Below are 141,409 nucleotides of genomic sequence, written 5' to 3'. Positions count from 1 at the left end.
CCAATGTAGGTTAGCACTTGAAGAATTCAGTTTTAATATTCACATGCCAAAGCAACCTTGAATGATCAGAATGGTGCCAATCTTTGGTACACTGCAGGGAACCATTCACAGCTCTATCAAACTCATTCAACTCAAGAGAGACCGCTCACCCAGTAATGCCAGTACTTGCTGCTCATAGGGCATTTGTACCGGTGGAGGGAATGTCTCGCCGATTCAATGGCCTCATTCAAAAAGGCACCTCCAAAGCTTGTTGATAGTGCAATGATGGTGATAATGCTGAAGAATGAAATTGTTCCTTATGTTAGTTCACTGCTGACTTTGTACTAGACTGACACCTTTAATTGCTGGAACATTAATCCAGCAAAGCATGGCAAAGTTAAAGTGTCATCTGTGGTTGTGTGAATTTCATGCCCAATGACTCATCAGTTTAACTTCTGAAAGTAGAAGATAGAGAAAGGATCAGAATGAGTTACAGGGAAATAAATTTAAAAATAAATTAAAGTTAAAGTCAAGACAGAAAGAGAAATAAGACAAATAGTGGACTAAGAGAATAAAGAACGAGAGACAGAAAAAAAGGAATTATTTTTAAAAGGTCAAGCAGAAGAATGTTTAGGCATTGTTGTACAAGTCCTTGGGATATTCTTGAATAAATGACAAGGCAGATGAGCCAAATATGCAAATGTACTCATCATCAGGAATATTGAACCAGCAGCACCATCCATCATAAACAGGAACCGGAGCAATATAATTCACGAGTTAAAAATCATATTTTCCAAGGCATTTCTTAAAGTCTCTTTAACCTGACAAATAGATTTCTTTTTAAATTCAAGGTGTTATAGTATTCAATGGTGCCCATTATTTAACAATTGTAATTTCCACAAATTGCACTCTGCAGAATTGCAATGCTGTGTTATAAATTAATATTTTGTTGTTATTAATGTCATTCATATCTTGAGTTTTCTAATAAAAATATAATTCTCCCCTAAATTTGACTGTGAAGTAAATGAAGTATTTAGAGTGCACTTTCTCAACTTTGGTAAATTAAAGAAATTGTGCTAATAAAATTGTTTATGAGGAATAAATCCCAAGGCTTTGCCCTTCCCATTTGCACTGATTAACTTAGTCTGGAATTGTGCCGAAGATAAAGGATTATAATGGTTTACCAGTACACTGAGCAATCAAATAACCCAAATTCAACCTCAGCAATCAGAATATATTAGCATTAATCCTGGAATGTGGAAACAGAGTGCTTTTGTCATTTTCCATAACAAGGTGCACTCTTAAATGTCGAGCCCAAATGTAGACGTTAATAGAGTGGTCCATATGTGAAGGTATATAAACTTATAAAGAATGTTGAACATTAGCAATTAAGAGCTAGACTTCCATTTTTTTGAGGTTTATATAAGCATTCAAATATTTTTCTCAAAGTTCTATTGAAACACATGGACCACTTGGAAATATGGTTTCTTTGAGCTTGTAAATATCTAAATAACATTCAATATTAAACTCTCTTGAGTTCAGCTGTTTAAAATTGAAAAGATAAATGCTGTCAAAACACATAGCAATCCAGCTAGTGCAATGTCACAAAGACTAATTATGTATCTGCAGCCTGCATGCAAAATATACAAGGCTAATTGTTTACTTCAGTGCAATGGCTTATCATTACATCATGACTATAATGTTTAAGTATATTGTTAACAATTTCTCCATCAATAGCTTCACCTTCAGACCCATTTGCAGTCATTATCTGATCTTCACAAATGGCAGGTTCCTGAGAATATATTTTTGAAAATGGTGTTGATATGCAGTCATATTCTGCATTAGGGCACTTCCTGGGAGGAAGGACTGAATCTATTCATGTTACAAGCTTCACTTTCTTTTTAAACTGAGTTGTGCATTTCTAATTTTGCATTCCTCCAGTTAAACAGCTAACAAATTTTCCACAGCTACTTATCATTCCACAGATCAAGTGAAGTTCAAATGTCAAAGGGACTACAAAAAGTAGGATATAGAATATAATTTATTTGCGACCAACTGAGTAGCCGCAAATAACACAGGATAAAACAAAACAAAAGAACTGCGGATGCTGGAAAATAGAAACAAAAACAGAAATTGCTGAAAATTCTCAGCAGGTGTGGCAGCATCTGTGGAGAGAAATCTGTTCCGAAGAAGGGTCACTAGACCTGAAATGTTAACTGATTTCTCTCCATAGATGCTGCCAGACCTGCTGAGATTTTCCAGCGATTTCTGTTTTCGTTTGTGTGTGTAAATAACATAGATTTATGGCTCTCTGGAGCCAAGAGCTGTACTAGCATATTCAAGTGTTGTTGTAATCTACCAGTATATTCATTCTAACTCCTTGGTTTGTAAAGTGGGCAAAATGCTTCTACTGTGAAAGCAACTTGATATAAAGGTTGGGTCTTAAAGTTTCTGTGTGCACGTCGGTTTATGTTCCAATGATTGTTCTGTGAATGGTTGAATTTTACTTATTTAAGTTTCCCATCCATTTCAATGGATCCAATTTTCTCTCCTGTTAAGAAGGACCAGATTCCTCCTCTGTAGTTAGGATTTCCAAGAGCATAGACGAAGGCATTGGCTATAGGTGATGTCTTTGCAAGGATGGCAGGAAGCTGCCAAGATAAGGGTAAACAGAAAGAATAATGGTGACATTAGTTTTAAAAATTCATCAAACTAAATAATAGAGACAGGAAATATCGACAGACCCCAGGTAAAGCAAGAATTATATATCTATATCTCCCTCAAACACAACATAATGGCTCTTTTTCCAGATTACTCATCAATTTTACTGCATCTTTAAACAACTAGCTAATTTAGAATTGTGTTTGTTTATCTCTGAACAGTATAATATTTGAAGAATGGAGTGAAATCAAATAAACTGTTCTAGTTTATTCTTTAGCAAAATAGCACCATTTGTATAATGGGAACGCTTGCCCCACCCCAATTTATACTCAAGCCTTACCAATACAATACCAATGATTATTACTTACCATCCTTAGTTTTGGAGACAAGACAGTAACATTTTCCAAGACAGCATACATGCACAACAGGCTATATGGTCCCCAGCAAATCAAAAGAGTCTTAAAAGGTAATCTAGTATTAAACTGAGAGGAAATAAAACAATTTGAGTTAGAATGGTATAAGTCATGCAATGATCATATTACCATAATAAGAATCCATTAGATTTCACTGAAGCTATGTCTACCTGTGTCAATGATATTAACCAATCTCTCTATACGCTCTACCTCCTTATTTATCAGACTTTTCAGTCTGAGCATGTGAATTTCCTGTGTTAACCCATCATTCTTAGCTGGCTCTGTAGAACTTATCACTGCTTTAATTTGCTGCCATTCTATCTATTTTCCATCTTTGATAATCCCTAACTGGATTACAATTCTATGATTAATGGTTCCTCTCCAGATAAATTTTCTAAGATTCCTAGCATCCATTCTAAGGTTCCCCCACAGTTCATCTCATCTATCCTGTGTTCAGCTGAACCCCCTACAGCTTCCAAATCAGAAATGCAGCCTGATGTTGATCTCAGAAAAAAAACAGCAACAATGGGAGAAGCCAAAACTATTCTTTTTTTGAGGACTACGTTTTTTTCAATCTCAGTAACTCCTTCAGTTGGTAAGATACAGCCATGTAATAATATTATCATCTGTATTTGTGTAATATGGACTATTTGGACTGAAACAGCACAATTAGAAGAATTTGAATTGAATTAACTTTAACGTCACATGTATTCAAATGAGTGCGGTGAAAACTTGATAAGTGGCTACTTACAGCACTATCTTAGGTACAAAAGTATCTATGTACAGCTTCTTCTGTTACAAGATTAACGTAACAATACCATCTTAGGTACAAAGTACCAAGGTACAGTCAGTTACAGAATAGAGATGTAAAGAAAAAATGTTGCATTACTGTATACACAGTATAACATTAGGTCAGAAAACCAAGAAGTTAAAAAAACAAATATCATACACCCTCTCTGAGATCTCTCTGCAGCAGACCAGTGCAGGAGACCTCCACATGGTCTAACCACACTCTGCCCTGTGCCGCTGCCCACCGCTTTGCACCAGGCCATGGGTTGCTGGCGTCCCCTCTTTGGGCTGCCGGTCACCGCCATCGCTGCTTTGGCCTGCCAACTGCCAACTGCCAACTCTGCTTCAGAGGCCAGGAGTCAGAGGTCAGGGGTGAGTGCCTGAGGCCGAGTGAAGGGAGCGAAAGGGTGAAAAGAGGGAGAGTTAAAGAAAATGAAAGAAAAGAATGGATGCAGCTCTGGCTGGAGAGCCCTATTTCACTGCCATCTTACTGGAAACGCAGCAATATCCTCACTAATTATCAACCCTCCACTAAGCTTAACAGCTCGCACAGAAAGGCCTTGAGTACACCAGAAATGAATAGCCAGGATTTTGAATGCGCTGCCCAATAGGGTGTTGGAAACAAGTTCAATAGTTACCCCAAAAGGGACTTGGAGCAATTTCTAAAGGACCACAATTACTTGTTATGGAGAAAGGTTGGGTTAACTGAGTTGCTGTTAAAAAGGTCCAACAAAAATCTAGAGGTCTCTTTTCTGTTCTGTTCCTCTTCTGGTTCCATAATATCAGCCAGCTTCCATTTTGCTCCTAAAGCAAAGCAGGGAGAACTCCCTTGGCGTTCACAAAAGTAGAGAAAGAAAACTCTTCACAAAATAATAGAAATTACAAATCAGATGGACTCCAGTCCATGTTCTGTTCCTGGTTCTTTGTTGACATTCTGTTATAAATAGTCATCAAATAGCTTTTTAATGATGTTGCACACAGACTGAATAGAAATTGAAATAAGTATATTCTGTTCAAGTAAGTCATCATGAGGTAAATACTTTCTAAATTATTCCTTCATTCTTCACAAGACATTTCCCTCTTGTTACCATTTCATAAAACAATTTTCATCATTTAGCGCTTTTTGAATGCCTCCATTGGTTTGCTGCATAATATCTGATTCAAGCAAAATGTGCCCTCATTAAGGTTTTCATCATAACTGTATTTTTCATTTCTGTTATCAGGGTCAGGATGTGCTCAAAGTGGAGCTTTACAATGAAATTTCCCCCATTGGTGTGGAGTCAGTGGCTGAACTGAATGTTGGACATGGGTACTGTGCAGAAACCATCAAATCATACTCTTTGTAGCCAGCATGAGTTTCTTAGTTAATTAGACTATGACGATTCTAAATTAATTACAGCATGAATGTTTGTCTCTACAAATAACCATTTCCTACTGATATCACATTATTCAGGTTGTTTGGGACAGTGAGTTCTCGCTCCTGACCCAGAAGCTCAATGTTCACGTCCCACTTCATGGCGGCCTTGGTGGTCAAAGAAAGTGCATTTGTAGCATGACCAAAAATATTGTGTATCAACATGCAAGTACTTACAAAGCACCCAAGTGTTAAGCACGGGAAAGATTCCTGGTCATGCATGCGATGATAAGAAAGTTGAACCTTCTCACATCACTGTCTGTAGTTCCAAACTACAGCATTCAAGTAAATTTGCATGTTGACACAGCAATTCAGATTCCCTTGACTATCTATAACAAACCACTGGTGCCTTCAGTTATTTCAAAATCAAAAATCAGAGCTAAGGGAAATATTTCACAAAATATCAAATTGTTGAAGTTGTATGGACAAGCTGCGAATAAAAACAAAGCATTCAGCTTCAAAATTCTCAAGAATCCATGTTTGGCCAATTGAAAGGCAGCCCCAGGACTTAAGAATGTGTTTCCAGAATGGTTTGATATTTTATGGGAACATTACCTTTTAACAAACAAACCAGTTTATTGGTATGTGAAGATCTTCTCTTTGATGCAAATGTATAAAAATTAAGTATGACAGCTCTCCAGACAGTAGTATCAGATATTCTTAGCCTGGCATACATTGCGGTCAGTCTCTGTCTCCAAATGTACAAATAGGATTAAACAGACTCGCTTCATTCTTCTCATGATAAAAACACTCTTTTTGTTTTCTTCAGTGTCTGTCTGTAAGTAGTTTCTTCATTCACCAGAAGTAGAAAGGGAGCTTTCACAAGTACAGAAATATCAACATCAGGAATAAGACTCTATTAGCACGCTTCAGGAAGAAGTTACAATGACTGAAGGATTGGGAGTGGTAAGAAATGGTCAAACAAGCTCAGATAGCACTCATGTGGAAAGTAGGTTCAGCACAAGGGAAGGTCCAAGTCACACAGATAACCATCCTCAGAAAAGAGTTCATTGGTATGACACTCTTAAAACGAACACTTGTATTCCAGGGAGGACAGTAGATGCACTCAATCAATCTACTCGTAAGGATATGGCCATAAAAGTTTGTTAACATTGTCACTTGTAGATGTGGGGAGTGAGATTTATTTTGCAGAACAGATCATAGGAATTGACGTTTCTGCCCAATGCCCTTTTCCACTTAAGTCAACCTGACATCACCAGATATGTGATAGAAAGAAAATGTAATGGTGTCAGACTGCCAATCGTCCAGGAATGTATCCCTGATAACTTCACTAATTGTGACAATGTCTCAGTACTTGATAATACTAGTTTGCAGGGATACATTAAATGCTTTTATAACCTCTCTCACTGTAAGCAACTTGCTCCATTAATAAATGGCTCAGACTGACACTTGGCACATACTATTGCCCCAAATAATTCATGAGAAGCAGTTTTGCACTGTCGTTTCTTTTATGCACTACCCACTTTAAGTAAGATTTAGAACAAAAGTATGTACAGCAAAATCATAAAACAGTCATGAAAACTATGTTTAAACTGCAAATGTACTGTCATGGCAATGAAAAGATCAACGACGTTTTTATTGCAGTCTTAATAAGATTAAATAACTTATTTTTACCTTGACTTGTCCAGTTTTCTTGAATTTATTCGCACAAGATTGGTAAGAAGTTACCATGATGAAAAGTGGGAAGACAAATTCAAAAAATGCCACTGGGACGAAGAATGAGACAAATGTTCTGATAGGAAAATAAATCAAGGTACAGGCAATATTATGTGTTAGACTCCAATTCATATTTCACAAAGTAGAATGGTATAAACATTTTTGCAGCATCTGCAGTTTATATTATACAGGTAGTGGACGTGTTTGAGCTTTGACTTCCTTCAGGCAATGTGATTCCCAAAGGCATCCTCAGGCCTCATTAAAGACATTCGTTCAGGATTGAGTGCTCAAAAAGAACAGAACATCTTTCTTTATTTAAACTGAATTAATCTAAGGTGTTTTATACTGTTAGTGGTGCAGCTTGTACTTCACATGGAACGAAATTGGCAGTTGATATCTGTAATCTAAGCTGACCTGTTTCAGTTTGATACTGCATTATTTCTAAATCCAACGTTGTCACAAATCAGATTTGACAGTTTCTCCTGGAGCCCAATGGACACCCATTGGTGCTTTATCAGCTTACCTGCATTTTGCAAACAGTGACAGTCCTTTCTGGAAAAGGAATTTAAATTTGTCAGTGTTCTTCTGCCCTGATACAACTTGCCTTTATGAAGTGCCTTTAATTTAGGGAGCGATTCCAAGTATCCGCACAGAGATGTCATGGAAAACAGATGAGCAAAAGCTTGGCTGAAAAGACCAATTGTAAGAAGGGTCTTAAGGAAGAAATTAGAAATTGCAAAACAGAGCAAGAGATTGACAGTATGTGGAGCTGGATGAACACAGCAGGCCAAGCAGCATCTTAGGAGCACAAAAGCTGTTTGGCCTACTGTGTTCATCCAGCTGTACACTTTGTTATCTCGGATTCTCCAGCATCTGCAGTTCCCATTTTCTCTGAAAAGATTGACAGCCTGAGCTTAGGTTTCTGAAGGCATGACTGCCAAAGGTGGGGCAAAGCAACTGGAGGCAATGCATTAGAGCCTAGTTGGCAGAAGGATGCAGAGTTTCAAGAAATGGCAGGGCTGGTGGGGATGCGGAGATGGGATTAAGTGAGGTCATGAGGGATTTGAAGGTGAAGTCAAGGATTTTAAAATCAAGATGTTGGAGACTGGTAGCCTTCATAGATAAATGAGATAGGGTTGATACGTCATGAGGACTTTGGTATCCAAACAGAATTTGCCCCTTTTGGGACCTGAATTCAGGGTCAATTAAAGATCAGCGGTCTGTAGTGCCTGGGGAACAGCCACTTACCTGGCTTCTTGAATTGGCCACTTAATGGCCAGAAGGTGAAACTATCATCCTGTTCCATGCCATATGATTAATTCTGTCCAGTAGCTTAACAAAACTGGTTGTTTGTGCCAAGCACAGAAAAGGACATCCACTACACTTTTCTCACAGTTGCTATGGATTTCCAACAAATGCCAATCTTGTCAGCAAGACCTACATCCTGAGAATGACTTACATTAATAAGAAATTCATCAGCATACCTGTCACCTTTAGAATAGTCCAGTGTGCAGCAAGTTCTTAATGGTTCGTAATCATATTCACCCCATCCAAATAATGGCATAGAAGCCCAGAATCCAGCAAATCCCCAGATAATTGCCAAAACAGTCACGGTACTGCTCCATTGTAATCTTGACCCTGCAAATAAGATTTAATACGTGGATGGTTGTCAATCCGTAATTAAATCGTATTCAATGTGTGGAAATCTAGGTTAAACTAAATCACCATTAAGTTCACCAATCAGCATTTTAGCAATCCATTTTCAACAATAAAACAACTTTAATATCATAGATTGTTGAGTTTTCTAGCCATGTACAAACTCTTGTTAAAATTCAGATAGGTCAAGATATTCTGTGACTTGAATTACTAATCAGCTGAGCATCACCCCAAAATAGTCCCAAGTTTGATCCCTGATATATGGAGTTAGGTTAAAGGAAATTAGCCTGGATTCTAAACTCTAACAGTTCTCCAGTGACTTTTTCTACCCATAGTGTGAACAGTTTGAAGGTTGGCCATGATGCTTTCCCTATAATTAAGCAGCTTGTAGAGGCTTTACTGCTGCAGCTCACAGAGGAATCACAGCCCAGTAATGAATCACCATCCTCTGGCTAGAAAAGGACATGGCAATTTTTTAAAAATCAGATTTAGTGTATTTAGAGATCAAGAAAAGGGGATTTTTCCACAGCTCCTTACATAACTGACCAGTGCTGTGACTATTCAGAATCACTACACTTAAATGCTTTGTTAAAGGAGAAATTGGAGTAAGTCGAAGTTCCACTCTCTTGGCTAGAATAGACCAACAGATTACTTTAAAAAAAATCAACTCCACAATGAGCTATATTCAGTCTTTCACTAATCTTTAATTTGTTCACAAGGGATGAATCCTAATGAGCTCCACAAAGACTGCTGTTTTAATAAGGAGCTGATCACAGCATAATCAGGTTTCAAATGAATTTGGAATTCTTTGTTCTGCTTCAGGTTTTACAGTTTGGTCACATCTCTGACACTGGGATGAATAAACATGTTTGTTTTCCTAAGATTTCAATGAGGTGCATTAGTCTGTGAGGCAAGTCGATCCAGGAAAAAGTTTCAACCGTGTCTTCCTTACAAGTTTAAAGCTTCCTATGCTTTTTATAATCTAAATGTCTTGGGAAAAATATAATACTTCTTCACGTTTCAAAATTTCCTGAAATTTTTCTTCTCAGATTTACTTGGAAAATGTAAACTGAGAGGAGGATAAAATGAAACAAAACAGTGGTAGAAGGCAATTTAATCTGTGTCAGTTGTGTTTCAGAATTAGCTTGGGATGACTTACTGCTGCAGTTCAGGTGGTACCTGTCCCAAGCAATGGCAGCACACGCATTAATGCTAGCAAGGGATGTCAAAAATCCTTGGAAACCATGAGTCTGGCAACCTTCTGATCCATATGGCCAGTACCTGTGAGGGAAGCAGGCAAGAAACATATAGGCATTGAGGTAGGGGAGTCCAAAGTTAGGTATTGTAAATATGAAGTGACACATAATAAATTAAGTTGCAAATTCAGGAGAATTGTTTATTCAGAGCCTAATTAGCATGTGGAACATGTATTTAACATTTAAGAGGAATCCAGATAAATACACTGCTATATAAATACGTTGTGATGGTGGTAAATATAGATTTTAATCTCCATCATCTGATTTTTATACTTTCGACCTTACATGGACTAAAATTGTTTAAAAGAAGAATAAAAACTGTCTAACAATGGCTTCCAGTGATCACCTGACCCCAGGTTGCGGCAAGTCCAGGAGACCAATAAACAAAACCAACTGCATCGAAAATGTCATTTTATCTAAAATCTTGAAACTTGGCAGTTGAGTCAAGTATCTCAGATTCATATCTTCTGTTTTAATTCACATTTGTGTGATAATTTCATATTTTGACAGGTGAGAGACGTGACTGCAAAGACAGTTTGTGAAGACAATTAAATCAGGCACAAGAATATACACTGAGCCATATTTCAGGAGATGGTTTTGACCAGCAGAGTAGAAAGAAAGAATCTGGATTGGTAACAGTGAGGGCTGAAAAATTCTTTCTCTTCATCTCAGTGTCTCTCATCACCTAACGAAGACAGCACCCAGTGAAAAAAACAAATTGTGGAAAGAACAGTTCATTGGATTATGTTTTCAATGGCATCTACATGCTTTACTACTGCTGAGGATGCCACTCAACAATTAAACAACTGTGGTGACAGGTTAAAAATCTTACACCTCAAGAATTCTAAGGACTTTTAAACTGTGTAGCCTTTATTCTTCCTGCCTGGACAAGATACTTACTCTTTTAAAGTTATCAACTGTGTGTTTTTGATGTTGTGTTTTTGTTATTTTACCTGGGGTTAATAGGTAATAATATTCCTCTTTTACTTAAGAAACCCTTGTAAATGGCTCCTTTATTTTGATCTACTAGCCATATCTTTAAATAATGCATGGTATAACCGCATGCTAAAGAAGTAAAAATACTTGTTGCAATTGTCTGAGAAGGGATTGAAACAAAAACAGAGTACATTCCTCCTTACCATTTGATTGTAACAACATGAAGGAGGAAGGAATAGCAAGTTAAGTTGATTGGTTGTGATGGAGAATGGGAGCAGGCTGGTGTAACACTGGTATAGACCAATTGAGACAAATTACCTTTTTCTGTGCTGTACACCTTAAGTAATTCTCTGAAACCAAACCAAGAAATTGATAACCAGGTCTACCTTAGAAAGCTTGAGAAAGCAGCTACAAATGCATTCAAGCAGATGCCAGTGTCCGATACAGCCAAGCTGGCTATTAAGAGATTGCTTGGTGTCTGGATTTCTTTTATCTTGTAAAAGGATAAAATCGTTATCACATTCAGGAACAGTCCAAGGAGAGCTGTGGAGCAGAACAGAGATCTGGGGATGGGTTCAAATGATAAAACATAACATATTGTTTTTCATTGAGCCGCATCACACGGTTACATATATTTCTTTGCTTTTTTTCTTGAGAAGCAGCACTATGTTGGTAAAATACCTCTGTATTCAGTAACGTTGAAGCAGATTATGTCTAACTTATTATCAAACCAAATCACATACAATCACGCTCGTGATATAATTAAACAATGAACCTAATCTCAAGTTTATTGAATTTGCAGTATCCACTTTTTCTAACAGCTGAATAAACATGCAAAGCAGCCCAAGACATCCACTTTGGAAATCCTATTGGAATTCTATGATCGTCTTGACTGAATACAACTGTGGAAGATAAAACATTGTCTTGCTAAACAAACAATAGCACTCAAACACCCATTTGACATCGACCTACATAAACTTAAGGTATTCCCACTTTTTCATATGCTACATGGAGGCAAATATATTCTCACACATTGATGCTTAGACACATTTCACTGTCACCGTTAGTGAATGTTGCATTCATGACAGAATCTGATAATAAATCAATCTAGTGTACCACAACATCAATTTTACAAGCTTCTGTGAAATCGAACAAGCCCATTTTTACCTTCCAGTAATAGAGTGGTCCCAAGTGCAAATACTTCAAACTCACTGAATCCCTCAATGATAGGTTTGGTAGTTACCATCTTTACACCCTGGTAGAGCAAGACCCTGACTTGCTCCCTTAAATATTGCTGACCAAATCAAGGCATTGAAAAAGCATGGATACACGTCAGTTGTTTATGTAATTTCTCAGAAAGAAAGGAGGGCACTGGGGAAGCTTTAGCAATCTTGAAGAGTCTCATGACTGCGGTGTACTCAAGCCTGTTAAATCGCATTTGCAGACTTTGAAATGCATTCATTAAATCACAGCAAGGCCTTTGTGAAGAAGCATAATTTAATGCTCTTTTGGTCAGAGTACAGTCAGAGACCATTCTGGCACAGTATTGTTTTTATATACAGCTGATCTTTAGTAACATTTCTCTTAAATTTGTCAATTATCTTGCCATAGTTACAAAGATCAACAAACAGGTCAGTCTAAATTAATCTGTAAATGATTTACACTGTTTCATTTGATTGAAATGCAATCGGTTCCAATGTAGCCAGATAGTGAAGAATGAGTTTGTTGTATCCTATGTTGCCACTGCACTCACAGCAGTTTCAAAATGCAACACACTTTCAATAATGCTAGTGTTTTAGTGTATGGCTCTCTCACCAAACTTTATAGTTGTTTATCATCTTGTGCAAAGTAGGACCCCGATGGAAGAGGTGGTTGCAGATCATTTCTGCCGCACTTCTGTTGTAGTGTAACTTGGATGTAAGGCCATGCTATCATGTGTCTGTGCCATTTTGCTGTCGTTGGGGTAGCAGTGAAGAAGTACACTGCTAAAAAAGAATGGACGAACCAGATGGTGAATGACTTAAGGGTAATTTGGTCCAGTCTCCACAATGTATTCCAAGGGTGGATACAATTTCAGGATTAAGCAATTCAATTTTTGCTCCTCAGGTCAATCAGCTGAAAGACTGCAGACTGCTTAGATCAAATCATTGTTCAGACTGGAAGGCAATATTGCATTGAGAATAATTTCTCACAACATGTGCGAATGAAGGAGTGTGACAAATAGGGTTGATGAGTTTCAGGTGCAGATTGCCAGATAGAAAGGTATTCCAATGGGGGAAATAGTTGCTGCAGCAACATAAACAGAAGGATTTGTTAGTAACTCCTTTGCCTGTCCAACTTTCTCTCTCTTTGGGCTCTATCTTATCATTTACTCCCTATCCCACCCACCTTCCTAGTTTCTGCATATAGACTGACGTTTTCCCACCCACCATCAGTTCTGAGGAAGGGTCACCAGACACGAAATGTTAACTCTGTATTCTCCTCCACAGATGCTGCCAGACCTGCTGAGCTTTTCCAGCAACTTTGTTTTTGTTCATAATCAGAAGGACTATGTGTAAATGCTGATGCAGGTGATTTCCCGGGAATGACACTGGAAGTTGAAATTTCCGATGGATAATTAGAACATAATTAGCTGCAACATGACCTCATGGTTCCAAAACGCAAACCCTCTACCGATAAAACCTAACACACTGTACGCCTCTTTAACGACCCTATCAACCTGGGTGGTAACTTTCTGGGATCTATGTACATGGACACTGAGCTTTCTCTGCTTGTCCACACTGCCAAGAATCTTACCATTAGCTCAGTACTCTGTGTTCCTGTTACTCCTTACAAAGTGAATCACCTCATACTTTTCTGCATTAAACTCCATTTGCAACCTCTCAGCCCAGCTCTGCAGCTTATCTATGTCCATCTGTAAACTGCAACATCCTTCCGCACTATCCACAACTCCACTGACTTTCGTGTCTTCTGCAAATTTACTAACCCATCCTTCTATGCCCTCATCCAGGTCATTTATAAAAATGACAAACAGCAGTGGCCCCAAAACAGATCCTTGCGGTACACCACTAGTAACTGAACTCTAGGATGAACATTTCCCATCAGCCACCACCCTCTGTCTTCTTACAGCTAGCCAGCTTCTGATCCAAACCACAAAATCACGCTCAACCCCATGCCTCCGCATTTTCTGCAATAGCGTACCGTGGGGAAACTTATCAAATGCTTTACTGAAATCCATATCCACCACATCAACCGCTTTAGCCTCATCCACCTGTTTAGTCACCTTCTCAAAGAGCTCAATAAAGTTTGTGAGGCATGACCTTTCCGTCACAAAACGGTGTTGACTATCCCTAATCAAATTATTCCTTTCTAGATGATAAATCTTATCTCTTATAATCCTTTCCAATACTTTACCCATAAACAAATTAAGGCTCATTGGTCTATAATTACCAGGGTTGTCTCTACTCCACTTCTTGAACAAGGGGACAACATTTGCTATCCTCCAGTCTTCTGGTACTATTCCTGTAGACAATGATGACATAAAGATCTGCCAAAGGCTCTGCAATTTCCCCCCTAGCTTCCCAGAGAATCCTAGGATAAATCCTGTCTGGCCCAGGTGTCTTATCTATTTTCACACTTTCCAGAATTGCTAACATCTCCTCCTTATGAACCTCAATCCTGTCTAGTCTAGTAGCTTGTATCTCAGTATTCTCCTCAACAACATTGTCTTTTTCCTGTGTGGATACTGATGAAAAATATTTATTTAGTGCCTCCCCTATCTCTTCAGACTCCACGCACAACTTCCTACTACTGTCCTTGACTAGCCCTAATCTTACTCTAGTCATTCTTTTATTCCTGACGTACCTATAGAAAGCTTTAGGGTTTTCCTTGATCCTATCTGCCAAAAACTTCTCATGTCCCCCCCGGCTCTTCTTAGGTCTCTCTTTAGGTCCTTCCTGGCTAACTTGTAACTCTCAAGCGCCCTAACTGAGCCTTCGTGCCTCATCTTTACATAAGTCTCCTTCTTCCTCTTGACAAGAGATTCAACTTCTTTAGTAGACCATGGTTCCCCCACTCGACCACTTCCTCCCTGCCTGATAGGCACATACTTATCAAGGACACGCAGTAGCTGTTCCTTGAACAAGCTCCACATTTCAATTGTGCCCAACCCCTGCAGTTTCCTTCCCCATCCTATGCACCCTAAATCTTGCCTAATCTCCTCATAATTGCCTTTCTCCCAGCTTTAACTCTTGCCCTGCGGTATATACCCATCCCTTTCCATTGCTAAAGTAAACGTACCCGAATTGTGGTCACTATCACCAAAGTGCTCACCTACCTCCAAATCTAACACTTGGCCTGGTTCATTACCCAGAACCAAATCCAATGTGGCCTCACCTCTTGTTGGCCTATCTACACAGTGTGTCAGGAAACCCTCCTGAGCACATGGGATTAAAAACTGACCCATCTAAAGTACTCTAATTATAGCATTTTCAGTCCATATTTGGAAAGTTAAAGCCCCCATAACAACTACCCTGTTACTTTCACTCCTATCCAGAACTTTCTTTGTAATCCTTTCCTCTACAGCTCTGGAACTTTTCAGAGGCCTTTAGAAAACTCCCAACAGGGTGACCTCTCCTTTCCTGTTTCTAACGTCAGCCCGTACTATCTCAGTATACGAGTCCTCATCAATCATCCTTTCTGCCACCGTAATACTGCCCTTGATTAACAATGCCACACCTCCCCCTCTTTTACCACCTTCCCTGATCTTACTGAAACATCTAAACCCCACAACCTGCAACAACCATTCCTGTTCCTGCTCTATCCATGGCTCTAAAAAGGCCACAACATCAAAGTCCCAGGTACCAACCCATGCTGCAAGTTCACCCACCTTATTCCGGATGCTCCTGGCATTGAAGTAGACACACTTCAAACCAGCTTCCTGCCTGCCGGTACACTCCTGTGACCTTGAAACATTATTCATGACATCTCCAATCTCAACCTCCTGTACTCTGGAGCTACAATTCAGGTTCCCATCCCCCTGCTGAATTAGTTTAAACTGTCCCGAAGAGGGCTAGCAAATTTCCCCCCCAGGATATCAGTACCCCTCTGGTTCGGGCATAGACCATCCTGTTTGTAGAGGTCCCACCTACCCCAGAATGATCACCAATTATCGAGGTATTTGAATTCCTCCCTCCTGCACCATCCCTGCAGCCACGTGTTCAACTGCTCTCTCTCCCTATTCCTCACCTTGCTAGCACATGGCATGGGTAACAAACCAGAGATAACAACTCTATTTGTTCTAGCTCTAAGCTTCCACCCTACCTCCTTGAATTTCTGCCTTACATCCCCATCCCTTTTCTGACCTATGTCATTGTTGCCTATGTGGACCACGACTTGGGGCTGCCCGCCCTCCACCTTAAGGATCCCGAAAACACGATCCAAGACATCATGGACCCTGGCACCTGGGAGGCAACACACCAACCGCGAGTCTCTCTTGTTCCCACCGAATCTCCTTTCTGTCCCCCTAACTGTGGAGTCCCCAATGACTTTTGCTCTCCTCTTCTCCCCCCTTCCCTTCTGAGTAACAGGGACAGACTCTGTGCCAGAGACCTGTACCCCGTGGCTTGCTGTAGTAAGTCATCCTCCCAAGCAGTATCCAAAATGGTATACTTCTTATTGAGGGGAATGGCCACAGGGGATCCCTGCACTGTCTGCCTGTTCTCTTTCTGTCCCCTGACTGGAGCAAATCTACCTTTTCCCTGTACCTGTGGTGTGGGTACCTCCCTGTAACTCCTCTCAATTACCCCCTCAGCCTCCCGAATGATCTGAAGCTCATCCAGCTCCAGCTCCAGTTCCCTAATGCAGTTTCTGAGGAGCTGGAGCTGGATGGACTTCCCGCAGATGAAGTCAGTGGAGACACTAGTGGTGACCCTTACCTCCCACATTCTACAGGAGGAGCTTCACCCAGACCCCAATCCCCTCATATATCTGAACCCTCCAGTTCCTCAAAGCAATCCCTAAGATCAATTGCTTAAGCAGACCTGGCCTCATTTGGACTCAACTGCCCTGAAATGGGTTTCCTTGACAAATTCCTTCAACATGAATTTCCCCTCTGTAGCCACGCCATGATCTACTCGACTCATTCATCCATGTACCAACATTTTTGCCTACCTTGGATGCAAACCTTCACCGACCTGTCACCTCAAACTTACCCGCCTGCCACTCGTGACCCCTCACCTGCCTAACATCCCAACCCTCAACCACTGCCACTTTATGCCCTCATCCACCTGTCAACTTAACCCTCTCCCACTCTACCCCACCCATCAGCAACATTGAGGACAGAAAAGGAACTAGAGAAAGGAATGCCAGTAATCTCGACATCAAGGACCAATTCCACCTGCTAAATGTGTAGTGGGAGATGCAGCTCAAGGATCAGGCTCATCAGCCCAATAAGGTCCCAAAGAATCCACAACCAGTGGCATGGAATTTCCGAGATAGACAATTATAGTTGTTAGTGAGTAATTGCTAATGAAGACGACACTGAGCTGCCACCTTACCCCTCAGCCATCTTCTGCATTATCCACTCAATCACCTGACATCGTATTCTCTGAACCACATGCTACCCCAACCCCTCACCCACCTTATCATTGCAAACCTAAACTTGGCACTATACCACCCCAACCCAGTGAAAACCGTAGCATTTAACTCAACCTCCAGATCACATCACATGGACTGCAGTAATCCAAGAAGTCAGCTCATCGCTGCATTCTCAAGGGTGATTAGTGATGGGTAATAAATGGTGGCCCAGCAAAACCCATATCCCTTGATTGAAGCAATTAAGAAAAAAAGGTAAGGAAAATTGTTTCAAAATGGAAAGGTGGGACAAACAAGTTCAAAGCTCAAATTTCTGAAGAAGGGTCTAAGCCCAAAACATCAGCTTTCCTGCTCCTCTGATGCTGCTTGGCCTGCTGTGTTCATCCAGCTCCACATCTTGTTATCTCAAGTTCAAAGCTTTCTGGATTTCAAAAGATGTAGAAATTATGGCAAAAAAAAGTTTTGCTTATGATGGATGTCACGTGGAAAGTGCTGTTGAGAAGCGGGCCGAATATGGTAGGTTCATAGGGTTGTGACAAAACAAGTGAGTGAAGCGATGTGGGAATATGGAAGTTGATGGGCATCCTACATAAAACAGGATTCCAATGTCTTTGAAAGGCACATAAATGGTAAAACGATGGTGAAAGAAGACTTAAGGTTGATTAGAAACCAAACAGGGTATTTATATATGAAAGGAGGGGGCATGACTGAGGTATTAGATGAATAATTTGCATTTGGCTTTGCCAAGTGTTAATAATCCTATCTGATAGTATTATTGGACAAATCAGCTTCAGAATGTAAGTGGACAAAAACAAAAATGCTGGATAGGCTCAGCAGGTCTGGCAGCACCTGTGAAGGAAAAAACAAAGCTAACATTTTGGGCCTGGTGACCCTTCCTCAGAAGTTACAACTCCAACTCCCTCAAACGTCTTGACTTAGCCCCCTCTCCTCACCACAACTGTCCAACCCTGACTTGATAACCCCTCAGTCCCCCTTGGGTAGCAACAACACCTCTGTCAGCTGGACCCAATACTGCTCCCTCTGTCTGAGGTCCACAAATGATAAGACCAAAAGACCTTAAGATATTGGAACAGAATTAGGCCATTCAGTCCATCGCATATGTTTCAACATTCAATCATGGCAGATACGATTTTCAATCTTATTCTCCTGCCATCTCCCCATAACCTTGATCCCTTTACTAATGAAGAATCTATCGCTGTCTTGAATATATTCAATGACTTGGCCTCCACATGCTTCTGTGGCAATGAGTTCCACAGATTAACTGCCCTGTGGCTGAAGAAGTTCCTTCTTATCTCAGTTCTAAAGGGTCATCACTTCACTCCGAGGCTGTGCTCTTGAGCCTCTCCTGAAGGTGGAAACAGCTTAAAAGAGCCCTGAACTAGGACTCCCAAATTCCTTTGAGCTTCAAATTTCCAAAGCCATTCCACATTTAGAAACTAATTTATGCCTCTATTCTTCCTACCAAAGTCCATAACCTCACACTTTCTCTCATTGTATTCCATCTGCCTCTTCTTTACCCATTCTCCTAGTCTGTACAAGTCTCTCTGCAGTCTCGTCTCTTCTTCAATACCACCCGCCCCTCCAGCTACCTTTCTGTCAATAGTAAACTTAGCAGTGATGTCCTCAATTCCTTCATCCAGATTGTTAATGTATAACGTGAATAATTGTGGTCTAAGAACAGACCCCTGTGGATCTCCATTAATTACTAACTGCCGTCCTGAAAAGACCCCTTTATATCTCACTCTCTGCCTTCTGCAATTTGACCAAACCTCTATCCATATCAATACCTTGACCCTAAAACCATGGGTCCTTATCTGATTCAGCAGCCTCCTGCACTGCACCTTGCTTTCTGGAAATTCACTGGCTCTCTTCTATCTAACTTGCTCATTACCATCTCAAAGAATTCTAACAGATTTGTTGGGCTATCCCACCCCTTGACAAAGCCATGCTGACTCAGCTTTATTTTACCAAGCACTTCCAAGTACTCCATATTCTAACTCTTCATAATGGACTCTAAAATTTGACGAACAACCAAAGGTTGGCTAACCAGCTTGCAGATTTCTGACTTCTGCCTCACCTCCTTTTTAAACAGAGGTGTTACATTAGCCATTTTCCAGTCCTCTAGAACCCTGCCTGACTCCAATGATTCCAGAAAGATCACCATCAATGCCCCTATTATCTCCGCAGCTATCTCCTTCAGAACTCTGGAGGGTAGTCCATCAGGTTTGGGTGATTTATCTAGCTTCAGAACTTTCCATTTCCTTGGAAGAAAAAATGGCCAGGAAAAATTGGCAGCTAATTTAGTTTTAAGCACTTAGCTATGCTGCCATCAGCCAAACAATGATTTGATTATTAAAGGGCCATTGGTCTGAACTCACATAAGACGTATTTGTATGAGCCAAATGACAAAAATATTCAATTATATTCTGGGAATGCTCATGTAATCTATCATGTGTATAAGATAATCCATCTCTGCATTATATCTCAGAGAGATCAGATTTTATTAAAGCAAGTATGCTTTCAATAAATTGCAAAATAACAGATGGTGAAGGTTGTGAATCATCACTTGTTTTGGGTTTTCAAATCTGGTTGAGTATTGGGGCAAGATTAAGAAAATCATTACTTGAGTTGTCATTTGTGACACTGATTGAACATTGGAAAAATATTTCAAACATCAGTGTGACTGGAAAAAACACCAAGATAAATACATGAGTGTTAATGTTCCAGCGAGCTGACTGGAAACAGCATGAACCAATTGCACAGCCTGAAATAAGTCACATCATTTACTGCAAGAGAAACCGTACATGTTGCGGACAAAAGACAGACACAAGGATAGGGGCAACATAGAAAAGCTATGGAAATGTGGGGACTGTGGCAAGGGATTCAATTACCCATCCCAAGTGGAAACTCGTCAATACAGTCACTCTGGAGAGAGGCTGCACTGTGTGTGGGAAAGGATTCAGTAAGTCAGCCAACTTGCTGAAACACTGGCTGATTCACACTAAGGAGAGGCCATTCAGCTGCAGGGATTATGGAAAGAAGATTGGGCAGTCAAACAACTTCACTGTACAGCAGCAAATTCACAATGAGGAGAAACCATTTACCTGTTCCGTGTGGAAAGGGATTCATTCAGTCGGTTACCCTGCTGACACACCAGCAGATTAACACTGAGGAAAAGCCATTCAGCTGCACTTACTGTGTCAGGCCATCTCACTGTACACCAGCAAACTCACACTGGGGAGAAGCCATTCACCTGCTCCCTGTGTGGCAGGATATCCATTGATTCATCCACCCTGCTGACACACTAGTGAGTTCATACCAGAGACAGGCCATTCACCTGCACTGAGTACTGGAAGGGATTTGCTCATTAAAAAATTTGAGGCTAGTTGTGTGATCAAAACATATTGATTGAACAATATGTACTCCTTTTACCTGTTTTAGTTATTGTAGGTAATAGGAGAAAGTGGATACTTTAGATGAAGTTAACCAAATAAAATGTAAACTGTGACTCATAAAAAGCCAGAGCTAGGTTTGTGAACAGATGATGATTTGTACTTGGACTTTAGGAGCTCAATATTAATATTTGCTGCTTGACACAAAATCCAACAATTTGGCAAAGAGCGCTATGAACGATTTTAAAGACATTTTGTAAGATGCATTTTAATGCGTGTCAGGGCTTATATTTGACAAAAAACTAAAGAAATAAAATCTACACAAAGTGGAAAGATGCCAATGTGTGGAGATTTAGAAAGATCCAGGGTTGTAAGTATATAAACATACAACTGCTGGGAAGTTACCTCTTCGGTTTAACAGAGCCCATAGAAATGCTCTATGGTACATTGATACCTGTAGGCAAACAGGGCATATTGGTTCCTGATCATATTGGATGCTACTTTTCACACAATACCATGATGAGATTGTACACTTACTGAGACCCTTCAGGAAAAAGGTTAGACAGAGAGTCACACCGCATTGTATTGCCATTCAAAGTGCTGGCAGTGAAGACATCACTGAGATGTAAAGCCTCCGCTTCCCAATGTCCGCCAAGGTGAACTTCCTACATCTTTATTGATGTTGGGGTGTAGGTGCAAACAGAAGAGCATGCTGTACCCATCCGGAACCTGAATGTCCTGGCATATTATCACTTGTCCCTTTTCCACTGGACATCTCACCTTGAAGGTTTCCTAGTGGCAAACACTTCCAAATAAATATATTCTTACATTCTTTATTTGTTCATAGGATGTTCAGGCCAGATACATTGCCCAGCCCTTGTTCCCTTTGAAGGTTGTGGCAAAATAATTCCTGACGCTCGGGTTCATAGAAGCCTAATGGTCCAGATGGGAAAAAGTAGCAGTCCAGAAAGGGTTTTTAGAAGGCCTATTGCACTCACCTTGCAGTGAATTTACTTTTTAAATGATTTTCCACGAGCACATGCCCCAGATATCCTTTCCTCCACCGGGTTTCAAGCATTTTTATTTAGCCTGAATTAAAGATATGATGACACACCCCCTGGAACTTGAACCCAGGCCTCATGACTTAGAGGTAGGGATACTATCAATTCACCACAAGAGTGTTCTCCATCAGTTTCAGTTATTTTAATCAACCTGCTCAGAATGCATGAGGTTTAATCTCCAACACACTTTAAGCATTGTGTGAGTCTTGGACTGAACATGCATGGTGCTTTTTTGAAACCTAATAACAGATGTGGATTGGGGGGAATGCATACTATACTGGCCTCAGCATTTACCTTTGGCTTCATCAAAATTTAACTGCCTTTTCCATTTAACAATTAAATATTTAACACTTAACATGATTTTTATTTTGGAATCATTGAATGGTATAACACTGAAGTAAACCATTGGTTCATCAACACCAATGTAGAGTTGTACTTCACCTAAATAGATCACTCAGTCTATTCCTACCCTCCTGCAAAGGTATCCTATTGAATGATACAATGCACTTAACCTCCGTGCAAACAAATACACTTGCATTTAAAGAAAAGAAAACAATCCAGGATAATCCACATCCTTACATGTTAGCTCTCTCAGTATAATATCTCCCGATTGTGCCCAGTCTATGTACCATTCTCATGACAGCAGAAAGCCCTTTTTAATCCCTTTCTATCCTTTTTCATCTCAGGATTCACTGTAGCAGCTGAGGACTTTGGGATTGTGAGCCACAAAGACAGAAATGTTGCTGGAGCTGTGTTAAGCAGCAGTCTTTCAGATCACCAGTGCTATGAGGAGCAGAGAAAATGTCACCCAACATTTGGATGCTTTGCTTTTTGTGTTTTGGAGATCTGTCTGTGACTTTCTGCTTGTGTCCTTCCCAATGCATCTGCACTTTCCAGAGTTACAGTGGTGAACTCATGACAAGGTATCTCAGCATTTCAACTTTGGCTTTAAATTAGGAGCGACGTCTAGTTCTTTTATGACTGAAACTGTATAATTGTATAATTGAAATTGTCCTTTCTGAGATTCCTCGCACTTAATTCATCATTTCCAAAGTTCAACATATTTACTTCCAAAGAGATTAATTTTGGCTGTGTTTTTCTAATTGATTTCTAGTGACTGTATGATGCAGCAACAGGCATAATATCAATGTACATATTTCGTAATGAGGTAAATTGTAGAATATTATTGCGTATTTTTGGAACTATTTTACAATGCTCAAATAAACCACAGAAGATAACTTTTCTGTATTCCAATTTCCTCAATATTTATTATTTAACATTGAATTTTATTCTACAATACAATTTTTACTCCTTATCTGCATTGTCTATAATAAAAGAAAATCTTAAATTTAAAATCGTATTTAATTCAGGAAATTATTATATAGTTCTTTGGTTGGTTACAAGCCTGAAGTCATTTCTTCCAAGCTGTCAACCTCATGAATTAGTATGTTATCAGTCAAAACATTTCCATCTCTTCAGAAAGTGAGGCTCCGTTATCTCTTCATTAAGATAACTTGCATTTTGATTCTTCTTCAAAGTGCATATTACTGATAAATACATGCATTACATTTGATGGTAAATGATAAAGTTAAGAGAAGGTAAAGAAAATTGAACTAGATTGTTTATTCAGGTGCAGTAAATCAAATGGAATATGTTAAAAAAATTTCTTTGAGAACGATTCTTGACTTGTCATTGCTGTTGCTCACATTTTTCAGCTGAAGTTAAATCAAGATTAGTACAGCTACTCCTAAGTGATAGAAGTACTTCCTATGTTACATTTCCTGTCATTCATGCCTCAGTAATGCTTGGTGTAAGAGAATATCTGTCTGCCCCTGGCTCTGAGCAGCAGAAGGGCTACCTGCAGAGCAGTGATACTTTTTGGACCAATGTTCTTCAGTAAGTAATGAAGCCAGACCAGTGCCAAATTTCAGCTAAGGCTGGAGTGAGAGCAACACCACTGGTATCGAGGAATCGGGAGGGCTAAATCAGTCAGGCGTCTTTTTCTTCCCTTCAGCAATAGAAAAATTACTGGTATGACGAGGATAACACGGCGTGAAGCTGGATGAACACAGCAGGCCAAGCAGCATCAGAGGAGCAGGAAAGTTTGACTTTTCGGGTCAAGACCTGCTCCTCTGATGCTGCTTGGTCTGCTGTGTTCATCCAGCTCTACATCATGCTATCTCAGATTCTCCAGCATCAGTAGTTCCTACTATCTGTGGTATGACGAGGACCTGAGTGTGCTCTCATAACCCTTGCTTTTCACAGTAGAACAACTGCCTGCCACTCACTGCCTAGACCGAATTACTCAGGCATATTACAGAAGAATTGATAACACTCACAGCGTCTTAGCAGTTTTCAAGAAAAGATGGGAGAAGTCTGGATCACAAACAAGGAATCAAATAACCAGCGACACAAATTACCATGTTGTTTTCTCTGCAGCTTAGAAGTTTGGTAAGTTGTAGCAACTAATGAATAATTGAACTAACAAGAGATTTTCTTTACTTTCAGGGCTGTGCTTTGTAATGATCCTGAAATGACCCTGATTCCAAACAATGTTCCAGCTGAAACAGTGAAACTAGTAATTGAGAAAACATTAATTAAACAAATTTCCACCCAAGCTTTCTCTTCTATCTCCAGTCTGGAGTGCCTTCGGCTGTCCAGTAACTCCATCAGCAGCTTCGACAGAACAAGTCTGCAGGGTGTGATTGGTCTGAGGGAACTTCATCTCGATAGAAATGCACTTGCAACTTTTCCATGGGAAACCCTTTCTTACTTGCCACAACTCTGGCTCCTTGACTTACATGGCAACGTTCTTCAATCATTCCCCAGCCAAGCAGCCACTTATTTCAGAAATATTACCTACTTGGATTTATCAGGAAACAGGCTGACTACCCTGTCTTCCAAAGTGATTTCAACATGGCTGACTCCTCCAAAGGTGCCCTGCGCATCTTCATCAACTAACAGTTCAAAACTTATCGTAGGTGAGAATGAAGAATGCCCTATCTTTTTTGTTCAGTAGAATCGTTTGTAAACAAACCCATCAATAATATTTTATTCCAATATAAGGTAAATCTTTAGCTGAATTATTGACATAAACCTCTATTAAAATAATACACTTCAATTGGTGATTAGTTTCTTCTTAATTTAACAATTTTGTAGAAAGCTGCAATGTCACATGTAATAACAGAAATGTAACATTCCTCCATGATATACTTGTTTTTCACCATAGCAAGTGTCTTTCTGATATACACTCACATCAACATCTTTACTTTGAATCGTTTACCATTACCCTGCAATTATTAACAGTAATTTTGGTTCAGCTCAATTATTTTACTTCCACCTACATGTTAATAAGTTGTTTTTTTTTTACTTCAAGCTAGTTGCCTTATTTTTGTTATCTATGAGTTTTAACCAATTGCTGGTGCAATGTGTTTTTAATTTGAGGTTATCCTTGTGTTTGCATAAAGCGCTGCTGAAACAAATGTCATACCTGGTATGGTGGCCCATAACAAACAGCAAGGGCAAACACCTCTGCAATGCAAAATAATAGGACAATATTGTGGTAATTATATACTCCACAAGCTTTATTCATCACAGTTCAGGACACCCCAAAGAATCTATCAGGACTGTGTTCAATTGCTGATACATAAAAACGTGTTTTGCAATAATATATGCTTTCCTGTACAGTATAACCAGTATATTCAGATTTACCACAGTGTAAATTAATTGGACTCCTAATTTCAAATATATACCTATTTATAGCGTTTCGCTTTTCAAGGATCTATCCTCAACAGAAGAGGGAATATACACGTAAAATCCATTAAAATCTCATACCCTTCCATGGCAAATGTCAATGCTTGCTGTTATTGTACTTTAAATTACAAATAAACAAATTGATATTATAAAATTAGCAACTTAAGACAACATTAAAAAAAACAGGTTGTATCAGTTTGTGTAGAATTTTAGTTGCTTCGCTTATTAATTCTTTAGGAACAGAAATGAGTAAATGAATATAGGGACCATATTATTAGTTTACTTAACCACCTTAAGACTCTGTGTTACACAACTTTCCTAACACAATAAGAAATAGGAGCAGATGTAGGCCATTTGGCCCCTTGAGCCTGCTCCACTATTTAATAGTATCATGACTGACCCACCCGTCCTCACACCAACTTTCTTGCTCTTTCCCATAACACTTTATTCCCCTCCTGATCATGAATCTATCTATCTCAGCCTTAAATATACAAAAGGACATTGTCCCACAACTGTCTCTGGCCAGGAGTTCCAAAGACTCAAAATCTTCTGAGTGAAGAAATTCCACCTCATCTCAGTCTTAAATTGGAGCCTGTTTATCACGAGGCTAAACCCTATGGTCCTAAACTCTCCCATGTGAAGAAACATCCTCTAAACATTTACCCGGTAGAGCCTCTTAAGAATCCTATGTGTTTCAATGAAATCACCTCTCATTCTTCTCAACTCCAGAGCGTAGAATCCCAACCTGTTTAACCTTTGCTTCAGACCAGGGATTATCCCAGTGAACATCCACCAAGCTGCCTCTAATGAAATTATATATCTTCTCAAATGAGGGAATTGAAACTGCTCACTTTATCCCAGATGTGGTCTCATAGGCACCTTGTACAGTTGTAATAAAAATTCCCCACTCTATACAACAGCCCCCTTGACATAAGGGCCAACAGTCCATCAGTCTTCCTGATTACCTGCTGCAGCTGTGTGCTAGTTTTCTACATTCATGTGCAGGTATCCCCAAGTCCCTCTGTGTAATAACTTTCTGCAGTTTTTCCCATTTAAATAATGTTCTGTTCTTTCGCTTTCCCTTTCAAAATGAACAACTTTGCATTCGTTATGCTTCGTTTACCAACTTCTCGCCCATTTACTTAACATATCAATATCTCTCTGTAAATTCTCTGGACCCCTCTCACAACCTGCATTTCCAGCTAATTTGGTATTCTTCTGTTGTGTTATTTGTTGGTGTGTGGTGGGGGAATAGAATATTTAATCATACAGGAACTTTAGTGGTTTTCAGGTGATGAGTTTGCAATTCTCAAGTAATGTGGAAATGAGAATAGTGCAACTGAGCATGGTGTTCCCTGCCAGAGTAAATATCAGCTTGGTTTTCTGCTTCTTATTAGTGTTTTGGAAAAGACACAAATGCGCACTTGGTGAGGATATCACAGAAGTTGGCTGTTACCCTCCACAGAGTAATATTTTACTGAGCCTCACTTCATGATGACTGATTGATTCCTTGGATTGCCATAAGCTGTGGGATCATACCCTTGGATAATACCTCACATCGAAACTACACAAGAGCTGAAAATCATACTGTACAGTCAGAATCAACAATTAAAGAGTGTGTATTTTGCATATTTAAAATAAATATGTTCCAAAATGGAAGAATTTATATCTAACACAGAACATAGAACATCACAGCGCAGTACAGGCCCCTCGACCCTCAATGTTGCGCCAACCTGTAAAACCAACCTGAAGCCTGTCTAACCTACACTATTCCATTATCATCCATATGTTTATCCAATGACCATTTAAATGCCCTTAAAGTTAACGAGTCTACTACTGTAGTAGGCAAGGCACTACATGCCCTTACCAATCTCTGAGTTAAGAACCTACCTCAGACTTCTGTCCTATATCTATCACCCCTCAATTTAAAGCTATGCCCCCTCATGCTAGCCATCACCATCCGAGGAAAAAGGCTCTCACTGTCCACCCTATCTCATCCTCTGATCATCTTGTATGTCTCTATTAAGGCGTCTCTTAACCTTCTTCTCTCTAAAGAAAACAGCCTCAAGTACCTCAGCCTTTCCTCATAAGACTTCCCCTCCATATCAGGCAACATCCTGGTAAATCTCCTCTGCACCTTTTCTAATGCTTCCACATCCTTCCTATAATGTGGCGACCAGAACTGTACGCAATACTCCAAGTGTGGCCGCACTGGAGTTTTGTACAGCTGCAACATGACCTCATGGCTCCGAAACTCAACCCCTCTACCAATAAAACCTAAGTTAGAACCTAACAGATTAGATTCATAATGTTTTTGCAGTTCTTCACCTCAATGAAATATACACTTATTCCCTTCAATAGGACTACATGACAACCCCTGGGAATGTGACTGCAGATTGTCAGAACTGGTTCATTTGGTCCAGACGAATAATTCTACTACAGCTTTGATGGACCCTGGATTAATGTGCTCATGGCCAGAAAATCTCTCTGGATCTCTAATCAGCAGCATCAAGCTAAAAAAGTGCCAAAGTCCAACAATTCAAGCTGCGGAAAGTAAAATAACCACAGTCATAGGAAGAATTGTCTCTCTATATTGTGTTGCTACAGGGGTTCCCATCCCTGAAATTAGCTGGAGTAGACTAGATAATATCCTGTTGAATGGAACAGGTGAGTCTCTGGTCACTGAAGTCAAATAAAATCATTTTTCAACTGGTTTTTAGTTAAAAAAACTAAACTGTGATACTAGGGAAGCATCAAGGTCCAATATGTCACAACTTTTACTTTCTTACACTAAATCTCAATAAACAGTGTTTGGTAACCTGTCACTAAGGGGGTTGATGCATTGATTATAGCCATGATTATGGGGAGGCAATGGCCTAGTGGTATTATCGCTGTACTGTTAATCCAGAGACCCAGGCAATGTTCCAGGCATGGCAGATGGTGGGATTTGAATTCAATGAACATTTGGAATTAAGTGTCTAATGATAGCCATTAATCCATAATCAATTGTTGGTTCACTAATGTCCTTTAGGGAAGGAAACTGACATCCTTACCTGGTCTGGCCTACATGCAACTCCAGACCCACAGCAATGTCATTGACTCTTAGCTGGCCTCTGGGCAATTAGGGATGGGGAATACATGCTCGCCTAGCCAGTGATGCCCTCAACCCATGAATGAATAATATTAAAAACGCCAGTATGTATATTGAAAAAATATAGATCAAAAATAGATCTCATGAACTATGTGGGCATGTTACTGTAACCAAAAGAGAAGGATCTAGCTTCAGATAGATTTAAAACATTTAGATTTGCTCTTATAATTTAAAGTTGATTGCCCCCCCATAAAATATTGTCATCCATCTAGTTGTCCATCTTATATTGCATAATCCATGTGTTTTATATGTCCATAAACACTGCATTACTTTAAAATTCACTTCAGAATGCTTCTGACAGGCAAATGTTCATTTTTTTCTGTTCCTGATAAGCTTTTCCTTTACATTAAACTTTGATATTTCTTAGATTAGCGCAACTAAGTAGGATTAAGTTTGTAATTTCTTGTAGGGGCATTGGAACGTGAATAGGACATTCATGCTCATGACTAATTTGTATCTTAACTCTATCTACATATCTGGGTTCCAGAACTCTTAATTCACTTCCTATAGATTGCCTGCAATAACTTGTCTGTTAAATGTTGTGAACTATGTAAGCTATGGCAGTTAATCAAGGTCCTGAAATTCTGTTGTGTAAAGCAATGTACATTAATATGAAATCCATCTGTCAGTCATTTGTAGCTGCCTTCTTGATATGTCTTTTTAAGACCACTGTTCAAGAACTCACAACTACCTTCTCAAAGACAATTAGGGACGAGCAATAAATGCTGGTCCAGCCTGCAACACCCAATTCTGTGAGTGAGTTTACTAAAAACCCCAATTAGTAGGTGGATTGAGGTGGCACATTTAAGCTATCATATTGGCTGACTGACAGGAAACAGAAAATAACTCCAGGAAGGTTTTTAGTGAAAGCCCCCAAGGCCAGTGTTGGGAGTTTAGCATTTCCTGATAAATATTAGCTTCCTAATTATGCAGTATATAGGGCACAATTTCAAAATTCACAAATAATATGGAACTTGAAAGCATTTAAACAATGAAGGAGATCATGTTGTAGTGTGCAATGTGATTATGTTCAACGTGGAGAATGTGGGGTGATAGAGTTTGGTAGAAGAACATGAAGAGCCAATATAAAATAAGGGAAATAACACTAAAGGGAAAATAAGAGTAAAGGGTCCTGCATGCAAATACGCACAAATCATAAATGTGGCAGGAGAGGTTGAGACAGCAGGAAATAGAACATCCAGTATATGAGGCTCTATTAAGGGGGCATAGTGTATAAGAGTAAGGAAGTTATATTGAACTTATGTAAGACACTAGTTTGGCTTCTGCTTAAATATTGCGCCTAGTTCTGGGCACTGCACTTTAGAAAAAAACGTGAAGACATTGGCGAGTGCACAGAGGAAGTTTACTGAAATGGTTACAGGGACAAGGGCAATTATGAAGATGCGTTGGAGAAACTGGCACTATTTTGCTTGGAAAAGTGATGTTAAGAGATCACTTTGAAGTATTCAAAATCAAGACAGCTCAAGACAGAGTAAGTAAAGAGAAATTGCTCCCATTCATGAAAGGATCGAGGATGGAAATGGAACAGATTTAAAGTAATTAGTGAGAAAAAAAACAAAAATGGTATGATATGACAAAAATATTTTTCTTGCAGTGAGTGGCTAGGTTCTGGACTCCACTGTCTGAGAGTGTGATGGACACATTCAGAAGGGAATTAGATAGTTATTTGAAAAGGAACAATGTGCAGAGTCACCGGGAGATTGCAGGAGAATGGCACAGTGAATCGGCCATTTAGAGAGCTGGCACAGACAAGATGGACTGAATGGTGTTCTCCCGTACTGTAATAATTCTGTGATTGATCTTGAAAATTTATAATGCCAATCAAAGTACAATTGTTCGTAGCAAATTTTAGCCTTCAAGACAGAAGAACCCATCATGACAAGCAAGTCTTTTTCTCTCTTTTAAGATTATTTTGCATCTGTACTGGAGAGTTGCAAAATCTGTCAGCCATTTCTCTTGACCACACAGATTGATGAGGAAACACAGCAGGCATATTTAAATAGTTTAAATTATTAATCCAAAGAAAACACTATGTTTTTCTATCTCAAATATAATGATGTATGCTGCAACTATTGTGTTTTACAGTGATGCAGGACAATTCTCATGAGAGATTAAAGTGGTCTACACTCCATCTATCAACTGCATCCCATCAGGATTCTGGAATATATTTGTGCAGAGCTAATAATCTGGTGGGTACATCAAATGCTTCGATTTCTCTTCTCGTGGTGAACTCTACCATTGCACTGGCACCAATCAGAACCACATCCAAAAGAATGTGCCTCATAAAAATGAGGAAACTAATGGCCAGGTATGTGAGTGCATTGAGCACCACAATATCACCAAGGGAGTTACGAAGGAGCTCTCATATTATAAATGGGACTGATTACTTTCTCACGTGTAACCACTGGATTAAACCAAATGAAGAAGCACCAGAAATTGTTTCACAGAGCATGGATCCTCCACAAGTCAGTGGCTTACGGGAAAGGCGAAGAAGTGTTGATGATTCTGACAATATTACATCCATTCCTTCTTCAACACAGCCAGAAGCAGACTGTCTGGTCAGAACTGTAAGAGTTTTAGGGGGCACCTATCATAGTGTTTCCCTGGCTTGGAGATCTCTAAAGGCTACAAACATCACAATTTTTAGCATTCTTTATACCACTTTTGGAGAAAGGAAAATGCAAAGAATAAATGTAGGGCCTGGAAAGACCAAAATCACCATTGATGGCTTAATGCCACAGACCAAGTATATTGTTTGTATTTGTCTCAAAGGTCTCATTCCCAAGAAGGAGCAGTGTGTGATTTTCTCCACAGATGAGGTAGCAAATGCGAGTGGGACTCAGAAACTTATTAACCTGGTGGTGATCACTGTGGCCTGCGTTATTGTGGTCCCTCTTACTCTCATTGTCTGCTGTGGAGCCCTGAAGAGGCGCTGCAGAAAGTTTCTGATTAAGCCGCCAGAAGACAGTTTCCAAAATGACTCGTGCGTCACATTTGAAAGCCTGTCAACAGGACCCAAGCCCAGCAGCACTGAAGGGGAGTATCGGACTCGCCACGATAAAGATGAGTCTAACAGACTTCTGTCACCAAGATCTAGTTTAGACTCTGAAGAAGCAACAAACAGTGAAGTACAACAGCATGAGTATTTCTGCTGATCTACCCATATCCACTTGGACCAATCAAACTTGTTCATCTAAATGGCCATACCTTTAAAAAAGAAGCTAACTTCTTACCACTTCTCCTAACAAATAAGCCAATCAAATCTAAGCACCATACTCCAGAATTCCAATCTGGACAATGCAACGGCAGAAAGTTTAAGGCAACAATAAACCATGATCTGTGTGCTCTTTGTGAAGGCAATACAGTTTAGAAGAAATTTTAGGAATGGTGCATCAGTTAGTATTATGGCCTCTTTCACCAGGGTTTGTAGAAAAGTGCAACTATAAATCTCATACTCAACACTGCATTTTTTGATTGCAAATTTAAGATCAACAGAATATCACCTTCAAGAAATCAAAGACTTTCCATTTTGGAGAGTCAGTGTCAATATCACACATTTCTAGTCAAATACTGTATAACACAGCCCGAAGCTGAATGAATCTCCTTCCAGTCGACTCCAACACTGTGCCTCAACCTCACCTGTACCATAGGATCTTTCTCCATATCCCAAACCAACCATCCTTGGACCTGCTTGCGTAACATTTCTAGATAACTATATGTTAAATTGATCCAGATCATATTATGAACATTACACTCAACAAAGGGTGGTATAACCCAACCCATTTGAACTTGTTAGTGAAAGTCCAATCTCTAGGCTCCTGCTTCCCTGCCCATATTAACCCCTACACTCATTCATTGCTTAATTCATTTGAACATCCTCCTACATTCTGTAAGAAATAAGTTCCATTCAATACATCTTCCAAACAATAGATATAAGCTTTTCTTTATCCTGTTTCTATATCACATTATGATGTTGTTTCAGTGTTCTTGTCTGCATGCCTTGGCTAAGAAAAGCTTTATGTAGCAGAATAGATAGCAAGAGTTTTAACATTACCATTGTACTTCTGTTGCATGACAGTTGTGTGTTTCGTTTATGTTGTTATGTAACAATTCGGTATGTGGATGATTTTCAAAAATGCTTACTGCTTTCTTTTGTACAGTTCTGTTGTATTGATGAAAGAAATTATTTTGAAAGTGCATTTTATAATTGGATCAGAACATTTGAACATTTGCTGTTCAGCTAACCCACACATATCATCTGTACAATAAATGTTAGAATCCCAGTAATATCTGAAACGAGTGGTCCTCTTCATTGAAATGTTTAGCTTGTTTATTACAGTACGAAAAATGGAAAGTCTGATCTTCAAACAACTTTGTGCAGAACTATGCCAGTTTGGGTAAAATATTAATTGGGCTGTTTATCAGCAGCAACTCCAACTAACTGAAACCATGCTACATGTAGTGTCATACAGAAAGTTCTCTACTCTGAAGTCAGACTGAAATAGTACTGAAACTAAAGACTAAAGTTAATATAATCGAAGCACTTTTGCCAATATTACTTGGGAACTTATGAACATAGGAACAGATAGACTTCAATACACCCCTTGTGCTTGTTCTGGCAGTCGGTGAGATTGCCTCTGATCCAACTCCATTTGGTCATCTTTTCCCCTTATTCCTTAATACGTTTGGTTAACAACAAGCTAGCACTAACAGATTTAAAATTAATAATTGAACCATCACTAATTATGCAGAGTTCCAAACTTCTGCTACCCTTTGTGTTTTGAAATTTTCTGAACTAAAAGTTCTCTTAAAAGCAGTCTCAAAAATTTTAAAAGCAGACTAGAATCCCTTTCCCTCAACTCTCAAACCAGCAAAAAAGTCTCATCTGACTTATTCTATTCCTCTTAATACATTGAAAATTTGGAATGAAGCAATTCCTTCATCTTTTAAATAAAATGGACTACAATCCAACAACAATGTATTACAAGTTATGCCAGGGAAGGAGAACTATAGCATGGGGAAACTGGAAGGATTCAAATCTCTCAAAGAATAGAATGCAACAAGGAACTAGATAGGGCCAGAATTTCTGAGGAAGAGACAGGGAGGTGATAAGCAACATATGGAAAAACCTCTTCCTATTTATTTCAGAATCCCCTTCCCCTCCCCCATTTCTGAAGAACGGTCTCAACCTGAAACATTAGCCTTCCTGCTCCTCTGATGCTGCTTGGCCTGCTGTGTTCATCCAGTTCTGTACCTTGCTATCTCAGATTCTCCGGCGTCGGCAGTTCCTACTTTCTCTGTAACAATTTTAACCCTACTGCGAAGCCTCTTCTAAGGATGTCTACCTTAAGGTTGTTACCATCCTCCCTCTGGAAAAACCTCTCCCTATTTATTTCAGAATTCCCTTCCTCTCTCCCATTTCTGAAGAAGGAGCTCAACCTGAAACGTCAGCTTTCCTGCTCCTCTGATGCTGCTTGGCCTGCTGTGTTCATCCAGCTCTACATCTTATTATCTTATACTATACGACGCATTGGGCAACGGTATAATTCTTTATCTTCATCATTTTTGACAATATGTGACATTGGGTTTGTACATGTTTCTGTAGATTATGAAGCAGAATGGATACTTCTACTGGCAAACCTCAGCTATCACAGCAGACATTCCCAGCCAAACCCAAAAAAAATTTAACCTTACCAATAAATGCTGCATCATAAGTCAAGCTTGTAAAAGATTATAACAATACTAAGCAACTATTTTAAGCTTTCCTGGCTTTTGTGTAGGTATAGGACTCAAGGTATTCGAGATTCAAACATTTTTCTTGGTACTTTTTTAAAACCTCCCCAATTGATTTCAACACCTTCTCAAATTCAGACAAAGTAGGGAGAGTATTTTTAATGAAGCTGAACGTACGGCAATATTTTCTTTTAAGAAATGAACTGTTATGAACAATGATAGTTGCATCTTTGTATTACCAAATACTCAGGGCACGAGTAGACCCAGAGTTTAGAAAGTGGGAAAACAATTCTGAGAACATTTCCTGAACATAAAAATTCATAGCTTCACTTTGCCCAATGCATTTCCCGTATTTCCTTCTCGGAGTATTTACTGCTTCAGAGATAGCAAGAACTGCAGTTGCTGGAGTCAGAGTCGATACACCGCAGAGCTGGAAGAACACAGCAGGTCAGGCAACAACAGGGGAGCAGGAAAATCGACGTTTCAGGCCCATACCATTCATCAGGACTAGGGAAGGGAGCTGGGAAATAAATAGAGGGAAGAGGTGTTGGCCTGGGGAAGGTAGGTGGGATGGTGATAGGTGGATGCAGGTAGGGTTAGTGGGGAATGGTCATTGGGAAAGGTGGGACAGATAGGTGGGAAGGAGATGGAAAGGTAGTTTCAGATCAAGGAGTTCGGGATCATTGAGAGGGTTGGGCATGGGATGAGGCTAGGGTGGAGAGATTTTGAAACTAGTGAATTCTATGTTTAGGCCATCAGGCTGTAGGCTCCCAAGGTGGAATATGAGCTGTAGTTCATCCAGTTTGCACGTGGCATCATTGTGGCGCTAGAGGAGGCTCAAGATGGACATATCACCAAGGCAGAGGGAAGGGGAGTTAAACATTTGGCAACCAGAACATGTTGTGACTATAGCGTACAGATTGCAGGTGCTCTGCAGATCTGTCACCGAGTCTACATTTGGTCTCACTGATGTTGAGGAGGCCACATTGAGACAAACGAATACAGGAGACCAGATTGGAGGATGTAGCCAGGTGAACCCTGTCAGAAAAGGAAAGTTTGTCTTGGGCTTCATATGGAGGTGAGAGGGGAGGTGTAGGGGCATGGGTAACACCTCCTGAGGTTGCAAAGAAGGGTACCTGGTGTGATGGAGTTGGTGGGGGTGTGGAGCAGACGAGTAAGTTGTGGAATGAGTGGTCCCTATAAAAGGCAGATAGAGGGAAGTATCTCTTTGGTGATGGGGTTGGATTGTAGGTGGTGGAAATGGCAGAGGATGATATGCTGGATGCGGAGGTTGGTGGGGTGATATGTGAGGACCAGGGGGACTCTATCTTTATTTATGTTGTGGGAGGGTGTTTGAGGGCATCTGAGGCCAAAGACAAAGTTTCCAAACTAACCATTTAACTCCCCCTCACACTCCCTGAGTGATATGCCCATCTTGGGTCTCTTCCAGTACCACAATGATGCCATGATCGGTTTTACCCATTTTGGGTACATGCTCATTGAATTTTGAAGTTTCAGTGCTGTCTCAAATCCTTCATAAAGACTGCTGTCTACCGGATGCTGCTGTCAATTGAATTTCTTAACAGTTCCCATTTTCTGACCTTTTGCGATAAACATGCTTCCAAATTTGAAGAAATCTACTCATAAAGTTGCACCACAGTAATGATACATTAAGGTATAAGGCCGCAAGTAATCAATAGTATTACAATAAACAAAGAACTGTTTAAACTGAAAGAAAAACTGAAATTGCTGCAGAAAATCAGCAAGTCTAGCAGCATCTGTGGAGAGAAAGTAGTTAAAGTTTCAAGTCCAGTTTTTAGTTGCTTTAGTTCAGCTCCTCTGGAGTATGATTACAATATGTTTCTTATTTCATTCATTCATGGGATGAGAACATCATTGATTTAGTGAGTATTTATTGCCCATCCCTGACAGCCCAGAAAGCAGTCAAGAGTCAGTGGTATCACTGTGGGTCTGGAGTCACATGGAGACCAGACTAGGTAAGGATGGCAGCTTCCTTCCCAAAAGGAAGAGCATTCTATAAAGACCATGAGTGAACCAGATGGGTTTTTCCTGACAATGGACATTGGTTATGATTAGGCTCCTAATTCCAGATTTTTATTGAATTCAAATTCCACTATTGGCCTTGGTGGGATTTGAACACAGGACATTACCTGGGTCCATGGATTAACAGTCTAGCGATAATACTACTAGGTCATTCCCTCCCTTTAATTCACCTGATTTTACAACCAGTGTGTAACATTCTCCGGAGGAATCCTTATATTTGACTTTCACGTACATGTCTGGCGGCTTTACGCTTTCTCTGCCTCCTCTGTAAAAGAGCATCCCAATATCCTGACGTGTGAATAACTCTTCTATAGAGGAACATTCAATGTTTCAGCGTGGGAACAGCCAGGAAAGTTAGCCTTAGTGTAGCTGGATGGTGAACAGAGCGAGTGGCGTGACACTCCCCATTTCATTTTTTCACGCCTGCTGACTGAATTTCTCTAACGCGGAAGGAAAAGCGTGAGCAAACGCTTGAAGAGGTCTGGCACTGTGATCTCTGCGTTCTGGAGCCTGACTGGATCGCGGACTGAAGAATAACGGTTTGGAAATTAGGAATTTCCCAGTTTTATCGGCGCTTCAATGGCGCGTGTCCGATTACAGCCGAGTCCAGCGCTCCAAGAGATAGTAGGAACTGCCGATGCTGGAGAATCCGAGATAACAAGGTGTAAAGCTGGATGAACACAGCAGGCCAAGCAACATCAGAGGAGCAGGAAGGCTGACGTTCCTAAAGAAACGTTAGCTTTTCTGCTCATCTGATGCTGCTTGGCCTGCTGTGTTCACCCAGCTCTACACCTTGCTATCCCAATGTTCCAGAGATGAAGTGAATTGTTCTAAGCCGCTAAAACCACTACCTAAAGTTGAAATTACAATCGGGATTACATTCCAAAAGTACTTAGTTAACTACAAAGCGCTTTGGGAGCTTTTTGACTTTAGTTAGCGTTTGCAACAATTCCTAAACATCTCCAAAAAGGAACTAATATTATAGAGAATAAACTGTCAATAATACGATTTCATAATTCTGTTACTGATCATTCGTATCTTGTTCCGCTTCTGTAGAAGGATACACTATAAATAATGTGCATGTATGTATTGATTAAAGCAAAACTCTGGGGATGTTAGAAATCTGAAACAGAACACACTGGTGAAACTCAACAGGTCTGGCTGCGCCTGTGGAGAAGGGGACAGATTTAACGTTTGTTGTCTAATATGACTCTTTACGACAAGGATATAGCCCCCGTCCCTCTGATCGCATTTATCTGAAAGCAGGTCACCGTAACGTACATTTGAAAAACGAACAGGAGCAAACAGGTACGGCTTAGAGTTGAATTTAGCAGCTTAGATTTATCGTATTTATTTCAGATTAAAGCTAAGAAGTCGGGATGAATTTCGTTTACAAATTGCTTTTGTAACACCTCGATTTGTAATAATCGACTAAAATAAACACTGATACATTCCATTAAAATATGCAATCGGATTCGGTTCTGAGGAAAAAGGCCAGTTTTCTCTGGAGAATGAGAGTGGGACTTTATCATGTTTTCTCTCACACATCTTGCCATCCGCCCAACCCAAGGTTGCGTCAGGCAGGATTACCGTTGATGTGATTCGATATAATCCCAAACTGTGGACTGGTCTGGTGTGAAGCCAAACGCTTTGCCTGCGTTGAAGCAACCATGGACCTAATTTGGAATATGTTCTGTCTTCTCCTGGTCTGTTGTACTAAAGCAACAGTTGCTTCCTGTGTGTCAGAATGTTCTTGTAGGAATGACAGCTTTGGAAGGTGAGAGGCAAGTTCATGTTATTATCTCAATGCCATTTCTTGAGATTTGCCGTACCTTTTTTTTAAACAAAGGGTAGTTCGTAAAAACGTTTCTTTTCGCTTTGCAGAAGTTTGATCTGCATGCCTTCCTCTTTGCAAAGAATACCCGAGGATATCCCACTCGACGTCAGAAAGATCCGAATCGAAAACTCCCATCTGGCAGAATTACCTCGCGGTGCATTCTCCAGAATCCGTGCCTTGGAATACCTGTGGCTGAATTTTAACCAGATCGCACTCATGCATGTGAAGAGCCTGCAACATTTGCACCATCTGTCCGAGCTGAGGCTGCAAGGGAACAAACTGCGTTCAGTACCATGGACAGCTTTCCAGGAATGCCCAGCTTTGAAGATTCTGGATCTGAAGCACAATCGACTGGACGTCCTTCCAGAATATGCGTTGAGATATCTCACCAACCTGACCTATCTGGACATATCCTTCAACCAGCTCACGGTGATTTCTCGAGATGTGTTCTTGAACTGGCCGGTTTATCAGAGAACACAGCAGCCTCGGGATCAGGGGAGCAGTAATTCCAACGCGGTACTGTCTCTTCATGATAACCCCTGGCTCTGTGACTGCCGCCTTAAAGGCTTTGTGCAATTTATCAAATCCATCAGCCCCCGTTTGATTTTGATGAATTCCTACCTATCCTGTTCAGGCCCGGAGTCCAGGGCCGGGAAATTTTTCTACGAGGTGGAACTAAAGAGTTGCTTTAAGCCATTGGCAACGGCCGAGATCACGAACGTCAGCGTTCCACTTGGAGAGGAGGTTCATTTATTTTGTGAGGCAAAAGGAAATCCTACCCCCACGGTGTGGTGGACAAATGGTGGGAAGATCATTCGGAAGTTTAATGGTATGACCAACAAGCTATTGTCACGATCTGCAAGTTAACTTTTTGTTTGCATGTACAATATCAATTAAAACTGTGTTCAGAAATGAAAGTTTACGAAATTTTTATGAGACAGCTTTGAAACTAACAGTTTGGGTTACAGAGTACAAAAAAGATACATTAGTGATCTATAATTGAATTACATTAAGCTTATTTGTATAAATAATGCTCCCAAATCATTGGTAATGAATAATATTGTCACACTTCCTGTAATTATCATGTTTACTTCCTGTCACACGTCGTCCCATTTTATTGCTAATAACCAGATTGTTATAAAACAGCAGACGGGACAACTCACCAGGTGGAAAACCCTTAGATTTGCAGATATAGCTATGTAAATTTCATATGCCATATCAATGCAAACTGTAATTTCTGGGTCTGTAGTGAGCTGATAGAATTTACAGAATTAAATTTGTGCTCAGTGAAAAACTGAAGCACCAAAACATATGGCTACCAAGATCATAGAAGTTGAACTCAAATCATTTTGGACTATCTTCATCCAGGAATTCTTACATTCCCAATCATAAATTGATTTGTCAGAAAAGCAGTTTACTCTTCAGTGATTTTGCTGTTCTGATCCTAGGCTCCATTGAACTCATTGATAGCATGAAAACCAGTAATATTATAATAACATATAGCACTGCTGCCTCACAGTGCCAAGGACCCAGGTTCGAATCCACCCTTGGGCGACTGTCCTTGTGGATTTTGCACATTCTCCCTGTGTCTACAAGGGTTTCCTCCGGGTACTCCGGTTTCCAAAGATGTGCAGTTGAGGTGGATTGGCCATGTTAAATTGTCCATAGTCTTCAGGGAGGTGTAGATTAGGTGGGTTATAGGGGGATGGGTCTGGGTGGGATGCTCTGAGGTTCAGTGTGGTCTTGTTGGGCTGAAGGGCCTGTTTCTACACTGTAGGGATACTATGAATATTCCCATTGGTCCAGTGGCTTCCAGTAATGCAATATAACATGAAATAAGTTGAGAAAAATTAGAGTGTGCTAATGCCTAATATTGAACAGATTTATTAAACATTTATGATGCTCTCTAACTGTTTTCAAGCCATAGTACCATTGTGTCACTGAATTCACTTAGAGTCATTGTTGTAGAAATGTATAACATGGAAACAAACTCTTTGGTTCAACTTGTTCAGGCCAACCAAATATCCTAAATTGATAGAGTTATAGAGTCATACAGGGCAGAAACACTTTGGTCCAACCAGTCCATGTCAAATATAATCCCAAACTAAACTAGTTCCACCTGCTGCTCCTGGCCCATATCCTTCCAAACCTTTCTTATTGATGCATCTATGCAAATGCCTTTTAAACATTGTAATTGTACCCGCATCATCACTTCATCAGGAAATTAATTCCACATGTGAACTACCCTCTGTTAAAAAATTGCCTCATGTCTTTTTAAATCTCTCTTCACTTGCCTTAAATTGTGCCCATCATCTTGAAATCTCCCATCTTTTGAAAAAGACAATTAACATCCACATGTCTCATTATTTTATCAGGTTACCTCTCAACCTCCTACACTCCAGTGAAAAATGTCCCAGCCTATCTAGCCTTTTCTTATAACTCAAACCTTCCATGTGGCCATTTCGGAGACATGGATAGAGCAGGGTCAGGAATGGATGTTGCAGGTTCCAGAGTTTAGATCTTTCATTAAGGTCAGGGAAGGTGGTAAAAGAGGGGGAGGTGTGGCTTTGTTGGTCAAGGACAGTATAACGGTGGCTGAAAGAATCTTTGATGAGGACTTGTCTACTGAGGTGGTATGGACTGAGGTTGCCGAGGAAGGTTTGTCGACTGAGTCAGTATGGGTGGAAGTTAGGAACAGCAAGGGAGCAATCACCTCACTGGGGATTTTCTACAGACCCCCAAATAGCAGTTGGGAGATCGAAGAATTCATTCACCGGCAGATTGTTGAAAAGTGCAAACGTAGCAGGGTTGTTGTTATGGGTGACTTCAACTTTCCCAATATAGATTGGAACCTCCTTAGTGCAGACGGTTTGGATGGAGCCCTTTTTGTCAGGTGTGTTCAGGAGAGTTTCCTTATTCAGTATGTGGACAGACCGATGAGGGGAGAGGCCATTTTGGATTTGGTGCTCGGCAATGAGCCAGGACAGGTGTCACATCTCGTGGTGGGAGAACACTTTGGTGACAGTGGCCACAACAGCCTCACATTTACCATAGCCATGGAAAGGGAAAGGAGCAGTTACCAGGGGAAGATATTTAGCTGGGGTAAAGGAAACTATGACACTATCAGACAGGAGTCGGGAAGTACAGATTGGGAGCAATTGTTCCACAGAAAGGGCACAGCAGATATGTGGAGGCTGTTTAAGGAGCAGTTGTTGCGAGTGATGTATAAATTTGTTCCTCTCAGACAGGTAAGAAGGGGTAAGATTAAGGAGCCTTGGATGACGGGTACAGAGGTGCTTCTGTCAAAAAGAAAAAGGCAGCGTACATAAGGTGGAGGAAGAAAGGGTCTAGCGCAGCTTTAGAGGATTACAGGCTTGCTCAGAAGGAGCTCAAAAGTGGACTGAGGAGGGCCAGGAGGGGGCATGAAAAAGGCTTGGCAGGCAGGATTAGGGAGAACCCAGGGGCATTTTACTCATACAAGAGGAATAAGAGAATGATCAGGGAGAAGGTAGGGCTAATCAGAGATAGCTTAGGGAACTTATGCGTGGAGTCTGAGCAGATAGGGGACACCTAAATGAGTTTTTTGCTTCGGTTTTCACAAAGGAAAGGGACATTGTTGTGAATGAGAACTTTGAGGAGCAGGAAAACAGGCTTGAACAGATCAAGATTGAGAAAGTTGATGTGCTGGAAATTTTGGCAAACATTAAGATTGATGAGTCCCCAGGGCCAGACCAGATTTATCCTAGGTTGCTCCAGGAAGTGAGAAAGGAAGTTACTAAGCCGCTGGTGAAGATCTTTGCTTCCTCACTCTCCACGGGAGTCGTACCGGAAGATTAGAGAGAGGCAAATGCTGTTCCTCTTTTCAAGAAAGGGAATAGGGAAATCCCTGGAAATTACAGACCAGTCAGTCTTACGTCTGTGGTCAGCAAGGTTTTGGAAAGAATTCTGAGGGATAGGATTTATGACTATTTGGAAAAGCATAGTGGGATTGAAGGGAGTCAGCATGGCTTTGTGAGGGGCAGGTCATGACTTACAAATCTTACTGAGTTCTTTGAGGAAGTCACAAGATAGGTTGACGAGGGTTGAGCAGTGGATATGGTGTACATCGACTTCAGCAAGGCATTTGATAAGATTCCCCACGGCAGGCTCATTCATAAAGTCAGGAGGTATGGGATACAGGGTGATTTGGCTGTCTGGATTCAGAATTGGTTGGCTGACAGGAGGCAGAGAGTGGTTGTAGATGGTAAGCATTCTGCCTGGAGGTCAGTACTGAGTGGTGTCCCACAGGGCTCTGTTCTTGGGCCTCTGCTCTTTGTAGTTTTTATAAATGACTTGGATGAGGAGGTTGAGAGATGGGTTAGTATGTTTGCTGATGACACAAAGGTTGGAGGTGCCATTGATAGTATCGAGGGCTATTGCGGGCTTCAGCGAGACATTGACAGAATGCAGAGCTGGGCTGAGAAATGGCAGATGGAGTTCAATCTGGATAAATGCGAAGTGATGCATTTTGGAAGGTCGAACTTAAATGCTGAATATGGGATTAAAGGCAGGATTCTCGGCAGTGTGGAGGAACAGCGGGATCTTGGTATTCAAGTGCATAGCTCCCTCAAAGTTGCCACCCAAGTGGATAAGGTTGTTAAGAAAGCATATGGTGTTTTGGCTTTCATTAACAGAAGAATTGAGTTTAAGAGCCGCGAGGTTATGCTGCAGCTCTACAAAACTCTGGTGAGACCACACTTGGAATATTGTGTCCAGTTCTGGTCGCCCTATTATAGGAAAGATGTGGAGGCTTTGGAGAGGGTGCAAAGGAGGTTTACCAGGATGCTGCCTGGACTGGAGGGCTTGTCTTATGAGGAGAGGTTGACTGAGCTCAGACTTTTCTGTCTGGAGAGAAGGAGGAAGAGAGGTGACCTGATCGAGGTATACAAGGTAATGAGAGGCATGGATAGAGACTTTTCCCCAGGGCAGGATTAACTGCCACAAGGGGTCATAGTTTTAAGGTGTTAGGAGGAAAGTATAGAGGAGACGTCAGAGGGAGGTTCTTCACCCAGAGAGTTGTGAGCGCATGGAATAGTTTACCAGTGGTAGTCGTGGAAGCAGAGCCATTAGTGACATTTAAGCACTGCTGAACATGCACATGGACAGCAGTGAATTGAGGGGAATGTAGGTTAGGTTATTTTATTTTTGGATTAGGATTATTCCATGGCACAACATCGTGGGCCAAAGGGCCTGTACTGCGCTGTACTTTTCTATGTTCTGTGTTGTAGACTTGGCAACATCCTGGTAAATTTCTTCTGAACCCTCTCTGGCTTGATAATATCCTTCCTTTAACTGAGCAAGCAGAACTGGACATAACATTTAGGGAAAAGCCAAGGACCAATGTCCTGTACAACCTGAACATAATGTCCCAACTCCTACACTCAAAGGACTGAGCAATGAAGACAAGTGTGCCAAATGCCTTTTTTAACCATTTTCTCTATATGTGATGCAAACTTTCAATAATTATGTACCTGCACCCCGAGGTCTCTTTGTTCTACAACACTATCCAAGACCCTACCATTGATTGTTTAAGTCCTTCTCTTGTTTGTTGTACCAAAATGCAATATGCCCCATTAGCCAGCATTTGGTACATATCCATCTAAGCCCTTCCTAGTCTATACCAACCCAGATGCCTTTTAAATGTTATAATTGTACCAGCCTCAGCCACCTCCTCTGACAGCTTATTCCATACAGGGACCACCCTCTGTGTGAAACAGTTGTGACTTAGTTCCTTTTTGAATCTGACCCCTCTCATCTATGTGCACAGTTTTGGACTCCCCCACCCTGAGTGTACCCCTAACCTTGGCTATTCATCCTATAATGCCACTCATGATTCTACAAACTTCTATAAGATCACCCCTTATCTTCCAACACTCCAGGGAAAATAGCCTCAGTCTATTCAGCCTCTCCCTAATGACCAAACCACCAACCCTGGCAACATCCATGTAAATCTTTTCTGAACCGTTTCAAGTTTCACAACGTTTTGTCTCTAGCAGGAAGACCAGAAATGAAAGCAGTATTCCAATAGCAGCCTAACCAATGTCCTGTACAATTGCAACATGACCTCCTAACTCCTGTAGTCAATGCACTGACCAATAAAGGCAAGAATACTAAATGCTTTCTTCACTATCCTGTCTACCTGCAACTCCGCTTTCAAGAAACTATGAATCTGCACTTCAAAGTCTCTATGTTCGGCAACATTACCATTAAGGGTGAAAATCCTGCCTTGATTTGGCCTACCAAAAAGCAACATGGGATAAGTTGGCTGCCAATCTCAAGTCAATACAATAATTTCATGTGCACAGAAACAGATTTCACAGCTTCAGTCAGGATTTGGAAACTTTGCAAACTTTTAAGTACATTAAGCTATTTAATGTACTTAACCTGACCTATTTTAATTCCAACCAGGATACAATTTTAAAAGTATCCAAACAATTGATCGGAGAATTTGGATAGTTAATAAATTAGCATGTTTGGATGTGTTCTAACCTGCTCCCTCATGACATTATAAATGAAACTAATAAGGTCCAATCAGTGAACTTACCCAAGTTTTTGTTGCATTCGGGGTGAAATACTGTAACAAGTCATGTAATGAGTACAAAGTAATGAACAATTGCATTTATATAATGTCTTTCACAATTACAAGCCATACCAAAGTACTTTGCCGTCAATTAAATATTTTTTGATTTGTAGTCATTGATGATATGTAGGAAATTTTGTGCCTAATTTAGTTACAATAAATTCTCATAAGCAACAATCTTATAACACCAGATCATCTGCTCTTATCATGTTGATTGAGTGATAAATATCGTGCAGGAAACCAATAGAATTATTCTCATGCAGTTTGTCAAAATAATGCCAAGAGGTCATTTCTGACTTGGGGAACAAATCCTCAATTTAACAACTTTTCTGAAAAATGGATCCTCTGACAGTTCAGCATTCCCTCAGAAGTGTTCTGGAGTGCCAACCTCGACTTTTTCGGAGGGGAAATTGCTGGTCCATATAAATTAAGACATTTTGGGCTGTAACCTTTATTATTACCTTTGTGCTTATGGTGAGATTTTATGGTGAGATTATTAAAGAATCATTACAAAATTAAAAGAGTATTTTGCATTATTAGCTATGGAAATTAACTAATTTCATACTTTGAGCTGACTATGGTTACATAAATTTGGTATGCTTTTCAGTAGCATTGGTTAACCTCATCCCTTTCCTCATATCAATTTTGACTAAATATCTCCTAAATGTCAAGATTTTTTGAAATATTTTGGTTACTTACATTACAAATATGAAATTTTTATTATTAAAGGAGATACTTGGCCCATAATTTGTGGGATGCTTCACTGCAGAATTATTTCAACATCCATAATGATACCATTTAACTGCCACATATATCTTTGTTGCATGTATATTACCATGCTAGGTGTGGAAGCGATTATTTGGTCTTCTGTTCCTCAGTATTGACAGAATTTGTGTCTTTCTCAAGTAATTTCTTATGGTACGCTAATACTTTTAACTTCGATTGATTCGCAAATCTTTATTTTAATTACAGTGTCTGTCACAAATATTAATGAAGAGACAGTAAAGTCAGAATTGGTGATTCCATCAGCTCACAGTATGACTGAAGGAAGTTACATCTGCATTACTACCAACTATCTTGGAAACTCATCCGTGCAGATCCTGGTGAACATTTTAACTTCAGAAACTTTACCTGGCCCATCATCCTTGTCCCCTACACCTTTGGAAGAAGAGAATGTTTATATTGATGTTAGGATTGCAAAGCAAACAGTCTATGGCATAACACTAGAGTGGTATGCAGCAACTCAGAACCCTGCTGAGACTTGGTACACCCTGCACTTTGGGAAATTTGAAGACACTAAAAAGGAAATGATTTATATTGGACCAGGAGTAAATACTTACTCTGTTAATGATCTCTTCCCAGCAACAAAGTACACGGTGTGTGTTACACTGAGGAATCAGCCTCCAAAGAGAGGTCAATGCATTATATTTGTTACAGGCAATGACATCAGTGAACTGGAGCAAAGGGAGAAACTCATTCACATTATAGTCATTGTTTGTGCCATGGTTTTGACAGTACCAGCTGGAATGTACGCGTGTACAACAGAGACACGTTTCAGCTGCTTTGATAAATGCAGCAAGTTTTGTCGAAGACAAAGACGAGAGAAAACACTGAAAACAAGAGCACAGGATGTCACCTTTGACAGCCTGCAGACAGGTAGCGACGCTGAACTCTGTAACAGAAATTCCAAAGAAGACAGGAGAAGACGTAAAAAACCAGAAGACAAAGCCCACAAGGTCAAAACAGAGCACAAAAATACAGATGAATTATATTAAACAGAACTGATATTTGATATGCTTTAGTCAAAATTTATTTATCCACCAGTGAATATTTTGTAATTGGGGGTGAATGCCCAGACTACATTGAACATCTGTTGGCAATGTGGCACAGTTATTGTGGTCCTTGTTAAAGCATCTGTTATTGCCATTTACAGATACATTCTAGGCATTCAGATTGATAGTCACAAACAAGAAGAGAAAAAATCTTAGCTGATCTCTGGGGGAATTAGAAGTGTTGCCTTTAGGAAAAGTGGAGGGAGAAGGTGGATACAATTTTATCAGGGTACGTGGATACGATAAAAACTCACTTTAAAGTTTTGTGTCTAACGTTTGGAATTAATATTGTAAACTAATAGAGACACTTACATCAAGCTGGAAAGCAGAGAATTGTCAAGTTAATTGGAGAATGGGTTTCCCTCCAGTAATACCAACTAAGGAACAGGAAGATGTGGGATGAAAAATGCACAGCAGTGTCACTGATGAGGGTTTGTGGTTATAACACAATAGGTTTACACACACAATTTCTGTAACGAGAGTGGGCATAGAAATTCATAATGGAATGAATGCACATGTAAGATTTTTGATATTATTTCTAGGTATATTCATTGCATATTAATATTTTCTATCAAACGATTTACTTCACTACTGCCATTGGATCCTGTTTCGCTTAGCTTGTTTTCACAGAAAGCCAGTTTGTCAAATGCAGCTAGAAGGAAATTAATTCAAAACACAATCTTACTTTTCCTAGTTAATGAAAAATATTCACAAAGATGAGAATTTCTGGATATTTTATGGTTGCTCAAGATTAGCAAAATAACTATCAAAATCAATTGTTAATGGTATAGTTGTAAATTATCAAAGTACTGTATTAATAAAGATGGTCAGCAGTTGAAAAAAAAACTTATTCATGCTACTCATTACATCCTGAAGTGCATTGTTTTCAACAACTCAATTTTTGGGTAAGCAAACTAATCATAGGAATAAAATCATTTTAGCACAGATCCAAATAAAGGAAAAGACCTTCTCAGCCAGTGGAAGGACAATGAAGCAGAAAATAAACTATAAAGGATCAGTGATAGAGTCTGACAACTGCTAGTGAGTATAGAAAATAGTATAGAGCAAAGGGATTGATATGAATCACTGGTAATTCCAAGATCAAGAACATAAAGCAGTTAAGATGGTTGAATAGTTTTGGTTTGCTATAAAGCGAGAATGATGGAATTGGTGAACCCATGTTCATTCGGGATTTCAACAAAAAAGCAATCAAGATAACTTAATCTTAGTCAAGAAAGCAAGGCAAGTAAAAGTGTCACCTTTTCTGGTTGTTAAATTGTGCGAAAGTTTAATCTGCTTGGTTTATCAGCACAGAGATAATCAAGGTGGATTTGTGATGCCTTCAACAGTGGAATAACTAAGCAAATTTTCTTTCAAACAATTACAGGCAAAGTACAATGGGTGAGGTACTACATCGTTTCTGGTAGTATGCACCAGTAGAAAATCAACTTCTTTAGGAACCAAGAAGGGAAATTTTGAGAAATGATAACATTAGTCTGATTGTATATCTATTGGTGGTGGTACATAAACATTTTTAAAAATGGGTTTTTTTCCCAATAATACTTTAGCTATCATTGTCCATAAAGAGATGTTCATATCCATTCTTTGTCTAGGTTGTCATATACATTATAATAAGGATACACTGTTGTCCCGCTTTCATTTTTAATAATGATCCTACTCAATCTATCAAGCCCATACCGCATGGTTCCTCAAAAACTGCTGCAGGTATTAAGGGTATCAGTTTGATTATATGTTGAGGGTTTCACACCACCTAGCACAAATGGCATATTTAGTAAAACTGGATTACATCCTCAAGAAGACTGGATCGGTAGAAAGTATCAGCTTGTCAATGCTAGAGATTTCCATATTCCTACATGCCCTGCAATAGAAATTTCATGTGCTGCTCACAGCATCACACTATGATATCTGGATGGTGTCACTGCCTTAAGAGCAACTACCTACTTTAGAATGCAGTTCTGTGAGAAGATCTCCACTTCTTCATCAAACATCCTCTATTTAACAGAATAATAGAACACAACTCCTCACCGTCAGCTTCACGTGGGCTGATTGTGCTAACTTGCTTAACTCCAAATTGGCTTGCTGAAAATTAATTAAAGAAGACTTACTAAACGTCTCTTCCTCCGGTACATTGATGACTGTATCGGTGCCGCCTCTTGCTCCCCAGAGGAGCTCGAACAGTTCATCCACTTCACCAACACCTTCCACCCCAACCTTCAGTTCACCTGGGCCATCTCCAGCACATCCCTCACCTTCCTGGACCTCTCAGTCTCCATCTCAGGCAACCAGCTTGTAACTGATGTCCATTTCAAGCCCACCGACTCCCACAGCTACCTAGAATACACCTCCTCCCACCCACCCTCCTGCAAAAATTCCATCCCCTATTCCCAATTCCTCCGCCTCCGCCGCATCTGCTCCCACGATAAGACATTCCACTCCCGCACATCCCAGATGTCTAAGTTCTTTAAGGACCGCAACTTTCCCCCCACAGTGATCGAGAACGCCCTTGACCGCGTCTCCAGCATTTCCCGCAACACATCCCTCACACCCCGCCCCCGCCACAACCGCCCTAAGAGGATCCCCCTCGTTCTCACACACCACCCTACCAACCTCCGGATACAACGCATCATCCTCCGACACTTCCGCCATTTACAATCCGACCCCACCACCCAAGACATTTTTCCATCCCCACCCCTGTCTGCTTTCTGGAGAGACCACTCTCTCCGTGACTCCCTTGTTCGCTCCACACTGCCCTCCAACCCCACCACACCCGGCACCTTCCCCTGCAACCACAGGAAATGCTACACCTGCCCTCACACCTCCTCCCTCACCCCTATCCCAGGCCCCAAGATGACATTCCACATTAAGCAGATGTTCACCTGCACATCTGCCAATGTGGTATACTGCATCCACTGTACCCGGTGCGGCTTCCTCTACATTGGGGAAACCAAGTGGAGGCTTGGGGACCGCTTTGCAGAACACCTCCGCTCAGTTCGCACCAAACAACTGCACCTCCCAGTCGCAAACCATTTCCACTCCCCCTCCCATTCTTTAGATGACATGTCCATCATGGGCCTCCTGCGCTGCCACAATGATGCCACCCGAAGGTTGCAGGAACAGCAACTCATATTCCGCCTGGGAACCCTGCAGCCATATGGTATCAATGTGGACTTCACCAGTTTCAAAATCTCCCCTTCCCCTACTGCATCCCTAAACCAGCCTAGTTCGTCCCCTCCCCCCACTGCACCACACAACCAGCCCAGCTCTTCCCCCCCACCCACTGCATCCCAAAACCAGTCCAACCTGCCTCTGCCTCCCTAACCGGTTCTTCCTCTCACCCATCCCTTCCTCCCACCCCAAGCCGCACCCCCATCTACCTACTAACTTCATCCCACCTCCTTGATCTGTCCGTCTTCCCTGGACTGACCTATCCCCTCCCTACCTCCCCACCTATACTCTCTCCACCTATCTTCTTTACTCTCCATCTTCGGTCCGCCTCCCCCTCTCTCCCTATTTATTCCAGTTCCCTCTCCCCATCCCCCTCTCTGATGAAGGGTCTAGGCCCGAAACGTCAGCTTTTGCGCTCCTGAGATGCTGCTTGGCCTGCTGTGTTCATCCAGCCTCACATTTTATTATCTTACTAACCATGAATACTGTTTTTAAAAAAAGACATATTTTGTCATCGTGCATTAACCAGAACAAATTTCAAGGATACTGAAATCAGCATTCATACTGTCGGGGACAAGAGGTGAAGATTGTTGTGCTGAGAATGCAAGTTAGCTTCACACCCTGCACCCAATATCACATTCATGACATCATGATTGCATGTTTGCCAATGTCAGTGACAGTGATAAGAACACAAACTCTGTTGTTGACATTATCACCCAACTGTGCAGATAAAACTAGGACGCTTGCAACAACAAACTTTACAAATCAATGTTAGTCCCATTTTACTGTCATGATGTTCCTTATGAATTCCACAGTGATTTTGGAAGTGAGAGCAAGTGGTAGTGATGTGCAGAACACAAGGTAAAGAGAATGTGGCACATCTTTAATCCGTCGTTTTACAGCCAGAATAATTAATATGCTGCCCTATATTTTAATGCTATGCATTTCAGCTCTTAATCAATCTGTCATTAGTATATATAAAAGTGCCAACATAACTGATGGAAAAATGTAGAAGAATTAAATTGTACACATGTGAAAGTGAAATTCCATTACATTTTTATTTGGCTTGTGGAAGCCAATAAATGCATGAAACTCATTAGAGAAACATAAATAAAAATACTAAGTAACTGCAACAGGCGCAGGACTATGCAGAATCCATTTCCCCTACATCGGGTATCTTGATTCTAACTTTCAAGGAATATTTGTTGATTTTAAGTTGTAGATCCACTGATGCATTTTGGTACAACAAATAAGGGTAGGGCTTATACAAGTAATGGGAGGTCCTTGAGTTGTGTTATAGAACAGAGGGACCTAGGGGTGCAGGCACATAATTCTTTGAAGTTTGCATCTCATATAGACAGAGTAGTTAAAATCCATTTGGCACTCTTGCCTTCATTGTTTTGTCCTTTGAATATAAGAGTTGGGATATTATGTTAAGGTTGTAAAGGACATTTTTGGAATACTGTGGCTAGTTTCTGTCACCCACTTATGGAAAGATATTATTAAGCTGGAAAGGGTTCAGAAGAGATTTAAAGATCATAGAATCCCTACAGTGCGGAAACAGGCCCTTCGGCCCAATAAGTCCACACCGAACTGCAGAGCATCCCACCCAGACCCATCCCCCTGTAACCCACCTAATTTAGACATACCTCAACTCTACAGGAAATTTAGCATGGCCAATCCACCCAGCCTGCACATCTTTGGACAGTGGGAGGAAACCGGAGCACCCGGAGGAAATCCATGCAGGCACAGGAAGAACATGCAAACTCCACACAGACATTTGCCCGAGGCTGGAATCAAACCTGGGTTCCTGGCACTGTGAGACAGCAGTGCTAACCACCGTGCCACTGTGCCACCCACTAAGCAGGATGTTGCCAGCTATGAAAGATTTGAGTTACAAAGAATACTGGTTAGGCTGGGAATTTTTTTACTGGGGCATAGAATGTTGTCAAGCAACCTGATACAAGCTTATATAATAACGAGTGGTATAGATGGAGCTGATGCTAGTTACCTTTTCCCTAGGATGGGGGATTTCCAGAGTATTTAAAAGCAAGAGGAGACCGAGTTTAAAAAGTCTTGAGAGGCAAATATTTTACACCAAGGGTGGTTCACGTGTAAAATGAACTTCTTAAGGAAGTGGTGGATGTGGGTACAATTACAACATTTAAAAGACACATGGATAGGCACATAAATGGGAAAGTTTTGGAAGGATATAGACCAAGAGCAGGCAGGTTTTAGTTTTAGTTTTGGATTATTTCTGGCATGGATTGGTTAGACTGGATGCTGTATGACTCAATGAATCTATGAGGGAGGTCCTTTAACCCTTCCTAATTCATCCATCCAGAAGCAGTCTACACGGTTCCCTTTATTGCTTGACAGGCATAGTGACAACACCTCAGTCACATTTTGCCCAAACGCTTGCATCTTATATGTTCTCAACAACTTTATGCCGTACCCGCATATAAACAAGAAATACTGAGACTGCCAAGGTCATTTCATTTCAGAGTTTTATAGAAAGCTGACAGAAAGACTTTCATTCCATTAATCTGGATTTATTCCAGCAGACTGACAGGAGCAGATTAATTTGTAAATAACATCCTTAAGATTAACTCCATCCACTTTAGCAGAAGATGGACCCATATACTAAATCTATATTTCATCAGCCTTTTTTTCATATTCATGCCCATTGTAGTTAATATGAAGAGGTATACCCAACAATTGCAAAAAATAACTATTTGGAAAAATATCACTGCAAGTCTATTGAAGCCCTAATTGGTTTTATCTTACAGGTATTTTTCTCTCAATAATGCTATTTGTCTTCTGAATTTCTACATGCCCTTTCCCACCTTACCTACATAACTATTCAAATGTAAGCATTTAGGATAGTGAGAACTAGACAGAAATAGAGAATTGCAACTAGCTAGTTGCATTCAGAGATTCAAATACTAATGAACACTGAACAGCTGAATTCATAGATAATGAGAGAGTAAACCATATTTAAAGGGTATCTTGATAAATACATGAATAGGATGGAAATAGAGGGATAGGGTAGGGGGTTTTTATTTTTGATGGGCAGCATGTTGGTGCAGGCTTGGGGGGGCCGAAGGGTCTGTTACTGTGCTGTAACTATCTTTGCTCTTTGTTCATATTTTTGCATGCGAATCTGATATAAGATAATTGCGCAAAATTGTGAAAATTATCAACAGCTATGCATCATTTGCTTAAGAGTACATACATCTTTTATTCAGAAATGTATCAGACCCAGTGGACTCTGCAAATGATATTAACAACCTACATGCTATCATTAAGGGCCAGTATTAAACAGTATCAGAACAATGAGCAAACCTTACCTTCTAATCAATGCTACTCTATAAAACAGAGTGCTTGTTAAATGGCACATGCTATATTAAAATATTTCAGTCACTGCATCCTAAACATAGATAGCTACAGCAAATGCCAGAAATATACTGTGTAGAACCTTAATCCGGATGTAACCTAAATGTTGATCGATGTTGGATCAGTGAGATGAGACTATGTAAGCAGCTTCTAGGCCTTTTTATTTCAATATGCTCTTATGTAAAATCATCTTCCCTTTAATGGGAATTGATTTTAGTCAGGTTGTATTTATACTCCTAAGGCATTTTATAAAAATCTAAATTTCACTGCTCAACTGTCAAGAGATAATATTTCATTCATCATGTTTGCGCCAAATCTATCTAAGGGAAAGCATTCTCATCTGTCCAGGTACACACAGATCTACAAATACAAGGTTTGGCCTTGTCCTTAAAATTCTTTTTATTTGAGTTTTATTTAGATTTTATCCTCAGCTCCATTCATGTTTGAATTTGCTCTATTCACTCTTTAACTTCTTTCCCTTTCTTTTATCAATTAAATATTATTTGTGCCCTTATGTATGCAGTTATATTTTCTGCATGTCAGTTATTCCCTTCTTGGAATGTACTAGTTAATGATGACTGGTGTTAACTGCCATGCTTAAAGTGTAAGAGTTTTCTTATTATAATTCCAGACTAGAATTGTTTGGCTAGAAACCAGAAGCGGTTACTCAAATCTAAGAAAGTTTGAGTTCAATTGTCGGAATAATAAAAGAAAAGCTATCTAACTGTCAAGGTTGGAAACTGAAAGAAACAGTCAAGTCATAGAGTCATACAACACAGAAAGAGACCTGTCAATCCAATTTATCCATGCTGACCAAGATTCCAAAACTAAACTAGTCCCTTCTGCTTGCATTTGGCCCATACCCCTCTAAACCTTTCTTGTATCTATCCAAATGTTTCTGCCTCTGGCAGTTTATTGCACATATGAACCACCCCTGTGTGAAAAGTTTGCCCTCAGGTCCCTTTTAAATCTTCCTCCTCTCACCTTAAAAATCTACCCCCGGCTTTGAATCCCCAACCCTAGGGAAAAGACCTTTACTATTCATCTTATCTATGGCCCTTATGATTTTATAAACCCATAGAAGGTCACCCCTCAACCTCCTATGTTCCACTGAAAAAATCTCAGCCTATCCAGCCTCTCTCCTTATAACCTAAACCCCACCCCCCCCCCCCCCCCCCAGTCCCAGCAGCATCCTAGTAAATCTTATCTGAACCCTCCCCAATTTAATAATATCCTTCCTGCAGCAGGGCGACCAGAGCTGTAGACAATACTCCGAAAGTGGCCCCACCAACCTCCTATACAACCTCAAAATGACATTCCAACTGGTAAACTCAATGGTTTGAGCAATAAAGGAAAGGCTGTTAAAGGTCTTCTTAACCATCCTGTTTACCTGTGACGTATATACCTGAACCCCTAGGCCTCTCTGTTTGATAAAAAGATCCTGCCACTAATTATATAAATCCTGCCCTTGTTCATTTCACTAAAATGCAAGACTTCACATTTGTCCAAAGTAAACTCCATGTGCACTCCTCAGTCCATTGGGCCAATTGATCAAGATTCCTTTGTCAACTAAAATATCGTTCTTCAATGTCGACTACAATTTTTGTGTCATCAGCAGCCTTACTAACCATAATTCTAAAATCTCATCCAAACCATTTATTCAAGATTATTTCCTACAACGTAATGTATCCAGTCCACCAGGAAAGGAGGTAGTGCTGAATTTGGTTCTTTGAAATAATGTAGGCTAAAGTCAATCAAGTGACAGTGGAAGAACATTTAGTGAAAATTGATAGTTTTAAATTGTTTAGGATGATGGTAGAATATAACATAATACTTACTCTAGCTCAACCAATCAGTTGGAGAGCAGTCTTCAAAAGGGAAAGAACAAAGCTGAGCCAGACAGAATTAAATGAAAAGGCGAGTGCCAAAAACAGTAGCTAAACAAGGGCTGGTTTCAAAAGAGAAGGAGATGGATTTGACACAGTCAAGACAAATTCCTTCAAAAGGGAAAGAAGTACAAACAAATCCAGAGCTCCCTGGATGAAAAAGGCATCATAGAGTCATTGCAATCTTCAGCACTGTAAAAGGACCTTTGGCCCATCATGTCCATACTTGTCAAAAACAACCACTGAATCTAATCTCATTTTCCATCGCTTGACAGCCTTGGGATTGCAAGCATACAATTAAATATTTCATTACATTATGTTTCTGTCTCCTCCGAACATTACAGGCAGTGAGTTCCAAATTCCTGATATCTTCTGGATGAAAATGTTATTTTCTCACGTGCCCTCTAAACTACAAACAATAAAAGGGTCACTTCACCCAAAATGTTAACTCTGCTTTCTCTCCACAGATGCTGCCAGACCTGCTGAGTTTTCCCTGCAACTTCTGTTTCTGTCCCGCCTGAACTTCCTGCTCCTTACCTTAAATATATGTCCCCTGGTCAGTGATCCATCCATCAAAGGGAAAGGTTTCTTTTATCTATCCTATCTATGCCCCTCATATCCCCTCTCAACCTCCTCTGCTGTAAGGAAAATTTCATACTCTTCATAATTGAAACTCTCTTGCCCAGGCAAAATCCTAGAGTCAGCTAGACACAAAAAATTAGCTTGGTCTCTCTCCATGGATGCTGCCTGATCTGCTGTGATCACCAGCATTTGTTTTCAGTTCCTAGTAAAACTCCTCTGCACCTTTTCTAGTGAAATCACATCCTTCTTATAATGTGAATTCCAGAACTGCACACAATACTGTAGTTATGGTCTGACCAATATTTTATACAGTTCCAGCATTACCTCCCTGCTCTTAAGCTCTATGCCTCAGCTAATGAAGGTAAATATTGCTTTTGCCTTGTGAACTTTATCAACCTGTTCTGCTACCTTAAGAACAAAGGTAGACCAGGTGCCTCTGAACCACAGTGCTTCCCAGAGTCCTACTATTCATCGTGTATTCCTTTGCCTTGTTGCCCTATCCAAGTGCATCACCTCACACTTATCTGGGTTTAGTCCCAATTCCTACTGATCAGGCCATCTGACCAAGCCTTCAACATCTTGCTGTAATCTAAGGCTATCATCTGCACTATTTACCATCCAACCAATTTATAATTTATGTTACTGTCATGAAGCAGAAGTTGACACCCCCCCCAACTAAAACTAAAATTAAAACGACAAAGAGGCTCTCCTCACCTCATAATCTGTTAAAAAGGAGTGGTTAAATGAAATAAAATCTTTTCACTCACTTGATAATCAACAAGTAACAATTTATTTGTCTAACTTTAACAATGAACAAATTAACAGAACTACTAACAAACAAAACAATTCCCAAACAAAATTTTACTGGAATGCTGTTCCAATAAATACAAACCCCACTGCTACAAACAAACATAATAAAAATATTAAAACTTAATCTCTTGAAATTACAGCTGGGATTTGTCTTCCAGCATGCTCCCCTCTCTGTTGATCCTCAGTCCAAAATGCCTTTCTCCAACAAATTCTTGAGTCATAAATGACTCTCTCCATCAAATTCTTGTGTTAGGAATATTAGCTAAGAGTGATGCATAGTAGCTAGGAGTGCCGCAATACCTTTAGTTGGATGATGGTTACTCAGAGAGCTTAGAGATTTCTGTGAAAGCCAACAATTTTCTCTTTAGATTTGATGGTTGTTAACTTTAACAGGTGGCAACTGCTCTCACACCAATATTCAAATATCCTCTTCTTTTATACCCTCAATGACCAATTAATCACTTTCAATCGAGTTGGTCCTAGGTTGTCAAAACCATCAGATTTAAATTTAATTGTTTTATTTTAGTTTCTAAGAACCTGGTTAAAATCAATTGGCTGATTTTTCAAACTGCTTGCCTTAATAACAAAATGAATTACTGACTGTGCCACTAACCACAGAACCTTTTGATACAATGCTTCAATTTTAGAACTTTTTGTGTAACTGCATATTTTTTAAATCTCCAAGCCCAGAAAAAGTGCATCATTCTTTAAAGGGACCACATACTCTTCTCTCTTATCATTTTATAAACCTAAAATTTTAACATCATGCCTTTCAATCCACTACTCTATTCAACTTTGCAACACTTTCCTGCTTATGAAAAGAAAAGGAACATCATGATGAAAAGATGGCTTCATTTTCCTCTCTAAATCTTAATACCATTGTTACTAGATCCATAGATCAGTAATCTAGAGTTACACACTTCATACTAATTCTGTAGACATATAAAACATTAAACATGACTACTTCTGTCTTATATAGGTATTTTTCTTTTAAATTTTCATGGCCTGTATCATCTACAATTTGTAAAATAAATGCTTGTCACAGACGACTCCAATGAAATAATCTGGTGTTCTCCCAGCCAACTTGGCCTGAGTTAACATTGCCCACACAGTCTCTGGCCAATTCATCTGTTTATCCAATTTCTCAAAGGAAATGACAAAGGCTTCTATATCTTTTTCATTGAATTTTGGTAAGATTTTGACTTATTTGTACATATCCCTACTCGGTCTTGGACTTTAGTGGGTTTGATTGTCATCACTCTCCCTCTCACCCAGCCTACCTTCTATCTTCATTTCCATCCTTGCAAATTGATTTTCTTATCTAATTATCATCTTTCAAAATTCAAACTCTCTCTTTTTTTTTCTTCTCTCTCTTTTTCCCTTTCTTCTGCTAGGATGGTTCTTTCCTTTTCCTTTTGCTCTGCTTTAAGCCGTAATTCAAGCTGTTTCAGTTCCCTTTCATTCTCTTCAGCTGGGAATATTCTTTCTCCTTCTTTATCTTCTTACTGCAATTGTCTGATTTGCAATTTTTTTTCGACTTGACTTCTTCTCTGCTATAGTTAAATGCTTGACTAACTCTGTTACAATTTCAGCTTTCCTCTTATCCCTAGTTAAACCCAATTCCAGCACGTTTGCTAAGTCTAAAAGTATATCATTTCTCTGTCTCTCTAAACTTTATTGGCAAATTTGGGAAGCATCTTCAAACCCTAAAACCTCTTTAGCAATGTTAAGAGCCATTTCCCCCATTTTTCAATTAAAAAATCATGAGTGAATGAAATTAAACAGATTTTCCACTTCTCACTCAGTTTTATTAAAGATCTAGGACACTAATCCCCCAAGTCTATTTAAATCTGTTGGCACCTTTCATAGACTGAATCTATTCAAATCTGTCTAAATCTATTCAGATGTGTTCGGATCTATTCAGATCCCATACGTGAACCAGCCAGATCCCAGAGCTGATCCCCCAATCTGTTATGAAGCAGACATCAACACCCCTCTGATAACTAAAACCAAAACACCCAGAGAGGCTCACCTCACCTCATAATCTGTTTAAAGAAGTATGCAAAGTGATATAACCTGTCTCTCACATCAACCCCTCCCCCCAATCTGTTGTAAAGAAGTGGTTAAATGAAATGACATCTTTTTACTCATTTTATAATCAACAAGTAACTATTTATCTAAGTGTAACTGTGAACAAATTAACAGAACTACTAGCAAACAGAACAATTCCCCCTTCACTACCAACTATTCCTGAATAAAACAAGATTCCACTATTATATTGTTCCAATAAATACAACTCCCACATATACAACCCAAAATAATTTCTCGAAATACTGCCAGGATATTTCTTCCAGAATGCTCCACACCATCTCCACTGATCCTCAGTCCAGAATACCTTTCTCTGCCAAATTCTTGAGTCAGGAATATTAGCTAAGAGCACTGCTACACCTTTACTTAGATGATGACTACTTAATAGCTAATACCTTAGAGAATTCTATAAGATCCAATCATTTTCTTTTTAGAGCTGCTGGTTGTCAACTTTAACAGATGGCTGTTGTTCTCACACTTTTCAAATGGTCTCTGATTTTATACTTTTGATGACCTATTAATATCTTACAATAGGATTGGCCCTAGGTTGTTAAAGCCATCAGATTTATTTTTTTAATTTCTAAGCACCCAGTTTGAATTAATTGGCTGATTTTCAAACTGGCTGCCTCAAAAAAACTGCTACATGTATTGCTAACCACACAGACTTTTGATATAATGTTTCAATTTCAGGAGCTCTCTGTGCACCTGCATCTTTTTAAAAAATCTACAAGCATAGAAAAATGCATCATCTTTTAAAGGGACCATGCACTCATCCCTCCAATCAATTTACAAACATCAAGTCCTGACTTGCAATCCACAAATATGCTACCCAACTTCATATCCATTATATTCTTACTCTTCTGATCAACCCTCCTATGTTCAAGTCTGAATCATTCATATAAACCCCAAACAGCAAAGGGCCCAACGTGGATCCCTGCAGAACCCTATCAAACACGGGTTTCCTTCACAAAAACACTTTTCAGCCATCACTATTCAGCTAATTCCAGATCAATTAGCCAAATTTGCTTTGTTTTTGAAAGTTACTGGTGGATCTACTTCCAACAAATATTTAGATAATGTCCTTCAGATCATCAGAACTTACTGAGTATAGTAATATCTCCTCAGCTGCCATGTGATAGTTTGGGAAACTTGGTCAGCATGGATAAGTTGGACTGAAGGGTTTATTTACATGCCTTATGACTGCATGAATCTATCAATCTCTGAAGCAGGACCTATCAAAAGCTTTGCTGATGTCTAAGTATACCATCTTGAACACATTGCCCTCATCCACATACCTGGTCACGGTTACGAAAAATTCAGTCAAGTTGATCAGACATGACCTTCGCTTAGTAAAACCATGCTAACTATTCATGACTAATCCCTGCCTCTTCAACCTCAAATTAATGCTGTGTCTCAGAATGGCTTCCAATAATTCCCCTACCACTTAGTATAGACTGACTAGCCTGTAGTTTCCTGGTTTATCCCTTTCTCCCTTCTTGATTAACAGTGCCACATATGTCATAGGAGAGCTAAGCTCTACAGAACTGAAGGACAACCAGAGAGAAATTAAAAATTATCACCAGCATCACTACTATTTCCTTGCTAGCTTCACTCATTATGTTGCAACACATTTCACCTGGCCTTGGAGATTTATCTACTTTTAAGCCTGTCGAAACTATAACCTCTTCTCTATCCATACTAATTTCTTTAAGTAAGTCACAGATAGAAATTAAATCAAGGAATACAAAAGTGTCTTTTTGACAGGTGTCAGGTAATAAATATAGTTGAGAACCAAGCTCATTACAGAAGGTTCCGAAGTGAGGTGAAAGAGCAAATACAAGCAGCACAGATACGCACCTTCATTGAAATGGGAAATCCCAAAGTCTTCTTTAAGAGCATCATTAGTTAAAAACAGGGTGAAGCCAAACCTAAAGATGTGGTAGAGAGGGGAACTCTCTGTGGCATTTGACTACTATAATTTGATGGTGTTGCGAATAGAGGGGATTTTGTTCTGCCTTGAGTTTGAAATCTTTCAATTTATGTGTATCTGTGTAAATAATTTAGTTTGTTCTATTTTGCCTTTATTTATTTGTGTAACCAATTCCTATTCAATTTTTGAAACCAATTTGCAACATCATATGCTTATGGCTCAGTGAAAGACAATCTCACTAAATAAAACAAAACAAGACATGACCTGAAATTTGACTTACCCAGTCATAACATCAGTTGAGACTATAACACTGCTGATGATATGCTATGGAGCTTCAAATGATGTATTCCCAAGTTTCACAACATGTCTTGAAATACTTTAGGCATTTTAGCATAGAGGAAAACACTGATTGGTTGGCAAGCATACGCTAATTGGCAGACGCACTGTTATGGATCATGTATCGTGCAGGGGCCCACACTATTTTTCTTTTATTTTTCTCATTTTTATTTGGTTTGCAATTTTGAGTTGAGGTTTGGGGTTGAATTATAAACAGCAGTTTGTTTTCAAGGGGAAGAAAACAAAGACAGTTATGCGTGGTTGGGAACTGGCCTTCAGGATAAAAATAAGCCTTAATTACTGTTCTAAGGACACTGTAGAGAAGTTGGCACTGAGCTGTTGCGATGCCGTGGGCTGGCAAGTGGCTAGATATTGAACTCGTCAATTAAGGGAGGACCAGTGCTTACGAGCAAACCACTGAGAATGTTGATTAAAAAGAGAAAAAAAAGCCCTGATTCAGTTTTGACAAGGAAGTGATTTTTAGAAGATCCAGAGATAGGTGGCATTTTTTGCTTTCTCCAGGTTGCTATCAAGTTGTCAAGTTGTTGAATGTTCTGAGAAAGGAATCTCAGTCTGTAGGAAATGGGTAAATACATTTAGGAGTCTATTGAAACTGTTAGTATTGACCAGTGACATCACAATTCAGGCAAGATATACTGTTCTACTTGCTTGTGAATAAATCATTGTCAAATGATTTACTGAAGGCCTCGTATCCTTCATTTAAAACTGTTTATTGAACTAGCAAATTATCATTATTTTGTTTTCTTTCTAATTTATCTCTTAACTGAGTCTGTCTGCTTACATGAAAGTAGAAATCTATGATCAAAGAAGATTGGGCTTTAAATTGTGAATATTAATTAGATTGCTTTGCTGTTTATCCAGGTTTTACTTTAGTTATATTATTAATAATAAATTGCTAATTTTTGTTATGTTATAAACTTGGTGTCCAAGGTCTGTTATATATAAAGTCTGGCTAGGAACAATTGAGCAATTTTGAGGGTCATTAAATGTTTTACTTTCATTGTGATACAAATCCAATGGTAACGAGACCAATTGGTTTGGCTTGATATCCATATATCATAACATAGTGCAATATGGCTGTCACAAATTCGACATTATCAACACGGAACTTAGAGAATTTGTTTAAATTGATCTTTCTTTCCTTTTTGCACTTTTATCATCTCTGCAGAGATCTTGTTGTCTTTTTGTTATGTGATCATAATATAGTTCTAGTTCTAGATTATAGCTTGGATCTTCACGAGCTTTAACATTTTTTATAGAAATTAGTTTGGTTTTATACGAACATGATTATTTTGAGTTACTTAAGGAAGCCCAGTGAAAGCAATCTCTGTTATTCTGGATGGCATTACTAAAGAGAAATGATTGGTTGTTTTGGTGATTGAATCAAAACATTTGTACTAATGGAGTAACTCATAGGGTAATAGGACTTGATTGCCAATGCATTCGCTAATCCAAGTCATAACAACCTCGATATCTGTAAAATATACCCAAACCATCTTTTTAGTAAGGTAGGCTTTTCAAATTTTTTTTATTGAGCACTCAGCAAGTTGTAGCATGAGGGCACTAAGCTAAAACTGCAAGAAACATTGAACTAAACATTGAACTAATACATATATAGGCTTATGAAGGCAAACACCATCACCATTTCAAGGGCCGTTAAAGAGGAACAACAAATACTGTCCTCGGCAATGATGCCCACAGCCTGCAAAACCATTTTTAAAGAACACATGAACCACCACACCAGAATTCTTCAGTGCACAAACTTTATTTATAAAAACAACTTGAAATACAAATCAACATGTTCATCACTGGGAAGATTATGTTACACGTTCACAAGAAATGTACTAAACTCATAATACTGCTTTCTCTTCATATCTCTATTTTATCACCCATGATTTTTGGTGATAGTATCAACCAGTTAAAGACAACAGGGAGGGAGTTTAACATGAGACTTACATATCTACAACTGCAGCATGTTTGATGTGAACTGATTATGCACAGTCATTATTATTCCAACTTCAAAATACAGCAAAAAAGTCCCTTTCTTTGCCAACAGTTGAATCAAAAAGTCCGAGACCTATGCTACCTCCCTCAATACAGATTGCAGATGAGCCAGAAAGGATAAATGTTTTTAGTAATTAGATGCTGTCTTTTCATCCTTCCATTCTAACACACTGCCTGTATGGTATTGAATTGAAAATATTTTCCTTCAACCTTCTACTGGTGCTGTACTTGTTAACTACATAGGCACAAATCATCAATCTGTCTAATCCAGAGCAGGCAGATTCTAGCGACAGTTTGGGCTGGAAGATATGTTCCATTTTAGCTCCATAATTAGCTTGGCCATGAAATGAATATGTGGACTAGCATGGAGTGCCTAGAAAGTTTGTAATAAACATTTTCTTGTCCATTTTAATTTATCAGTTACTCATTGACTGTGTTTTCACTAAACTTGAAAGAATTTCATATGAGCACAAGAAGCGTTTGTACATCAGCTTGTTGCAGTGTAAATTTAGATGTTTACTTTGAACTAAATCTACCTCAGGGATTTTTTGTGGTTGGCAATAAGAACAGGAGACCATTTAGCACCCTTTAGTACCCACCCTGTGTTCAATGAGATCATAGTTGATCTAACTGTATACACCCATCCTTAAACCTTAATGCATTAATTTGTCATATTCTATCACTAATATTTCATTTTCTTCATATTGCATGGTGAGCATTCTGGAATATGATTAAATACATTTTCACAAAACTCTGACTTAATTGCATTGCATCATCAGATCAGGTTAATTTTGCCAATTTGTGGTAGATTTCTGCAATTGAAACCAAGTTTAATATTTGTACATCTTTTTTGCAGCTCAAAAACATTTTTCCCTTTTTAATTAAGAGTGCTGTAATATTTTCCCAGTGTGTTCCCCAGCAGGGACATCTATTTGCCTTCTGTAGCTTTAAAAAGATGGGATGCTTTAAATTAAAATGGAAGTTACTTAACATTACTTCAAATATACCTTTAATATTATGTCATTCCTTGAAGTACTAAACCAATGTTTGAAAATTCTGGCATTAAAACAAAGTTGCTGCATCTGTGAAGGAAAATACAGAGTTAATGTTTCAGGTCAGGTGACCCCTCCTCAGAACTGATGGTGGCTGGAAAATGTCAGCTCATATTCACAAAAAAAGGGGAAGGGATTGGGGTGGGGTGTAAATGGTAGGCTAGAGCCTAAAGAGAGAGAAGAACAGTTGGACAGGCAAAGAGTTGATAACAATCAGGCTGGGAGGGTGGATAGTTGTTAGTGGGCTCTATTAGTGACTAACAACAGATGGTGTATGATGGTAGGCTATGTGGTAACAAGAACTGGTGTGTGGGGTAGGGGGCTGGGACATGGAAGAGTTTAGGCCCTAAGGTTATTGAACTCAATATTGAGTCTGGAGGGCTGCAGAGGCCCCAAGCAGAAAATGAGGTGTTGTTCCTCCAGCTTGCATTGAAGCTTTGCTGGAACACTGCAGCAAACCAGAAACAGAGATATTGGCTAGGGAACAGGGTGGTGCATTAAAGTAGCAGGCAATAGGTAGTTCAGGGTCTTTCTTGTGAGCAGAACGTAGATGTTCTTTGAAGCAGTCATCTAGGCTGTGCTTCATTTCCCCAATGTAGAGGAGACCACATTGTGGGCAGCGAATGCAGTAGACTAGATTCTGGGAAGTGCAGGTGAAGTGTTGCTTCGCCTGGGAAATATGTTTGGGCCCTTGGAAACTGGGGAGGGAGGAGGTAAATGGGCAGGTGTTGCACCTTTGCTGGTTGCAGGGCAAGGTGCTGTCGTGATGTGGGGAGGTGTTGGGGGTGAAGGAAGTATGGACCAGAGTATCCCAGAGGGAGCAGTCCCTGTGGAAGGCTGACAAGGGAGCGGAGGGGAATATGTGTCTGGTGGTAGCATCTTGCTGGAGGTAGCAGAAATGGTGTCTGATGATCTTCTGGATACGGATGTTGGAGGAATGGTAGGTAAGGACAGTCTATCCCCAGAAATGGGAACAGAAATGTCGAGGAAGAGAAGGGAGGATTCAGAGATAGGCCAGGTGAAAGTGAGGGAAGAGTGGAAATTGAAGGCAAAATTAATGAAGTTTTCCAATTCCCCAGATGAGAGAGGGAAGTAGCACCAACAATATCATCGATGTATCGGAGTTGTGAGTGGAGGCTGGAATAGGACTGGAACAAGGGATATTCCATGTTCCCCATGAAGAGACAGGCATAACTGGGGCCCATGGCCACCCCACGTACCTGAAGAAAATATGAGGTGTTAAAAGAGAAGTTGTTGAGGGTGAGGACAAACTCGGCCAAGCGGAGGAGGGTGGTTGTGAATGGGGAGGGTTCTGGTCTTTTCTCCAAGAAGAAGCGGAGAGCCATAAGACCCTCCTGGTGGAGAATGGACGTGTAAAGGGATTGCACGTCCCTGGTAAAGAAGAGGAGACTGGAACCTGCAAACTGGAAGCTTTGAAACTGGTGTAGAGCATCAGAGGAATCATAGATATATGTGGGGAGGGAGTGGGCCAAGGGAGAGAAGACTGAGTCAAGATAGGAAGAGATGAGCTCTGTGGGGCAACAGCAGGCCGAAACAATGGCCTGCCCAGACAGTTCTGTTTGTGGATTTTAGGGAGGAGATAGAAGTGAGCTGTGTGGGTCTGGGGGACTATCAGCTCAGAAGCAGAAGGGGTGAGATCACCAGATTAAATTAGATCAATTACCATAATATATACAATGGCCTGATACGTTATGGGTTCATGGTCCAGGGGAAAGTATCTGAGAGTTGGCACTCAGCCTCTGCAAGGTAGAGGTCAGTACAGCAGACTACAACAGCACCACCCTTATCAGCAGGCTTAATAACATAGTCAGGGTTAGATCTGAGTGCACAGAGTAATAAGAAATTACTGTAGTAGAAAATTACTGTATCCATTCATGAAGAAAGTTGGAAATACAGATCAATATCTGTGAATTAAAAGAAGGGGTTTATCTAATATTCATGTAACTATGATGAAGTTGAGAAGTGCACTACTCACCTCTGACTGAGTTTCACTTTACTGACTGTTCTCGTCTTGCCAACATTTCCTTCCCTCTGCTTCCTTTGCCGGTCTCCTCTCTCAGACACCCAATCTCTCACTACTCAATAAACATGATGTGGAGGTGCCATTGTTGGACTGGAGTGGACAAGGTCAGAAATCACACAACACCATGTTCGTTGCAGCCTTCAACACATTGTTGAAGATAATGAGCACCTCGCCAAGATCTTTCTCACGCCTCCACTTCTTATCTTCAAATAATTGCCAACCTTAAACAGACCATTGTTTTAGCAAACTACCCAGCCTTCATGTCAACCTTGACCACAACACCACACAACCCTGTCATGGCAACCTCTGCAAGATATGTCAGATCTTCGACATGGGCACTAACATCACATGTGGGAACACCACCCACCACGTGCACAGCAGATACTCATGTGATTCAGCCAACATTGCCTATCTCATACGCTGCAGGTAAGGATGCCCCAAGGGATGGTATTTTGGCGAAGATGCTACAAAAATGAATGGACGCTGCACAACAATCGCCAGACAGGTACGTTCCCTCCCATTGGGGAAACATCTCAGCGGTCAAGAACATTCGGCCTTGGGTCTTTGCTAAACATCCTCCAAGGCAGACTTCAGGATACACAAAAATGCAGAGTTGCCAAGCAGAGGCTCATAGCCAAGTTTGATACCCATGAGATAAAAGGGATCTTGGGTTCATGTCACACTACAAGTGACCCCACCACACTATACTCTGTCATGCACATGCATACGTACACACACTGTCTCACACAAACTCTCAAACACATACTCTCTCTCTCCCCCCCCAACCTCCTCCCACCTCCACACACACACTCACACACACACACACCCTCTCCCTCACACATACACACACACTTCCTCTTCCTCACACACGTACACTCTTTCTCTCTTTCGCTCCACAGCTAACCCCCCCCCACACACACACACACACAACACACACACACACACACACACACACACACACACACACACACACACTTGCTTCCTCCCCCATTCACAAGCACGCTCACACACACTCTGTCTCCCTCACACACACACATTGTCTTCCATGCCCCTCGCGCGCGCGTGCGCACACAGACACACAAATCTGTGGGGTGAATTTGTATTTTGTTCAAAATGCGCATAATTTACAGAATCAGTCAATGCGGCATTTTATAAATTCCTACTTTAGAAATAAAACCATTTTGACTCTAAATCAAAACAGAAACAGATTATAAACAAGGCCTCATATCAAACATGCATTGTCTGACCTAAAATGTCACCTTTTATTTACACTAATAAAACCTTTAGTTCTCTCAAGTCAGTCACCTGAAAGAAATTCATGCATTTACATAAACATATTAATGAATGAAAACCTTCTAACTGACAAAAGATTTAACAGCATCTTATGTTATCCTCATCAGTTGTGTGACCCTTTAATATTTTACTTTTAATTCCTGTGTTCTGTGTGCTTCTTTCTCACTTCACCTGATGAAGAGGCTACCGTCCAAAAGCTTCTGTTTACAAATAAACTTGTTGGACTATAACCTGGTGTTGCATGACTTCTGACCTTACTCAAGAATATGCATCCACTAGGACAGTGTCTGGAACATTCAGCACTTTTTAAAATTGAATTCCCTATTCTGCAGGAGACTGCAGTAATATGTTTCAGCATGGATGGAGAATAGAACATGTTACATTAAAGATAGACGTACGTGCATGCAGATATGTATGATAGTACAAATTATATGCCTTCATAACCTGTGGAACATTTAAACTTTGTACAATGTAGAAAATCAATGTTTCTGACATGATTAGAAACCTTCCCATATAGCATTTCAATCACATTATTTTAAGTACTTTGCTTTATAATAGTACAAATATTTCATAAATATAGCTTGGAAGCATCTTCATTCTTTCTCTGTTCGAATCGCTGTTTAAGTTCTGATACCAGGGCACTGTTGATGTTCGATACCTTGCATTTTGACTGTTGAGGGATATGGGACACCTTGGCATTGAGCGATCCCGACACTGTAGGCAGTACCCAGTCTGGCTTGTTGAGACTGGTCGGGAGCATAGAAGGTTGAGGAGGAAGCAAAGGTGCACGTGGCAAAGGAAGTGGTGGGCGATTACATCGAGTGCTCCCATCTTGCAAATTGTGTTTGGCTTCAGAGACCATGAAACCAATGTTTCTTTTGCCTGATTTCTTATTTTGAAACCATTTCGATCTGCGAGTCTTTGATCTATGGTATGGCCGTTTCTTTATGATACGCCTCACCGGGCCAATTCTATTGGACTTTTTGTTTCGCCAAAACGTGATTGTCGAAATTAAGATTGTAAACATCACAAAAAAACAAACAATGCCAGCTAGCACTCCTAGGGTTTTCATAGGATTATCTTTAGATTGCAACAAAAAGTCTGCCATGTGCCCTTTGCCTGAAGTCTGTAAAAGAGTACAAAGAAAACAAATGATTTAGTCCCTAGGACTAGGTTCTTCATTTGTGCAAAACATATGTACTATTTATTCAATATTCTGCTTTGTACATCATTTTCTCAAGTGTACAAAAGGCTCACTTGCTCTTGCTTCCATGGAGCAGCACTAATCGTACTCATCATTGTGTTACTCATCAGGCTAAGATGTGATGCCAAATTCAATAGCTGAGGAATAACATTTGTCTCCGGTTCTAGAATCAGCCACAAGTGTTTCTGCTAGCATGTAATGTAGATTCATTTATCTCTTTTAGTGTATTTTAAAAATAATTTCTTCCTTCCTAATTTTAAGTCCTTTCTTTTCACAGACACTCCAGCTGCTTCAACCCGTGACTGGGCTTCTAACCAAAGGCAGCTTTAAGACACGTGCAAAATACATGCGCCATTGGTCCGGGAGGGATCGTGCTGTGAGATGACACCTGTCTGAAACTGAATGACGAATTGGATTAAAAGCTTTCCACACAGGGAAACCATGGTGCACAGTAAGAAGGTTGCTGCATAGCATCTAGAGAATCCTTGCAGATTTCTGCCGTGTCTGCTGTTATATACCTAGTGCAGGGTATGTGGGCAGTGGTCATTACAATGCAAATTTGTAACTTCCCATCCGGTAAATATGAATACTTTCAACTGGCTTTTGTACTCTTGCAAAAGATAAATGAATAGAAAGCAACGTCCATCACATTTCCATTTATCACTTCTGTACTCTTTTACAGACCTGAACAGTATTGGAAGAGGAAATAAAAATTTTGTTTGGGTCTCCTCTGACATATTGTGGGCAAGTGCAAGTACAGTCCTGCACCATCAAAAAAGTGCCCTAATCAGCCACTTTTCTTTGTGTTGGTCTCTTGACAATCTTTCGGCGCTTGCTGTGTGGATGTATTCTGGATCTTTTCACAGTTTTCCAGAACATCAGGCCAGATATAATTACTGTTAGAGAAATGATGAAGGTGACCATGCTCAAACAAATCCTAAATATTCGCCATGGCTGGTTCCTTAGGCCCAAAATATAAGAGTTTAGCCTTGATTTAATCTGAAAATGTTAAAACATTGGGTTTCAGTGTCAAAGATCAGAGTGTTTTGTCAAACTGGTGTACCAAATCAACTTGTACAACTGTAGAATGTTCAGCTGTTACACCATTCTGACTCTTAAGCTTTAAAGCAATCTGGAGATCCTTAGAGCAGCCAAATAGAATCAGCAAGAGTGCCATAGATAAAAGGTAAGAAATGCTTTCGTTCTCTCTTCGGTTTCCACCCTACACAGATTTTAAGCAAATGACGTTAAGATATGAGATTTAAAATTAGTTTAAAAGGTTGCTGCCTGAGTTCAATATTCACCCAGTCGGGCCTGAGATTAGGGATTTGTGTCTATCTGCATGGTACACCAGGTTTGTCTTCCATTTACTGATAAGTGCACAAGAAGGAAAACAGGCTTTTGTAGAGAATTTACAACTAATTTCAAACACTTAATCATATAGTTTATAAGGTGCCTTCATAGCAGATCATATTCCATCTATAAAGGCATAAACTTCATCTCATTAAATTAATGTTTCTTGAATGCTATATGATTATTTTTGTTTTTTAAAATTGCTGTATGTTATGATTTGAATGTAAATCACAACTGCTTGTTACGTACAATTAACAAAAACAAAGACTTGCATTTATATGATAATAAAATGTGAGGCTGGATGAACACAGCAGACCAAGCAGCATCTGTGCTCCTGAGATGCTGCTTGGCCTGATGTGTTCATCCAGCCTCACATTTTATTATCTTGGAATTCTCCAGCATATGCAGTTCCCATTATCACTTGCATTTATATAGTGTTTTCCGTAATTACTCGGCATCTCAAAGTTCTTCACAGCTAAAGAAGTATTTTTGAGTCTAGTTACTGTCGCATTGCAAGAAATTACTAACTGATAGAATCATATATTGCTGTGATTGGATGGCACGTTTTATACCAATGTACCTTTAGCCTGAACATTACTCAGTATTTTATATGCATCTTCTCTGAATTAGGAGACTAGATTAGCACTGGCACATTTTTCTAGAACTGTTTCTGTTTGAACTTTGAAGAGAAAAACAGTGGCTTTGTCAATAAGTCTCAACTTGTCTGAGTAATCTCAATCTAAGACCAACCTTTCATTGGTACTTGCGAGGAGGAAATAAAACTTCCTTTCTCTTTCTATCCAACTCTTATACTTCAAGGCCATGAATGAGCAGCCATTGCAAAAGAAGGTACCCTTAAAGCAGTGTTATAACTGCCACATGAATCCCATGCCATTGATGACTAAACATTAGATTGAAAAGATGATTGAGATGTTTTGTTACTTTGAATTACTGATTCCCACTTATGCAAAGCATTCAAATCTGTCAGGTTGCAGCACCTCAGTTTTTGTATAGTTTCCATGTACACGTTCAGATAACATATACTTACCTCCTCTGTAATGTCGATCCTCACGACCGCTGTTGTGCTGAATGAAGGAGAACCTCTATCCTTAGCTTGCACCACAAGTGACCACTTACAGTCCTTGTTTCTGGTGATGTTGTGAATGACTTCCAGAGATTTAATATAAGACTTCAGCACAATCTCCCCTGTGGCTTGATCAATGTCAAAAACATTCGCTGGATCTGCTTGCATTATTGAGTAATCTACAATATTATTTGGTTCTTCTGCATCTTCATCTTTGGCCTACAGTAAAAATTTGAGAAATGTGACACAGTTGAAGAGATCATTTCAAAATTTTGAATGAATTGTAAGACTTTGGCAACAGTGCCACTTGTGACGGAACTGAACTTGAAATCTTTTTCAGTTGTGAAGTTGGGCAAAATATTTACCCCCTTTATTGCTATCTGGAATTTTAGAAGGATTCAAAAAACGGGGATCTGTGCTCCTACCTGCTAGAGCTAACATCTAGCAATTCATTCTGAAACCGATTGGAAGGCATCATTGCGTTGTTTTTTGTTTCACCTTTACAACTTGTAAATAATTAGGACTGCGCTCAGGAGATCTTTGTTTGTTGGAGGTATAACCGAAAGGTGCTTTAAACACTTCACTGTCACATCCTCTCAGTTTTGCAGATTTTGTGATGTGTTCAATGTGCCTTCCCTGAAACCCTCATCCATTTTTACAAACCAGAAGGTTGATTTCGCTAGCATGCTCACTAAATCACTAAGAGGACAGCCACTCATATTCTGGTCCATCCTAAACCCCAAAAACTATTGATCCGGTCATGATTATCCTCTTTTGATTGGACATCCACCAAACATCAATTATTACATCTGATTTTTTTTTCAAATCACTTTATAGACTTACTTCATAAGATTTCTGCAGTCTTCTCCAAATCCAATGTTGTATCTTATGTTCATCCAAGTGTGCTCTATAATATTTGTTCTCTCTCTATCCTTCCTGGCCTGGATGTTTGGCTACCATGCATTTTCACTCATCTGACTCTTTGTAAATGTTTCCATCTTACTGCCTCCTTTCTGTTTTCAAAGTCTCCTTAAAACTCTACTCTTTCTCAGCTTCTGAAAATTCTCTCTCATTATTGTTTTGAATCATTGAATCCCTACAGTGTGAAGGCAGGACTTTCAGCCCATCAAGTCCACACTGACCCTCCGATCAGTATCCCACCCCCTACCCTATCCATGTAACCCTGGATTTCCTGTGGCTAATCAACCTAGCCTGAACATCTATGGACACTAGGGACAATTTATTGGCCAATTCACATGACTTGTACATCTTTAGACTATGGGAGGAAACTGTAGCACCTGGAGGAAACCCACACTGAAAACCACTGAGCCACTGTGCCGCCCCACCTGTCCGTACTGGCGCCATCCAATCTCTCAGAGAGTGCAACATCATTAGTCATTGCCAACACCAACACCAGCAGTTCTGAGGAAGGATCACTTGACCTGAAATGTTAACTCTGATTTCTGTCCATAGATGTTACCAGACCTGCTACCAGCAATGTCTATTTTTGTCACCAACACCAACAATATCGACCTTCTGGTCTGTTCGGCTATATTCTCAAAACTATTTGCAGCCGCTATAGTTAACAATAGATAAAGTACTTTAAAGTTGATTACATAGAGTACCATTGCACTGTGAATTGTGAAGTAGCAGATAGGTCATTTGCTCCTATGTTCCTGGATATCTGCCTATATATTGGCCACAGAAGGTGGGAAATAGAAGTTTGTGAATCCCTTCAAATCTTTCCTCATTGTGCTTAAGCCCTGTGTAATGGTTGACGTTAAAATCACCCTGGTAGGACCACATGCCCAGAGTCCATGGTTCTGTCACACTATTGATGCCTGGCAGATGTTTAAGCTGAAACTTCAATTGAGAAAGCACAATCTCTGTGAACACTGGTCTTATTCACATCTTGTACATTTGGAGGCAATAATCTATTACATTCTTTATGCATTGTTTCTTACCTCAACTTTCACAGGCAATCCAATTATCATGACCTTCTCCAAAATATCCTCGTTAAATTCTGGGTGGTGATCATTGACGTCTAGGACTGTCACAAAGACCTCAGCCAAGCTATGCTTTCCTTCCACATCAGCCGCTTTAATATTAAAATTGTATCTAGATTGTACCTCAGCATCCAGCACAGCCCAGGGCTGAGTGTATATAATTCCCGTGGATGGGTGAATCAGAAATCTGGAAAATAAGAATTCAATAAAATAAGAGATAGTGGAAACTGCTGATGCTGGAGAATCTGAGATAACAAGGTATAGAGCTGGATGAACACAGCAGCCTGCTTGGTCTGCTGTGATCATCCAGCTGTACACCTTGTTACCTCAGTAAAATAAGAGGCCTGTTTAAAACCACACAGCAACAATAAAATATGCTGAGCAGCCTCTTTGTTTTGTTGTTCTTCTGAAACCAAAAGCCTCTTACAAGCAATATACCATCTCCTTTTGTATCCTTGACCCCCGTTTAGCCCCTGGTTGGCTTATGAGGAGAGACTGAGTAGATTGGGATTATATTCATTGGAATTCAAAAGATTGAGGGGGAATCTTATAGAAACATATAAAATTATGACGGGAATAGATAAGATAGAAGTAGAGAGGCTGATTCCACTGGCAGGTGAAGCTAGGACAAGAGGGAGCAGATTTAGGACTGAATTGAGAAGGAACTTCTTCACTCAGAGGCTTGTTAATCTATGGAATTCCTTGCCCAGCAAAGTGGTTGATGCTACTTCAGTCAACCTTTTTAAAGCTAAAGTAGATTTTTTTTGAACAATAAAGGAATTAAGGGATATGGTGAGAATGTGGGTAAGTGGATCTGAGTCCACAAAAGGATCAGCCATGATCTTATTGAATGGCGGAGCGGGCTCGAAGGACCAAATGGCTTACTCCTGCTTCTAGTTCTTATGTTTATTTCTCATTTAGGTACCACTCCTCAGTAACATCATCCAAAGCCACAACATTATTTTTCACACATGCATTGATGATCCCTGAGCTCTATCTCACCTCTCTCAACTTCTCCCCCCACCGTTAAATCATCAGACTGTTTATCCAACTGCTGGGTGAGCAGACGTTTTCTTCAAGTAAATATTGGGACATTGTTTCTGATCTCTACTCCATTCCCTAGTTACTAACTCTATCCTTGTCCCTGATAACAGTTTGAGATTAAGCCAGGCTGTTTACAATCTTGGTGTCACAATTGATCCTGAGATAAACTTCTAACCTTATATTCATATACATCGATCTCTAGGACCTGTTATTTCTGATTCAGTAACATCATTGAAATTGCCTGTCTCAGCTCATCTGATACTGAAACCTTTGCTCTTGACTTCATTACTTTTTGGGCTCAAATATTCCAGTGTTTTGCTGGCTGGCCTCTCACAGTCTACTTTAGTAAACTTAGTGTCATCCAAAACTACATTGTCTGTCGTCTTAACTCACAAGGGTTCCACTTCCCTGTAATTCTTGGGTTCACTAGCCTGTATGATTTTAAAATTCACATTTGCATTTTCAAATCTTTCTATGGCCTCACACCTCTCCGTCTCTGTAAGCTCCTCCAGTCTCACAACCCCCTTAGATATTCTAGCCCTCTAATTTTGGCTTCTTGTGCAACTTCAATTTTAATTGATCCATCATTGGTGATTGTGCTAACCGCTGCCTAAACTTTGGCATAGCCTCACCACACCTCTCCACATCTTTCTCTCTCTCTTTATATAAGACATACTTTAAAATTTATCCTTTTGTCTGAATTTTTGTATCATGACATTATTTTGTTTTAAAATGCTGCTGGGAAGTAACCTGGGACTTCTTATTACTTTAAATGTAATACATAAATGTAAGTGGTTGTTCTTGAAATATCAATTCAAAAGTTGATGTTATGTAATTTACAGTTGATTTAAAATTTGTACAATAAGAATAAAAGGAGTGTTTAAAGAAATGTCTTCATACAAAGAGGTATTGGAGTATGGAATGCTTTGCTACAAGGTGTGGTTGAGAGCAGAGCATTTTTTAAGGGAAACTGGATAACTATGTGAAGCAAAGGAACCAGTGATGAAAGAAGAGGACAATTTAATTAATTTGTAGATTAGCAAAGATCTTTATCAATTCAGGGTCTGATGCTCAAAACTTTTGTGAGTTTGATGAATATTTGGATCTGGGAGTGTAACATTTTCCTTAGGGAGCATGCAGTGACAGGACAAAACATTGACACCATCTTTACTTTTTCATGTCAGTCATCTCATGGGATCTTACAGTGGTGTCAGCAGTGCACTAACCAAGGTAAATACTGAGTCCTTAAGGAGACCTTACACAAATAGAAGCTTCAAAATACTTCAGAAAATGTGTTGCAATGAGTTTGCCAATCACATATTCACAGAAAAAATTAACTGAGCAATGAAAAACTGACAGTTCTCTATTAGTTTGAGTTGATTGACTCTAAACTGCCAATTCATTCTATTTGATATGGTACACAGTACACCTGTGTGAAAAGAATCTGTGACAATCTTATAGGTAACATGCTTGGGGCTCATGCGGCACACTAGTAGTGTCCCTACTTCTAAGTCAGGAACCCTAAGTTCAAGTTCCACCTGCTCCAAAAGTGTGTAATAACATGTTTGAATAGGCTGATGAGGAAACTATCTCTGCAGAATGCTTAATTATTGTAACATGGTATGGTACAATATGGGGTATGTCTGTATGAAAATATGATAATTCAGATAAAATGAGCAGGTACTTTTTTTGCTGTAGAATTTTATATATGAATGATGTATTATATATATTATAGAACACATTGCAACATAAATACTATTTCCAGCATGGTTTTTCAGTTAGGGAAATGCAGTTTAACCCATTGTTTTAAGTTTCAACATTAAAACTTTTTGAAATTATATGGAAATCTTGAAACATTTTTCCATGTGGGTTAACATAGTACAAACTGAGGGTCGAATAGTTAGCTCACATGCACTTCAGGATTACTGCTAACAGCACAGGATTGATTCCTGCTCCAGACTTCCTCTGCACGCCTGCCCCTAACAGTAGAAGGCGATGGCAAACTACTGTTAACAATAATACTGCCAAGTAAAACAGCTCAGAATGTAATATCAGCAGATAATGAGGCAAGGACCTGCTTTTGGGCAGTTTATGTAAATAGGAACAAAGATCATACAAACTACAGTAGTGTAGATGAATGCCACTGGAGAGACAGATTTACAAAGTTACAAATTAACCCGATTTTGAAATTAACATGTATATTCTCTCAGCCTCTGAATGACACGGTCAACAGTGAGACATTGGGAAAATACACCAACAATGAAAAATTGAGATTCTTGACATCAAAAAGAAAAGTCTGATTTAGCATATTCGGTTTAATCAGCCAGATAAGAATCTCACCATTGAGTAGCAAGGGGCCTATTTGCTGGCAATAACATCTCATTATTACCTAACCCAGCCTCATTAATATGCAGAGTGCTCTTTTCCCAGGCAGAGAAATGGGACAGCAACAACTGGCACGACAACCACAATATTGTGGTTCATGTTGGCGATGGAGTAGAATACTCCAGCCAGAGTTCGTCTGCTCCATCCATTCCTTTACCATTTTCCTTTTTTTTCTCATTTTTTTTTCTCCCTTCTGACTTTTCTTCTTCTGCCAGCAGCCTGGCGTGAAGTAAGGGTGGCCAGCATGCCTGGAGCAGAGTGGGAACAGCCAGCTGGCCTGGAGCATAGTGGGGACGGTCAGCAGGCTTGGACCGGGGATAGTCAGCAGGCCTGGAGCCAAGCAGGGACAGTCAGCAGGCCCGGAGCAGGGCGGGGACAGTCAGCAGGCCTGGAGCCGAGCAGGGACAGTCAGCAGGCCCGGAGCAGGGCAGGGACAGTCAGCAGGCCTGAAGCCAAGGAGGGACAGTCAGCAGGCCTGGAGCCGAGCAGGGGCGGTCAGCAGGCCCGGAGCAGGGTGGAGACAGTGAGCAGGTCTGGAGCAGGGACAGTCAGCAGGCCTGGAGCGGGGACAGTCAGCAGGGTGGGGACAGTCAGCAGGCCTGGACTGTGTGGTAGTCAGCAGGCCTCGAGCCGAGCAGGAATGGTCAGCAGGCCTGGAGCAGGGTGGGGACAGTCAGCAGGCCTGAAGCCGAGCAGGGACAGTCAGCAGGCCCGGAGCAGGGCAGGGACAGTCAGCAGGCCTGAAGCCAAGGAGGGACGGTCAGCAGGCCTGGAGCCGAGCAGGGGCGGTCAGCAGGCCCGGAGCAGGGTGGAGACAGTGAGCAGGTCTGGAGCGGGGACAGTCAGCAGGCCTGGAGCGGGGACAGTCAGCAGGGTGGGGACAGTCAGCAGGCCTGGACTGTGTGGTAGTCAGCAGGCCTCGAGCCGAGCAGGAATGGTCAGTAGGCCTGGAGCAGGGTGGGGACAGTCAGCAGGCCTGAAGCCGAGCAGGGACAGTCAGCAGGTCTGGAGCAGGGACGGTCAGCGGGCCTTGAGCAGGGCGGGGTTGGCCAGTGAGCCCGGAGCAGGGCAGGGTCAGCTAGTGGGCCCGGAGCAGAGTGGGAACAGCAGCGGGCCTGGAGCGGAGCAGGGATGATCAGTGGGCCTGGAGTAAAGCAAGGATGGTCAGCAGGTCCAGAGCAGAGCAGGGACGGTCAGCGGGCCCGGAGTGAAGAGGGAATGGTCAGCGGGCCCAGAGCGAAGTGAGGATGGTTAGTGGGCCTGGAGAAGGGTGGGGATGGTCAGTGGGCCCAGAGTGAAGCGAGGATGGCCAGTGGGCCTGGAACAGGGCAGGGACAGTCAGCATGCCCAGAACAAAGAGAGACAGTCAGCGGGACCAGAGCGGGGTTGACCATTGGGCCTGAATCAAAGGTGGCCACTGGTTGGGTACTGTTGGCAGCTGGTCAGACCACATGGAAGCTCTTATAGAAAGACTGTAATGTGTATCTTTTCAGGGATAGTCAGCCTTGGATCTTCAGGTAAACGTCTCCCAAGGCAGACTTTGGGATACTCAATAATGCAGAGTCACCGAGCAAAGGCTGATAGCCAAGTTCGGTCCCCATGAGGATGGCTGCAACCGGGACTTTGGATTATTGTCTCACTACAGGTGATTCCACCACACTGTACACTCTTACACACACACACACATACACACACACACACACACACACACACACACACACACACACACACTCACATACACAAGAAAATTCTCTCTTTCTCTCTCTTGCACACATGCACACACACACACACTATCTCTTACATAGATCTTCTCTCATACACACAGTCTCTCTCTCACATGCTTGCGCGCGTGTGCGCGCACACATACACACACACACGCACACGCGCGCGTGCGCATGAATTTATGTGAATTTGTATTCGCTGATACATTCTATTTTCTTCAAAAAGCACACAATTTATGGACAATCAATGTGGCATTTTATAAATTCCCACTTTAGAAATAAAACCAGTCCAGCAAATGAATTCTCAACAAGGCTTCATACCAACCGTGCATTGTCTGACCTAAAATGTCAACCTTCTTTAAACTGATAAAACCTTTAGTTCTCTCAGGACAGTGACCTGAAAGGAATTTGGGGATTTACATATATATATTAATCAGTTAAAAACTTCTAACTCATTAAAGATTTAACAGCATCTTAGGTTTATTTAGTACATCCTCATCAGTGGTGTGTTCCTTTGAAATTTTACTGATAAGTTCTGTGTCTGATACTACCTCTCTCACTAACACCTGAAGAAGGAGTGCGGCTCCAAAAGCTTGTGTTTTCAAATAAACCTGCAGGACTGTAACCTGGTGTCATGTGATTTCTGAACTTGTCCACCCCAGTCCAACACCAGCACCTCTACAGAATGGAAATATGCTGGATTTCAGTTCCACCCCAATTTTGTCCTCCTATAATTGATTCTCCACAAGTAATATCCTCTCCCACTACAGTGATTCTGGCCCAGAAGGCGTTTTATACTTTCATTTTCCATAAGCGAGCTTCTCTTGTTGAGTTGGAGAATATGCATTGTTTTTCTAGTGATGCTGACAGACTGGAAAGAGAATCATACTGCAAAATTTAAAAGGAGAATTTTCTTCACAGGAAGATCTGGTAAATCTTCAGTTGTTGGTGCGTATGTTGAGGCACATTACTGTCCCAATCATGATGTTGCATAGAAGAGTGATGCATTTCCAAGCAATTTACATTAGATTTGGAAACAAATGAAGTAAAAGGACGTCCCAGATACTTATTCAGGAAGACAGTGCAGGGAAGAGCTGCCGAAATCGAATCATCAAAATCCATGCAATTTTACCTTTGTCTAATTGGATTTTATTTCAAATTACAAGAATTGTGCTACCTACCCCTCCACCTATTTTTTGTGAAACGAAAACCAAATCAAAAATATTACTTACAGATCAGCTCCTGTTCCATATATAGAGTACTTCACATCTCCCCAAATTTCTGAGTCAGCATCATTTGCCTATGAAAATATTCAAATTCCAGGATAATAGCAAGGTAAGTGCTGTTTATAATCACAATCCATTTGATAGTAAATTACTAACCTGCTACAAATCTAAAGAAAAATGTGGTCGGCAGTCACTTGGTGCCACACAGTGTGTGGCTCAATTACCTGAATTGATACTTTAGCTGCTCTCCACACTCCATTTGTTTTATCATAATGTTAAGAGCAGAAAGTAAGAACACCTGTACACCTTATGCTTATTTTGAGAATATATCTACCAACATAAAGGGAATAGACATTTGTGAGCAAGATAAGAAGCATGTATTAACATAGTACTACTTCAAATAGACTACTTCAAACCTTTTTGTAGGTTACGTGGAACAGTCCTCCACACCTACACGGGCCCCAAACCCCACCTCTTCCTCCGTTACATTGATAACTGTATCGGCGCCGCCTCTTGCTCCCCAGAGGAGCTCGAACAGTTCATCCACTTTACCAACACCTTCCACCCCAACCTTCAGTTCACCTGGGCCATCTCCAACACATCCCTCACCTTCCTGGACCTCTCAGTCTCCATCTCAGGCAACCAGCTTGTAACTGATGTCCATTTCAAGCCCACTGACTCCCACAGCTACCCTAGAATATACCTCCACCCATCCACCCTCCTGCAAAAATTCCATCCCCTATTCTCAATTCCTCTGCCTCCGCCGCATTTGCTCCCAGGATGAAGCATTCCACTCCCGCACATCCCAGATGTCCAAGTTCTTCAAGGACCGCAACTTTCCTCCCGCAGTGGTCGAGAACGCCCTTGACCGCATCTCCCGCAACACATCCCTCACACTCCGCCCCCGCCACAACCGCCCCCAGAGGATCCCCCTTGTTCTCACATACCACCCCACCAACCTCCAGATACAACGCATCATCTTCCGACACTTCCACCATCTGCAATCCGACCCCACCACCCAAGCTATTTTTCCATCCCCACCCTTGTCTGCCTTCCGGAGAGACCATTCTCTCCGCGACTCCCTTGTCCGCTGCACACTCCCCTCCAACCCACCACACCCGGCACCTTCCCCTGCAACCGCAGGAAGTGCTACACTTGCCCCCACACCTCCTCCCTCACCCCCATCCCAGGCCCCAAGATGACCTTCCATATCAAGCAGATGTCCACCTGCACATCTGCCAACGTGGTATACTGTATCCATTGCACCCGGTGTGGCTTCCTCTACATTGGGGAAACCAAACGGAGGCTTGGGGACCGCTTTGCAGAACACCTCCGCTCGGTTCGCAACAAACAATTGCACCTCCCAGTCGCGAACCATTTCAACTCCCCCTCTCATTCCTCAGACGACATGTCCATCATGGGCCTCCTGCAGTGCCACAATGATGCCACCCGAAGGTTGTGGGAACAGCAACTCATATTCCACTTGGGAACCCTGCAGCCCAACAGTATCAATGTGGACTTCACAAGCTTCAAAATCTCCCCTTCCCCCACTGCATCACAAAACCCTTCCAGCTCATCCCCTCCCCCAACTGCATCCCAAAACCAGCCCAGCGTGCCTCTGCTTCCCTAACCTGTTCTTCCTCTCACCCATCCCTTCCTCCCACCTCAAGCCGCACCTCCATTTCCTACCTACCACCTCATCCCACCTCCTTGACCTGTCCGTCTTCCCTGGACTGACCTATCCCCTCCCTACCTCCCCACCTATACTCTCCTCTCTACCTATCTTGTTTTCTCTCCATCTTCAGTCCGCCTCCCCCTCTCTCCCTATTTATTCCAGTTCCCTCTCTCCAGTCCCCTCTCTGATGAAGGGTCTAGGCCCGAAACGTCAGCTTTTGTGCTCCTGAGATGCTGCTTGGCCTGCTGTGTTCATCCAGCTCCACACTTTGTTATCTCTACTTCAAATAGATATGGATTTACAGCAAACTTTGGTTTAACCGGCATCTAGTGCCGGCTCTCTTGCTAAGCCGGCAAGCGGTATAAAATTGAAATAACCTGTTCTAACGGGATTACACTGTAAATAAAGTATAACAGTAATGTTTTCCCCCCTGCTTTACATTTCTATTATTCACTGTGTGTTTTACACTGATATTAAGAGGTGCGTTGATGTTTTTACATCGATTTTTCGAGGGATGTTGACGCCTCAAAATGCTGCTTTGCTTGGAGTTTACTGCAGTTAAGCGTACCTCTTGATTCGCCAGTGTATTTGATCAACCGGCGTATACACCATCCTATTGGGCGAGTTAGTAAAAAGTTTGTTGTTGCCGGGTTAACAATAACAAGTTAAAATTTCACCAGCACCGAAGGATGATTATGGTTGATCGCATTGTTGTACAGTCGGAATTGTTTACTTACAACCTCAGAACAGGAAACTTGCCACTCCTACTGGACTAATTTACATATGGATCCGGCTGCATTATCTGTGGGTTTCCAACACCACGGCAAATAGGGATGGTCATTTAATATTGTGTGATAAAAGGTGCATAATATATATTTAATATATTTTGGATATGGATTTCAAAATAGATTCGGATAGATCTGGATCAATTTTATGAAAGTGATTTTTTAAACAAGTCATACAATAATTAGTACAGTGTCCTGAGTTCACCAGCTTCAAGAAAGCATATGATTGTAACCTAGAGATTGAGACCACCCCTATATAATGTTAATGGATAAAACATTTATACTGTCAGCTCTATGTTAGACAGAGCAAACGCATTAAAATAATTACAAACAAAAACAGAAATTGCTGGAAAAGCTCAGCAGGTGTGGTAACATCTGTAGAGAGAAAGCAGAGTTAATATTTCAGGTCCAGTGACCCTTCTTCAGATCTGGCAACTCTTTCTGTATAAGGTCAGGAATGTCACTGCCAGGGTCCTCAATTATGAAAAAGCCCTGGTAGAGGTCATATAACATTGAACTTCACTCATTGAAACTTTCTGTTGGTTGCTGATCATAGAAGCCCTACAGTGTGGAACGAGGCCAGTTGACCTGTCACATTTATGTCAACCCTCTGAAGATTATCTCACCAGACCCACACTCCTTCCCTATCCCTGCATTTCCCAATAGCTAATCTGCCTAGCCTTCGCATCCCTGGACAAGGTGGGGCAATTTAGCATGGCCAATCCAACTCACGTGCACAGGTTTGGGAGGAAACCTGCACACTCGGACATGGGGAGAATGTGCAAACTCTACTCCAACAGTTGACTGAGGCTAGCATCAAACTTGGTCCGTGGCCATTTGAGGTAGCAGTGCTAACCACTGAGCCACCATGCTGCTCATCTGCTAAGTGGGTGAGATTCCAAGTTGGCTTGAGAAAATCAGGAACAGAGTGGCTATGACAGTTGCTGAATCCCTTTACAGGAGGCACAATTGTGAAAAGGGAACACAAATTTAATTTCATTTGGATTTCGCAGCAGGCTGCTGTCATCAGGCAATTCAATAATTATGAGCAATCCAACAGAGCCCCAAACTTGTCTTCATCTGATACCCATATCCATCCACTGCGATACGATCTAATGGTTACTAGATAGGAGTCAGGAGTTTCATCTTCCTGTCAAGGAGCTTAACAAACAATCATAGCATTGGGCTGAGGTCACCTAACTAAGATTTCTGTAGGACAATGGAACGAGACCTGGAATTGCCTCTCACTAGCCTGGTTTGGAAGAAACATTCCACAGCTGAGATATTTTCAGAAATTGGGGTGGATAAGGGGCTAAAATTCCATGTTTCCTAGAACATTCGGCTGCAGGTGAGATCTAACTTGCAGCTGAAACATAGGCACCAAGGGGAGGGAGCCTAAATGTGGGAAATGAAAGGACAGGGTGGAAGTAAATGCTTAAACTCACAATGGGTACCACCCCTAGTCGCCATGACTAATGGGCCACAACTGTAGCTAGAGGACTGTCCCTCCTGTTTGTGGTCTAACAGCATTTCAGAGGTCACCTGTATTGTGAGGTGCCCTCTCATTGTCTCCCTCTTCAGTAATTGGCACATCACTGATTGTCCAGCCTCTCAAACCCACCTGCCATCCTTAATTGGATAGTGGGTATTTCCTTTGGCTATTAATGCCCAACTTGTTAAAAGCCAATGTTGGGTGGCTATTGAGATGCACATTTGATCCAAAATTGCAGCCCCTACCTTGAATGGAAAATCTCACCTTGGGTGTCAGACTTGAGACTGGCAGATCTGAAATTTACCCTCGGCTTTCACCAACTGGGCCACCAGGGAAAGTCCTTAGAATAAATGTTTACAAGATTATTGAATAAATATTGCTCACTTACCGTAACACAAATAACAGGAGAACCCCCAGGAGAGTTTTCAGGAATCCGTGCAATGTAGAACTCAGACGTGAATTTAGGAATATTGTCATTTGTATCCAATAGTTGAATGATAATGTCAGCTGTGGAACTAAACATTTCTGGAGTGTCTGATTCAATAGCAAGGAGCTATAGGGAAGTAACAGTGAATTAATTGAAGCTGCAAAATCTCTATAATTAAAACAAATTTGATATAATTACTCAGATATTATAACTCACTTACCTTAAAATTAAACACTTGGATCATTTCATAGTCAATAGCGGCCGAGTTCTCCACTATTATCGTGACTTGTGCTTCATTGATGACAACTTGTGGAATGACTCGGAAAATACCTTCAGGGCCCTCTAGCCTGAGATTGAATTGTGCATTTGTTCCCTGGAGCCAAAATGTTAGAGATTTGTTAGGTCTGTATCCATTACTGCCAGCATGTTAAAGGAGTCCTGTCCTCAGGAAAATATTTGGAAAATCTTTTCTTTCCTGAAGATTTCTGCACAATTTTCTGAATTCTTTCACAGCTTTGACAGCATAATGTTTACACAATTGTAGACAAATGAAAACTGGCCTGTGGAAATTGTTCTGTTTAAACATCATGCCCTTTTAATACTTGGCATAGAGAGGTTTTTACTTATGAAGCCTCTGAATACTCACTGACATTTTTTAGCCAAGTTTAATTGTCATCCAAATTTAACAAAATTCAGGACAACCATAAGCTTACAATCTATTAAGTTGGGTTGATGACTCAGGCAGGTGTGTTCTCCAAAGGCTCCTAAACAGATATCAATCTATCACAAGAACTTCAAGTCCAATTAGGGACACAAAAATTCCACAAGGCTACCGAGAAGCCTTAATGATAGATGAGCAGGGACTGTGCATTCTACTACCATAAGAATATACACTCACTCCAAAATTTGTTGTTTCATCGGGGAAGCACAAACTCTCAGAACTGAGTTGCTTTCAATGGATGGCCATGGTATATTAGTTGTACTTAATTCTGTAATTACTCAAGTCTTTAATTAAAGATAGAGTGATTACAAACACTGTCAAACTTCCATCTGAGCAGAGAGAACTGGTACTGATTTGTAAAGATCAAGTCTAATGAAACTGATAGAATTTTTTCGAAGAAGTGGTTAAAGTAATAGGCAAGGGTATACCTATTTCCAGAAAAAAATTCAAGAAGGTCCCTCAGAAAAGAAATACTTAGGTGTTTTGGAAGCCCGTGGAATTGAAGGCAAATTATTGACTTAATTATGAAATTAACTGAGTAGCAAGAGACAGAGAGTGGGGCATGATGGGCATCAACTCTTAGTGGACTCTCATGGTATCCCACATGAACCTGTGTTGGATCTGAACAGTTTACCGTTTGGTGGTTGTTTTCAACTGGAATGGACACGATAGGCTGAAAAGCCTTATTCTGTGCGGTATTTCTCAGTGTCTCTGTGGCTATGACTCTTTAACAGTGGGTGCGTATGTCTCATGGGCTTCCTGGAAGTCATCAGCAAAAGCAAAGCAAGTGAACTGCAGCACATGTTGGGGTTGAGAAATTGACAGGCAAAGCACAGACCTCTCACACCTCCTTGTCTAGTTATGTGAAAGGTTTTTGCTCATAGTACTCACTCTGACAGTTTGCTTTCACCACTTTGCAATTGATGTGTGCTACATTGGAGGTGACTTTCACTGCTTGGGAGACATCACCTCTGACATCCACTTGCCCCCACCTGTATCATTTCAGCATGGATATGACTTATTCTGCTTTAGTTTGGATGTTGATGATTATCCAGCTGACTTGCAGCAATAAAGGACAGGATATTTATGACTTCCAATTCAATTTAGGCGTCAATTTGAACATCAACCCAGATAATCCAAGTGTGCCAGGGAATACTTTGTTTAAAGCAAAAAAACAGGTACAGAACATTTAGAAAGATTAATATTATCAACTGACTGACATAAATAAAAAACAAAACTTCACTGAAAATATTTCTAATACCACTGAAGAGCAGAGATTTTAAAGGATGTTTTAAACCAGTAGATGACAATCTATTTGTGAAATAATTTCAGAGATGCTAACAGACTATTTTACAGTTTCATGAAAATTCATGAAATGGAATTCTTGTTCCAAAAGGTGCCCTCTTGAATTTAATCTGTGATGCACCTTGTATACTTCAAATGTCAAATGAGCAAACAAACCTGATCAGAGTCATTTACTGTTATTTTCAGCCCTCGCAGTATCTCTCCTTCTGGAGGATGTTCATGCATTGTGATCTCGAATTGTGACTGTGGACCATTCACACCATAAAAGATAGGGCCATGATTGTTGAGATCCACCACTTGGATTGTGACCATAGCTGTCATAAACACTTGTGCATCAACATCTGTATTAACTTCTGAAGCCTTGGAAAAATCACAACCAAAGATCTGGGTGAGTTGTGTCTGCAATTTCACATTTCACTGTTTGCATCTGTAGGAATACTTGTGCATTTTTGCACAAAAATCAGGAGCACTAGGACAGAGGACCGAGGAAAGGCATTATGCAATTTGTAGTGTGGCCCACTATTCACTGAGTTTGCCATTTCACCTGCATTACTGTGGCAGTATTAAGTCCAAATATTTTTTTCCTTTTAGAAAAAAAACTGTACCAGGCTAACAGCAACTTCGGACAATCCCAGGAGGAGTTTGAAAAACTGGCTAGTTACAGTCGTGATGCATGAAGACAAATCTCAATGAGAATTCAGTCTTTATTACCTCTAAAGAACTGTGGCACTTGGGAGTCCAAAACCCATGATAATAAAATGTGAGGCTGGATGAACACAGCAGGCCAAGCAGCTGCTTGGCCTGCTGTGTTCATCCAGCCTCACACTTTATTATCTTGGAATTCTCCAGCATCTGCAGTTCCCATTATCTCTGAGTCCAAAACCCATATTGTGAAGTTGTGAAAAGAAAATAAGGAATCAGAAAAGTACATAGTTAAGTGAGAAAGCAACAATTTAGTAGATGGAGAATAATATCAGAAAATGTGAACTTGCCCACTTTGGCAGGAGGAATAGAAAAGCAACATATTATTTCAACAGAGAGATTGCAGACCTGTGAGATGTAGGGAGATCTGGGAACTTTGGTGCATGAATCACATTAAGTTAGTCTGCACAAACAGCATGTGATTAGGCAGGCAAATAGAACATTGTTGTTTATTTCTAGGGGAATAGAATATAAAGTTAAGACTGAAACAAAGAACTGCAAATGATGGAGATCCGAAACAAAGACAGAAAGTGCTGGAGATACTCAGCAGGTCTGGTAGCATCTGTTGAAAGAGAGCAGAATTCATGCTTTGAGTCCAGTGATAATTTTGGTCTCCTTAATTTCTAAAGGACATAGACGTGTTACAGGCAGTTCAGAGAAGATTCACTTGACTGATACCTAGAATGAGGGACATTTATCTTTTGAGGCAAGGTTGGAGAAGCTAGGCCTGTGCCAAGTTTAGAAGAATTGACTGGTGGGCTTATTGAGAAATACAAGGTCCTGACAGGTCTTGGCTGGGTGGGTGTGAACTGGTTGTTTCCCCTGTGATACCGACTAGAAATAGTGGATGGAGTGTAAAAATCGGGGGTCTTCCATTTAAGATGGAGATGGTGATTGGAACTATCTTCCCAGAGGATAGTGGGGGCAAATATATTGAATGCTCTTAAGTCGGAAAGAGATTAGTGGTAGACCTTTAGAGATGGCTGTATGGCTGGGATCACAATCAAATCAGTCATGATCTCACTGAATGGTGGATGCCAATCAAGGAACCAAAAAGCCTACACCTGCTTCTAATTAGTATGTATGTAGATTACAAGGCACTGTTCCATTCCCTTAAGTTATAACGTCCCATGGAATTATTTCAAAGAAGAGACGTGAAGTCTTCCCTGGTGTCCTGGTTAATGTTGATCCCTTAGCCAATTTCACAACAATAGATTATTCACTGTCAGATTGCTCTTTGTAGGACATTGATGTGTGCAAATTATTTACCCAGCATCTTACGCTATAATCAAAACTGCTGTTGAAAAAGCACTTCATTGTTTAAGATGCTTTGGGACATCCTGAGGCTGTGGAAGGCACCAGATAAATGCAGAGATAGTGAGGTGTAGAGCTGGATGAACACAGCAGGTCAAGCAGCATCAAAGGAGCAGGAAGGCTGATGTTTCGGACTTAGACCCTTCTTCAGAAAATGCAGGTCTTTTTTCCTCAATATCGCTTGATCTTTACTTCCGGCTAAAAGCGGGTGCAGCTGAGCGCTAAGGGGCAGCACAGTGGCTCAGTGATTAGCACTGCTGCCTCACAGCGCCAGGGACCCGGGTTTGATTCCAGCCTCAGGCAACTGTCTGTGCAGAGTTTGCACATTCTCCCTGTATCTGCATGGGGTTCCTCTGGGTGCTCCGGTTTCCTCCCACAGAGCAAAGATGTGCAGGTTAGGTGGATTGGCCATAGTGTTCAGCGATGTGTAGATTAGGTGAGTTATACAGGGATGGGGATGGGGATGGGTCTAGGTGGGATGCTCTGAGTTCAGTGTGGACTTGCTGGGCTAAAGGGCCTGTTTCCACACTGTAGGGATTCTATGATTCAATCTTCAATCTTCAATCTTCAGCCAGCACTATTCCAGTTAAGCCGAAAGAGGGAAGGTCTATGTTGGAGTTGACTCATTACATTAGCTCCTCTCCCTCCAAGAAAATCTAACACCTCTGTCTAAAACTTCAGGTGCTGGGGAATCACAGGGAATGTACTTTGTTCTATTGTTCCATGGGACAGCACATTGAATCATCAAAAAACTTTGTATTCTCTTTATCAAGAAGTCAGCCACTGGTATCGCTGAGTTACTTTAGTTTTATTTTTATACAATTAACATGACTTATATTTTTAATCAACCAGTTTGGACATGTTATGCCACGTCTCTAGGATAGGGACCAGCCTGGCCCAGAGGTAGGGATATTATCACACACCACATAAATCCTTCAATTATCCAGTATTCACCTTCCCAATGTTTCTGCAAAAATGGACTGTGGTCTGACCGCAGGCCAAAACATTTTGTTATTTTCTTCAGTTATATTCAAATTTAATTTCAGCGAATTCAGTGTTTAAACCATTATACAACTTCAAGTAGCACAGTTTGAACATTATTAGGCAAATGTTTAATACATTGTTCATATCAGTGTATAAATCAGTCATTATTCAGACACACTGTATGGGGAGAACTTTTTGAAAACCATGGGTCTCACATTGAGCGATTCCTGCATCTTTGCCTTTGGTAACTTAAATGATTCGGAGGTGCCTTTGTTGGGCTGGGGTGGGGAAAGTCAGAAGCCACACAACATCAGGTTATAGCCCAACAGGTTTATATGAAATAACAAGCTTTCGGAGCACTGTTCCTTTGTCAGGTGAAGTGTCAAATAAACCTGTTGGACTATAAGCTGGTGTCATGTGACTTCTAATTTTGTAACTTAAATGGACAGCAGATCCTGTGTTGGATTTGCTCACTCATGCAATCAGCTTGATTATGCCATAATATCTCCAGTTAAAATAGTGGCACAAAATATTTCAAGCACCTTAAGTATTCATACCCTTGTATCTATGACATAGCTGTGGTTATTTCCAGATTTTATTGACACACCTGAATTAGAAGTTTATAAATGTCCTTCTGAAGAAGCTCTGTGGCTTGAAGAAGTGTAATAGCTCCAGTTGTGCTATTAATATCAAAAGATCCATCATTTCCTGTTAATAAATTGAAAGTTATTCATAAATGTGAATAGTGGTGATATCATACTGGTATTTTACTAGTCCTATTTTGTTGAGCTAATCACACAAGTTGAAATTTAATCTGATTGTCTGTTTCACGTGCACCATTCAATCAAGGACACCTCACTTCCAGCAGTAAGTACGCTGTTTGCTCCACCTACAGTATGTGCGGGGAGTTGCTTGTTTCAAAATTCTATACATTTATTTCTCTTTTTCTGTCTGGACACTGTGTGCAAGAGGGAAAGATAGTGGGAAGTGAAATAGTGCTCCAGCCTTGAGACCAATTGACGATGTGGGGAGCTGATGCAAGTCCCCAGTGTGCATGTTCATAGAGATCATGTGTTTATAATTATTAATGAAGGCCAGGCCCAGATCTCAAGATCATGCCATAGTCCCATGTTACACAATGCTAAGCCCTACAACAGTTAGGTTGTGACAAAACTAAGTTTTGCAATTATTCGGCAGTATCATGATATTTCAAAGTATTCTACAGCCAACGAAGTATTTTGAATGTGTAGTCATTGTTGTATTGTACAAAATATAGCAGCCAGTTTGTACACAGTAAGCTGCCACAAATAGCAATGTAATAACAATCAGGTATTCGGTTTTTATGATACTGACTGAGAGATAAAGCTTTCAAGGGAACCATGGGATTGTTTCCATTCAACTAAACAGGCTGTCACGGACTTAGCTCTACACCTTGCCTATCACTCCCAACAGTAGTCACTGCAAACATACTAGACCATAGGGCTGTTGTTTTGTTAGAGAAAGTGACGGATGCTGGTTTAATCGGAGGATTACCATGCCTCAGGCAAGGGGAAGAGGTTGAAAAAGGGAATCCTTTACAGTAGCCTCAGCCAGTGCAGGAATTGAACCCGTGCTGTTGGCATCAGAATGTATTGCAAACCAACTGTCCAATCAGTGGAGCTAACTGAATCTGCAGTTCCATTAACACCATTCTCCCTCAGTACTGCATCAACCTTGGGTTTTATTCTCAAGCCCTGGAACGGGTCTCGAACCCAGCACCTTGTGAAATAAGGCAAAGAGTGTGACTAATTGAACTTGTACTTTAAAACTATAGGGTCAGATTCAAATATGGAAGCAGGAATAGATGAAGGAAGGAGCCATGACATCAGAAAGTGAAAAGAAGAAGAAAAATATATTTCTTTCACACACTACATTGGACATTGAGTGCTAGCCACAATTTCATGGGAATGTATGTAATAACTGTTGTTTTTATTGCTCCATAATACTGCTGTGAAATGATGAAATCAGAGCTTCATGCATCTATTGAACGCTTGCTGAACTATCAATACTACATTCTCTACTTAAATGATGCCTCGTATCTCATAAAATAACTTCACTATTCACCAGCTCAAGACCTCCTCTGAGGCAGCTCCAGTCTAATCTGGTACCAATTTACAAATAAACAGAATCTTGCTTGTTTGTAAGTGAAAATCAGATTTCAAAACCAATAACATCACAACTATAATGAATAGAATGCCAGCCTGTGTACAGTTCATTACTAAGATTCCATCAGCAGCCTAAGCATATGGTTTCAATGGCCACTTACATCAACATCATAGAGCATTAGTTGGCCCTTTATAAGAGCCAATGCAGCAATGACAATTTTCTGGAGCGGAACAATGAGCTGGGAGCACAACAACAAGATACAGAGCTAATACAATAAACATAATTTTTCAACATATAATGCCTATTTCACTGAATTCATCACTAAAATGTAGATTTGGGTTCCTGCTAATTTTGAAAATTCTCAGCTTGGTACCTCTACAGAACGTAATGCTCCCACTTAGGAATTATATATCAGCAAGCAAAAAACACAGCAAACTGCCCTTTTCAAATACCCAAGTCCCATGAAGTTCAAACAAGGTAAATGAGCAATTTTAAAGAATCCCAACAAGACTGGGCTTTCCGGGTTTGAACATCCAGATTACTCAAGTTTAGGGCTCCATAGGCCCCACACAGTGTGCAGTCAACCATCTGTTACAGATCGCTTTGATTATGTAATCTTAATATTTAAAGGGTTGAGCCAGTTCCAATTAGTTAAGGGTTAAATTTTCAGTTATATTGTAATGGTAAATGAGAACCACAGTTGTATGAAGGCTGGCTAGAAATATAAGAGCTGCACGGGAGGCAATGTCTTGGTGGTATTATCACTAGACTGTTAATCCAGAAACCCAGATAACATTCTGGGCACCCAGGTTCAAATCCTGCCACAGCAGATGGTGGAATTTGAATTCCATAAAAATATCTGGCATTAAGAATCTAGTGATGACCATGAATTCAATGTCGATTGTCAGGAAAAACCTGTTTGGTTCACCAATGCCCTTTAAAGAAGGAAACTGTCATCCTTACCTGGTCTGGCCTACATGTGACTCCAGACCCACAGTGATGTGGTTGACTCTGAACTGCCCTCTGGGCAATTAAGGATGGGCAATGAATGCTGCCTAGCCAGTGACGCCCTCATCCCACGAATGAATAAAGGGGAAAAAAAGGAACAGCAATATAGAGCTGGCCTTTGGTGAAGTAGAGACAATACCTCTGAAAAGATAAAGTCAAATACTCTTACCAGAGAGAAATGACAGGTGGTGGTTTAACCTAAGGGTCACCACACCTCAGGCAAAGGGAGATGGCTGAGGAGAATTCAAGATGTTCACCTCAGCTGGCATGGAAATTGAACCTACACTGTTGGCATCACTTTGCATCACAAGCCAGCTGTCCAGACAACTGAGTCTACTGATTCTCTCTAAATGGCTGCAAAGCTGTGAGAAAACACAGGTAATATAAGATGCCTGTACAGTGAAGTGTGGAAATGGTAATGTGGATGTTGTAATGGTTTACATAGAGACTGGAAGTGTATTTTACATTTTACAGTGATAAGACTGCACCCCTTGCATGTGCATGAAATGAACAATCATTAGCCTGATGCCTGAAGCCTTCCATTAATTTACTGAATTTTATGATAATACTTACCATGTGCAATAGTGTAATGGATTAGATTTGGGTTCCCACGGTCCCCGTCATAGGCGATCACATTAAGTATTTCTGAACCCTAAAAGGAAGTTAAAATGAATGGCCTGTATAAAGTGAAAAATATTTTTTGGTTTACATTATTGATGTGTTTATTTTTCTACAAACTTTGATTATTTTCTTCAATTTAGTTCTGCTATGGGCCAGACCAAACCCCCTCAAGACATTCAGATGATAGCCTACACCCTAACCTTTTCTTAAGTTCAATGTAAGTGTAAGATGTCGCATTTCAGATGCAATTCGCTTCACCAAACTACTGAATTTAAAGCAAAACACACTTTATTCATCTACTGTAGTTAAATCCAACCAAAGAAAGAAGAAATTAGAATATACTTAATTTTATTGGAAAAACTTAACAGAATAGTAGGTACAGTGACTATTGGTAATTAACTATTCCAATATAGTAACATCCCGTAGCACACCCTTGACAAAAGACAAATTCAGAAAACAGATTGTCTCACATGCAACCATAGCAGGAAGAGAACCCTAGCTTTTGGTTGTAACCAAGGGAGGGAAAAAATATCTTACACTTCTTCAAATCCCCAACAGCAATTGCTGAAATCTGAAACTGAAAATCCTGGTTCTGTGGGAGCTTCATCACACCCATTTAGGCTGCTTCTATTGTTCCAACTTCTAAAAAAGCACTCAAGGCCTCAGAAGCTGTTTACTCTAGTAGTTCTTGTAGACTGCTCGACACCTCTGCCTTAAAACCTTTTCAAAAAAAAACAAAAAGACAAAATACACCTCTTAAAGCCAAAGTATTATTAAGGTCCTGTTCACTTCCTGCCCACTCGCAACATCTTGGCCGTGTCAGTAAAAATCACCCATTTAGAGCCTTCAAGGAAATGCTATTCCCCTTTTGGTACCTCTTAACAATGACACACTCACAGGTACAAGAGTACATTCTCCCTTAATACACTTCAGCATATTCTCCTTCAAGTATTATCTAATCATATTTCAGTATATTCTCCTACGTGCATTCTCCAACATATTCTTCAAACCACTTTAACTCTAACAATGGCATCATCCTAAGTGCCAATCTTTTCAAAATTTGTGACTTTTCCCGACTTCAAATGTCTTACCAAGCACAACAAGCGAACTCTAGGAGTTTTTGGAGTTAAGCTACTTGAAACTGCATCATGTTTGATTTAACATGGTGTGAAACTGGATGAACACAGCAGGCCAAGCAGCATCAGAAGAGATGGAAAGTTTGACATTTCCGTAGGGTCTCAACCCAAAACGTCAAACTTTCCTGCTCCTCTGATGCTGCTTGGCCTGCTGTGTTCATCCAGCTTCACACTGTATTATCTCAGATTCTCCAGCATCGGCAGTTCCTACTATCTCTGTAACCATGTTTGATTTGCCAGTTTTCTGATCTGCTGCTTAATCAAAGCAATCATGTGAATCAGCTCAAGAGTGGCGATTGGAACACTGGTGAAAAGATTCTCTGTTCAAGTCCCACCTTAGGGGCTTACACACAAAATCTAAGCTGACTCCTCAATATAGTCCAGAGGGTTTGTTAGCTTTTGTTTTAGATGTTAAACCAAAATCTGTCTGCCATACAGGGGCTACATCTGAAAGTGAAAGACTAATTCAAGAAAAATTGATAAGATGTAGCAATAATATCATGACAATCTTCTTTTGGGATACATATATACAATTGGACTAATATTATAGCATATAAAACTACAATTCAGCTGCAATAGTGCTGTAACATGAAGGAATTCTATTTAAGGGTGTTTCAAACTGTTGAAAATGTTAAAAGTGACTACAACAATTGTCAGAAAAAGCTTGATATATGTGTTACTTCAAGTGTTAATTTCTAACAAACAAATGTTTGAATAAATAGTGGTTATTTATTACTGCTATCTTGATTATTCATTTTAAAGTTCATTTCTCTTCACTTTTTGCCTTTTGCCAGCCTCTGAGAATGCAGCGAATGATGCTTGTGCTAACTCATGGAGGGTGTGTTGAAACAAGAGGATGGGGCCAATCAGTTCTCATACATTATCCCACCATTCAATCAGACCACAGCAGACCTGTGACTTGACTCTATCTAACCATGTTGATGAATGCCGTCGCCAAACAAGTGTCATCTATCTGATTTTTTTACACTTATATTTGTCCTAGCTTCAACTTTTTTGGGGGGTAGAAGAGAATATCCGATTTATCACTAATTGCTCAAGTCATAAAGGTAATTATTGGTAAATTCTTCTCACTTGCTGTTCATCTGAAACTGATCATTGTTTTGCACTTTGGCTTTGAATTCTTTACATGAGCCACCTCAATTCACATCCGACTGCCAAATGTTCAGATAATCACTTACAGTATTGAATGAGTACATGACAGATTACTACTCACAGGTTTGGTATCTTCGTATACATATGCAAAATACGGTGTGCCAGAAAACATGGGAGGAGTGTCCTGAATATCCAAAACATTGATCGTTACAGTGGTTGAGGAAGAGCAAATTCGATGCTTTCCTCTCAACTTTCCACCTCCGTCCTAAGATAAAAGTGAAACCAAATTTTCATTTCTTATGGACATAAGCTTTCTCAAGACGTCCCTCCAACCTGACTCCCACTATGTCAGTTTACCTTGGCTGTGACAGTAACAAAGTGGGCTGTGGATCTCTCAAAATCCAAATTTACACCTGATTTTAGGCGAAGGACCCCACTGTATCGATCTATCGAAAACTTGTTCTTACGCGTATTCTGGAAGAGAATGCACGGAAGGGGCATCAAATCAGTGATGGAAAATAACCCAGAGAATCTAAACAGTGAGAAACTATCAGCAGGAATTCATTTTCTACAAAAAATAAAGACAAGGCTCCAGTTTAAAATCCAGTATTTATATTTTTAAAAATTGTACGCAAACAAAGGGGCAATTTTAATGCTTCCATTTAATGTAACATGAATAATATCGGGCCGGACATCTCCTATTCATCTCGACTAAGTTTACTTTTCAATGAGGTCAACAGAAGTCATCGGTGATTTCAACTTTTCATTGTTAGCAGAAGTTAAAATAATGTGCAACATCTTCCAGTGGCTGGTACGTGGAAAGTGATTCATCAATAACCCAAAACCTTGGAGCCCTTCAGGAAATTCCAAATCAACCACTCAGTTGTTTCTCATGTTCCACAATTACCAAAGTGTTTTCCTTACACTTGTTTAGATGTTTCTGTCTCCTGCTGAATTCCATTGTTTACATGTCCCAGATAGATACTCTGCCCTTTGGAATTCTCACAATTGTTGGTAGTGGTGTCAAGTTACATTATTGTAACTTCAAAAACGGAAACATGGTCTCTTTTGCTCTATTCTGTTAAGTTGTGGTGTTTATGTGTAAAAAGAGAGTCACATTCCCTCCTTGATTTCTTGTGTACAGAGTGAAAGCAGTTTCACACCAACAATAAATAATAGAGCGTTAGAGAACAAATACCTGCAGAAAATAAGTGACACTCCCTCCAGATCCATTGTCTTTGTCCACTGCAAACACCTTGAATAGGCTGGTCCCTGAAGGGGTGTCCTAGCAGACCGCAGTCCAAGAAAACACATCAGTCAACAGAATCTTTGGATTGAATATTTGTCAGTCACCAATTAATTAATTAATTAATTTAATAAGAAACGCGTTCTTAAAAGAAATTTACCTCAGAGACATTAATGATATAGGGTGTATTAATGAACACTGGACACTCATCATTGGCATCTGTTACAAGTATTCGAACCTTCTCGACAACCTGTAAATACAAAGGGCTCTCCATCTATCGTTTTTCACTGAAAGAAGATTTTGCAGATCTGTGCACATGCAACCCAATCAATCCTTTAGAATCACAGAGCAAAAAACATAATGCGCATTTTATACCTAAGAGCAAGGATTGGACGTAAGTATTTTCCTTTGAGAACAATTCTGACAAAAAAATCTCCCTAAGCGGTGATAAACACTGAAATTAAATGTCCATCCTGGATGTGTCTGAGTGGTTGGGCTCTGTAAAATAACACTATGTTACGTGAATAATGTCATTTCCGAAATAGGTATTTCAAAATGAAAGAGAATTATATCACAAAAGTAATGATCAAATCAGCTCATAAACTAAATGCATTCAAACTATTTTGCCAATCCAAGGTTTAGTGCTGGCTTGCTGTGACTATGATCTGTCATATAAGTTGTAAAGAAGCACAAAATTGTTCCAAACTAATTTTAAATTCCACAAATCACAAAGACCGCTACCCAAAGTCACATCATTAAGAAAAGAAAGGTATCACCAGTGAGATGTTGAAATATTTTCATCTTTGCAGAGGATAGTCCAGGCTTTAATTCGAAATGATTGCTAACTTGTCTTTTGTTTACTTCAGTTGGTGCTTTGAGAATTTTATCCTCCTCTCATGTTCAAGTATACGTCATCCATCTATGCAAACTAGGAAGATTAAAATCTCAAATCCTAGCATTGGAAAAGCCTCTGATGAGATTATTGATACCTTGTATTTAATTCAGGCTGCTGTCTTTCAAGGCATACACGTGAATGACAGAAATTGTTTATCTACTAATTACTGTTTTAGCTTTGCCTCACTCCCACGCCAACTGTTTCATGACAATTTTCAGCAATGTCCACTTCACAATGCCCACATCACATTTTTTTGGCCTCACTCTTACTATTAAACAGAAACATGGTGTCCTAGCGTTCTGTGGCTTTCCTGTGAGTGAATAGCAATAGGACAGTGGCTGCCAAACTGGGATATGGTATAAAGCATGTATGTCAAGTGCAGGCATCAAGTTGGAGACACAGTTTCTGACAGCTATTGAGTTTGGGGAGGAGGAGTTCAAACAATCACAAACACAATGAACTGAATATTAAATGAAAAACTGCAAAGCACTGGGATTTGATGAAGTAAATTTGTGGCCTTTGTTTCGCTAAGAGTTAGGAAGATAAAGAAGCCTGTTGACAATTGCTTTTGGTAATATTTCAATAGATGGGCAATGCATCTGCAGCATTTAAAGTACTCATTGAAACATTTATTTTACTTGTTGCACAGATGATGCCTCGAACTTTAAGTATGTGGTACTTTACAATGTGTAAGAAGTCTTACTTTATTCACACTGTCAGAAATACCGACAAGTACTTCAATCTCATCTTCTTTCTGCAAAACAAAAACAACATATTCAATATCCCTGAATAGGAAAAATATGGCCAACATTATAAAAGTGTCCTCTTAGCTTGGAATTTCAATCATTATAACCATACCTTGAGAAATTTCTTCCTTGATCTGAAAATCTAGATATGTCCTGATTCAGTAGTCAATGGGCATGAGTTAATCTGATATCCTGATTCTCCATGAACACAGCAGGCCAAGCAGCATCTTAGGAGCACAAAAGCTGATGTTTGTCTCAGCCCGAAATGTCAGCTTTTGTGCTCCTAAGATGCTGCTTGGCCTGCTGTGTTCATCGAGATCCACACTTTGTTATCTCAGATTCTCCAGCATCTGCAGTTCCCAATGTTCTTTACATGACCTCCCTACACTCAATGCACAATGAAGACAAGCATGCTAAATGTCTTCTTTAACACTCCGTCTACCTGTGGCTCCAGTTTCAAGGAGCTATGTATCTGCATCCTAAAGTCTCCTTGCTCGAGGGAAATGACAGGCAGATGGACATGTTGAAAATCTGATACTAGCACAGGAGCGATGGGCTGAATACCTTCCTCCTATTTTGTAATTTCTACAATTCAGTAATTCTATAATAATGATCAGTTCCCACCATCATTGAAACAACAAATATAATAGTAAAATAAAACAGCAAAGAGCTTTACCTCCCTGTCCAACTCCTCCAGCAAAGTGACCTTTCCTGTTTGTGGTTCCACTGCAAAATAGTGTTTTGTTCCAGGTTCAAAAGTCATGTCATAAGTGACTGAATTTCCCTCTGGATCTGAGCCATTCAAAGTGTACAGATGTGATCCTACACAAAAGTTAAAAATTTAGAGTTTATACCAACAAAACAATTTTTTTCATATCAACATACAACTGGGATCTGTTAATTCAATTATGTTTTAGTTCTTCTGTTTAACATGTGTAGCATGCACCTAAAGGAATCAGATGCATTATAGATTTTTCTTTGTTCACAGAATATGGGTGTTGTTAGCTCAACCAATGTTTACTGCCCATCCTTAAAATGTCCTTGAGAAGTGCTTCAAAGCCGTTATGAGGGATAAGTAGGCAAAGCCTAATATGAGTGTTAGTTTGCAGTTTATTGCAGAGCATGTGCCATTTGCTAGCACTGCTGACAATCCCACCCATTACTTTGCTGATGATCAAAGGGTATTATTGGCAGGCTTAAAATTCTCCTTGCTTTTGTGGACAGAACATACCTAGGCAATTTTCTACATTGCCAGTAGGTGCCTGTGTTTTTGCTGCCCTGGAACAATGAGGAAACAATAACAATACACCAACAATAAAGCAGTTGGCTCATCAGCATTTAAGCACTTTGAAAAAAAACTTACAGGGTGACATGAGCCAAATATATCAGTTGCTGAATGGACCATGTAATGCTACATTCACAGCTCTAACCCATATTATTGTTTCATAGATTTCCATGGAGTCTGATAACATATTTAAACAAAATGCTCTGTAAAACAAAACAACAGTGGAGCATGCAAATTTGAATACAGCAATGTCCACCATCTGAAGAAAATGCCAACCAGGTCAGAAATGGAAACATCCCTTTTTATTTTGCTGTCATATTTGTCATGTCAATGGTCGGGGACACTGATAGCTACTATAGAAGTAACAAATTATAGAAATTGCAATTTAAAAAGAGCGTACTCAGCCCATCACCCCCGTGCTAGCACCAGCTTTTCAATTGAGTTTTACTTGCATTTCATTTGGCTATTCTTTCCCTTAAACACCCCTACGGTCTTTTGTTGAGGGCCTTAATTAGTTTGAAGAAGGAAGACAAAGTGAGTTTCTGACACACACTGAGGGAAGAATAGAACTGATGCTTCACAAAGGGCTCACTGCCATTAAATGTCATGATTTCATTGCTCAGTCATGTTACAATTCCAGATTAATAAGGCCAACAAAGTAATGAAAGATATATCCTGAGCATGAACTGGTGACTGAATAACTTACCTCATTGCACAGTGAGTGGAAAGCTATCAGTGGTAAAGAGCCAGAAATGAGGCAAGGGGATAACAAAGTGTGAAGCTGGATGAACACAGCAGGCCAAGCAGCATCTCAGGAGCACAAAAGCTGATGTCTCGGGCCTAGACCCTTCATCAGCCCTCTATCTTGGATTACCTTTGTTATCTTGGATTCTCCAGCATCTGCAGTTCCCATTATTTCTGATCACAATGAGGCAAGGTGAAATGTTTTTTGCAGTGAATTACACTGACTGAAAATTTGGTGGAAGTAACTTGCAAAAAGGAATTGGATAAATACTTGAACAGGAAATATTCACAGAGTTATTGGGAAGGAAATGTGAATTTCTTGGGACAGAAACAATTCAATGCTCAGCCACAAACATTTAGAAATAGAACTCCACATGAAGCGGTTAAACATGAATCCTTTATTATCTCTTCAGAGCAGACTTCCTTTGCATGTGTATGATAGGCTCAAGTCGGAAAATTGCACAACACAAATTTTTATACATTAAGAGCAAGGAGGTGGGATGTGTTGATTGGCTGTTTCAAACAGCCAGTCCAAGCATAAGGGCTGAGTGGCCTCTTTATGTGTTCTACCATAAAATGACTCAAAGATTTGATGAGGGATAGAAAAATCTACTGCTGAGTTGGACATTGTAATACCCCAAAACAGCATCTTCCAAAGCCACTCTATGATATAGATAAAGATGCGACAAGGACAGCAGATGGAATTAAATAGCAAAACCCTTGTTCCCATTCAAGCTCCATACCATCTTGACTTGAAACAATATTGCCATTCCTGCACTGCTATTGGATCAAAATGAGTTGTTAACTTGCTCGCCGAGCTAGCTTGTTTTTGTGCAGACGTTTTGTCACCATACTAGGTGACATCATCAGCGGAGCCTTTGATGAAGTGGTATTATTTTACTCTGCTTGGAATTTACACTGGTCCATTATGGTGAGTACTGTTACTTCCAGTTTTGATCTGCACAGATTTGTATATGGAGTCCAATTCTATATGTTTGTTCACTGAAATATAGGTGGAGAACCATGCCTCTAGGAATTCCTGTGCATGTTAATGTTTGGCTTGGGCTATTATAGTCACCTTGGCCCAGTTAAACTGGTGGCCTTCATTGTCTGAATGTGCCGATATTAAGGAGAGTTAATCTAGTCTCATTTGACAGCATTTGGCCTATATCCCTCAAAACTCTTCCCATTCATATACCCATCCAAATGCCTTTTAAATGTTGTCATTGTACCAGCCTCCACTGTTTCCTCTGGCAGCTCATTCCATAAACATATCACCCTCTGCATGAAAATGTTGTCCCTAAGGTTTCTTTTATATCTTTCCCCCCTCACCTTAAACCTATGCCTCCAGTTTTGGACTCCCCTACCCTGGGGAAAAGATCTTGGCTATTCACCCTATGCATGCTCATGATTTTATAAATCTCCATAAGGTCAATCCACAGCCTTTGACTCTCCAGGGAAAATAGCCCCAGCCTATTCAACTTCTCCAAACCCTCTAACACCGGCAACACTCTTATAAACCTTTTCTGCACCCTTTCAAGTTTAACAACATCATTCCAATAGCGGGGATACCAGGTTTGAACACAACATTCCAAAAGTGGCCTCAACAATATCCTGTAAGTTGCAACATGACATCCCATCATAGAATTCCCACAGTGTGGAAACAGGCCATTCAGTCCAACAAGTCCACACCAACCCTCTGATAAGCTTCCCACACAGACCCATTCCCTTAATTTCCCCATGTCTAACCCACTTAACCTAAACATCTCTGGGCACGATGGGCATTTTAGCATGGCCAATCCACCTACCCTGCACATCTTTGGACTGTGGGAGGAAACTGGAGCACCCCGTGGAAACCCACGCAGACACAGGGAGAATGTGCAAACTCCACACAGACAGTCACCTGAGGCAGGGATCAAACCCAGATCCCTGGAGCTGTGAAGCAGCAGTGCTAATCACTGAGTCACCATGCCATCCCAACTCCTATACCCAATGTACTGACCAATAATGGTAACTGTACCAAATGCCTTCTTCACCATACTGTCTACTTACTAACCATTTCTCCTACATTTATACACAAATCATTTATATTCTCTGTGGTTCAGAAGAATGAGAGGCTCCCTCATCGAAACTTACAAACTTCTCAAGGGGATAGACAGTGTATACGCAGAAAGAACCTTTCCCCTTAGCATAGAGTCTGAAATGAGGGGACAGTGCCTCAGAATAAAAGACAAATCATTGAGGAATTGTGCCTTCTTCAGAGGATGGTGAATGTTTAGCCCTTCTCTCCCCACAGGACTGTGGAATTTTAGTCGTCAAGTAAGCTCAAGACAAAGATTATTTAGATTTCAAGTACCTAATAGGATCAAAAGATATGGGAATAGTGCAGGAAATGATCAGCCATGATCTAGAATGGCAGACTGGCCTGAAGGAACTGAGTGGCATATTCTTGCTCCTGGTGTTGCAATGCAGAGACAGTGTGGCTGATACACTTCACAGTTACTGGCTAAGTGCAAATCTGGCAGCATCTATGAGTGTGAATGGCATTCCCGAATGGAATCTGTTGTAGTCAGCAGTTATTATCAGAGAATTTGGCACAGTGAACTCATTCCTGATTTCTTAAGATCTGTTGTAATAATCTGAAAATTGGGGGCATCATGAATTATGAATCCCACATATCACTCTCGTTAATGAGACTACATATTTGGAACAAGCTTTGCAAAAGTTACCTTTGATTATCGAAGCGATATCTCAAACACATACCTATAGGTGTATCCTCTGGAATGCTCAACATAGCCATGTTCCCATTGGTGCTGTTTGGTGCATTGTCATAGAAGTAAGGAGCATAATCTGCTTGAACTAAGAGGAAAACGAAAGTCTGTGTTGGGTTGCCCAAAACTTAGAAATCATCAAATGTGTTAGGCTACAGCAAAATCTGCTTATTCAGAATGATAATTCTAAATTATTTATCAATACCATACCAAAATCTAATGGCTCATGGATTTTATTCAAAAGCAAACATGGTCAATATGGGAGCAGTTTCATGTCTCTGTACGGAAGCGTTAGCTAATTGGGTCTGTTTAAACACAAATAAAACTTTGAAAATAGTGGCAGAATTTATTACATTAAATAGTTCTGATAGTACTTACTGATTGAAATGGGGAACAGAGACATATAGTAAGGAAACAATACGGCTGGTAAAACATCACTTGTTTGACAATGGTCAGATAACAACAAATAGGATTATGAAATGTCTTCTAAAGTCACCAAACTAGTTACCAAAAGCTAAAATACATTAAATTATTCACTCAAAGAAATTGATGCTATTATTTGAAATGAATATTTGGATGATACAGTATCCGACATACATGAGAATTACACTGAGGATTATTGAGGATTACACAGTTTTGATCATTCTGATTCAGATCTTATTTTTAATATATATAACACAAATAAGATTTACTTACTTAAGGAGATATATGTCACAGCGAGAAAAATGGCTTGCTGGCATATTTCTACATACTTCATTATAGCACAATAACGGAGTTGATTTTTCTGAAGTAAATATTAATGTTATTCCAGGGGGAGCATTGTGATGACCAGTGGAGAAAACCTGGGGCTGAACAGAGGAACCAATAGCCGCTAAGATTTTAATCCGATGACTCATTGCCTTCAAGCAGAGTTGAAGCAGCTTTCTCGGATAAATCCTTCAGCCAACTGACAGCAGGCTTAATTCTTCCATTTACATGATTGGGAATTTATGTTCCTTCCTAAAAAAAACTCAGCAAAAGTTCTCGGGGTGTCGGTAATTTTTTTTCATGTGTGCAATCACTGCTGGGCCTACATTTGTTGCATCTCCTTGATTTCCCTTTCAAATGAATGGCTTCTTCAACCATTTGAGAGGGCAGTCAGAGTCAACCACAATGCTATGTGTCTAGAGTCACATGTAGGCCAGACCAGGTAAGTACAGCAGACCTGCTGTGAACTGGTGATAATGGGAACTGCAGATGCTGGAGAATCCAAGATAATAAAATGTGAGGCTGGATGAACACAGCAGGCCAAGCAGCATCCCAGGAGCACAAAAGCTGACGGATGAAGGGTCTAGGCCCGAAACGTCAGCTTTTGTGCTCCTGGGATGCTGCTTGGCCTGCTGTGTTCATCCAGCCTCACATTTTATTATAAGATAATAAAAAACAGCTCTCTGATGAAGGGTCCAGGCCCGAAACGTCAGCTTTTGTGCTCCTGAGATGCTGCTTGGCCTGCTGTGTTCATCCAGCCTCACATTTTATTATCTTGGAATTCTCCAGCATCTGCAGTTCCCATTATCTCTCACATTTTATTATGCTGTGAACTGGGTTGGTTTTTATGACAATTGACAATGGTTACATGCTTGCCATTAAGCTAGCTTTTAATTTTCTTTTGTTTGTAATTGAATTCCAATTGCACTATCTGCTGTGGTGGTGTTCAACCCATGGCCGGCAGAGCATTATCTTGGGTCTCTGGATCTCAGTAGCATTGTCTGTCTTGTTAAGAGTACAGAGCACTTCTAGATTTTTGTGAGCTATTCTTACATTGAACAATCCAAAATGATCACAGATGAATGGTACTAACAGCAGAAATATTTCTCATGTGAGGAATAGGTTTCTGCATCATGTCCCTCTTATTTTTTGATTGCCTTCTGTTTCCAATTGTTTGAGACACATACATTGTTCTTCAAAGATAGCTGATTATGCTAATGTCCTTTGTTGATGGGGAATTATTCAGTCTTTGCCATGGTTTTACAATTAAACTCGCTCAATCTTCAATGAAAAAGAAGAAAAAAACTAAAATAAAATTGCATAAGAAAGTGCACGGTGAACAAAATTCAAAAACTCAGATGTATAAAAGATAAAGCTGAAGCAACACATTCCTCTTGTCAACAAGATAAATCCACTGTCAAGAAGTGATTTTACTTTGGCACATTTTTTGCTTCAAAAAGGAAGGTCTGTGCATATATATGCGATATAGGCAATTGGCCATACAACAGTTTTCATATGACATCAGAGCAGGAATTCACATTTGTGCGACCGCTTTCAGATTCTCAAGATAACCAGAAAGTATTTTGCAGATGAAGCATTGTTTTGAACTACGCCCACTGATGTTTGGAATGCAAATATGGCAGCCAGTGGGGGCTTGTCCTGCAAGGTGCCAGAAACAGCAAATGAGGAAAAGGGCGAGATAATCTGTTTCTGTGATGAGATGACTGATAATCATTAGCCAGCACACCAGGAGAAGCCTCCTAAACATCTCCGAACATCACTATGGAAACTTTCATGCTCAGCTGAATATTTATCATCAGAATAATGCGTCAGACATTCAACAGAGCCTTGTTGAGATCAATGTGATGAGATTCTTACGTCTTGATTGGGCTTTCTGTGGGACAATTCCTAATTTATTTTGACATTCCAGCAATTAAGAACTGAGGATCTGAGCAGCAGACTAATTGAATATTGCAAAATGTTTTGCAACAACATGTGAGGAGCTATCATCTGTATTAGAATTACAGCTGCATTTGGGCAATTGATTGGCCTGGTTTACAATACAGTATCCTTTTATTGTCATGTATCCCCCCAGTGATGTTCGGAGATGTTTAGGAGACTTGTCCTGGTGTGCTGGCTAATGATTATCAGTCATCTCATCACAGAAACAGATTATCTCGCCCTTTTCTTCATTTGCTGTTTCTGGCACCTTGCAGGACAAGCCCCCACTGGCTGCCATATTTGCATTCCAAACATCAGTGGGCGTAGTTCAAAACAATGCTTCATCTGCAAAATACTTTCTGGTTATCTTGAGAACAGTGAAAAACTTTCACAATGTCTGTCTTCAAATGGCAACATTTGAGTTACAAGTACCTAGGTTCAAGTTTTGGATACAGCAGAAGGATAAAAGCAGTTGCTTAATTGCATAATTGAAAATAAGTTAATAGGAATATATTAAGGGGTATATTAAGAGCTTAATGTTACAGTGTTCTAAGGTAAAGACTGCCCTCTCACACCGGTCTCTGTCCAAGACTTGCTGCCTATGTCCTGCTGCAGAGGCTTCTTCCCTGCGCTGCTCTGGGCTCGTGGCCCATATGCTGCTCCAGGGCTCATTGCTCACTGTGTTCTGGTGCTCACGGGCATGCCTTCAGGCCACCAAGTGCAAGGCCATGCTGCTTACTGCAGTTCTCCACAGACCTTGGCCCACTCGCTCTAGCATGCTGCTGGTCTCAGCCCACTCACTCCACATCTCCACACCCTGGTGGCACGGGGTCGGGGGTGGGGGAAAAGGAGGATGGGCGGGGGGCTGTGGTGTTGAAGAAATGGTGGGAAAAAAGGGAGGAAAGATGTGAGCAGAGGAGCTCCAACCAGAGTGTCCTGCTCTGCTGCCATCGAATGGCATATGGGCTAGAATATCCTATATGGTCTCATTTACTCCAATACAGAAGTACAATGAAAGGTTTTTACAATGGCTGCCTTTAATGGCACCATTTTAAATACAAGTGCCGAGGTAAATTTTAGTGTTGTTTCAGAGTAAAAAGAATATATTTATCTGATAGAGTTTTGCATCCCAAGAATCAGTGTTAAAAGAGTTTCTAATTGGATGAACTCAAATCTTATTGGTTTTGAATGCTTTGATCGAAGAAATCAGCATGTTAGTTTAATTTCAACACTTTTGCCCAAATCACCATTTATCATCAATGAAATATGATAGGTAAATGATCACAAGGAAGAATAGACAGCCATGCATGAGATCACAAAGTGTGAAGCCGGATGAACACAGCAGGCCAAGCAGCATCTCAGGAGCACAAAAGCTGACGTTTCAGGCCTAGACCCTTCATCAGAGAGGGGGATCGGGAGAGGGGTCTGAAATAATTAGGGAGAGAGGGGGAGGCGGACCGAAGATGGAGAGTAAAGAAGATAGGTGGAGAGAGTGTAGGTGGGGAGGTAGGGAGGGGATAGGTCAGTCCAGGGAAGACGGACAGGTCAAGGAGGTGGGATGAGGTTAGTAGGTGGGAAATGGAGGTGTGGCTTGAGGTGGGAGGAGGGGATAGGTGAGAGGAAGAACAGGTTAGGGCGGCGGGGACAAGCTGGGCTGGTTTTGTGATGCAGTGGGGGAAATGGACAAGCTGGGCTAGTTTTGGGGTGCAGTGGGGGAGGGGGAGATTTTGAAGCTTATGAAGTCCACATTGATACTGTTGGGCTGCAGGGTTCCCAAGCGGAATATGAGTTGCTGTTCCTGCAACCTTCAGGTGGCATCATTGTGGCACTGCAGGAGGCCCAGGATGGACACGTCATCTAAGGAATGGGAGGGGGAGTTAAAATGGTTTGCGACTGGGAGGTGCAGTTGTTTATTGCAAACCGAGCGGAGGTGTTCTGCAAAGCGGTCCCCAAGCCACCATGGGAGGTGCAGTTGTTTATTGCGAACCGGGCGGAGATATTAAGCAGATATCCACTGTAACCAGTGTGGCTTCCTCTACATTGGGGAAAACCAAGCGGAGGCTTGGGGACCAGCTTGCAGAACACCTCCGCTCGGTTTGCAATAAACAACTGCACGTCCCAGACGCAAACCATTTTAAATCCCCCTCCCATTCCTTAGACGATGTGTCCTTCATGGGCCTCCTGCAGTGCCGCAATGATGCCACCCGAAGGTTGCAGGAACAGGAACTCATATTCTGCTTGGGAACCCTGCAGCCCAATGGTATCAATGTGGACTTCACCAGCTTCAAAATCTCCCCCTCCCAGCTTGTCCCCATAGAGAATAGTTGACAAACCAATTATTTGAGTTTTTTTTAATCAAAGTGTATTTTAGTGATTTAAAAGAATGTTAATAAGTTAGATTTTGAAATTAGTCCCTCAACTTGCAAAATGAAAATTTAAATGTGCACATTTTTAATTGAAATTAAATTTCCTTTTTTTTTCAGCTGAGTGTTGCAAGCTGAGCTTCTTTTTGTACAATGTGGCCTCTCTGAACTTGTTGCAAGAATGTGGCCCAGATATTCTAATGGCCAGAGAGTCATTAAACAGGCTGGACTGGAGTTACAATTTGGGACCATGCGGACTACCCTTAACAGCAGACTCCATGGGAATTGCCCTGAAATTGAAAATTCTGATGGACAATTCCCCTGAGTCCTTCCAAGTTAGAAAATATTCAATCAAGTAAATAGCTATCCAGGAAAAGTGACTGAATGAGAAATCTAATTCCTGGGTAACTATTAAGCTGGACATCTGATTCATTTTTTAACACCCTTCCCCCAATCACAATCCCCAACCCGTTATACCCTTCCAACTTCTGACAATAACTCTCCTAGCCACAGCCCCCTCTGAGTTGGAATGGCCTAGCACACCATTTCCCTGCCCCCCGAACCTGACAATCCTCTCTTTATTAGATTGACCCCACCCTCCATACAAATCCCCCTTCCCAGGCATGAATAACCCAACTAATCCACTGGTGGGCCAAACATCAGATTCTAATCTCACATACCCCAAGCACCACATCATTGCCCGCTACGCTGGCACACCTCCCACCTGGTGCCCTAGTCCTTTGAACAATTAACAGCCTAAACCCCACCTGCCCTTCCACCCCACACCTCTGTCTCCCCATATCTTACTTTACATATATATCCTTTTTCAAGAACTGTTAAAGTGCCTGGTTGCATTGCTGGACATAGAACATGACACACTGACTGCTGCAATAAGGGCATGGTTTCAACACCAATTCCCTTTGCCGTTGGATTAACGTCGTTTTGAGCAGATATCCAAATCCCACATAAAACATTTGTTGAAATTGAAAACATTCTGATTATTGCAGTGCAAACAATCTTATGTACGACTGTTAACCACTGGGCCTCAAAAATATTTGGCAACCCTGTCTGTGATCCTTTGAACTATCAGCTGAGGTCAAATTCCTGCGATTGAGCTTGAAACCACGATCTTTCTAAATCAGAAATCAGAAACGTACCACTCATCCAAGGTTGGCTTCCAAGGCAAATTTAAAATTAACATCAGGAAGCATACATAGTTGTCTTCCAGGTTTGGGTTCTTGGAGATAAGCTTTTGAATCCTTTGAGGAACAGCAAAATACTATGGTGGCAGTGGGGAGGCTATGTGGGTGAAAGCAGGTGGTTGAACTGGACTTCCTCATCCAGTTTCTTCTTGTAGAACATACAAACATTGAAAAGCAGAGAAGGAGTAAGCCAATTGGCCAGATGCACATGCTCCATCATTCAATATGATCATGGGCAAACATCCAACTCAGTACTCTGTTCCTGCTTTCACCCCGTACTCTTTGAACTCTTTAGCTCTAAGAAGAATGTCTAACTCCTTCTTGAAAATATCCAGTGTTTTGGTCTCAGGTACTTTCATTAGCAGAGAAATCCACAGGCTCACCGCTCACCACAAACAAATGTGTATGAAGAGAGGTATTCAAAAAGTGTTAGCAAAAAATTATAGAAAGCTTTATGCTCTTTTTCCCTTTCATCAGCCTCAAAGACAACTCTATGTCCTGGGGTAATAAAATGTGAGGCTGGATGAACACAGCAAGCCAAGCAGCACCTCAGGAGCACAAAAGCTGACGTTTCGGGCCTAGACCCTTCATCAGAGAGGGGGATGGGGGGAGGGAACTGGAATAAATAGGGAGAGAGGGGGAGGCGGACCGAAGATGGAGAGTAAAGAAGATAGGTGGAGAGAGTGTAGGTGGGGAGGTAGGGAGGGGATAGGTCAGTCCAGGGAAGACGGGCAGGTCAAGGAGGTGGGATGAGGTTAGTAGGTAGCTGGGGGTGCGGCTTGGGGTGGGAGGAAGGGATGGGTGAGAGGAAGAACCGGTTAGGGAGGCAGAGACAGGTTGGACTGGTTTTGGGATGCAGTGGGTGGGGGGGAAGAGCTGGGCTGGTTGTGTGGTGCAGTGGGGGGAGGGGACGAACTGGGCTGGTTTAGGGATGCAGTAGGAGAAGGGGAGATTTTGAAACTGGTGAAGTCCACATTGATACCATATGGCTGCAGGGTTCCCAGGCGGAATATGAGTTGCTGTTCCTGCAACCTTCGGGTGGCATCATTGTGGCACTGCAGGAGGCCCATGATGGACATGTCATCTAGAGAATGGGAGGGGGAGTGGAAATGGTTTGCGACTGGGAGGTGCAGTTGTTTGTTGCGGACTGAGTGGAGGTGTTCTGCAAAGCGGTCCCCGAGCCTCCGCTTGGTTTCCCCAATGTAGAGGAAGCCGCACCGGGTACAGTGGATGCAGTATACCACATTGGCAGATGTGCAGGTGAACCTCTGCTTAATGTGGAATGTCATCTTGGGGCCTGGGATGGGGGTGAGGGAGGAGGTGTGGGGACAAGTGTAGCATTTCCTGCGGTTGCAGGGGAAGGTGCCGGGTGTGGTGGGGTTGGAGGGCAGTGTGGAGCGAACAAGGGAGTCACGGAGAGAGTGGTCTCTCCGGAAAGCTGACAGGGGAGGCGGCGCCAATACAGTCATCAATGTACCGGAGGAAGAGGTGGGGTTTGGGGCCTGTGTAGGTGCGGAAGAGGGACTATTCCACGTAACCTACAAAGAGGCAGGCATAGCTGGGGCCCATGGGTCTATGTCCTGGGGTCCACATTAACTATATTTCACTGGTTCTCACAAGCACTTGAATCCAAATCTATTGGGGTTTATTGTAGGTTTCATTGTTGTAGATTACGAGATCCAATATCCAACTGCTGAACCATCTTATGCTTCATGTTTAATAGCCTGGCCTTCTTTCATACTTCTGTACTGCCCAGTTATTAGTGTTTTAATATTTTCCCCACCTGCATGTAACCAGCTCTCTGGTAGGCTAAACAACAATTAAATAAACAATGGATGCACAGCAACTTAGCAAATCAGAATGATTGAGAGTAATGATGTCAACCCTGATCATTAAACTGTGAAACATACAAGAAAGTGGAAGTGGTTGAACTAAATACAGCTAACAACTTTACATAGGGATTTTAATACTTCGCAGTTGGGTAAGGCAGAGTCTGATATTTATGTGTATTCTGAAGAAGCATCAGTGATTGTATCAAAACTCAACATTGACTATGTTTCTTATGTAACACTTTAAAATTCTTATCCTTTTTTCAAATCTGTTCACCACCTCACTTTCTCCCTTTCTCCTCTGAGCCCCTGGACCCTCCAAGATGTCTGCACTTGTCCAATTCTGGCCTATCATAAATGCCATTTACATTTCTCTACCTGTGGCTGCTGTGCCTTCAGCTGCCTCAAACTCTGAAATTCTCTCCCGAAACCATCACCTCTCCACCTCTTTCACTCTTTCAGATGCTCATAAAAGTTTACAGCATTGACCATGCCGTTAATCATGACCTAATATCTCCTTATAGGCCTTGGTGTTAAAGTTATGATTTGCTCCCTTAAAGTACTTCGGCACATTTGACTTGAGTTAAAGGTACTGTGTAAATTTAAATTGCTGTTCTTGAATGAAACTGTGTATTTTCTAATGGAACTTTTTATACCTCCCATCGCAGTAAATAGTTGTAGCTTCTTTCATCCACTAATCACACAATCATCTTATTGCAAGAGTTGCTGTATGTTTGTATGTGACAGCTGTTACTTGTCATTAAAGTATTCCTTTGGAAGACTTCCATTGGAATGTGGTTGAATGCAAATGGGAAACAGTAGGTTTATATTCTACATTTGTATCCCAATCTGAAAATGTTATAAAAATTCGGGTGGCTAGTAACTGATTTCAGGAGGGCCATAGACAAACCAGCAAAGTAGTGAGACACAAGGCAGATGAACTTGATGGCAGAGAATTGTGAAATTATACTATTAGAAAAATGCAGAGAGGCAATAAGAACTAAATGACACAACTTTCAAAAGCGAAGCAGCAGCAGTGGGACCTGAAGGTGTATACGTACACTTCTTTGAAGGAGGCAATACAAGATGAGAAGACTCTTTAAAAAGTGGAGAAGATCCTTAGCTTTATTAATAGATTTGAGGACTAAAGCAAGCGACTTATGTTAAACCTTTATAAAAGCAATCATTCATGCTAATTGTGCTCCACTCTGGGTTCCAAACTTTGGGAAGGACAACCAGGCCTTGGATTTGTGGATTGCTTCAGAGGATACAAACAAAATGGTAACATTTTGCAGTAAGCAAAGAAAAACTGTTCCCGGTGGCTGAAGGGTTGGTAACCAGAGAACACAGATTTAAGACGATGAGCAAATAAAACAGGTAATAGCACAAACAAACACTTATTAACGCAGTGACTTGTGGTGATCTGGAACTTGTTGTCTGAAGACTGGTGAAAGCAGATTCAATTGTATCATTAAAGAAAATTGGATAAACAGATGGGTGAAAAGAAAGAGTCCAGGCGATGGCGAAAGAGCAGCAATCTAGAATAATTGGACATCTCTGCCATGGAGTCAGCACAGGAACAATGGGAACAAATTCTTTTGATTATATGGTAGATGGTTAAGAAATTGAGATGATGGTGTCCTGTTATATGTCCTCATGACCTTTTCCAAATTCACAATGGCAAAGTTTGAAGGTGCATGTTATTTCATCCTGAACAAATATTATACATTTCCACTTGGAAGTTAAAAACGCACAGTTTAAGTACTTTCCCCTACAACTTGTAACTCTAAAATTTCAAAATGATAATTTCAATATTCGGTTGTTTTTCCAAACAATTTCCATTCTTTTGTAATCATGGGCTGTAATATCCATCTTTATTTGTCTATCTTTAACATCTGAAGCCAGGAGGTTTGTCACTCATAAATCTTATAACTTTGCCTGTCTTGATAATTACAGTTTTAAGAACAAATCTAGTTACAATAATCCCCCCCCCGTCCTGCACCTTTCGTTACAATGCGTTACATAAATGAAGCAGTTTGACACAGCTAAACCTATCATGACTGCGGTCATACCATGTAGACCTACCTATGCAAAGTGCTTCAGGCTGTGTAATCACAAAATTCAGCAAGAAATTCATAAAACCATAGGGCCATGGTAAGGTTCCAACAGTAAATGAGGCCTTTCTGCCCATCATGTCAGTCTTTGCTGAGTAAAGTGGCTGTCCATTCCAATCCCACTTTCCAGTACATGCCCGGTTACAGTGTTTCAGGCACAAATCCAGGTTCCTTTTAAATAAGTTGAGAGTTTCGGCCTCAACCACCAAACCAGGCAGTGAATTCCAGAAACCCTCCGCCCTCTTGTGCAAACATTTCTCCTCATTTCCTATTTAGCCCTTCAGCCAATCATCTTAAATGCAATGCTGGATGTCCATTTGTTGCTGAAGGGGCCCTGCTTTCTTCTGTCCTCACAATGGAAACTGCCCTTTAAATGATTGCCCTATCTGCCACTTGTTCTGAGCTGACCCGTATTTGGTAAATGTACTGAAATTACATCACAATGGCCTGCACTGGTGTTGTTGGGGGCAATGGAATTTTTGAAGCATATCAGAGGTTCTTAGTAGCCAGTCTCCACTGTATTGGGTGTTGCCTAGCAGTTTAAGGAAGTCCATTCATGTGGCTTGAAGATGTAAAGATGCAGTGGGACAACGTGAGTGAAAATGTTATATCAAAAGCTTGAAACCTGAAAAGGGAAAGGATATCTTCAATGTCAGACGGCAAGCTAACACTTGTGTGGCAAATATCAAGTAGAATATGATGAGTTAGGAAGCTGTAAATAAGTGAGTAAACCCTGCGACAGTTGTTAACACTCTAATCCGCTTTGCTGGAATTCCGAAATTCAAAACCAAACTACTGACGAATTAGACATTGAATTGAGTTTGAGGTGCATTAGCGTTTGTATAATGATGAGGTTCAGCTATTGAAGAAATCAGATTCAGATTCATTAGAAAGACAGGTCCCACAGCATGTTAATGGTGGGATTTCTTTTTATTCATTCATAGGAAGGCATCGTTAGCTAGGACAGCATTTTTTGACCTTCCCTAATTACCCAGAGTGGAGTGTAAGAGTCAACCACATTGTTGGTCGGTATGAAGTCATGTTTAGGCCAGGCTAGGTGAGATTGACAGTTTCCTTGACTAAAGGACATCAGTGAACCAGATGGTTCTTTCCCTGACAATCAGCAATGGATTTATAGTCGTTATTAGATGCCTAATTCCAGATTTTCTTTTGTTTCAATTCAAATTCCACAATCTGTCCTAACAGGATTCAAACCCAGATCCCCACAATATATACTACCTGGTTCTTTGGATTAACAGTCAAACAATAGTAGCACTAGGCCATCATTTCCCCAAGCATATATAAGTCTGTAAATAGAAACGGCACCAGAGGCATACAGGATGGGCAGATTTGGAGTATGATGTCAATCTTGTGTAGGCCTATCATTCTGGAGCCCTCTCTTCCTGTTATCAAACGCTGTAAAATGTTCTCAACTGGAAACAAGCTTCTCAAGTGAGGGGCTGCTGTCCTCTTCTTTTGCTGCTGCTGAGTCAATGAAAGTATCAGAGATAATGGGAACTGCAGATGCTGGAGAATCTAAGATAATGAAATGTGAGGCTGGATGAACACAGCAGGCCCAGCAGCATTTCAGGAGCCCAAAAGCTGACGTTTCGGGCCTTGACCCTTCATCAGAGAGGAAATATCATGTTCCGTTTAGTTGGAGGAGGTTTGTAAAGTTGTTGTGGTCCAAACGAGCCGCGCTGGACATTTCAAAGGAGCTCAGTGACTGTCACCAGCAAGGTAGCTTTCACTTCTGGGGACTGTACATGCACGATCACCAGGGCCACAACGCTTAGAAACATTGAAAACAGGAACGGCAGTAGGATATTCAGCTTTGTGAGCCTATTCCAGTATTCAGTATGATCGTAGCTGATCATCTGACTCATAGCCTATTCCTGCTTTTCCTTCCCCAATTCCCTTTGATCCCTTTAGCTTTAAGCACTATATCTATCTCCTTCTTGAAAAGAAATACAACTGGGAGATGGAGTACAGCGAGCGAAGAGAGAGGGCTGTGCATCAAGGGAGAAGAAGGTTTTCAATTGCTTTCATTGCTCAGACCATTGAGTATAGGAGTTAGAAAGTCATGATGAGGTTGTACGTGATGTTGACACAGACACCTTTGGAGTACTATGTACAGTTCTAGTCACCCTGCTATTGGAAGGAAATTAGTAAATTGGAGAGGTTTCAGAAAGATTTACCAGAATGTTGCCGGGACTGGAGGGTTTGAATTATAAGAAGAAGTTAGACTGCAGGGTCTGTTTCCGTGTTCAATGACTCTATGACTCTTACATAGAAGAATTTCTTTATTCATTCATGGGATGTGGGCATCGCTGGTTAGACCAGCATTTATTGCCCATTCCTAATTGCCCAGAGAGGATATTGCAGCTGGTCTCAAATCACACGTAGGCCAGACCAAGTAAGCACGGCTGGCTTCTTTTCCTAAAGGACATTAGTGAAGCAGATGGTTGGTTTGATTGATTTGGAGAAAGGGCAGGATGCAGAGTAGGGCATCCATTAGTCACACAGACGATCTGCACTTTACACCATGACACAGCAGAGTAAGGTGAAATGTGATTTGAGAACATTTGATTTGAGATTGTGGATCTGACAGGAACTTAGCAGTGTCCTGGATGTATAAAGGCAAAATACTGTGGGTGCTGGAAATCTGAAACAAACACAGAGAATGCTGAAGAAACTCAACAGGTATGGCAGCAACTGTGGAGTACAAGAAAACATTAACGTTCAAGTCTGTTACGACTTTATTTCAGAACATAATAAACATTTTATTAAACATTTCCTGCTCCTGCAGCCTGAGTGCACCTTCACTTTAAGAAGTAGAAAGCTGATCATAATCTGTGCTTGGCTCACACGCACCTTTTATGCAGGAATGTAGTTTAAAACATATTTAGCCCGGGAATGAACATCACAAAAATACAGAGAAACAGGCAGCATGGTTTGTACTGTTTGCAACACCTCAACCTGACATGAGACAATTGTACATTCCAATCCCTGTGCACAAAAATCAATACGACCCCATTATCCCTTTTATACTCTGTGGATAAGCAAGAACATGAGGGTGAAATGGTACATACTGTTAAGAGGATTGTCGCTTCATAATCTGCTTACATTCAAAGTACACAAGACCCAAGGCTCAACCATCAGAGAAAATGAACAAAGAAATGATTAAGGCATTTCATTCTTACTACACTCAGAACATTTCATTTATAGTTGTTTTATTCCATGCCTTGGGCAAATATGAGGTTGGTCCGGGGGACCATAATATGTATACAATATATTGTGATAAAACACACGGTTGAAAAAGGCCTGGGTGCGTGTGAGATAACAATTTTTGGTTACCAAACGAGATCTTGCTATGTGAATGTGTTCCATCCTGTTCAAGCCTGAAATTCGGGTTTCAACTTCAGCAAATAATCTCTTGGTATTTTATTTTGCGTTGGTTTCCTCTAACATCCTGTTTAGATTTGATAATGAAGCGGGAGGGAGTGGTTAATGGCATTTACAACAGTTGCAGCAAGCTTGGCTGATTAAACGAAATCTCCTGCTGAACTGCTCAAAGAGCTTGCCGCTGTGCTGCAGCTAGCTGTGTATTTACAGAATACTGTAGACTGCATAGGAAAAGCGCTTAATATACCAGAGTGTGCATGGAAAGACAGAAATCTGTCCGCAATTCCAAGTTGTTCAGTGCTCCTTCTCCTTTTTTCACCCTCATTGCAGAAGATTCCTGTAGAATGTACCTATGAGGGGTAGCGAGGTGTAACTTCTTTGTTGGAGTCATCAAACTCCAGGATCTCTGTTGTCTTTGCATTCCCTCCCTATCAGCTACGCAGCCAAAAGAAACTGAATATTTAAAGTATAATGATTTAAGCACTGCCACCCTTACACAGAGACAAATGGAACTGCAGTCACACTTACAGACCATTTTATCTACCCCAATGCTACATTCTCAGACTAGTCATAACTCACTCCCAATGCTTTCCTTTGCACTAATGAGAACTGGAGTGGGCAAGGTAAGGGTGCAGTTGATTGGGCCTTTGGTAAGCTCAGTTGCTCGTTAATTAGTTCTCACTTAAAGGCAGGCGGTTTCAATCCCCTCTCACCTTCTGTGATATCAGGAGCTGTTGTGATGGTATGGAATTGCCAAACCGATTTATTTAAGCATGGGACAGGCAGGGCAGCCCAATTTCTGACATACAATCCAGCCAATTTCTTTCTGGTTTGAAGGAAAGGATTATAATAGGCTCCAAAATAGAATAGACCATAGAATCCTTACAGTGTGGAAACAGGCCCTTTGGCCCAACAAGTCCACACCGACCCTCAGAGCATTCCACCCAGACCCATCCCCCTATAACTCACCTAATCTGCACATCCCTGAGCACAACTGGCAATTTAGCATGGCCAATCTACCTAGCCTGCACGTCTTTGTGGGAGGAAGCCAGAGCATCCGGAGGAAACCCACGCAGACATGATGAGAGTGTACAAAATCCACACAGGCAGTTCCCAAGGGTGGAATAGAGCCTAAGTTGCTGACGCTGTGAGCCAGCAGTGCTAACCACTGAGCCACTGTGCCACAAAGATGGCTGTTATACATTGGAAATATATGGCTATTCTATGCTGGAAAAGTAGCACACAATAGGCCAGAAAATATACAGTTGAGGCTGCAGATGATGTTGGAAACTAAGACTCCCTGAATGACGTGGGCTATGGTGAAGATATTAGGAAAGTTGGGTGAGATGTCCAATAAGGTCCTTCTCAGCACTGAGATCAAAAGTTTGTATTTTCCACTGAGATCCTGGAATTGAGGCTAGGTTCTCATTAATGAGCAGCCAGAAGCTTATTACAATGAATTATTAGTCATAATTATAGAACTCCTACAGTGTGGAAGCAGGCCATTCAGCCCACTGAGTCTACAACAAACCTCCAAAGAGCATCCCACCCAGACCTACATCCTTCCCTATCCCTGTAACGCTGGATTTCCCATGGCTGATCTACCTAGCCTACACAATGTGGACTGTGGCAGGAAACCGAAGCATCCAGAAGAAACCCACACGGACATGGGGAGATTGTGTAAACCACACACACAGACACACACAGACACACACACACACACACACACACACACACACACACAGCATGTGTTTCAATCAAATGGCGATGTCTTAAGGTCAATGGGGAGTCATCCTCTCTCAGGTCAGGGGAGCCACCCTCCAGACAGAAGTCCCTCCACGGTAAGTCAAGAGAATTGTCTGATATCTTTCCAGGGGCTTACACATGGTCAGTTGGCTGCTCAAATTGATCACTGTCAGGATCCTTTCCCTGGAGGGAATAAGGATCCAAATGTCATATAGTCCACCAGTCATCTTGATACTTTATGCCTTACTGTCAGCCATTTTCCCCCTTGAGAATAAAAGAGCAATTGAGTGAGATGAAAGCATCTGGCATCAGTACTTGGTCAAGTGAATGCATAGGAAGCATACAGTACATGCAGTCTGCATGGGTGAGAGCAAATGAGGACAGCTCTTGCAGGCAATAGTGAGAATAGTAGAGCATGAGCTTGGTGGGAAGTGGGTATAGTTGTAGAGAGAGGGAGAGAATGTGAAGGGACAGAGAGAAGATGTTAGCATTTACCCTGTCATTGACCTTCTTCCTACAATGTTCCTCTGGGCAGCAGAGGCCACAATGACCTGGATAGCAACCTAAGACCAGACTGGCAAGGTCTAGTATCATGGCATCCCCTGTTGGTCCTGTGGGAAGAGGGTGGACCTCCTCTACACCAGCCCAATACCAGGTTCCTATCTACAAAGTAGGGTTTTGGTTTTATTTTTAACAGCCGTGCAATGTTCTCTCTAAAACATTGAGATATTTGCATTCAAAGTCATATTTGTTTGGTTCTTTGTTTTATTGACTACTTCACACACTCTTTTCTTTTCCTTAGTGGATTAGACGGCAAATAATTTCACACCTTTTTTTAGAATGCATTATTTAGACTGGTGTACAATTCAACCTATTTTGCAAAACACAAAGAACATGTTGCCCTTTTGAGGTATATCAGCCCTGTATTTTGTATAGACCAAGGAAATGTCACAGCCTCAAATTGAGCCTTGATATCTAATCCTACATCAGCCCAATATAAAGTCTGGAGTTAAACTGCAAACCCCACTTTATACCTGTGCTGCAGCCACATAGTTTATTCTTTGTTGACCTCTTTCAGTTATTCAGTAATTCAAAAGCTAGTTGCCAGTGTGATGCTGCACGTCTGTACCTGTATACTGCACAAACGGTGGAGACTTAGGGAACAGGTGTATACTGAACAGTCAGGCCATAGACACAAAGCAAGGTGGCATTTTTAATTAGCTCTGCTGCTGAGCCATGTTATTATAAAGAAGTCCATGGAATTTCTAACTCAGAAAAAGCCCATTGAGCCCAACTGGTCTATGTTGATCTCTGCTTTTCATGGATCTCCTTCCACCTCTGATTTTCTAACCTTAATTCTATGTTTTTTACCTCAGTCATTTATCCAGCTTCCATTTAAATGCAGCACTGGATATTCATCCATTGGCTTGCTGCACACATAATCCCAGTAATTCAGCCATCTGTGAACTTATGGTCAGTTTTGAAATCTTCATGTTTAACTCCTTGTTTATTAATGTTTATACCTGACCTGGGAATTATATAATTTTATACCACTTTCACACTGCTGCCAAGTTTCTCTCTCTTTGGATAATATATTGGAAAGAAAAAAAAAATCACTGTTAATTAGTTCTGTTTTCCACTTTAGACATATGCAGAGATACATTCCCATCAACCATACAAGCAAAGGCAAATCTTAAATTGGTAAGTTTGAAAAATTTTTTGCAACTAGATAAGATATTAAAAACCAAAGTCACACAACTGAAAAGAAAAATAATACTTCTGTTATTAATTGGTTTTGTGAGATAAATGCTTGGAGTGCCGTGAGGCCTTTGAACTTTACACCTTCCTTAGTTGCCACATGCACATGTTAGTAGAAAGAGAGCTCGAGGGTTCATGCTTATTTTTCTCCTGTCCACTCCTGACTGTAAATTCCCAGTGTTGCTGAATAATAGGTGGTGGCCTCAATCAAGGTTTTACTCAAAAGTATAGCAGGAGGTTTTGAACAACAGTGTGACCTTGTTGTTCTAGCAGAAACGTAGAAGATAGCAGGAAGAGTAGACCCTTGGACCCCCTTGAGCCCGCACCACCGTTCAATATGTTCATAATTCATTATCAAGTTCAATATCTTAATGCTGCCTAACCCCCATATCTCTTAATCCCTTTAGCCACAATAGTTTCTCTACCTCCTCCTTGAAAACACAATGTTTTGGCTTCAACTACTTTATGTGATATTGAATTCCACAAGCTCACCACTCTCTGGGTGAAGAAATGTTTCCTCATATCAATCCTAAAAGGTTTACCCCTTTATCATTAAACTATGATCCCCCGTTCTGTACTCCCCCACCATCGGGAACATTCTTCCTGTACCTAACCTGCCTCATCCTGTTAGAATTTTCTAGGTTTCTATGAGACTCCCCTCTCATTCTTCTAAACTCCAGTGAATACAATTCTAATCGACTCAATCCCTCCTCATTTGTCAGTCCTACCATCCTAGGAATCAATTTGGTAAACCTTCACTACACTCCCTCTAGAGCAAGGACATTCTCCTTCAGATAAGGAGACCAAGACTGCACATAATGTTCCATGTGTGGCCTCACAAATGTCCTGTGCAATTGCAACAAGACATTCCTCCTGCTGTATTCAAATCCCCTAACTATGAGCACCAACATGCAGTTTCGCTTCTTTACTGCCTGCCAAACCCATTCACTTACTTCAAGCATAGTTTTTGCCTCCTTTGGTGCAGTCCTGCTACATCACTACCTGGATCCTCTTGAGAGCCCATGTCAGACTATCCTTGTTGTTGAAGATCCTGGTGGGTGTCCATCACTGAAACATAGAAAATAGAAGCATGAACAGGCTAGTTGACTCTTCAAGCCTGCTTCACCATTCAATATGATCACAGCTGATCATCCAACTCACTATCCTGTTCCCACTTTCTCCCATACTATTTGATCCCTTTAGCCCCAAGAACTATATCTAGCTCCGCTTGTAAACATTTAATGTTTTGGCCTCAACCACTTCCTAAAGAATTCCACAAGCTCATCATTCTCTGCGTGAAGAATTTTTTTCCACCTCTCAGTCCTAAATGTCTTACCCAGTGTCCTTAGAACATGAGACAAAAACAGAAATTTCTGGAAAAGCTCAGCAGGTCTGGCAGCATCTGCGGAGAGAAACCAGAATTAACGTTTTGAGTCAAGTGATTCCTTCTCAGAAGCATTCCAAGGAAAATTCACTTGACCAAAAAGTTAACCCTGATTTCTTTACACAGATGCAGAGATGGGCTGAGAGGTGGCAGATGGAGTTCAACCTGGATAAATGCGAGGTGATGCATTTTGGAAGGTCGAATTTGAAAGCTGAGTACAGGATTAAGGATAGGATTCTTGGCAGCGTGGAGGAACAGAGGGATCTTGGTGTGCAAATACATAGATCCCTTAAAATGGCCACCCAAGTGGACAGGGTTGTTAAGAAAGCATATGGTGTTTTGGCTTTCATTAACAGGGGGATTGAGTTTAAGAGTCGTGAGATCTTGTTGCAGCTCTATAAAACTTTGGTTAGACCGCACTTGGAATACTGCGTCCAGTTCTGGGCGCCCTATTATAGGAAAGATGTGGATGCTTTGGAGAGGGTTCAGAGGAGGTTTACCAGGATGCTGCCTGGACTGGAGGGCTTATCTTATGAAGAGAGGTTGACTGAGCTCGGTCTCTTTTCATTGGAGAAAAGGAGGAGGAGAGGGGACCTAATTGAGGTATACAAGATAATGAGAGGCATAGATAGAGTTGATAGCCAGAGACTATTTCCCAGGGCAGAAATGGCTAGCACGAGGGGTCATAGTTTTAAGCTGGTTGGAGGAAAGTATAGAGGGGATGTCAGAGGCAGGTTCTTTACACAGAGAGTTGTGGGAGCATGGAATGCGTTGCCAGCAGCAGTTGTGGAAGCAAGGTCATTGGGGTCATTTAAGAGACTGCTGGACATGTATATGGTCACAGAAATTTGAGGGTGCATACATGAGGATCAATGGTCGGCACAACATTGTGGGCTGAAGGGCCTGTTCTGTGCTACACTGTTCTATGTTCTATGTTCTATGTTCTATGCTGCCAGACCTGCTGAGATTCTGGAGCAATTTCTGTTTCAGTTTCTGATTTACAGTATCTGCAGTTCTTTCAGATTTTTTTAGACTGTGAGCCTTGGTTCTGTAATACGCAACATGAGTACACCATGAATACACAATGATTTTGCAGTCAGTAACAAGGGGAAATGCTCGCTGTTTATTCTGCTGGCTGCTGAATCACATTGTTCTTGTGGAATTTTGAAGGGCAATTTGCAGTCATTGAGTTTCTGATCTAGCATGGTGCCTTCTGCAATGGCAAGACAGGAAACAGTGAGGCCCTTCAACCAACCTCATTGAAGAATCCTCATTGAAACATGCACAGCTCAAATTAGGTGCTGTAAAATAAGTAGTAGAGATTAAATTTAAATTGTGCATAGAAAGTGAAATAAACATTATAAAATCTCAAGCATATTTGAAGGACTTTCATTCCACATTTGTACAATCAAACTTTCATGGCCAGAGAGCTCCTTTGGCATAAGTTATACAGTCAACAGATCATAAAATAAAAAATCATTTGCTGCACTAGCCCTAACTTTTCCCAGTGGGGTTAATGGAGTTTGTACCCCTCAGTCATGCTGTTACTGGTATTTCAATGTCAAATTTCACAGTAACATAACGTTGCCAAGTTTTTTTGGTAGTACAGTGGCTCAGTGGTTAGCACTTTTGCTTCACAGTGCCAGGGACCTGGATTTGATTCCAGTGACTGTCTGTGTGGAGTTTGCATGCTCTTCCCATGTCATTGTGGGTACCCACCGGCTGCTTCAGTTTCCTCCCACAGTCCAAAGATGTGCAGGTTAGGTGGATTGGCCATGCTAAATTGCCCCATACAGGCTAGGTGGGTTAGTCATGGTAAATGCAGGGTTACAGAAATACAGTATAAGGTTGGGTCTGGTTGAGATGTTCTTCGGAGGGTAAGTGCAGACTCGATTGGCCAAATGGTGTATTTCGCACTGTAGGGATTCTATGATTCTAACATACCATTTGGAGCCTGTGGTTCTACAGTTAAATGACATACTTCAGAGTCTGCAGTTTTTTCACTCCATAGTTACAATCAGTGCTGTCAATGTTGTGATTATTATTAATGAAAGCACTGATCCATTGAATCCCAACCCAATACAATGCTGCAGACTGGGTTATGGGTTGTTTTCTCATCCTTACCATACTGGGGAGTATTAAAGAAAATATGATATTTCGTTTCAAACATGATCTGTGGTCCTCCATGAGAAAAATACTGGCCTTCCCAAACAGGCTATAAATTGTGTATTTTTCCAACCTGTACTTTTGTCATTATTGCATTGAATTGTAGATGTCCATAAAAACTATAACATTTCTGCTATGACTCAGCTGTTGCTTAGTGAACAATTCTGTCACCTCTAAATTCTCTTACTCACAATGGAGGCAGACATTCCAACGTAGTACTGAGGGAGTACTGTACCATTGCAGGTATTATCTTTGGGATGAGGCAGCAAACGATTGGCAACTCAGGTCAGTGTTAGCGATCTCGTGGTGCAATTTCAAATAAGAGCAAGTGCATATCCTCATACCCTGGCCAATATTTATCCTCAAACGTCACTAACTAATAGATGATTTGATTATTGTCACATTGTCATTTGTGGAATCTTGCTGTTTCCAAATTGGCTGCCCCATTTCCCATGTTACATCAGTGATTACACTTTAAATGCATTTCATTCATTGCAAAGTGCGTTGTGGTATCATGAGGTCATAAAAAAGTGATTTTTGAAAGCGAGGCCTTTTTCTTGATACTCCTGATATAAAACATTTTCCTCCATCTTTCAACAGACATCATGGGAGCAAGATTATCCCTCAATGAAACTGACCACGTTGTCATTGTCGGTGGTGGTTTTGGAGGGGTTGCTGCAGCAAAGGAATTATCATACTACAGGATACCTTACACGTTGATTGACATAAAGTATGCCTTCCATCATAACATGGGAGCTCTTAGAGCATCAGTACAGAAAGGTAAATCAGCAAAAAGGAGCAATTCCTAAATACAAATTAGGAAATATAAATTTAGAGCAGGAGGAGGCCTTTCAGCCCCTCAAATCCATTCCACCAGAACTTTAACATTTGTTATCGGTCTAGCTTCCTATGGGTTTCAGCAAATCAGGAACAATATCAGGACAAAATGAACACAAAACTACACTACAAGGAAGAGAACCGCAAGCATTTGAGCTCATTATTATTCCTTAATTATATGTTGAATTTCTTTTTGGCAAAGCACCAATTATTTTAGGCTTTGAATCCATATATGAACGGCTTTTAGTGTTTCATTGTCTGCATGTTTTGGCAATTTGCTTGTGTGATTCTGTTCACTGCTCTGTTTCATGAAAGAAAAGGGGAAATAGCTAAAACTTCTCATGAATATTTTTAAGAGCCCCATAATATGTGGCATACTGATGAGAAGTACGAGATAGAAAATTACCTTGGTATGGAAAACCGCATGATCTTTGAAATGCAGAACTATAGTCTGACATAGATACTGGGAAATACATTCAAGAGTATTTCATGATGCCACAGGTGTTCTCCAGAGCATTGAGAAATCGGAACAATTTTAGAAGCAGTAGATCATGCCATATAATTGAATTGTTTTAAGAGTTCTTTAATAAATTAGCATTGTCCTTATAATTGTACAGATGGATGTAGTCTAGTTGCTGTTTTAAAGTTTGATTAAATTCTGTCTGCAAGATTCTGAAGGAAGATTAAGGCTCCTGAAATTAATGGAAATTAACTGTCTGGCTTTGAAAAGTGGTTTCATTTTAGGAGTCAGGAGGCAATGGCATGCAGTGAGTCTGATTGGCACAAAATGGTAATGGACAAATCACTGCAGTGGCTTGTTCTAAACTCCTTGTTAATTGTACTATTCATAAGCAATCAGAAGATCAGTGCTTCTCCCATAATATTGTATAAGCTATGTGGCCAGGGAAGTGATGTAATAATATTTTGGCAGCATTCAAATGGATATGCACAAAATAAGTTATGAACTTCAATGCGGTTGTATATGTGCCATGATACATTGCACACATACATACACAATAAGTGGAAACACTGACAACTGTGCGAAAGGAAACAAAGTTTGTCTGTGTTTATCATCCACTGATTGAAAATAATTATTCGATGTGCCCGTTAGCCACAGGGTAGATTCAGATTCATCTCAAAGGACACTTAATTGTTAACCTAAATAAATAATTTTTGAACCTATGTAATTTATTATGTGTTAGAGTTAACATTTTGAAACCAGTATGGCTCTTCTTTAAGAAACCAGGTCCAAAGAAAAGTCATATTAGACTCAAAATTTTAACTCTTTCTTTCTCCATAGATTTGATTTGATTAGATTTATTGTCACGTGAAATACAGTGAAAAGCACTGTTTCGCATTCTTTTGCAAAGAGTTGCCAGATCTTTTGAGTTTCTTAAGTTCTTTTTGTTTTTTAATGGTATTTTGGTCGTGATTCAGCAAAGATACATTGGAAAAACATCTAGGAATTAAAAGTTTAAGCATGCAGAGCATTCTGATTTTTATCAACAGATAACAATCAAAAGTGCTTTGAATCAGGTTATTAAAATATTGAGATAGACTGACTCATTATAACGAAAGATGCCAGACTCTGAGTATAACTGTGAAATTATTGTGACTTCAATGATGTCAGCATTCAAAACCAACTTTTGGTAGACTGTATATCCTAGACTCCCAATAAGCAACCAATTCTGTGTTAATCAAACATTCTAAGAAAAGGTTCTAAATACAAATATCACAGGGTGAAAAAATTAAAAAGTCTTCATCCCCCAGAGTTGATCTCATGTGGACCCTCAGTATTTACCATACCAAAGTTTAGGAACTTGGAGTATAGCATACAATGAGCCTGCCTTTAGAAGCCTGGTGTTCCCAGAAAAGATCATGAAAGCATTGATAGCAGTTGGCAACTCTGGAATGGGGGCTCTGCTGGCACGGAAGAGGAACATAGATACAGGTGACTTTTGAAACTCCACCAAGTTTTATCTATTCCCTGACCTTCAAAAAAAATTCCAAGCTCAAAACCTGCCTTCTGTTTCTTTTGGAATCAAGCTGTTTTTTCTTGTGTGACTGCCCCAACCATACAATGGATTGCATCCGAGGACTGGATATTAGTTCCCCTCTTCAGGTGCTATCAATGGTGTGAGGCAGCCCTAGTGTGCTAGCTGGGGCTTCATGGCTTTTCGTACCAATTTTTCATTGGCCTTAAAAGTAGGGATCTACTGAAACAGCTGGAAGGTTTCGGAGTCAAGTGATCAGATCCTTCCAAAAACACTCAGCTTTGGATTTAACAGCAGTACATGCTTGTCAATGATATGAATTTTATTTTCAGATCACACTGTACATAGAACATAGTACATTACAGCACAGTACAGGCCCTTCGGCCCTCGATGTTGTGCCGACCTGTCATACCAATCTCAAGCCCATCTAACCTACACTATTCCATGTACGTCCATATGCTTATCCAATGACGACTTAAATGTACCTAAAGTTGGCAAATCTACTACCATTGCAGGCAAAGCGTTCCATTCCCTTAACACTCTCTGAGTAAAGAAACTACCTCTGACATCTGTCCTATATCTTTCACCCCTCAATTTAAAGCTATGCCCCCTCGTGCTCGCCGTCACCATCCTAGGAAAAAGGCTCTCCCTATCCACACTATCAAACCCTCTGATTATTTTATATGTTTCAATTAAGTCACCTCTCAACCTTCTTCTCTCTAATGAAAACAGCCTCAAGTCCCTCAGCCTTTCCTCGTAAGACCTTCCCTCCAGACCAGGCAACATCCTAGTAAATCTCCTCTGCACCCTTTCCAAAGCTTCCACATCCTTCTTATAATGCGGTGACCAGAACTGTACACAATACTCCAAGTGCGGCCGCACCAGAGTTTTGTACAGCTTCACCATAACCTCTTGGTTCCGGAACTCGATCCCTCTATTAATAAAAGCTAAAACACTGTACGCCTTCTTAACAGCCCTGTCAACCTGGATGGCAACTTTCAAGGATCTGTGTACATGGACACTGAGATCTCTCTGCTCATCTACACTACTAAGAATCTTACCATTAGCCCTGTACTTTGCCTTCTGGTTATTCCTACCAAAGTACATCACCTCACACTTGTCTGCATTAAACTCCATTTGCCACCTCTCAGCCCAGTTCTGCAGCTTATCTATGTCTCTCTGCAACCTACAGCATCCTTCGTCACTATCCACAACTCCACTGATCTTAGCGTCGTCTGCAAATTTACTAACCCATCTTTCAACGCCGTCATCCAGGTCATTTATAAAAATGACAAACAGCAGTGGACCCAACACCGACCCTTGTGGTACGCCACTAATAACTGGTCTCCAGGATGAACATTTCCCATCAACTACCACCCTCTGTCTTCTTTCAGCCAGCCAATAGTTTTATTGATATTGCCATAAGGTCAGTTTGAAATGTTACAAATACTTCTATAACCAGATCTTTAATTTTGAATTTTTCCCATTATAAATGCTCATTCCAATTATTTTAATTCCTGTGATGATGTGAAGTGATATGATTTTTTAACTACTTTGAGGTGCCACAAAAATGCAAGTTGTTGTTGGATTGTGGGTGATTTAATTTACATAGTGACTTCGACAGGTTGAAAGACTTATCCTCTGAATTTGTTTTACTCTTAGATAAATAAGATTGCATAGCTGCTACCGTCATGTGTGTGTGTGTTTTTTTCAAATTAGGATTCGCTGCAAAAACATTCATACCATATCTTCCAACATTCAAAGACAACTTCAAACAAGGAAAAGTCAATGATATTGATTTTGAACAACAGAATGTTATTTTGGAGAGTGAGGAGGTGAGTGCATCGAGAAACCTTTAATAAGAGAATATACCAAATATTTTTTGGCTTTGAGTGGAATATCAAATGCTACCATTCCAATTAACACATTGTCTTTTGTTATATCTTAAAGGTCATACATTACACTTATCTTATTCTGGCAACTGGTAGCACAGGCCCATTTCCTGGAAAATTAATTGAGCCGGTTAGTAGGGAGACTGCCGTCCAGATGTATGAAGATTTAGTAAAAGAGGTAATGTTGAATGATATTGCAGGGAAAGCTTATTTAGAATATCCAGATCATATGACCTGCTTACGGAGCTGGCTGTACTTATCTGTATTTCTGTCACTATTCCCTGTCACTTCTTAAGACAGTATGGAACATGAATAGTCCGTTTTGTCCTTCTGAAAGTGCTACATAATAAACGTCAGCACTTCAGCACTTGATGGAATCTTCTCAGAAACGCTCCATGATCATAAAGAGAAGTCTTTGCATTTTCAGCTGACCTCAGGGCTCCACAATTTGCGTTTCCTCAGTTAATCTTCCAAATACAATTGGGCAATTTTAAACCAGCTGTTTCATCACCACCAGTCATCTCTGTCTAATGAGAGAGCATCTCTACAATCCAATAGGACTATGGCAACTTTACTATTATACCCCAGTCAACCCACTGGTGTTGAAATGGTGCAACCCTTGGGCAGGACACTGAACAAATGAACCATCCATGAATACTGGTTTCTGTTGTGATGCTGTTTCAAACTGCAAGGACCTATTCGGATTCTAGGACTCATGAGTGCAATCTTGAGGTTGAGAAAACGCTGTTAGAGTAGCTGGCCTTCGGATGAGACTTTAAACCAAGGCCCATTTACCTGTTCAGTTGGATATTCAAGATCCCACGACACTGTTTTGATAGAGTTACCCTAATATCCTGCTCCCTCAATCCAACATCATCACAAAACAAAAAATTATCTGGCCATTTGTGGGAACTTGCAAAGTAGCAAGTTTTTTTTTAATTCATGCAGAGGTATGGGTGGTCCAGCATTCATAATTGTTTCCCCGTTGCCCTTGAGAAGGTGGTGGTGAGCTTCTGCCTTGAAAAACTCCAGTCTATTTACCGCAGATAAACCTACAATGACTTCAGGGACGGAATTTCAGGAATTTGACCCAGTGTCACTGAAAGAACAGTGATATATTTTCAAGCCAGGATGGTGTGTAGATTTCAGGGAAGCTTTGTTTTTGTGCTCCCATGAATCTGCTGCCCTTGTCCTTCTGGATAGAAATTATCAGGTTGTCAAATTTTTTTTGCAACAATGACTTCACCTCAAAAGGTATTCCATTGGCTGCAGGATAGCCTGCAGTCAAGAAAAGTGCTTAATAAATGTGTTTTGTTGTATGCCCGCCATCCATCTGTACTAAATTTTGAATCAGACAGTCAGTGAAAGACTCAGCAGCTAGAAGTGGTTGTTGAACTACACTTGGAAAACAGACAAAGGGACGTAAAATCATTACATCTGTGGGGCCAGCAAGGATGCTTTATTTTTGTCAACGTCTTAATTTTTTTCTAACAAAAACAAATCCAACCCATTGATAACCTGTGCCATGACCACCCAGTTATTCCCTGGAATTCTGCTCAGTCTCTGATAGGGTTAACATAAAGGCCAAAATAAAAATGGTTTGGGGTGGCATACTGGCTTAGGGGCTAGCACTACTGCCTCACAGTGCCAGGGCCCTAGGTTCAATTCAATCCTTGCGTGACTCCACACAGACAGTCACCCTGTATGTGTTTCCTCCAGCTGCTCTGGTTTCCTATCAAAGGCCAGTGATGTACAGGTTAGGTGGATTAGCCATGCTAAGTTGCCCACTGTATCCAGGGATGTATACGTTAGGTGCGTTAACCATGGGAATTGCAGGGTTACAGGGATAGGGCAGGTCTGGATGAAATGCCGTCAGTTTCACATGGACTCAATGGGCTAAATTTGCTTCCACACTGTAGGAATTCTATGATTCAGATTTTTTTGTGGCAGGTGGCATGGATATTTGTGGAAGATGCAAAGATTGCTCCCAATATTTCTCCAGATATTTTGTACTTGGTAGCATAAATTGTAAAATTCATTCAGCCGGTAACACACCCACCTCTGAATTGGACAGTTGCGGTTCAAGCTCTACTCCAGATCTCTTGATATAATCCAGTGTGGTACTGAGGAGGTGCTGCACTGTTGGAGCTGCTGTTTTACAGATAACATGGATAAGAAAACAAGGTAATATCTGCCCAATGTTGGAGTGCAAAATGTCCCGTGACACTATGCAATGCATACATCAACCAAAATCACTTTGAAAGTAAATGATCTGGCTTCCTCTCACCTTACTACTTGTGGGAGTTACCTGTGCACTAAATATGTGTTTCTTACATTTCAACAATGGCTAAACTTCAACAAATTTCATTAAATGTAAAGAAAAATCGGCAGATGTAGTTCATTCTTTTTCTGTTCTATACAGATACAGAAAGCTGCAAGTATTGTGGTAGTTGGAGGTGGACTTGCTGGTGTTGAGTTGACTGCAGAAATCAGAACAGACTATCCTGATAAGGAGGTACTATGATGATACAGCATTAAGACAGATCTTTTGTTTAGTGATCCATTATCTAATATCAGTAGTGGATGTTTCCTCATGTAACTGTGATGATACATTTACATGCCTTTAGTTTAAAACATGCTAATTTCAGCATTTACTTTCAGATTTTTTTTCAGATAAGTTTTGTTTTCCACTTCTACCCTGTTTGTTTCCGTGTAAAATAAGTGATAGGATAAAACTTTATTCTGGGTTAAAACCCTGATACAGGCTTCAACAGCAACTGTCTTGTTGTGACATGAGTCATGTTCACTTTTCTTTCTGTGTATTTCATAGAACTGAAACTTAACTGTTCAGTCCCATGTAAATTAGTGTGTAATATCAGCGGGAAATGTATGCTATTATTATACAATGTAAGTAAAACAATGGGAGAATTATTAACTGAAAGTAGGATTTGTCTGATTAGGGGTAAAAGTAGGAGGCCTTGTGGTGCAGCGTCCCTGTCTCTGAGCCAGGAGGCCTGGTTTCCTTCCATCATGCCGTAAATAATGGCATAAAATGAACATCACACCCAGAAGGGCCAAGGGTGTGTGCTTCTCAGAGGGAGGGTCTTTGATTTTGAATGATATGAGGCCCAAAAATGAAAGAGGATGGGATCCAGGTAAGACACTAGGCTAATTTTAGCTGCTTGCCCTTCAATCTCCATTACAGTGGGAGTGAAAATTAGGGTCCATATGCTAAACTACATTCTCTCTTCTAAATACCGGCGACAGTGAATTATCAGCACACAAGTTCTTAATGTGACACCTTTGTTGAATAACCATCTTCCACACTCCCAATGCTTCTTTATAGAATACTTACAATGTATTCAGGAAGCATTTAAACCATCATCAAAGCAAATTTTCTAAATTCACCTTTGTTCTATAATTGCCTGGAGCAGTGAAAACAACTTGGTGTTATTTCAACCTGCATCCAGTTTGATAAAATAATTTTCTGATCCTGATGTGTTCTATAAGTTTCCAGTTGCGTTTCAACTTAATGTCAGAGTAAGCAACAATGGACCTTGAGCAAAAGGCCGTTGCTTGTTCCCCTTGGTGCCAATTAATGGTATCATGAGTAGGCTTTATGGAGCATAGGCCATCAGCTCCGTAAGCCTAACAAGATCAGCAGCACTGCACACCAGGGCTGCCAACTCTGAAACTATTTTTGACTTTTTGCAGCCTCAGCACAGATGTAGTCAGCATGAATGTTCTTTGACTTCTTTGTGCCATATGTTTCCCATTATGACATCAAGTAGATCATCATAAGTGGCTGCAGTGTGTGAAATGATTCCAGGCTGTTCTTTATGAAGCTACCTGCTGCGTTCACGGGTGCCCAGCTCTGTTCTCCACCCTTATCATCCATGTACTTTTGCTTGTAATCTCTTACAAGCATGGAAACATGGGGTGGGGACCTACTGGTTACATTAATGTGGAAAGACTCCATCTCTTTCATTTGCTATTGCAGAAGCTAATTAAGGAATAATTATCACGAGTTCAGATTTAAACCTGAATTTCGGGTTAAGCCATTCTTTTACCTCAGAGATTTTGTGTAATAAGACACACATTTAACTGAGCAGACCATTACACGTCAATGGAATGTGGACTGGCTAAAACAACAGTGAAATCTTACTCGGCTAAAATCAAAGCCTTAGTGTAGAGAAACTCATCTTGCTATTTCCTCACAGTGGAGGCTGCTGGAATTGGAAGGTTTAATCAATAGATTGAGGACCCTTAAAGGAGATATTTGGAAGGGAACCTGTCTTTCTAAAACTGGCTCTATCAGTGTAATGTACGCATCGTTCAACAACAAGGAGATGGGTATTACAGACCCCCACTGTGTGAGCTTTCTGCAATTTGGCATGTTAAACAGGCCTGGCGCTTAACGATTCCTGAGCTCACCCCTAAATCAGAAAGGTGCTGGAATGGGGAGGCAATGGCCTAGTGGTGTTATTGCTAGGATATTAAACCAGAAACTCAGCTATTGTTCTGGGTGCCCAGCTTCAAATCCCACCATGGCAGATGGTGGAATTTGTATTCAATAAAGAATCTGAAATGAAGAATTAATGATGACTGTGAAACCATTGTTGATAGTCAGGGGAAAATTCCCATTTGGTTCACTAATGTCCTTTTGGGAAGAAAAACTGCCATCCTTACCTGGTCTGGCCTGCATCTGACTCCAGACCCACAGCAATGTGGTTGAAGGGCAACAAGTACTAGTCTAGACCGAGATATCCACATCTGTGAGTAAATAAGAAAAATCCACAGCCAGCCCATTGTATATAAATAAGTAACTAAAGCTCAACCAAGCTTTTCAACGCTCAATTGTCTCCAATTTTACATTATCCACGTGGCTAATGTGAGCAGGCAGGCAGGAATGGACATTCTGTTTTCTTTCACAAATGTGGAAATGGTGGGAGCAGTATTGTCTTCAAATAATTCCTTTTGCTGATCAGGGACAGCTCCAGAAGATTGCACTCCACCCTTCCGTACCCCCCACACAGAATTTAAAATGCTCCTCCGCACTTTCCATGCAAGTCTTTCCTGAAGCTGTCAGACCCTCCCAGCTTCCCTTAGTCTGGTGACCCATGAGGTCTTCATCCTGTTTTAGGAGCAGCAGCTCCCACGGAGAATTGGAAGTTTGACTCCAGAATGATTTAGCCCACTCTCAGAGTGTCTGGCTGCAAGGCAGGATTGATCACAGCCTGTTGGGTTTAATTTTGCCGTTTGACCGTGCTCCACCATTTTGTAAATGTCCACTGAAGGACTACGTTTTTGACAGCTTCATTTCATCTCAACACAAGAAAATCTGGCTCGTATTGGTCCACGGCTCCAGTCAAAAGAACAGTGTTAATTTAATAAGATTTTCCTCCTCAGTGCGTCAAGAATAATTCCTTCTGAATTTTCCCTAAGGTAATTAGCTCCATCTTTTGACTGGTACGTATTGTCCTCCTGTCAGATACAGGCCTGGATTTTGAGGAACCCACTGGAAGGGTCAAGATGTTAGACGGGTTCAGTGGCTACCAATGGATTCACACATTTTTGTTTTAATCAAATCTCCCTCCGAACTATTACCTGAAGCGATGCATTCCTTTCAACTGTGAAGGGAAACAACATTATGATGCTTTGTGATTCTTCTTCGCAATGCGAAGGGATCAGCAGGGACTTCTGCCACAAGTTCAACTCCCTCCTGCAATCCACATTGTCAAGGTTCATTACATAAATAAGGCCCCATGGATGAGGTAAAAGGGAACATCTGACACCCGTATGACACTTGTAAGAATATGTATCCCTTCATCTACTGAAATGGCCTTCAGGGGAAGAAGAAAGGGTTGGAAAGTGGCAATGGAAAAGGGATAAACTGTAGTTATTCTTTAAGCCACCAATAAGCCTTGATGATAATTTTAATAATCCAGCATTTCTCTCCTCCTTAGCTTGTGCTGTTCTGCTACTTAGATATTCAAGTTATTTCCATTAGGTACATACAAAAGGACAGAAGAAAATTCTGAGCATTGTTTGAACTTCTAATATGTTAAACTTCAGGTTTTAACTTTCATTATGAGCAAGTTTTAGTGCATTAATTCATGCTTTTGTGTTGAACTCATGTTAGCATGGTTGCAGGAGTCATTAACTTAGTTTCAAATAACCAGCGGAAACCTAATGTAAATCCATTATCCAGTACACCAGAAACTGAACAGAGATAATTAAACGAGGATAATAAAATGTGATAATAAAATGTGAGGCTGGATGAACACAGCAGGCCAAGCAGCATCTCAGGAGCACAAAAGCTGACGTTTCGAACCTAGACCCCCTCTCTGATGAAAGGTCTAGGCCCGAAACGTCAGCTTTTGTGCTCCTGAGATGCTGCTTGGCCTGCTGTGTTCATCCAGCTTCACACTTTATTATCTTGGATTCTCCAGCATCTGCAGTTCCCATTATCACTGACATAATTAAACGAGGTATTTTTTACAGAACTCACATAATCCTCTTTTTGTTGTTTTTCAGGTAACCTTAATTCATTCAACTTATGTTCTAGGCGATTCTGAGGTTTTACCGAGTGTAAGACGTGGAGTCAAGGAAATTCTTGTCAATAAAGGTGCTCACCTTCTATTAGGTAATGTCATATCAATCAATCATATTTACTGTGGGAATGAGAGCTAGTTTGTGGAATGATTAAATCGGGTTGTGTGATGTTTGTATCGACAGACACTTCGTTTTAATCTAATGTCAATTTTCTTACTGTTTGGTTCAGTGTAGTTACAGAAGCATTTTGAACAACTATATTTGCAGTACCCCCATTTATTTTCTCTCCATTTCTGTTGAAATTGTTTCTTTTATTTGATTTGTACTTTTTACAAACTGGAAAATATACTTAAACTGGAAAATATACTTAAATAAGACAAAGTTCATTTCCATCGACTTTAATAAAAATTAAACCCTGAAGTTTAACACACTATAATCTGGTGGCCACTCCAGAAAAATACATCTAATTTATTCCTGTCTTCTGATGTGTATTGTATGAATGAAAACAGATTGTTATTTAAATTAAGTGGAGCAACATTGTTTGGAGAAAGAGCAATGTGGGACCTTCATAATCCATTGATGATTAATGGAATGGCAAAAATGTTACAAAAAAACTTTTCCCATTATTTTTCCCTGTAATTAAGGAGGTTCTACATTCTGTAACAATTGTAAAATTGTCCTGGGACGAGGGGATGCAGGTCTTGAACCACTAACAAAATCTATCTCTGCACATACAGTTCTCTTATATGTTGTTTCTGCATTATTTTAAAGATCCAGTTAGTTTGGACTGCATCATATAAAGAGGCTGGTGAATAATTGTTTCCATTCCTCTACCTCTGGTTTTGTTAAAGCTGGCCAGTAATAGATGTGTAATCATAGCTACACATCAAGCCTTATTGTCCTTCTAGTTTACTAATTTAGGGGAGCAACTGTCTGCAAATTGTTCCAGTAAGAGCATTTTTAATATTCCAACTGATGGTGCATAGTCTGCTTGAATCAGTAAGCCACCATATCTTGGCATAAAACTACCACATATTCCAACATTAACCTTCACTGCATATTCATTCAGAAAATGAGAACTGGTTGTGAGAAGAAAATTGTCTGATGATCTGACAGAATATTTTGCATGTTGTTGTTTTTCAAAAGGGCAGAAAGTCAATAACCTGTCTGAACTAACTGTGAACAAGGTACAGAAAGACATTAAAGTGCTGACTAATAAGGGTGAAGAAATTATAACAGATATGGTCATCTGTTGCACAGGGATAAGGATTAATTCCTCCTCATATACCAATGCCCTCAGTAAGTTCTACCTACGATATTTTACAGTTTGTTAAAATAAATTGCTTTTATTTCTGTGGCATGGGCTCAGCAGAATCTGTGTTTTTTTCATGTGATGCACACTCCATTTTCATTTGCAAATCATTGGCTAAATATTAGTTAAAACAGAGTCTTAGCTACATGGGTCTTATAATTATGGCACAACCACATGAGAGGAATTTCTCAATCACTGTAGCTCTGATTGAAACAAAAATGGCCCTGTCAAATACTAGTGGATAATCTACTTAACATCAGCACAATGTCAAATGTCTGTTTTAGTTTGCTTTTAAAGTTATCTTTAAGATTTTCCTTGCGTTTCATGTTTCTTCTACAAATATTAAACTATCACATATCCATTTTTTTCTCAATCTGCCAGTAATGTTGAGGATTTAAAATCCCCACAAACAATTATCAAGAGGTGTTAAATAAGCTCAAAATACGAACGGAATGCAAACAGAGATTGTGACATTTTCTTTGGGATGTCTTACTGAGATCAATAGAAATAAATATGGATCCCTTGCAAGCAGAAACAGAAGAAATTATAAAGATATAATAGAGATCTTAAACAAACATTTTGTATTTATCTTCACAGTAAAAACATAGTTAAAGGGAAAAATGTCATTCAGATTTTATTAAAGGCTCTTTCCTTTAATACATGTAGTATTCAGAATGAAATAAGTTAATTGTCCACTCTTCTTTGTTGTCTTTTTCTTTTAACAGAAGATAAACTCAATGAAAATGATGCAATAATGGTTGATGAAAATCTGAATGTGAAGGGAATGAAGAATGTTTTTGCAATAGGGGACTGTGCAAATGTGAACGAGCATAAATCTGCCTACACTGCTGAATTCCAAGCACTTGCGTGTGTGAAAAATATTGTTCATAACCTTAAACGTGAACCTATGGAACCATACAAGCCAGGTAAATATGGTGAAAACTCAAAACTATTAGTTGCATTTTTACAGCACTTTCATTGTAGTAAAATGGTTGAAACATTTCACCGAAGTGTTAACAGGCAAAATTTACACTTAGCCACATAAGAACATATAAAGACAAATGAAGATTTTAGGGCATATTTTTGAATGCGGAGAGGTTAATAGAAGAAATTTTAGTGCATAAAGCCCAGGCAGCTGAAGATGGGTATCCAGTGGTGGTGAATGACAATTGGGAATTCTCAAGAGGCCCTGAGGAACACTGAAGTCACTAGAGAAAGTGATGATGGGAACTGCAGATGCTGGAGAATCCAAGATAATGAAATGTGAGGCTGGATGAACACAGCAGGCCAAGCAGCATCTCAGGAGCACAAAAGCTGACGTTTCGTCCCTAGACCCTTCATCAGAGAGGGGGATGGGGTGAGGGTTCTGGAATAAATAGGGAGAGAGGGGGAGGCGGACCAAAGATGGAGAGAAAAGAAGATAGGTGGAGAGGACAGTATAGGTGGGGAAGTAGGGAGGGGATAGGTCAGTCCAGGGAAGACGGACAGGTCAGGGAGGTGGGATGAGATTAGTAGGTAGGAGATGGAGGTGCGGCTTGGAGTTGGAGGAAGGGATGGGTGAGAGGAAGAACAGGTTAGGGAGGCAGAGACAGGCTGGACTGGTTTTGGGATGCAGTGGGTGGAGGGGAAGAGCTGGGCTGGTTGTGTGGTGCAGTGGGGGGAGGGGACGAACTGGGCTGGTTTTGGGATGCGGTGGGGGAAGGGGAGATTTTGAAGCTGGTGAAGTCCACATTGATACCATTGGGCTGCAGGGTTCCCAACCGGAATATGAGTTGCTGTTCCTGCAACCTTCGGGTGGCATCATTGTGCCACTGCAGGAGGCCCATGATGGACATGTCATCTAAAGAATGGGAGGGGGAGTGGAAATGGTTTGCAACTGGGAGGTGCAGTTGTTTATTGCGAACCGAGCGGAGGTGTTCTGCAAAGTGGTCCCCAAGCCTCCGCTTGGATTCCCCAATGTAGAGGAAGCCACACCGGGTACAGTGGATGCAGTATACCTCATTGGCAGATGTGCAGGTGAACCTCTGCTTAATGTGGAAAGTCATCTTGGGGCCTGGGATAGGGGTGAGGGAGGAGGTGTGGGGACAAGTGTAGCACTTCCTACGGTTGCAGGGGATGGTGCCGGGCGTGGTGGGGTTGGAGGTCAGTGTGGAGCGAACAAGGGAGTCACGGAGAGAGTGGTCTCTCCGGAAAGCAGACAGGGGTGGGGTTGGAAAAATGTCTTGGGTGGTGGGGTCGGATTGTACACCTCCTCCCACCCACCCTCCTGCAAAAATTCCATCCCCTATTCCCAATTCCTCCGCCTCCACCGCATCTGCTCCCACGATGAGGCATTCCACTGCTGCACATCCAAGATGTCCAAGTTCTTCAAGGCCCGCAACTTTCCCCCAACAGTGGTCGAGAACGCCCTTGACCGCGTCTCCCGCATTTCCTGCAACACATCCCTCACACCCCGCCCCCGCCACAACCGCCCAAAGAGGATCCCCCTCGTTCTCACACATGACCCCACCAACATCCAGATACAACGCATCATCCTCCGACACTTCCGCCATCTACAATCCGACCCCACCAACTAACCACTAACCTCATCCCACCTCCTTGACCTGTCCATCTTCCCTGGACTGACCTATCCCCACCCTACCTCCCCATCTATACTGTCCTCTCCACCTATCTTCTTTTCTCTCCATCTTTGGTCCGCCTCCCCCTCTCTCCCTATTTATTCCAGAACCCTCACCCCATCCCCCTCTTTGATGAAGGGTCTAGGCCCAAAACGTCAGCTTTTGTGCTCCTGAGATGCTGCTGGGCCTGCTGTGTTCATCCAGCCTCACATTTCATTATCTCAGTCACTAGAGAAATGTAGAACTAGAGGGAAATACAGAGGTAGTCAGAAGCAAGGTGAGGGTGGGCCAATTGAGGTGTTGCCACACCAGGAAGCAATGTAGGTCTGCAAACGTAAAGGATATGGAAGTGTTGGCATTGTTTAAGATGTGGGAAATAGAGACTGAGATGAGATCCCAGCTATAATGGTGTGAATTAAGTTTTTGTGGACTCAAGTCCAAAGATGCGAAAGGAATTCATGAGGGTTTCAGCAGTGGTGGAGTTGTGGGAGGATTGGACACAAGCAATGCTGGAGAGGAAAGAGGACCACTCAATTTGGGACTGGATAAGCACCTCCACCTTGAGGAACCATCTGTCTTACACAAAAGGACAGCCAGCTTTCTCGCCACTTTCTTTTATTGACAATATACCTTCAAGAGCTGGTCAGCCACTCTCAAATGATCACACTAGCCATTAGTTGGCCAATCTGGAGAAATTCACTGCCCTCATAATCTGGATGAGAACTACGAACCCTGTTTGACCTCAGTAATGGTGTCATAAAGCCCATGGAGAAAATCCTGCCTCAATATGTTCATATAATAAATTATATGGATTGTAAGGAATTTATGTTCTCTCCAGCTACTGAAAAGAAAGAAGAACTTTGTCCCTCTGCGCAAGTCTGTCCTTATAACATTTGTCATCCGAATTAAAATCCACCTCCCTTAACAGAATGAAAATTTCTGCCCGACTACTGAAAATGTCCTTGGTGTTCTTGAGTTATTTAACTCTGTTCCTTGTATATAGAGAAAGTGACTCATAATTCAATGGTATTGGTTGCTGTTAATCAATAATAATTATACTGAGCCAAGAAGACCAATAAACAGTCTTTTCAAACTGGGGAAACTTTGAGTGATAAAACAAGGAAATGTGAATGCTGTAAATCTTAAACGAAAACAGAACTTGCTGGAGAAACTCAGCAGGTCTGGTAGCAACTGTGAACAGAAAGCAGAGTCAACGTTTCAGGTCTAGTGACATTTCATCAGAACTGAAATCTTTGTGCAGATGTTCAAGGTGAGACAAGCCTAATTTGACTGGAGATTGAAAGACTATCCACAAGTTTTGGCCCATCACACATCTTTTATACAATCTAATTAAGCTAACTATAGCTTTACTGCATCCCAGAATGAGATAAAGTCCATGTATCTTAAAATGTTCAAGAATATGTGTCATCCTCCAGAATAAAAGTGGGTTGATCACCCAAGTGTGTGGTGAATGAAATGAAGATGTCACTGCATGATGGGAGGGAATACATTTGTGGTTAAGGGAACCATGGCAAAAGATTTCCTTTGGCTGTTTATGGTAGATTTATTAAGATCTTGCTTCTAAATGATCTTTATCTTGCATCTTCCAATGTTCAAACAATGCCCAAAGCTGCCTGTGTTTGAGAATCATGGGATGGCCACAAACTGTGTCACTGTGTGGGATTAGTTTGGATAATTTGGTGCAGAATCAGAGGGCTGAAATGCCTTTTCTGTGCTTAATGTCTATGATTCTATGAATTTTCATCGTTTTGATGAAAACACCACTGGATTGCACCACCACTGGCTATCCATCTTCAGCTGCTTGGACCTTAAGCACTAAAATTTAAAAGGCTCTGAATCAAAATGATTTTCTTTGCTCACCCAAAACTTGAATGTCACTCATAAAATATTCCAATTTATCTTTTGCTGGAGTCTTTATGGCCTTGCCTAAAGGTCAAATTGAATATAATTTTTTTAAAAGAACATGAATAATGTAAGTTAAAAAATTTCCTTAGATTTTGGTAATTGATGAGGTCTCTTATTTCACTTCTTTACTTTAGGTGCTCCTTATATGTTAGTGACAATGGGCCGGAACGATGGCGTTGGACAAATGTGTGGCTGCAATGTTGGGAGATTAATCGTAACTTATGTCAAAAGCAAGGACTTACTGGTTAAGACAAGCTGGAAGAAAATGGGCCAACGGATGCCACACTGATTAAGTTTAATTCCCACATTATATAATTATATTCTCCCTTTCTGCAGCGTCTCATTCAATGACCCAGTGCCTAATGTTTATATCCCTTTTTGAATCCTTTTAATTTCTATATATACTTCTAAAATTTGCTTTATATAATAAAGGTTAGGGGTAATTGGGCCTGAACATGCAGATATAATTCAGTGCTTATTTTAAAGTCATAGATTTGTCCTGACTTTAGTTTATATTTTTTGTAGCAAGTAGTAAAGCTTGCACAGCTTGGGAAGCAGGATGAACTAGCACTGGAGTCTGTCTGTGGATGAGACCTGGGAAATCCAAAGGGAGAAGTTACATCACTACCAGCAGCAGCAGCAGAATCCAATCACAATATGAGAAGTCTTCACTAGCAGTTTCCATTATGAGCCCGGACATAGATAATTGGACTCCAAAAAGTTGATACAGAAATGATAAAAACGGAACTGGTGGAATAAAGGTTTTGTAAACAAGAAACGTGTGTAAGATTTTTAATACATTATGCATAAGGAGGCAAGTCATTGGAGCATTAATGGTTAATGGCTATAGGTTATAGGAATCTCATTCCATCTCGGTTAGGGTGGGGGTTGGTCAGTCCAGGGAAGATGGACAGGTCAAAAAGGCAGGGACGAGGCTGGTAGGTAGGAGGTGGGGGTGGGGGTTGAGGTGGGAGGGGGGTATAGGTGGGAGAAAG

At 40.7% G+C, this 141,409-nt stretch overlaps 5 protein-coding genes across 11 annotated transcripts; 3 read left to right on the top strand and 2 right to left on the bottom strand.

Annotated features, from left to right (window-relative positions):
- Nucleotides 1-1,623: 1,623 nt before the first annotated feature.
- Nucleotides 1,624-12,100, bottom strand: rgra (retinal G protein coupled receptor a). Its single transcript, XM_048563769.2, has 7 exons — nucleotides 11,949-12,100; nucleotides 11,168-11,324; nucleotides 9,749-9,870; nucleotides 8,418-8,571; nucleotides 6,892-7,009; nucleotides 3,009-3,122; nucleotides 1,624-2,630 (listed from the first exon to the last, which is right to left on the bottom strand). The coding sequence occupies exons 1-7, from the start codon at nucleotides 12,025-12,027 to the stop codon at nucleotides 2,487-2,489; spliced, it is 888 nt and encodes a 295-aa protein (XP_048419726.1). The 5' UTR covers nucleotides 12,028-12,100; the 3' UTR covers nucleotides 1,624-2,486.
- Nucleotides 12,101-22,549: 10,449 nt separating this feature from the next.
- On the top strand, nucleotides 22,550-33,057 carry lrit1a (leucine-rich repeat, immunoglobulin-like and transmembrane domains 1a). Of its 2 annotated transcripts, XM_048563693.2 has the most exons (4): nucleotides 22,550-22,772; nucleotides 24,358-24,830; nucleotides 27,964-28,269; nucleotides 30,860-33,057. In XM_048563693.2, exons 1-4 carry the CDS (start codon nucleotides 22,651-22,653, stop codon nucleotides 31,927-31,929), a joined length of 1,971 nt encoding a protein of 656 aa, XP_048419650.1. In that variant the 5' UTR covers nucleotides 22,550-22,650; the 3' UTR covers nucleotides 31,930-33,057. The 2 variants fall into 2 exon arrangements, with proteins under 2 accessions (XP_048419650.1, XP_048419652.1); XM_048563695.2 differs by lacking the exon at nucleotides 27,964-28,269.
- Nucleotides 33,058-36,771: 3,714 nt separating this feature from the next.
- Nucleotides 36,772-47,686, top strand: lrit2 (leucine-rich repeat, immunoglobulin-like and transmembrane domains 2). 5 transcript variants are annotated; one of them, XM_048563256.2, is made up of 4 exons: nucleotides 36,772-37,110; nucleotides 38,142-38,348; nucleotides 38,456-39,237; nucleotides 46,000-47,686. In XM_048563256.2, the coding sequence occupies exons 2-4, from the start codon at nucleotides 38,242-38,244 to the stop codon at nucleotides 46,800-46,802; spliced, it is 1,692 nt and encodes a 563-aa protein (XP_048419213.1). In that variant the 5' UTR covers nucleotides 36,772-37,110; nucleotides 38,142-38,241; the 3' UTR covers nucleotides 46,803-47,686. The 5 variants fall into 5 exon arrangements, with proteins under 5 accessions (XP_048419213.1, XP_048419211.1, XP_048419214.1 ...); XM_048563254.2 differs by having other exon boundaries at nucleotides 37,931-38,348; XM_048563255.2 differs by lacking the exon at nucleotides 36,772-37,110 and adding an exon at nucleotides 37,319-37,879.
- Nucleotides 47,687-62,855: 15,169 nt separating this feature from the next.
- cdhr1a (cadherin-related family member 1a) lies at nucleotides 62,856-103,482 on the bottom strand. 2 transcript variants are annotated; one of them, XM_048563247.2, is made up of 17 exons: nucleotides 103,322-103,482; nucleotides 102,618-102,713; nucleotides 98,502-98,647; nucleotides 97,783-97,833; nucleotides 96,345-96,434; nucleotides 96,137-96,223; nucleotides 95,296-95,412; nucleotides 95,060-95,203; nucleotides 92,642-92,720; nucleotides 89,523-89,623; nucleotides 86,072-86,275; nucleotides 84,110-84,262; nucleotides 83,851-84,015; nucleotides 79,517-79,584; nucleotides 73,093-73,321; nucleotides 71,093-71,347; nucleotides 62,856-68,613 (listed from the first exon to the last, which is right to left on the bottom strand). In XM_048563247.2, exons 1-17 carry the CDS (start codon nucleotides 103,380-103,382, stop codon nucleotides 68,056-68,058), a joined length of 2,604 nt encoding a protein of 867 aa, XP_048419204.2. In that variant the 5' UTR covers nucleotides 103,383-103,482; the 3' UTR covers nucleotides 62,856-68,055. The 2 variants fall into 2 exon arrangements, with proteins under 2 accessions (XP_048419204.2, XP_048419205.2); XM_048563248.2 differs by lacking the exon at nucleotides 62,856-68,613 and adding an exon at nucleotides 68,629-69,690.
- A 20,403-nt stretch (nucleotides 103,483-123,885) lies between these two features.
- Nucleotides 123,886-140,703, top strand: LOC125467451 (ferroptosis suppressor protein 1-like). Its single transcript, XM_059640265.1, has 8 exons — nucleotides 123,886-124,060; nucleotides 127,831-127,946; nucleotides 128,062-128,181; nucleotides 130,426-130,518; nucleotides 134,541-134,649; nucleotides 135,705-135,857; nucleotides 136,596-136,796; nucleotides 140,549-140,703. Exons 1-8 carry the CDS (start codon nucleotides 123,886-123,888, stop codon nucleotides 140,701-140,703), a joined length of 1,122 nt encoding a protein of 373 aa, XP_059496248.1.
- Nucleotides 140,704-141,409: the final 706 nt, after the last annotated feature.

This window comes from Stegostoma tigrinum, chromosome 37, assembly GCF_030684315.1.
Source record: "Stegostoma tigrinum isolate sSteTig4 chromosome 37, sSteTig4.hap1, whole genome shotgun sequence".
NCBI classification, from domain to species: domain Eukaryota; kingdom Metazoa; phylum Chordata; class Chondrichthyes; order Orectolobiformes; family Stegostomatidae; genus Stegostoma; species Stegostoma tigrinum.
Note: the sequence above shows the minus strand (reverse complement) of the source record. Positions and strands in the feature narration are given on the sequence as shown.

Bases quoted from the DNA above. Each gene is read 5' to 3' on its own strand.
- lrit2 (XM_048563256.2), top strand. From the start codon at position 38,242: ATGGACCTAATTTGGAATATGTTCTGTCTTCTCCTGGTCTGTTGTACT. The intron at 38,349-38,455 runs GTGAGAGGCAAG...TTCGCTTTGCAG, and splicing joins AGGAATGACAGCTTTGGAAG to AAGTTTGATCTGCATGCCTT. The intron at 39,238-45,999 runs GTATGACCAACA...TTTTAATTACAG, and splicing joins GATCATTCGGAAGTTTAATG to TGTCTGTCACAAATATTAAT.
- LOC125467451 (XM_059640265.1), top strand. From the start codon at position 123,886: ATGGGAGCAAGATTATCCCTCAATGAAACTGACCACGTTGTCATTGTC. The intron at 127,947-128,061 runs GTGAGTGCATCG...TATATCTTAAAG, and splicing joins TTATTTTGGAGAGTGAGGAG to GTCATACATTACACTTATCT. The intron at 128,182-130,425 runs GTAATGTTGAAT...TGTTCTATACAG, and splicing joins ATGAAGATTTAGTAAAAGAG to ATACAGAAAGCTGCAAGTAT.
- cdhr1a (XM_048563247.2), bottom strand. From the start codon at position 103,382: ATGAAGTATGTAGAAATATGCCAGCAAGCCATTTTTCTCGCTGTGACA. The intron at 84,263-86,071 runs GTTTGTTTGCTC...TTTTGGCTCCAG, and splicing joins CAGTAAATGACTCTGATCAG to GGAACAAATGCACAATTCAA. The intron at 73,322-79,516 runs GTAAGTAATATT...CTTATTTTCCAG, and splicing joins TATGGAACAGGAGCTGATCT to ATTTCTGATTCACCCATCCA.
- rgra (XM_048563769.2), bottom strand. From the start codon at position 12,027: ATGGTAACTACCAAACCTATCATTGAGGGATTCAGTGAGTTTGAAGTA. The intron at 8,572-9,748 runs GTAAGTCATCCC...TCTTATTTGCAG, and splicing joins GTACCACCTGAACTGCAGCA to GGTCAAGATTACAATGGAGC. The intron at 3,123-6,891 runs GTAAAAATAAGT...ATTTCCTCTCAG, and splicing joins AGAAAACTGGACAAGTCAAG to TTTAATACTAGATTACCTTT.
- lrit1a (XM_048563693.2), top strand. From the start codon at position 22,651: ATGTCACCCAACATTTGGATGCTTTGCTTTTTGTGTTTTGGAGATCTG. The intron at 22,773-24,357 runs GTATCTCAGCAT...CTTTACTTTCAG, and splicing joins AGTGGTGAACTCATGACAAG to GGCTGTGCTTTGTAATGATC. The intron at 28,270-30,859 runs GTGAGTCTCTGG...TGTGTTTTACAG, and splicing joins TATCCTGTTGAATGGAACAG to TGATGCAGGACAATTCTCAT.